The sequence below is a fragment of the Dreissena polymorpha genome, chromosome 11, assembly GCF_020536995.1.
Source record: "Dreissena polymorpha isolate Duluth1 chromosome 11, UMN_Dpol_1.0, whole genome shotgun sequence".
NCBI classification, from domain to species: Eukaryota; Metazoa; Mollusca; class Bivalvia; order Myida; family Dreissenidae; genus Dreissena; species Dreissena polymorpha.
Genome location: NC_068365.1, coordinates 82,248,221 through 82,392,399, shown reverse-complemented (window position 1 = coordinate 82,392,399; position 144,179 = coordinate 82,248,221). Strand labels below are relative to the sequence as shown.

At 34.3% G+C, this 144,179-nt stretch overlaps 2 protein-coding genes and 1 long non-coding RNA gene across 3 annotated transcripts; 1 reads left to right on the top strand and 2 right to left on the bottom strand.

Annotated features, from left to right (window-relative positions):
- Positions 1-31,566: 31,566 nt before the first annotated feature.
- Positions 31,567-58,515, bottom strand: LOC127851607 (neurotrypsin-like). Its single transcript, XM_052385438.1, has 8 exons — positions 58,394-58,515; positions 57,513-57,828; positions 55,654-55,842; positions 53,266-53,421; positions 39,449-39,847; positions 33,225-33,380; positions 32,301-32,474; positions 31,567-32,064 (listed from the first exon to the last, which is right to left on the bottom strand). Exons 2-8 carry the CDS (start codon positions 57,769-57,771, stop codon positions 31,991-31,993), a joined length of 1,407 nt encoding a protein of 468 aa, XP_052241398.1. The 5' UTR covers positions 57,772-57,828; positions 58,394-58,515; the 3' UTR covers positions 31,567-31,990.
- Positions 58,516-59,734: 1,219 nt separating this feature from the next.
- On the bottom strand, positions 59,735-98,176 carry LOC127849978 (scavenger receptor cysteine-rich domain superfamily protein-like). Its single transcript, XM_052382714.1, has 16 exons — positions 98,005-98,176; positions 92,232-92,392; positions 79,592-79,769; positions 75,031-75,191; positions 71,777-71,963; positions 69,456-69,583; positions 68,651-68,837; positions 67,844-68,029; positions 66,857-66,994; positions 66,110-66,257; positions 65,593-65,756; positions 65,079-65,243; positions 64,057-64,221; positions 62,872-63,039; positions 62,037-62,189; positions 59,735-60,023 (listed from the first exon to the last, which is right to left on the bottom strand). Exons 1-16 carry the CDS (start codon positions 98,096-98,098, stop codon positions 59,794-59,796), a joined length of 2,613 nt encoding a protein of 870 aa, XP_052238674.1. The 5' UTR covers positions 98,099-98,176; the 3' UTR covers positions 59,735-59,793.
- On the top strand, positions 81,128-86,172 carry LOC127851481 (uncharacterized). The gene is made up of 2 exons (XR_008035788.1): positions 81,128-81,163; positions 85,708-86,172. It is a non-coding gene; the product is annotated as an uncharacterized LOC127851481 (long non-coding RNA).
- Positions 98,177-144,179: the final 46,003 nt, after the last annotated feature.

Sequence of the window (144,179 nt, the reverse complement as noted above, 5' to 3'; positions counted from 1 at the left end):
ACCTTGTATTTTTAAAAACAGTTTAATTTTCTACACACACGTTCTGGGCGAATGTTGAATTATAGCTGCAACTTCAAGCTAATAATCGTTAGTTGTCACTTAGAGATGTCCATTTTGTGTGTGGTCTTTCCGTGAGGAGACGGGACGAACCCTAGACGCCCAGGTGAGAAGGGCGTGTACCAACCACTTCGCTTATCGATTTAAAACGTATGTTTATTATAGACGATCTAAATATAACTTGTACAAAATTGCGGTATTATAAAACATAATAAACAGGAACCTTGTATGGAACCATAAATACCAACTCGGGGGAGAGAATGTTGTATTTCAGTGTTTAATTAGTATTATAATTGTGTCCCTTTAACGTCAACATATTAAATGTAAATAACTACATGTAATGTGTTTTTGATGAACATATTTAGCAAATACAGCTAAAAATATATGTAGTTATTAATTTGCTTTCATATTGAACATATTTTGTACAGGACTAATTATGAATTAAAATACGATCATTAACATAATGCGACACATATGTGTAATTTAATAAGAAAAAAACTAATTGGAACTGTTAAAAAAACAGAATGGCTTAAGCAAGTATGTCTTAAAGGAGCTACACATACCAACTTATGGGAGGTAAATGATGTGTCTAAGTCTTTAATCAGTATTACAATTGTGTCCCTTTAACTGCATACGTAATGAAGGGTAATTTAATACTGCGTTCTTGATATACGTCTATAAATCATATTAGAAGTGTGCTCCTTATTCCAAGGGAAATAGCTATTGCGATCTTGTTGTACAAACCATGAAGTATGTGACTAAACAGAAGCATTCCGTCATATGAGAACGTTACATGTTATCATGCTATCTGAAACTCTCTTCTCAGTTTTAAAACATTTAAAGACATTAAATGCACCGAATGATGTCTAAAATGACAATGACAAATGTTCTGCAGGAAAGGATATACAGATATCCACAGTCCTAGTGAAAAACACAGCGGTCATTTCTTGTTTTATTTATTTGTATTTTTCGAGATGGCGAAGTGGTTTGGAAGTTTTCAACCGACAAGTAAAATACATTATTACGTTTCTATTTCTATTTCATATCAAAAGTGTCGGAAACGGAAGTCGAAAATCGCATTGAAGAACACTTGAAATCAAATAACCTTCATGAAGTTCACCAGTCTGCATATAGGAATTTCCATTCGACTGAAACTGCTTTAATCAAAGTTCAAAATGAAATTCAACTTTCTCTAGAACAGAAAAATGCCACCGTCCTGGTTCTCTTAGAACTATCAGCTGCGTTCGATACAATAGATCATTCAACATAAATGCACCGACTTGAAAATGACTTTGGCATCACAGCAAAGCCTCTTTAATGGATCACATCTTATTTAAAAAATCAATATCAGACCGTTTGCATTGATGGAAAACTCTCAAATCCTGTAAATGAACTTTAGTGTACCCCAGGAATCAGTCCTCGGGCCAAAATTCTATTCTATGTACACGAAGCCGGTAGGGGCAATCTGCAGATATCACGGACTTCAAAATCATTTTTACGCTGACGACACCCAACTATATATGTCTTTCAAACCTAAAGATAAACTGTCACAATCTGAAACAATACAACGCGTAGAACAATGCTTGAAAGACATAACTTCCTGGATGAATGCAAAAATGCTAAATTGAACGCTGAAAAACAGAAGTCATCGTGTTCTCCTCAAACACAATTCTCAACATGTGAGTGATGTTTCCATTACTGTTGGTGACACAAACATCAAACCATCCGACTGTGTCAGAAATGTAAGGGCCATGTTTGATTCCCGAATGAGCATGGATGCGCATATAAACTCTATCAGTAAATCGTGTTACACAAAGCTACGTCAAATTCGTCATATTAGACAATACATAATACAGGATTCCACAAAATCACTTGTCAACTCACTGAATACATCTATACTGGACTATTGCAATGGGCTGCTATACGGTGTCCCACAGAACAAACTGGATAAACTTCAGAAGGTTCAGAATTGTGCAGCTAGAATTATCTCAAGGACTTCTCGATATGAGCACATCACACCTGTTTTCAAGGATATACACTGGCTACCCATACAACACAGAGTAAAATATAAGATTATGACTCATACTTTCAAAGCACTCAACGACCAATCACCCATTTACACCAAATTTTGCTTAGCATCTTTATACCAAGAAAATCACTTAGATCACAAAACAAATCGACAATATTAGAAATATCATCGAATATAAAAGGCTCCTATGGCGACAGCAGCTTCGCAGTAGCAGCTCCGACTCTTTGAAATTCACTTCCTTGTGGAATCAGGGATGCGAAATCATATTGTTCTTTTAAACGGTCACTAAAAACACACTATTTCATTGAAGTGTACGGGAAGTAAGTCTCCGGGGGCAGTGTGCTCAGTTCTGTGAACTTGTGATTGAGGATTGCCTCGCACACTTGTCATGTCTCGATCACACCCCTTCCCAGCCAATTACACATTTTTATATTCTGTTATAGCTGTTTTCATGTTTAACCAGTCAGACCATATTGTTTTTCTCTTAATATTTTAACTTTACACTATTGAATTAATGTCACCTTAGGTCTGATATCGGCACGGCCTCCTTCGGCGGCGTGGCGCGCAATGTCCTCGTCCTAACAGGGAGGATTGTTCTATGTCTGAAGGCATGTTTTAGCTCTCTGTGTAGGACCCGCTTTGCTACCGTTGGGGTTACTTCTTTGTTTTAACAACTATCTGAGTGTATTATGTTCTGTTTAAGGGTCCGTTTTGTGGAATTTACATTTAATCAATTGATTTTAAATTCTAGTACTTTTAGATGCATTCATTTAATCGTGCTGTATGTTTTTACCTATTATGTTATACATCTTGGCATATGCTTGTGACTGAATTATGTCATGTAATTTCATGCGGAGCGCTTTTGAACGCACAACTATGTGTGAAAAGAGCGCTATACAAAACAGGTATAATAATAATAATAATAATAATAATAATAATAATAATAATAATAAATTCCATTTAATTGTCAATCTAACTAATTAGCATTTTATTGAAGCCATTTGTTATGACAAAACGTCTAATTATCTTTTGTTTACTGTTATACCATCTTATATCAACACATAAAGTAATGCGGGAAGAGTTGGTATCATTATCATTAATCAAATTGTTGAGATCTTCATTAAAACTAGAGTGACTGTCTTTAAATCGTTATTATTGCTCCAAATTATTAACAACGAGCTTTATGTATGTAATACGAAACTTTGAAACGTGACATGCGCTACAAGTAATAGAAACGCACATGTTTAACTGCTTCAACCTTTCATTTTAAAGCGACATTATAACATATGCAAGGCATTGATGGTTTTTTAGCTCGACTATAATATATGAAATATATAAAGTGGAGCTATCCTACTCACGTCGGCGTCTGCGTTAGCGTCTGTGTTAGCGTGCAAATGTTAAAGTTTTCGTACTACTCCAAATATTTTCTTTGTCCCTTGACATATTACTTTCATATTTTGCATACTTGTTAACCAACATGACCCCAACCTATAAACAAGAGCAGACAACTCTAGCAAGCATTTTGTCATAATTATGGTCCCTTTTCCACTTAGAATATGCAGCAAATGTTAAAGTTTTCGTACTACCCCATTTATTTTCATTGTCCCTTGACATATTGCTTATTTATTTTGCATACTTCTTTACCAACATCACCCCAACGTATAAACAAGAGCAGACAACTCTATCAAGCATTTTGTTATAATTATTGCCCCTTTAATAATTACAATATGCATATTATTGATAAATCTATGCTAAAGTTTGCGTACTACCCCAATTATTTCCTTTATCCTTTGACACATGCTTTTATATGTTGCATACTTCTTTACCAACATGACCCTTGCCTATAAACAAAAGCAGAACACTGTATCAAGCATTTTGACATAATTATGGCCGCTTTTACACTTAGATAATTGAACATTTTGCTTAAATTTCCAAAACTTCTTTATTAATGATCACATTTTATTATTACTTTGACAAAACAACACTTACCTGAATACAACAATGGATTCCACCCAAACAATACCCCACGCCCCTACCCAGAATCCCTTCCCCCCTCAACCTCCCCCCCCAACTTTTTTTAAACATCATCATATAAATTTCCACACCCCACATTATACCCCCCTCTCACCCCAACCCCCCAACCCCCCAACCCCCCAATTTTTTATTTTAAACATCATCTAATAAATTACCACACCCCACATTTTATCCCCCTCTCACCCCCCTACCCCCCTACCCCCCCTACCCCCCAAACAAATAGTTTTTTCCTTTTTTCATTTTTGAAAGATCGTCTAATAAATTATTGAATATGAACAATTTCCCCATGATGGCTTACGTTATACTGTCAAGCACTCGATAAGTCGAGCGCGCTGTCCTCTGACAGCTCTTGTTTATAATTGTTTTTATGTGTAAAGGCATGTACATGATGTCGTATTTTGCGTGTGTTTGACTGGTGTATAATACACCAATTTTAAAAAGTGTTTATTAAAACGTATTGTTTTTTTACTGTGCTAGAACTTAAAGTACTTTGCGCTCAGTGAAGTTTTACGTACGCTGGCGCACAGCAACAGTGAAGAGTATAAACCATGTTAGTGTTTCTCGATACCAAACAAGGAGTGTGCTTCTCCGTGGTAAAACGCATTGTAGAGTTCCGTTTATCATATAACATGTTTAGAACACAAAGATATTTAGTGTTGTCGTAGTGAAGAAACACATTGAAACATAGCTTTGAAATCAAAGAATATTCAACAAAGTTAAACATTTGTGTGTTTGTTTTACAGATATTGGTCTCTGACCGACTGCCTTAGTTATTAGAGCAATTGAATGCAAATCCGAAAACAGCGGTTTCGAAGTGTGTGGGGATTGGTCATAAAATCCTTCCCAAGACCATCTGATTTAAGTAGGATAGTTGTCAGTAACTGACATAAGTATGTCCACTTAGTACTGGTATATCAGCTAATCAAGGAGTTAGTTTACTGACTGCTGTCATACAACTGAAATGCTGTTTAACATGGCGAAATACCCAACACAACAAACAAACAACCAAACCTATACTGATATATAAGTTCCTGCAGAGTAATTACCGAAGGGAGTTCTGTTAGTTAAGTGAGTGGAAAGATTTTGTAACCTATAATGTTAATGAAATAAACGTAAAGTTTATATTTCTAGATACATTTGAATTATATTTGTTTTCAAAGGAAGTGTCATTTTATGTAATTATAGTCCACTCAAATCCATTACCAAGCAAGTGTTAAATGCTGTGGTTAAGGTGTTTATTTTTGGAATGCTGTTGGCATGTTGTGTGGTATCATGTTTTCTAAATGTTTTCAAATTGATACCGTTTCATTTTAGATCTGTGTCAAACAGCTCAGACTGTAAAGTAGATCTCTTTTATATTTATTTTGCTTTGATTATTTGGGAACTTAGCACAATATGGTCATCACATGGCGTTACAAATAATATGTTTGTGGCTTAAACAACATTAACTAAATTTTAATGTACGCATTTGTCTCTTTTACATATGCAGTTTTTTGCATCGGGTGGCATTGTTAAGAAAAGTTCTTGTAATGATTTAAAATCTATCACGAATACATCCTAAGTCGATACAATCAATAATGCTGAAAAGTAAAACCGGTATTGTAAGGTATGCAATAGGGTGCATTTTCTCCTTCATCAAGGTTCTGAACGATGGTAGTGAGAATGTATAACATTATGTTTACTTAGTTTAATTGAACACTCAAGTTTTCACACGCTTTTGCGTGTTTAGTACTGAATTTATAAACGGTAATGTTTTACCAACTATATTGTAATTATTCCTATTAGATGAACTTAATATCATTCTAAATTTTCTGAAGACATTTACAAAAGATGGAAACTATGTTTTGTATGGAATTCTCCCTCTGTCCTGTATGTATCCCTCCATGAAGTCTGAGTCAATACTTCTTATGATCAATCATAATTCATGATTGCCATGATGCAATGTTTTCATACGGTTCTTAGGAAAATAATATTTATTTATGTTAACATTTACTAATTATACTTACCTTTGTCAATACCGTGTAGTCGACGCAAGTTCAACATTGTTGTAACCATTTATTCTGATATAGTATTTGTATCATATTGTTCATCGTCGTAGGAACAAAACAGACAAATAATTAATTGATCTATTTATCCCTTCTCCGTCCCGCAATACTTCATGAACATTGAATTTCGTTGTGAAACATTACAGATAGCGGGTTATGTGATATTTATGCAAAATCTTAATTAAATATAGCTTTACAACGTTAGGGGACTCCTGAGTTGGTAGCAATACGGTCAAAACATTGCTCAGCATTCTAAAATTTAGCTAGACTAAGCCATGATTTACTTAAATGAAACATACTTTACGTTTACAACGTCTGTAAATGACCTACATTGGACTATTCTGAATGAAATCATCATGGTGTTTGTTCTAAGGATTTAAAACAGTGATCGAGATAGTCTCTCAATAATATTTAGGAAGATAAATTGCTTTACCACAATATATTCATCTATCTCACCCGGACCTTGATATATCTTTACAATAACATTATTAACGTGACAAACAAACCAGATTGATTGTTGCGCTACTTGCCACACACTATGCATCATATAGTATGTTTCACTATTTCTCTTCTGAATAGCTATTGCCGATAAGGTATTTTTTTCCGTCTTACACATGTTGAGCGTTAGTGTTAATTTGTTTATTCAAAGACAGAAATACACACATAATGTTTTATTGACGTAAACTTTACAGATTTTTTTGACATTTACAAATAGTTATATACGTGTCCTTATGTCAACGTAAATACAATTCTATTTTGTTTAATATAATCTTTCGCGTAAAGATTACCGCACCTACCATAATAATATGTTTGTGTGATTTTTCACAAGTAACAAAATATGCCACTATAATAAAGAGTTGTGTTCGACTAATATATACAGACAAATAATAAATTGAATTTAAATATTGAAATCGACAAAAATGTCTTTATATTTTACAAAATAGCCAATTTCAAAATCAGAGTTTTGCAAGACAGATAAACTAATATAAATGATAAATAAAATGAAATTACTTATGAAATTGAACAGAAATATTGGAGGCTGAAAAACATAAACATAGGGCAGTTATAAAAACCCTAAACAAGATTAAAAAAGTAGTTCAGACGAGTTTTGTTCAAAGAAGTCACTTTAACTTTAAAGAACATAATTATTTTCGCTCTGTCATTTTTCCACATCTTTGACAAAGTTGATTTCAGTGATATCATTTTTGCTAATTCGTTATATTTTAATGTGTTTCTTTAATCTATTAATATATTTTCATCGGTACAATTTGTATTGTTATGTTCCTGTTGCAAAACAAATTATTTGTGCAGAGTCAAAATAAACTTCATTAAAATCCATAAAAAAAACCTTAAAATTTATATTCGGATCCAGAAATCGGAAAAAAGTTAAATTAGGTTGGTTTGTTACGGCATCAGCGTTTTAAAAAAAAAAAATAATATCAACGGCTTAATTATTTATGATTTATAACGCATAAATTTAGAAAAATAAATGTGAGTGATTTACTCATACAAAAAACATTATATAAAACGACAGTTATTGCTCATGTGATTTTAATTTTAATCAATATCGTATTTATTTAACAAGCATATAATATCTAACTATCGTTTTATACTTTAAGCGTAATTTATCAAAATTAAGCTTAGCTATATTCTTTTAATACTTAAAGTCTTTGATAATGTTTATAACGCATGCATATTGTCAAATGCTTGTTAAGTGTGATTTGTGAGCCGTCCTGTAACTTTACCCTTCTTACATCTATGCACACAAACTTAAATGGTTTTTTGGATTTCTGAATGTTCGACATTAGAGACGACACTTTGTACGCATGGACTCACATGCATAGTTTCAATGCCTTTGTAGACATAACAACACCGGCAAATAAGCCATTAAATGTGAGTAGTCGTCATATGTTTTGGACATTACATTTACTGTTAAAAATGTAAGATGTTATTCAGGAAATACTAACTGCATTTGTATTAACAGTATTGCCCAGTGGGCATCAAACGTTTTACGAACGTTGCTGAAACGTAATATTTAGGTCGCAACGTCGGTAACCATTACCGAACGTTGCCATAACGTTGCATACACAACAATATCAGGACGTTTCATCTTAACGTTAAAAGGACGTTTCAAAAACGTTGCATTCTGATCGCGACATTAGTAACCACTTCCGAACGTTTCTGTCACGTTGCATGCGAAACGTCGGTCGAACGTTTGAGAAGTATGAAGCAACAACGTTGCTTCTAGGTAATTGTGCACTCTTCCCTGTTGGCACCCAAAGTTGTTGCAAGGTTATATTTAGGTTGCATTCAAACGTTGCAGTTTGGTTGTCACAATGGTGTATATGAAAGTTTTCCCGACGTTTTTTCTAAACATTGCTGCAACGTTGTATTCAGGTTGCATTCAAACGCAGTATTGCAACGTTGTATTTAGGTTGCATTCAAACGTTGCAGTTTGGTTGTCACAATGGTGTTAATGAAAGTGTTCACGATATTTTTTCCAAACGTTGCTGCAACGTTGTATTTAGGTTTCATTCAAACGCAGTATTTGGAAATTCTGTTTTTTTAATTAAAAAAATATATTTACTGCCACCGCTCTTTCGAGTATTATCGGCATATATGCACACTTTCGAGTCCGTTTCCTAGAAAGAACCAGTACTTGGTGTCCATAGAGGCGATAATGAAACGCTCCTCGAGTATGAATCGTACTTTATAATAATACAGTTCCTGCATAGCATCAATGAAAATATGATTTCTTGTAAATTTGAGAATTTCCATTGTTTAAATTTTACAGATCAGTTGTTTAAACTTAAAGATGCTTAAGATGAACTTTAACTCAAAATCGCCGGATAAAATATATTGTTTAAGTTGTGCTATGCATTACAATGGTAGAATATAGTTTCAAAGTTTCAACCAAAAATAAAAAGTCAACAAAATTGGCTGAAACTTTCAACTGTCGCTGAGGTGTAGTGGATGAGGTGTCCGCTTAGCGGTCGGGAGATGGTGAGTTCGAATCCCACGTCGGAGCGTTTCATTAACATCTCTATAGATATCAAGTAATGGCTCTTTTTAGAAAACTCGAAAATGTTCATAATTGCAGAAAATACTCGAAAGAGCGGTTGGCACAAACTAGTTTGTTTTTTAAATTTTTATATTATTTAAAAGAATATATAATTAAAAAATACTGCGTTTGAATGCAACCTTAATACAACGTTGCAGAAACGTTTGGAAAAAAAATGTCAGGAAAACTTTCATATACACCATCGGTACAACCAAACTAACTGCAACGTTTGGATGCAACCTAAATACAACGTTGCAGCAACGTTTGGGTGACCACTGGGTGTGCATGTCAAAAGGTATTTTTTAAAGGATAATCTTCTTTTTTCTATCTTATATATTGCTAAAGTATTTATAAAGTATTCATATTTGGTGCGCATTTTTTTGTTGAGTTTTCGGATAAGTAACCGTATAAATAATCCTTAAATTATATAAAAATAAGTCGAAAGTGTTGAATTAATGTCACAGAAAACACTTTTGATGAAAAATAACGAAAACAGTTTTAAAACGCGGAATAAAAAACAAAGGTCATATCTCTATTATCGGACAATACACTGGACATAAACGCCATCACACGGAAAAGTCGTTCAGTGGTATCTACAGTACTAATGGCGGTGCGAGCGGAGGGGCGAGTGAAGACTTCACAAAGAAGGCCAGATATGAACCATACGCAGATTTCAGTACCCATTTTCTTCCACTCAACATGGCGTACGCTCCGAGCCCTTATGGTATGCCGGGGTTCGGCCACAGTCCGCCGCCAGGGTCCCCGTTTTGTATGCAACCGCAGTGGGCGACAGAGTTATTACAAGAAATGAAGAGCATCAAGTCAAAAATGTCATGGTTCCAAATCCTTTTCTTTTAACAGCATTAAACTCTGGAACTCTTTACCTGAGTCACTCACAGAGGTCAACAGGTTAGAAGGCTTTAAGGTTGCCATTAAAAGTCATTAAATGAATAATATTTAATTTTTTATATATTTGTATCTTTTCACTTTTAATAAGCAGATATTAACTTCATCCAAAGACCTATAGATATAATAGGTCTTTGCTTCATCTTAGGTTTTTATTTTTAATAATTATTAGTTCATACTTCATAACATACATTTTAGCAATATATTTAATTTAGATAATTCATGATACCTCATATCATCAAATTACAACTGTCAAAATATCTATGTGTTGCAGTAATTGATAACATTATCAATTGATCTTAGTTTCCAGCTCCTGTCATATTTTCTGAGCACTACTGTGATAATTAGTTTGATCTCTTTTGAACGGTGATATATATTTTTTATTTCATTAAATAATTATTTTACTATGAACATAGTTATGTTTAAGGTCAACATAGTTATGTTTAAGGTCTGCCTCTTTTTGTCATGCCACCAATAATAAGGACCACAATGGAAATAAGGGCTCTCTCTTTTTTGTGTTATCCTTGGTTTGGTGAGCATGTCATAGTTTATTGTACATGATATAGTTTTTAATAATTGCTTATTATTTTATTCTATGTTATGTTGTGAACTGTGTATATGCTTCCTATGCCGAAATAAATATATCTATCTATCTAAAAATTAAATAACTTGAGATATACTACAACGTTTGTCTTCGCAGAGTTCACTTCTAATCCCCATGTTTCACAGTAATTGTGAAAATGATCTATTGCCAATTGTAAATCATCTGGGGTTTCACCAATAACAATCATATCATCTGCGAATGAAACAAGAATTAAACACTTAGCCTGCATACCTATACCTTTGCTATATTTATTTTGCAAATACATCTCTAGATCTTCTACGAAGAAAGAAAAACATGATTGGGGATATTATCACCCAATGCCTCAAGCAAACTTCTATATTAAAGTAATCAGAATAGTATTCACAATGTATTACATATGACTTGATACATACTGCGTATTACACTCAACACTTTACCATCAACGTTAGCTTTATACAATTTTAACTATAGGGCATTGAGTTATATCGAATCAAAACAACGCTTCATATCTACGGAGCAGCAATACAAATGTTTATTCGAATTAACATAATTTTTAATAATTGAGTGTAGTACAAAAACTGCGTCTACTGTCAATCCACCATTTCAAAATTCAAATTATGCGTTAGAAATGGTGTTAGTTTCTTCACACCATTTTGATATACGTTGGTTTAGTACACATGTAAATAACTTAGCAAAATTACTTAATAAATTTATACCTCTATAAGTTTTGACATCAGACTTGTCGCCCTTTTTACGTAATGGGACAATAATACTCTTGGTTCATGCAAATGAGAAATTGCACGTGTTCAAAATAACATTGAATATCACTGTAGTATGACCAGGCTTCTATGAAATATTCATTCAATAATTTATCTGTACCTTGCGATTTCCTTGTTTTAAGTAATTTGATAGCTTTACAAACTTCGTCATATGTGATTGGAATATGTAGCTCTCCAAATGTTTGAGAAATATCATTAAAATCGTAATTACTATTGAAGCTATCAACGACTACCGGTAATAGCCAGTGCTTGTAAAATACCACGCGGCATAGTATTACTAACATTTATTTACGTTTGCACTGCATTTGAAATAATTTAAAATGTTTATTAAACAGAAAGTTGCTACAAGGCTGTACTTTGACCAACGAGTTCAAAGATGAGCACGTGATGTACCGTTTCTCTCTAGTATAAAGCTGTTATTAATGCAATAAAAAATAAAAAACTTGCAAACTATGAATTTGTTTATTCAACAACTACAACAACAACATCCTTTATTAGCATAAAAGCATAATACAATGCTTCTTTGCCACAAAACAGAACGTTACGCGTGTATAATAATATCAACACATTGATTTAATAAGAGAAGTTTACAAAAAGACAGTATTACAGCATTGATCAATATAATTATATCTTCAACTGTAACGCGAGGAAATTGTAGAATAATTTATATTATACAAACATATTCAATGAAAAAATCAAATAACGCGGATATAGTCTTGTAAAAGTTAACAATTATAACTGATTGTCTATATTATTACGAATTTCATTAGCATTAACAAATATATTAAGCAAAGTTTATAACGTCTTATTTATTTGCCGACTGCATAAGAATGTCAAATTTATTAAACGTTGGCCACGTTTGAAAATATGGTTTTAAATGTTCCTTTCTAATTTCTATTTATAGAGGATAAACAAGTAAAAAGTGATACTCGTTTTCAATAGCATGTCAGTTGCACAACTCACATTTTCTATTTTCGCGTAGTATGTTATTATAACGACCTCTTTCGATTTCTTATGTATGTGACGATAATCGAAATCGTTTTAGTGATGTTCTGTTTTTTCTTATCTGTTATAAAATCAAGATATGGTTCTAACTCAAATGTGTTTTTATATCTACAATAGCCCATGAGTCTAGGGGTATTATTTATCTCACTATAACAGCTAAGTCATCTGATAAACGTTGTTTGATTGTATTCTAGATGAATATTTGATCTGTTCGATTTGTGATAGTTGTTTGATCCGCCCATATATTGCTTACCCCAAGCTCGTCAAGAGTGTTTGTTTGCGTGTGACACCCAATTTCGATGGTTTTATGTGATGTTTTGTTGTGCATAATTGAATACCACAGGTTTTTTTGTTTTTGTGTTACTGTTAACACTCGATATAAGTATTTTAACCAATATCGGAGTATAAGTAATTTGCGTGTTATTAATAGCAGGTATCGACATAATTCTCCATACATGCCGACTAGATTTGTGGATTTGTGTACTTTTAAGATTTTTCGAAATAGTTTGTATGTATTTTTTCGATTTCTTTCGCAACTCCACACACTTCTACTAAATAGTGTAGGGTCGGTGTGACTATTTTATCAAATGGGTTTCATTGTTCGCGTGTTGAGAATTTGTATTGATTTATAATAGAGAAAAGTCTATGTAGAGCTCTATTTCCGCGTTCTGCTAGTGTTTGGGCTGTTTGATACCCATTACCATTCTTAATTAGTGTTATACATAAGTATTAAAAGGCTGTCACTATTTCTAGTAATTATCCGTAAAAGTAAATGTTGTAATTTTTATGGCGATTACTTTTTTAAGTTGAGACACTATGCAGTAAGGTTCAATGTCTTTCAACATTGATTGTAATGGTGTTGGTGATGTCCATTATAAAACTTTATCATCTGCGTATGATAACAAGAAAAATTTAATGTCGTTGATCGTTATAATTCTTTCGAGGTATGAATTTATGTTATGTACAATATCATTGACGAAACATTAATACAGTATGCTAGAACACGGGTCTTCTTGTTTTACGCCTATGTGGGATGTTATATGATCGGATATTTGTGATTTCATTTTAACAGCTGCCTTAACAGAAGTGTACATAGCTTGAAACGCGGATACTAATTTGGTATTTGGTGCTTCATTAGTCGTTGTCTAACACCTTCAATTATTCGTAAAACTTGCAATAAGGTGCATCACGATTTGGAGCATTTAGTAGTTGTCACAGTTATCTTGCTGAGAAGAATTATAGTAGATGATTGAACTGGTAATTGGCATTACGCCCAGTAATTGGCATAACGCTAATTTTAAAAAGAAATTAGTTTATTTATGGCTTTTAACATTTACGACATAATCTTACATTCTTCCATTGCTTATTACCGGTGTACAAGGTATTTACTCAAAAATGCAAATGAAATGGCCCATTTCCCTCAGACATGCATCTGTCAGGTTTTATGACCTTTATCCCATTGTAAAACCCCATGATTGAAGTGTCGTCAGATAACGAAAACAGGCCCGAAATAGGGTAAAATAGCGCTGAAAAATATACTGTCAAAAAATTTAGAGTCGTCAATTATGGACAAAAACCTGTATGTCTGAAAATTCAGAGTCACGAAAAATAATTATTTGGGCTAAAAAAGGGGGTGTCCGAAAGTTTAGAGTATCCGAAAACATAGAGGCATACATTCTGCCATTAGTTGAATAAAAATAAAATAAGGAAAGCTGTAATGGTATTTTTTTTTAATGCTGGTATGATAATTTTTTATTTTTAAATATATAGATATTTATTATAAACGATAGAATACGACAGAAATGGGAAGGCCGTCTAATAGCGGCCCTAAAGGTATACTGATCCTCGGGCCTAAGGCTCTCGGTCCGTTATATCGGCAGTGGGCCGATTATAGACGTCCGATCCATTTCTGCCGTATTTTAGTGTCCAAATATAACATATTGTCATCATAAACAGTAACAAATTGACGTCACGAGGTCATTATTCGTATCCGGCGGGCTAATAAGATCATATTGGCCCGGTGCCAATTTTTCATATCTGAAAAGAATCGGATCTCAAGCCTTCAACTGAACACAATGGCGTCCACCTTCTGTCTTAGCCAACCTGATAAAAATTAAAGACAAAAATCAACGGAAAAAAATAAAAGAATAACAATTACGACTGAAAGATTGAAAACTCTATTTGAAAGTGTAAATGATTTATTAAACAAAATATAATAACTACACGCTTACCTCAATGATAAGTTAAGTTCCATGATTATAACGATAAATTAACGATATACACTTTATTGTTCTGCTCTTCCCTTAATTAATATTAACGTATTTAAAACCACATTTTTTGGAAACGTTTTTAACGAATGCTACTCATTCTGATCAACAAGCTATTTACAAAATAGAATTACTGATCAGAGCGATTGATGTTATTCCTATTGAAGATGACAATACAAGTATAGACACTTTGGAAAGCTGTTTTTGTAAAACATTTAGTGAATGAACAATATATGAGGATATGTACTGTAAACGATAACATACGACCAAATCAAATCGGCAGCGGGTTAATATAGACGACCGGCCCAGCTCTGTCGTATGTTATTGTCTAAATAATGAATCGTCTTTATACTGCATTTATTTTTAACAAGGGTCTTATTCTTAGAGTGTTAGAAATCAAAACGCTTCCTCAATTCGTTTACTTAAAGGACTGTCGGGGCAAACTGCGGTTCGCTAAGGCGCCTACGCCCAATTGATTTATCCGGAAATTCTAACCCGCAGTTATTCAAATCCGCGTCCCCTTGGCGGCATACGTAGACGTGGTTAACTCAACTGCATGCAGTCATAGTGGGTTAAACCGCTGAGTATTGTCTGCAGCGGCGCTCAAAATAAAGCCAAGCTACAAACGATTTGCTACAAAAATACGGTTTTTGTTTTCAATTCGTTTCAGAAATCGCAAGATAATGATGTTCTAAAAATGAAATCGGAAACTAGAATACTTTATTTATGCTTTACAAATTGTTGCGGATTGAAGTGTATTAAATTTGATAGCCTTGTATGTTGTCCTGATGATTTGTATATTTGTATTGTATGTGCGTAAAGTATCGTGCAAGATTAGCCATGGGGACGAATTGTCCGACAATACTAGAGGTTCGTTTAGGAGAGACCTCCTTTGAACGAAACATTCTATAAAAGCGGAGAGTGTCGTCGCTTATTAGCCTGTGCTGAATGCACATGCTCAATTTGGACGACAGTTAACGCGCATGCATGCATCCAGTTTACACAGAACGCGGCTTATTGTCAGCAAACACAATTTAACACATGTAACAACTTAAAACATATAACACAAAGTTCAGTGAAGCTTGTATGTGATCCATAAAGACTAGTTTTATGAACAGATCAGTGTATTGTTAGAATATTCTCAAGAAACACGTTTAGTGTCAAATATTAAACAATATATTAAGAAGAGTATATATAATATACACTCAGACTTTAACAGACATATTGAGACCGCAAATAGTTTCTGATAAAAGTCTCGTGTAGGCCTCGCACCATAACTTCATAAACCGGGAACACTACATTCGTTGATTGTAAAGAAGAACTTATAGAATATCAACATGTTTTGTACAAACACGAGTTTTTTTAAAATGTGTACAATGAGACTACCACTGTGTTAATCGAAATGGATAGACAATCAATTAATGTAATATGACATTTAAACAGACTGCAAATATGTAAATACATAATGATTTTTATCACATGGTGAATATGTCATTTTACAGTTTTAGTTCAATGTGCAAAATGGGTTTGTAGAAGTCAAGGTAATTAAGGAGCAAGTCCTTGTGAAAGATGCGTACATTTGGATTTGTATGAATTCATATTAGGTCTATATAGCAAAATATACAGATTTCGTATGCGTATCTGGCCAGGTGACTACTATCAACTGTGTCACTTCATAAAGCACTTCTAATGAATATTGATAAAACCCACCAAATTACAAAATCCGAGCATATTCTGCTGTGGTATTCGAGAAGCATCTTAATTTAAATTTTATATTTATCCTTATTTTGGGAATTTTTCTTAAGTGTTTCATTTCATACTGCAATAGTAAGGCATCGCAAATTACATCCAAATAACATCATTATGTCAATGTGTGTTGAGGAATACCAAAAAACAAACATGCATGCCTTTATTTTGTAAAGAAATACAAAACATTGTAGAACATTATATTAAACAAGCGAATTTGTAAATGCCATCCTGGCGTCATTACGATTTCACGACTGATATAATACCGTTAGATACGAAATTATGTTCTTGTCTTCTGTTGTTGATATCTTAAATACACCAGTTTATTAGTCGGATTATCTGTTAAAAAATATAAAAGAACTATGTAAATCAGAGAGCTTAATAACGCTAATGGCGTAGACTCTTTCTGAAAATACATGTTCTGTTATTATTAAACGTCATTAGAATTGATAAATTAAAGCTATACGAACGCAACACGATTGAATAAGTAACTGTTATGACAATACGTGGATTGCTTATATAAAGTATAAATTGCATGTAACTGTAAAAGACATGGAGGCCGAGTGGTTATGACAATATTTTTGTATACCGAAAGTTAGTGTTTTTTAGGCCATGTGGGTTGAACTGTTTTTCTTTTCTATTTTCTTTCTTAAACTATATTCTTGTATAAAACTGGAGCTCTTAACAATTAGTGTTTACATGTATCAATTTAAAGCATTTAATGACAAACTAAAACATACAAAATCTGTGAAAAAGTTGTTATCCAAGAATAACTGTTGAATGTATACATATACATGTATTATGTATAAGTTTAGCTTATGTGGACATTTTTTGTTTGTTTAATCGCAATTTAATAATATATAAAATAGTTTCAAAATTTGAAGACTATTTATAAAAGTAAAACATTGAAGTCTTTTGTTTTTACAACATCACGTGATGCACTGTCTGCAGCATCAGTGTTTTATCGAAACAAAATAATTGCTTTTTAAACGCTTTGTTCCAGACGTCAACATTTGGTTCGTTATCATGGTGTCAAGAGAAACGAAAAGAGAGAAGGGATTCTAAAAACCTATTCTTTTATAAGTTCTACAATGCTAATTGACAACCCGATTAAGCAAAGTACTCAACACTAATTAGTTGCACTTCTTTGTCACAATTTTTACGGAATATATTTGTATGTGTTCATAGAATTTCTGCAATATTCATAACAAATAATTGACTGACTGCTTCAGAATGCACGGACACCAAATGAAAACGAAGAGCCAGACAATTTTCTTAAAAGAGCTTTCCATTTATTTATTCTTTAACAATATTTTTTAACTTACAAGTCTTGACCGTAATACGTAAAGACACATGCTTTAACATTATCTCTAAACGAGTCCTCAAACCTACAACCTACGCTTTTAGTCTTTTACTATAAGCAATACAAGTAATGCTAAGTTACCTGTGCCAGTGCTTACATAAGTGAAATAGGGTACCTCGAATAAAAACTATATTTACACAATTTCACTTCAGTAATTTTATCTGATTGCTTAACTATTTATTGGATGTTATATTTGTGTTGAATATAGTATTTCCTATCTATCAATATTGTTTACGATATGCAGGTATTTAAGCAATGCTATCCAACGCATGGAGGCTGTTATTAGCATAGCGATTATTCTCCTAAAGGAATTTTGCATTATTAGTTGCCCTTCCCGTACATTCATTGGTCTTAAACAGCATCTCGCCCTTTTTGAACAAAGTAATTGATACGCTTCCTGGTAATGGTTTACTTGACAACAATAAATCGAATATGTCATAGTTATGCCCGATTCACTTTGAAATACGGTATTGGTGACTTATTATTATTATACCGGATTTATATAGCGCCCTTTTGATGCGAAAGTGCACGTTCAAAGGCTCTTTATTACTCGAGGGGCTGTTGTCAGGAAAATAGCATGCATGACACGGTAATGCGAAACTTGTCAATGATTTAACTATTTTACATCTTTCCAAGAAAATACTATGTTACCATGTTATTGATAACGTTATACTTTCCAAACGATCGTCCATGACATATTTACAGATGGGTGCATCGAGGTATAATGTCAGCTGTCAGATAATGCGGGGACACTTCACGCAATTCATAATTCGGTAAAACATGATTTGTTACGTCACGCAATTTAGATTGCGGTACAACATTTGACTCATCTTTATTTTAGCTGATCCTCTTTCTGGTAAATCTGGGAAAACTTAATGGCTGTTCGCAGACTGTCGTCCCAGATTAGCATGTGCTAGCCGCACAGGCTAATCATGGTGCAAACTTTCCGCCTAAGCTGGATTTTCGTATGTTATGGTAATGGCCTCCTCTTAACTTAATTCAATATAAGCGGGAAGTATCATCCCATATTTCACAGAACAAGGCTCAATTTACTAATTGCCACTATTAATATAGATCTGTTATATGTGATCTTTATATTCCTAGGCTTAGATTATAGTTTATGCGTATCATACAGAGTATCAAACAGACATGTCATTATTACCCTTTGCTCGCTATTTTATCACATAAAGTATATGCATTGAGAGTTTTTATTTATCGTTTCCACAACACTTCATTGATACACTATAATATACATACAAGATAAGTATTGATGCGAAGCATCAAAGGGCGTCGGGAATTTCAGTGTAAAAGACACTCAATGAAGTTAAACGGAACGATTTTTTTCAACTGTAAATATTAATTTATTTGCCGATTATTTAAAACAAAATAGAAAAAGATACTGGTATAACCATTATCTATGAGTGTGTGTTATATTCCCCAAATAACCATTATCTATGATGTTGTGTTATAACCCCCAAATAACCATCATCTATGATTTAGTGTTGTAACCCCCAAATATTTCATAGTTCATTTTATTTACATTGGTTTCCTTTTTTTACTGGCATCCGTGTGCAGTTTTCATTAATGGAACAGAACTGTGTAGGTTTTAAAAAATCTGCTTCATCTCGTAATTTTACTGTCATATTTTTCTCATCTTCAAGGGGAGATGATTCTGAACTTATTCTTACGTTGCTCATTTACGATAGGGGTTGAGTACTCATTGATATGAAAACACTGTAACAGTTTTAATGTGTTTACGAACCACCCACCCTCTCACACATATATTTCATGGGCATAATAAAAACAAAAAATGGTTACAATAAAAAAGCATATTTATTTAAACTAAAATGTCTACATCAAAACAAAAAGTTAACATCGAACACAAATAAAATAATTTGATTCTACTGGGGTTCGAACCTTCGGCATCTTACATGTGAAGCGAGCGTGTAACCACTACACTACTGAACTGCTTGAAAAATCACTTACTAAGATATTAATAAGCTATTAATAGTCGGTTTAAATGTAAACCCGGAAGTTTAAAAGCTGGATAGTGAGCGGGGTTAAAGGTCCATACCAAAGGGTCCATACCACTGGCAAGATACGGGTCAGGCCTGCGGCCTTCTAAATGTGGTTCTTAAAAAACAAAAACTGTAGGAGGACTTGATAGTAATGGGACTGGGGTGCTGTGATGGTGCTCCTCATTGATAAGCGGCTGCTTCCTTTATCAAGACTCATTATTACAGTTAATAATACGTGTCGCGCTTCGCGCTCTATAGCTCCTTTATTAGTAACTAGGTGGTTGCTAGGATAGTTGAACAAAGAAGGTTTAAATGTGTTTATGAACCCCCCCCCACCCTCTCACACATATATTTCATGGGCATACTAAAAACAAATAATGGTTACAATAAAACAGCATATTTATTAAACTAAAATGTCTACATCAAAACAAAAAGTTAACATAGAACACAAATACAATAATTTGATTCTACTGGGGCTCGAACATTGGACCTCTCACATGTGAAGCGAGCGTGTAACCACTACACTACGGAACCGCTTGAAAAATCACCTTCTAAGATATTAAGGTAGTGGGAACCTAATGGGTACTTTTTCAGAAACACTCTTTGCTATTATGTGCACATAGTAAATTGTATATAAGAAGTAATTGCAAAATTGCAAATGTTTTTACCAGCCGGTTAATTTTTTATACTTGGTTGAATACACCTACCCCTTGACTCGGTTGGGCGTTTTCTATGGATTTACCCTAAATCCAAAATATATAGTTTTTTGTAATGGGATATACATATATTTTGACAATTAACTTAACAAACGTACTCGACTGGATTTTATTAGTAGATACAGAATTAAAAAAGTGTCATTGAAAGAGAATTGTGTCTTTGATGCCCAATAATATAAGCACTTATCTGGTAAAATGGCAAAAATGACAACAAATGGTTCAGTGCCAAGAAACTTTAATTACGTTTAATGTCACTCGTAGTGTGATGAAATGCATATATTGTACATATTTATTTAACACAACATATTTTCTGCACACTGAATGAATTTCAGGAAGTTTAACCCTTCCTATCTCAAGAAATTTTACTTTGAGTATGCCTACCCCAATTCATTTTCACGCAATGAATTTAAATATAAATGTGTATATCACGTCTTTTTGGGTGTTTTCTCGTTTCTTATTAAAAGCTACAGTTATAAACCATGACATGTGAAGAAATTTAGCTAACTTTTAATTAATATTGATAAAATAATACATGTGCATTAACAAGAGCACCGCATAGCGGGTGCCACGCTCGGCTGCGAAAGCTTGTCAGAATATTTTTTTTTAGAGGTCACAGTGACCTTGACCTTTGACCTAGTGACCCAAAATGGGTGTGGCGTGTAGAACTTATCAAGATGCATCTACATATTAAGTTTCAAAATTGTAGGTGGAAGTACTGTGATGTTAGAGGCAAAGTTACTGTTTTATATAAGAGGTCACAGTGACCTTGACCTTTGACCTAGTGACCAAAACATGGATGTGGTGTTTAGAACTCATCAAGGTGCATGTACATTTGAAGTTTCAAAGTTGTAGGTGGAATCACTGTGATGTTAGAGGCACAGTTAAAGTTTTATATTAGAGGTCACAGTGACCTTGACCTTTGAGCTAGTGAACCAAAAATGGGTGTGGCATGTATAACTCATCAAGATGCATGTACATATGAAGTTTCAAAGTTTTAGTGGAAGCACTTTGATATAAGAGCCAACGTAAAGGTTTTAGCACGACGGCGGACGACGGACGGCGGACGACAATGAGGCTATGATAATACCTCGGAGTTTTCTCCGAAAACAGCCGAGCTAATAATACAATCTTAAGGTCACCTAAAAAGTCAAAAGGCAACATATGAATACAGGCGCAGTTCACCACAAAATGTCAAAGTTGTCGCAATATTACGTAGCATAAAGATGTATAAGTTATCATGTTTCTTTAAACATGTAGCACAATAATATACAACTTATATTTTAATAAAAACAGCCAGATTAATTACAACTAGATGTATTTAATTTAGTATCAGTATAAAGCCATTGCGTGATTTTGACTGGCTGCGTATCATTTGAAAGCCATATTATCTCGTTCTGTCATTTTTGTCAATGATTTTAGGGACCACTTCAGATAAAATATTTTTTTGCGTTTGTGACTTTTGGTAGTCCCTCATTGTTTTTAGCAATGAAAGTATCCCTAAAGTCATCCTCTCCGGAACTAAAAAGTATGGCTTTCAAATGACACAACCGGCAAAGAGTCAACAAAACTGCTTACACAATTACAAAACGTTTCAAAACAGTGTGTGTTCAGCAATGCACTAACCAAAACCGGAAAATCAAATCTGCGCCCATTATGAGCAACAAAAATGGCTCTGGGAAACTTTGCAAGCCACATCATACAATCGTGTAGAGAAGTTTTAATTGTTACACTATCAACACTTCCACCATTTACACGCATTATGCCATGGTCATCAATAGAGATGCCAATCACTTTCTGAGCTTCGGAAGAAATTAGCACTGTTGTCTTCACATATGTCGAGAACTTAAAACCCGTCTTCAAATGCACAGCAGTAATCTGAGTAATATCAGGCATTATTGCAACTCGAACTGAAATACAAAATTAAATTCACACAATGCTTATTTCACGAATTTTATAATTCCCCTTTAAGTTTCATTCTGACCCTTTTATATGATCGTTGGTTATGAGAAAAATCAATTTTCAGCACAACAAGCACATTACATATTGACAAGTCGTTGAACTCAAATTACTGTTTGTGGAACGAATTCACCATTTATATGAATAGCTCAGAATTTTAATAAACCTATGCTCCTTCATAAGATTTATTACTAAAGGTAATGAATTAAGTTTAAAACATTGTAATATTTGGAATAGCATTTAATATTTATAATAACAATCACAAATATTTTTAATAATGTGCCTGCCCTGGGGTTCTTACCAAAAATCTTTTAAAAAAATGTAATTTTACCAAACTATGAACACAGTGTCTTTAATAAAAACAATTATTATTAACATGTTTCATGTTCATCTGGAATAAAAAATAAGAAAACAGTTGATGAGAAAAATACTAAAATTTGGCACCAGAATAGTAAATAACATTGTATTAAAAGTTAGTTTATACACTTACTCCATTTCTTTCTCATAAGCATCAATGGCAGCCTTGTTAGACGACGTGTTGAGATTTTCTTGATGGCCTCCCCAGCGCGAGCCTCCATCTTCTTAAGATTTTTATTTGCAATAAGCGTTATGTTTAGAGTGGTTAGGAAGTTATTTACCTTCACCGGCATGCCCAAACTGACTTTAATTGCTGAAAAGAGAATTGAAAATGATAAGAACATGAGAAAGAAATAAGGTCGTATGTACTTAATAATGACGTCACTATGAATTTTTAAAGAATCCATTCGGATCATCATTACATAACATTACATTAAATTGCATTACATTAAATAACATACATGAGCAATCAATTGGATTTAACAACACAAATGCGAAACTAAATTTGAAAACTGAATATGATGGACACCGGGAATGTTTCCTTATATATTACACGATAAACAAATATTCACTGGGAATGACGCTTGCAATTTTAAGAGGTCTGAAAATGTATAAGAAGCCCAAAGATCAATGGCAATTGTACAATGATTAAACATTGACGGAAATGGCAGGTTGAAAAATGAAGTCATGCATACCTGTTCCAAGCTTGGTATTTACGTCAAAGCATGCATTGCGTTCCCCTGATCTTGAGATGGTACGTGCTGCTTTCCATAAGCAACACGGTTGACTTTTCTACAGTCAGGGTTTTCACAAACAACGTACAAATAACCACTGAGGCCATTTTGTAGTTCGCCAACACTGTTATATATTGTCAAAGGAATGGGACACAGATTACAAAACTGACCATACTGTAATTTGTTTAGCAAAACCTCCAGCTCAACGAGTCAATCAATCTTCTTCCATCCCCCCTACCACTTCTGCTTACTCTTTTCACGCCATTTAGCAAATGCGAATAGCTTTTACATGAGTCATTTTCACACAAATCGCCATCGCAGAGCTCGATAAATGAATAATTGCTATTGAACATAACGTTGTCGATCGATGTTTGCTTCTTTTCGATTTTGCAAACGCTCGCTTTTATTTCGCACTTTCATTTTGCTAAGAAAATGTCAACAACCGTGACGTCATGGACACAAATATTTTATGAAACGAATAAATATAACTTATATGTGTATTGTATAGTTATTACATCTTAAAAAGATAAGCAAATATAACTCTTAAATAAAAAAAGTTTATTTCGTGTATTTAGTATAATTTCTAGACTTTACCGTAGATATCGCTTATAGCCGAAACGCTTTCCGAATACGGCGATATCGACCGGCTAATCCCGATCTCACTAGGCACCTACTGCATTAATAAGTGACTGTAGTGTAACGGTTATCAATAAAGCAATAAGCCGTGTAAAAGTTGTCGTCATGTTAAATTGAAGAAAATACCCGTTAACAAAAACTCGAACAGCAAAAGTCTGCGCTATTGTTAGAAAAACCACAAAACAAATATATTTTGATTATGTTTTGTTTTTATACAAAACCAGAAAGTTTCGCGTATTTACCCAGTCCCTGTGATCTTTCCCCTGTGATCAGTTATTATTTAAAACAATTAGCTTTGCATTATTAACAATAAATGTTGTAATAAATGTAATAGGCACAAATGCAGTACTTATTTACACTAATTTACGCAATAAATCACCACTATGCAAGATATTCTTAAAACAAAAATACATACATTGATCCGTAAAATAACTTCTCCTCCCATAAGCGAAAAAAAATGCATTACATACTAGTCGCCGCATTCCAGTGCGACGCCAACAATGAATATTAAACTACAGATGAATCGTTATTATTTACCTATAACATAACTTCCATTACTCGCAACGATTGTTTTTAAATCGGGTGTTGTGCTTTTAGTGTTTGTTTGCCAGGACTGCAGACGTACATGGCAGTGGTTGACCAGTAGGCTGCTTAGCGGCAGTTTTGCAAGTTTCACATTCTATCAAATTCGATCAGATCAAAACGAATATTGTTTTGATTGTTTATATGTGCGTGCTTTTTAAAGTATCTCTCATGCACTGTTTCATCGACACGTGGCATTCAGTAACGCTCGTCGTACGGCTTCCATGGGGGATTTTTATCATACGAGGATGATACGTTTCTAGTATAGTTTTCGAGAAAAACATCAAATCCCTGACAAAGTAATCTTTATTGCAGATTATATTGACTAACATTTAATCACAGTCGCAGCATGAAAATACAAATATAACAAATCACAATAGAATCGAACAATCATCTATGTACCGTACAAGATTTCAATACAATCACTGTCAGCGGTGTGTTAATATATTGACGCGTATTTATCACAGATCACAGCTTGAATAGAAGAATAACACAACTGTGCTTGTTACCTTAATTTAACACCACATGTCCATACGCCCAACGTTTTATAATTTGCGAGTATAGACACTATAACAATATTATGAATATTAATTATAATGTGTTTCTTTTGTTATACTGACGATGCACATTGAGCAAGTCATAATAAAACATATTCTGTTCTGTTCTGTTATATTATAATACTGTAGTCCATATATCTATATCCGGAAAATAAAACAGTGTGAAAGGCGCCTAAGCCAGCCACTTACCACCTGTCTGAGTATCCGCGTGTGTAATAACACTATATTGTTAAGCAGTGCATTAATTGGCATAAAATATCTACGCACACTATTACTTAAAATTAGAACGATAATTAACGACATAAATGATCCACTCAAAACGGCCAGTTAATGAATGCACTTACATAGGAAGTCACTCAACACTTTCCCCTTTAATGGAATTTTTCGTTTTAGAGAAGTCTCTTGTTAAGACAGTTCGGTCTATGCGGAACGTGTCGTTTCTGATAAACCGTTGCGCACTGGACATGCTTATCTGGGACGACTCTTTACGCAAATGCATTAAGCCGTGTTTTCACAGAGCTAGGCTCATTTAAAGATGCGGCACGGAGCCAATTATTAATGCGGTAAGATGAAAATAGACATTACCTTAACTCCATAATGATTTGATCAACATATACAGTGAACCCGCGTTTATCCGGAATTCGATTGTCTGAAAAACTCGCGATCCGGACGAAAGTCAAGGGGAACAGATTTATTATGCAGTATTTTCCCTCGTTAAGTCCGGAATCTCGCGTTCCGAATCCGGACATATATTTCGGTATGGCAGTTTTCTGTTTTATTTTCATTTGCCTTTAACATCCTTGATTTGTAACTATGTGACTTTACCAGCTTACAGCACGCATGCCACCCATGGCAACGTCTTTTTACTGCGGCATTATGACACGAGATAAACCAGTCCTCATGGTGTGTACATGTACTACAATTCGGTTACGCATTTTTGCATTTATATTGTTAAACAGAATTTGATTTTTAAAACTAAAAAAACTTAATAAATGTCTAAGGCAACAAGAAAATATCATTATTGATGCGAAATAAGTATGTCAATGTACATAAAAATAAGGTGTATGTCATAAGGTAAGTATTAAACTCTTGTCAAAACGGCACTGGTTCGATAATCCAGACGATTCGTAAATCCGGAAATTTCTGCCGGAACGGACGTTTCCGGATAAACGCGCGTTCACAGTACATGAATACTTTTATCGTGGACTTAAATTCAGTAGCCACATGGCATCTTCAGTACGCGTTCTTGGCTGTATTTCCGAGATGCTTGTAATAACCCCGTGTGATTGAAATATCTTAATGAACGATGCATCTGTAATGAGACCTGTAATATCAAGCATCACGTATCTATTAATGGGAAACAGATATAGACAATAACTATATCATATGTGTTTAAGATCCAACGACTATCAGTCATCGTTTTTCAAATCCTTCTTTTGAATGTTATATAAATCTGCCATTGAGTTGTTTTCATGTTGATCATAATGAAACCATTAAGAGATAGATACCATACGTCTCGGATATTTTATGAAGTGGCGCGATTCGCGCGTGAAGTGCCTCGATATGACACTATTAATGTAAAAGGAAGCTAGTGTGATGTTATTGGGTAATACATTATCTACATGTATGTTGGTTAATATCCACAACCAATACTATATTGCTACTATTAACACGTGTGACAACAACGGACAATAATTAAGTATGATCTTAATTTTAATTTACACCATAATACATCGTCTTTATATTGCATTTACTTTCAACTGGTGTGTAATTCTTAAGGTATAAGAAATAGAAATGCACTCTCAAGTATTTTATGTAAAGGACTTCCTGGGCAACCTGTGGTTCACTCAGTGCGATGTCGACGCCCCCTTGGTTCATCCGGAATTTCCCACAACGCAGTATTTCATGATCCACATCCCCTTGCAGCCGACGTTGACGTCGTAAACTAAACTAACTGTAGTCATTGTGTGATAAACCGCCGACAGCTGTCTGCAGTGCCAATCAAAATAAAGCAAAGCTTCAAAAGAAATGCCATTTAAATGCGATATTTGTTTTTCATTGATTCCAGATCGACCAACGGCCAGTATGTTGCAATCCGAAAGCCATTTTAACCTGTATTAAGCGGTCACGAGGCAGCCATTTTATTGTTTCCTATTTGAGATGTATTATTTTTCCGATTTCGATTAGAGTTACCCCTAAACGAACCGATATTTTTAACATGTTTTCTTTATCAGGAGTATAATTTTGCTTGTTTTAATATTATACATTATTTTCTGAATCTATGACATTCTATTAATGGTCATTTTGCCCACCTGGGAACAAGTCCCTGTAATATGATACCAAAAACAGGTCCATATATTCATATAATAAAAGCCACTTTTTTAAGCCAAGTTTACAATGCAATTATCATATTATTGTATTCATGTTTGGTAATTCCCTTTAATCGGACTTCTTATGGACAACCTAGGTGACCATGCCAGTTTTTTACTTATTAACACAGACTTTAAATGCAAATAATTAACATAATTCTCTTTCGTAGTGGACCAATGACAATGTATGTGGACGAATAAAAGTAACATGGGCATAAACGAAATAAAAAATCGCTCAACATATTGCTAAACTTCATTATGTATATGGACAATTTAGAAAACCACTAAATTGATAACCAGGTGTGTTTGCAACTTACGTAATGCATATATTTCCTACTATAGATATTTTTGAAGTTTCGGAACATTTTTCAATGACCTCCTTCAGCATTTGTTTGATGCATGGATATACAGTGTTTAACAAAATCAGAATTCTCGATTTGTTTTACAGAAGAGAATACTATGTTAGTGCCGTTGTGTACTTGAGGAGAGTTGAAGGAAGGTTTACACGGCGAGGCTTGTCATAATAATATTAGCGAAGATAAATGCTGCATCATGCTTGACGTAGGTGTGCACATTTTGTAAGCTGAAAATGGTAGCCATCTTTGTTTTTGGTCTTTTGCTTTGGTGGAACAAGAATTTAAGTTTGAACAAAACCTTCTGTGTTCTACTTAAGTGGAATTCTCAACGAGTGCAACATGGTCCACGAACTGACACACGAGCTGAGGCGCTACCGCTGGGACATCGTCGGACTAGACGAGGTCAGGTGGCTAGGCTCAGGAGAAACATCAACATACGAAGGGTACAAAATGTGGTTCATCGGGGAGGATTCTATACATCGCCATGGGGGTTTCTTACATCGTTAGCACCCCCGTTTCCAGCAGGTTCATTTCAATCCTTATCTCAGCGAGACCTCACAACATCATCATCATCCAGGTCTACGCACCAACATCAGACTACGAAGACGAGGTGAATGAACGGTTCTATGAAGAATTAGAGCGCATCATAGTCAATATCCCGAATACAGAGCCCCTTATTGTACAACGCGACTGAAACGCCAAGGTTTTACCAGACGCCTACCAAGACTGGTAAGGGACAATAGGTAGATTTGGCATAGGAGAGACCAACGACAGATGGTTAAGACTTTTTGAGTTCGGGTGACTTCTTCAGGACATCAGTGGGCGTCCGTCAAGGATATATGCTCTTCCCAGTCTTGTTCAACCTTTTCCTTGAGAAGATAATGCAGATGAGCCTCCAAGACGAACTTCATCGGTGGAAGACCCATCTCCAACTTGAGAATCTCTGTTGGCATTAAGTTCATGGGTAGCACATGTAGTGAACTCCAATATCTAACCAACAGACTCAATAAATAAGCAGAAGCATACAGGATGGAGGTCGGCATGGAGAAATCGAAGATCTTGATGAACAGCATACACAAACCAGTGAAGACATAACCACGAACGGCGAGAAACTAGAAGAAGTAACCAGCTTTTTCGGAGCAACCCTGTCCAAGGATGGTACCAGTACCGCTGATATGCAAATAAGAATTGCCTTGGCGACCGATGCTATGGCCAGATTGAGCAGCTGTTGACAAGCATTTCTATCAGCTTCCTTACCAAGTAGAGGCTCTTTAAGTCTCTTATAGTCTCCATTCTACTGTACGGCTGTGAGACCCGGACGATTCACACGGACACAGAACGCAGGGTAAGGCCTTTGAACACAAGTGGCACCGAAGACTTCTCCTTAAATCCTTCATGGAAAACAAGACAAGAGCCCCTCCTGGCGACCGTCAAACGACGAAAACTGGCCGGGTTTGGACGCGTCATATGGCAAGAATCTCTGTGCAAGTCAGTGCTCCAGGACACTTTAGAGGGAGATCGCAGTTGAAGCCGTCAGCAGAAAAGCTGGATAGATTATGTGGAAGAGTTTACGTCCCTCCCCATGGATGAGTTACTCTTAGCAGCCCAAAACAGATCTGACTGGCGGAGGATCTCTGTGTCGTCGTCTCTCATTTCCCAAAAACGGCCAGACCGGTCAAGAGAATGATGATGATGATGATGACGATATGCTAAAAGTGAATGCGTAACCGGGAGGCAGGGTACTGCTCTATTTCCACGTCGCCGCATAAAAGTAACAACCGCTCTTTATTTTAATGCATATACGGATCGACATGTTTGTGCGGCGACGGGCAACGCATTAAGCATGCCGCTTTCATGTCCAATGAATGCGTCTCTTTAGCCACTCGTGCATTAATAGTACGAATTAATTTGTATTTTCGAATTGTATTCATACCGCTGCAATTTGACACATCGAATGTGAACGTTATAAGCGTTTAACTACTATTTACAGTAACCTGCAACAAACAACCTTTGTCCCTTTGATTACATGTATATAGTTTAATTGAACGAAGAATTACATCGCTGCAAATACATGCATTGGTAAACCTTATATTTGTTTTTAAATTAAAGTAACAACCTACTCTACATTTAAGATAGTCTTTTTTCTTAGCAAACACGTTTAAGGTTCCGATCGGTCAACAGAAACGCACTTACGCATTATGAAAATTCTACGTCACACTTACGTAACTTACATTTTGTGCATTATGGTACGAATTGTCCCTGAAAAGTAGCAAAATTACAAACTTTAATTTCAACTAGTTGCATATGAGCAACACATTGAGGCAATAGTCATGAATGCTTGCAACTATTTGATGAAGAGACAGTCCGGAAAATCTGCATTATGCCCAAATTTTAAGTATACCATCTAAATGCAGACGTACGCTTGCACGCATTAAAGACCGCACGCGAATACACTTGAGCATTGTGATATATGTATCGATTTTCCGCAAGCTAACTTGACAAAAACATTTTAAACAAGATGTGTTTGTGAAACACAATGTCCCCGTATATGACGTTTGACCTTGAAGGATGACCTTGACCTTGACCCTTCACCACTCAAAATATGCAGCTCCATAAGATACACATGCATGTCAAATATACAATTGCTAGCTTTAATATTGCAGAAGTGACATTACATGAGCAATTTGACCAATATATTTGACATTGAAGGATGACCTTGACCTTGACCTTTTACCACTCAAAATGTGCAACACCATGAGATACACATGCATGCCAAATATCAAGTTGCTATCTTCAATATTGCAAAAGTACTCATCAAATGAGCGATTTTGGCCACATATATTTGACCTCTGACCTTGAAGGATGACCTTCACCTTGACCTTTCACCACTCAAAATGTGCAGCTTTATGAGATTCACATGCATGCCAAATATCAAGTTGCTACCTTGAATATTGAAGTATTGCAAAAGTGTACATTACATGAGCGATTTTGACCCATATATTTGACCTTTGACCTTGAAAGATGACCTTGACCTTGACCTTTTACCACTCAAAATATACAGCTCTATGAGATACATATGCATGCCAAATATCAAGTTGCTATCTTTATTATTGCAAAAGTTATTGCAAATGTTAAAGTTGGCGCAATACAAAAGACCAACAGACAGGGCAAACACAATATGTCCCCCACTACTATAGTGGGGGACATAACATAAAAAGCCTTGTTCAAGCTGCGACATATACAACAATCACACTTCATCTGAAACAACCTCTCGCCACAATATATTATAAGCTTTTATTATCAGTGGTTATACATACGTACCAACTGTGCAACCACAGTCAAAATAGCATACACACGTATTGTCATTCCACATATAGAAATGCTAATATATGACATTTATATTGGTGCGCACATCGTGAATGCCATAAGTATTAGTCAAATTACATGATTAAAAGTACATGAATCATGGTTTACTTTATGTTCATTGTAGATATGTATAGTATATAGATATACTATAAATATCAAGTGTTTAATTGCAAATATACATACTAAGTACCACACAGTGCACATCACACATTCTCAACAACGTAAAGATAATTATTAACTTCGAAGACCCAGACTAAAATACTTCATTAAGCAAGAACTCAAGATCAAAACATAAGATATACGTATTCTAAGCGTAAACAAAGTTTTGGTTCGACGACGTTTACCGCTATGATCACTACCGCTGAAATCTTATCTGCACAATATTGAAGCTTTCGAGAGATTCAAAGTCAACAGACTAAATATCATATCCAGCATTATTGGGCTGCTCAATAGATGCTTCCTTCATAATTAGCCCCTGATTTCTTTCCTCCTCTGAACTCCATCCGGGCCGAGAGTGCTTGGAAGAACACGGGCATAGTTACCTGTGACAACAGATGTTCTATTAAAATATGTATCTTTATTATATAATTACCCAATTATATAACATTACACTAGAATTAATAAACACACTTTTGTAATTAAAACATCTTGCAGGTTGATATGTAAAGACAATATACTACTCATAGTACATGTATACACAATACGTAAAGTTGAACCTTAGAAATATGATTTGTATTTATCAATGAGACAGAAGTGTCACATTAAGAATTATACTAACTTGTGTCATTGTAGCATAACACCCCGGCACGCTTGGTATAGAAATCACAGCCGGTGGTCACCGCCCACTTGTCGTAGGGGCAATTCAGCAGCGAGTCCTCATCACCATGACAACGCACATTACCCATCAGAATCAAGTTTGAACTGTTCTTCGGAGGTCTGTAGGCGTGTCCACCTGTAGGTTTAACAATAGTGTGATATCATAACGCTTTATTTTATCACACTTTTTTAATGATACTTTTGTAATATATTCGCTACAATGGACATGTATTTTCAATCATAAAACAGTGTAAATACAATTATCACTTCAGAAATATTAAACAAAATGTATTACTGATCACTAGTTTGTTAACTGTATGACTCTGCTTGGCTGACAATACTTGTTGAAATAGCAAGTATCATTTATGTTTTAGGTAAACAAACAAAGCAAAGCGATGGAAAATGGGATTTTGAATATATTTGATAAATCTTCTATATTTGTTTTGCTGATTGTTTCATCTAAAAAATAGAACTTTCTGCATTTTCAAATGCCAATAACATATATAGAACATTTAAGTGGACACTAGAGTTTTACCTTAAATAGGGAGCCTGCCATCTGACAGAAAAACATGAGTTACAAATATGCTGCACTTCGTTGGACACGCGTAATGCAAAAATGGGTCTTATGTCATTTGCGACGCTACAGACAAGCCCGTGAACGTGAGCAGTATGGTCAGGAGCTACCCTTTCAGCTAATTAGACCACGAAACATTTCGATATTTATAGTCGACATGGTAGCTCCTGACCAGACTGCGCCAAGATCCATTTTCGCATGGCGCGGCTCATTGGTGCATGTGAGCATGACAATTTCCACAAAATAATATCGACAATTTGATTAAGATGAATAACATATCCCTCTGTTCTAATGTATGTATCACTTAAATACCTGCATAGCCCATCTGCTTGCAGGCCACAAAGGCGTCCTTGTTGGTCCAGCCTCGGTTGCACACGGAGCCCCACACTCCGCCTACGTTCACCTCCAGATAACCGTAGAAATTGTGCATGGACTTCTCGTAGTCCGGGTTGATACGCACATGAAAGTCTGCAGCGGGGCAAAGACAACAGTTAAATTAATGATTACAATGCACACTTATTTAGCTACATAAATGTATGAATTTTAATACACTTGTTTTTTTTTTTGTTTTTTTTACAATACGTTAACAATGTACAGACATTTTTCAAAGACATATATTTAAAAAACAACTTTTCAACCCAATATATTAATACACAACGACTTTTGGTACAGGTACACACATATTCCTTTTTTCTGTTTTTGTTCCGCATATTATGGTTAAATAATCTAACGATGACACACTCAGACTGACACTGACGAGAACAAACCTAATTCTAACATAATATATTAAAAAGTGCTCCCACACATGGGTAAGAAAATAATAAGACTTATGCTTAGAAACAAAACATTTGAATTGGAAGTCATGTTGTTCCAATTTATCTCGTTGCAAACATTTGATTTACATTAAATAGACTGGTATTGGCACCCTTTTTTCTGTGTTTAATGCACATTAAATACATATGAAAATGTATACAAAATAAATAACAGAACAAGTATATTTTCTCCATTTTGCCAGCAATAATTCACAATATCGCTGCCTTTAGAGGACCATAAATGTGCATTAAACACTCTTTTTGAAAGCTGCACTATCTATTATAAGAACCATCAAATAGCTTTTTTTGCTAACACTAATTAAATGTGTGTCATGTATGGCATATATGTATAAACAGTGGTACAACTCTTAAGCACCAAAACTTTATGATAATTGCAACATAATTTGCAGTGCAGACTACTGCGTTCAAAGATAAAATCATGCAGGCAGATTCAAGTGTCGACAATTAAAAGCTTGATATATGACCATGCAAAAAGCTGTACTATACATTTAAAAAGAGGCAGTATTTACAACCGGGATGTTGTTAATATATTGTGTATATTAATGTGTTTATGGAAACTACTAGCAAAGCCTATGGATACATATACGAATATCAAGAGTCTCTCCACGTATTCCCGAAAAGATGCAGTATATACAACCGGGATGTTGTTAATACATTGTGCATATGAATGTGGTTATGGCAACTACTAGCAAAGCCTTTTGAGACATAAACGAATGTCCTCCACGTATTCCCGAAAAGATACAGTATATACAACCGGGATATTGTTAATAAATTGTGTATATGAATGTATTAATGGCAACTACTAGAAAGGGCTATGGAGAAATATTCAAATATCACAGAGTCTCTCAACGTATTCCCAAAAAAGAAAACGTGTACACAAGCTATTGCAGGCTAGATGGCAAGCCACTCTATGTCTGATTGAAATTAAGGTTCATCAGAAACTACTCTTGATCTTTGTCAACACTAAATTTGTATGCGCTAATGGAAAAGTTTCTTTATCTGCAGCTTCACAAGTTGATTGTTAATAGTAATTTCATTTGTTTACTAAGCAAATCCCTTACTACAAGGAAGTCGGAAAATAAATCACTTCTGAAGACGGTTGCACCGGGCCTAAGTGCGCATAACGACAGTGCAACGTTTTGCAATCACATGATGGACAACATTTGCTTTTTGCGTGATGGTGCTCTACCTGTGGAGTCCACTCAGGCTGTTAGAGTCCCAGACCCTATGCGTCAAAACGACAACCAAAACTACCGGAGGTCACCCCGTCCCACCGCGAGGTGCAAGGCTAAGGAGGCGTAAGATACATGCAAATGGCCAAGAAAGAACATCAACCACTCAAGAGCAATTCGACCGTTGACCATTCTTTAATGAAATGCGGATGGAATATACAACAGAAAACTTCCTTCTCTTTGAACGACTGTATGCTGACAACATTTATGCAGTCTGCATCCAAGACACGAATCTGAATTCAAACCATCGGTTTGTTATTAGAGGATACCAAACCTTCAGTTCGACAGAGAAGGAGGATAAAAAGAAAGGTTTGTAGATGCTCATGAAGAACAATATCCCTGCACAAGATATAAGACCAGATACTAACCAACAAGCTAAAATCCAAGGTGTTAACATTACAGTGGACAGGTATGTACTTACAATATACAATTTGTACTGTCCCAAAGACAAAGATTCTGCCTTCAGCACTTCTAAGACCTACCCACCGAGAACTGCTTGCTTGTTGGAGACTTCAACAGCCACTCAACCTGTTGGGTCTAAGAAGAGACAGACAGAAGAGGAGAACAAGTGAAGGACTGGCAGATTGACTCACATATGGTTCTGCGGAACAATCTAGTCATCTTCTTCTTACGCATTTGGCTGTCAACCTCTCGTCCCATATATCGCCTTTGCGATCTCTCCATCCAAGAAGACCACCAGAGAGGTACTGAGCAAGTGAGGAGAAAGCCACCACCGACCAGTAAAGATGGCTATAAACCAGCAGTACAGGCCGCAGAACTCCACAATGATTTCAATATGGAGCTACTAGAAGGTTGAACATGTTTGTAAGCCTACACTAGGGGCCTGAAGAAAGACAACAATAACAACAACCGAGTCACAAGAAAATTCAATCGGGCCATTCTGAAAGCAGCTTCAGATACCATCCCACGGGGCACACGCAAGAACTTCAGATCATTTTGGACGGAAGAGCATCAGTAGCTAAAGGATGAGGTCAGCAGCAGCGCACATAAAGTTGAGGAGACCCCTACTGTTGACAACAATATTGCCCTGTAAGGAACCACTTCCAAATACAGACGAGCCTACGTTCAAGCATCTAGATCGAGTGAACAAACCAAGAAATTGATCTTTCTTGGGACGGAAAACAGCTATGGAAACCAACTTAAGCCATAAATATTGAAAACACAGGTGCAGTGCAATTACCATCCAACCAGGTCATAATTTGAAGACTGGAAAAGAAGCAGAAAAACTGTTTATAGATAGTAATAATGAGGGCAGCAACATCACTGTACCCGAAGAAAGAAAACCCCAGGTACAAGAGGTTAGGAGAACCTCCAATGCGGATCAGCCAAGACAACACATGATCAAGGCGGTCAACCGCAACGAGCTAGCAGATTCCATGAAAGCCCTGCATGAAAGAAATCCCGAGGGCCAGACTAAATTACCAACGAGATGCTTCTAGTTCTATGCATAAGGGCAAAACACAGCTACGAAACATCTTAAACAACATGGAAGACATGTCACGTGCCACAAATATGGCGATACGCTGATGTGGTTCCTATCCACAAAAAGGGCAAAATCAAAGGTGTACAGCTACAGACCCATCAGTCTCACAAGCAATGTGGGCAAACTCATGAAACGGATTATCAACACCAACCTCAACTTGCATCTTGAGAATAATTTTATCATTTATCCAGAGCAGGCAGGGTGCAGGCCATATCGTTTGACTGAGAACCATGTGACATATATCGACCAGATGATTGAAGATGGCTTCATGGACATCCTGAGGATCTGCATTGACATGGCGAAGGCCCTTGATATGGTCAGAAAGAAAGGGCTAAAGTTGAAGCTCTAGAAAAGTAGTATGATTAGTTGTTATAAATGAATATACCAGTACTTGAACAGCAGAAAAGTAAGAGTCCATGTAAGTGGATAGTGTTGCCGGAAAAAGACACTTAAAGACGGGGTCCCGCAATGTGGAGTCCGCAGTCCCACCTTGTTCCTAGTCTTCATCAACGACATCGTCAAGGACCTCCCTTAAAATGTCCATGGGCCATCTAGGTGGACTTTAGCTTAGCAAAACACATCACAACTGCAAACTATCGGATGCAAGAGGTGCTGAATGTCTTGAAGACTTGACAAAGAAGTGGCTCATCACCATAATCTCCAGGAAGACTATATACACAATATTTAGTATGTCCTGAAAATAAATGCTAGCCATCATAAAGCTCTGCGGACAGACGATTCAAGCCATCAACTCCCCCCATACTTTGGCGCGACTTTCGACAGGCGATTCACCTGGAAACAGTAGATTAAGAAAGTCGAAATAATAGCAAAACTGCGGTTAGCACACATGTACAAGCTAACCAGCACAACATTGGGCCAGATAAAGCAATCATCAAGAAGATGTATCTTGGCAGTGTCGGACCAATCCTTGAGTATGGAGTGACGGCATGGGGCACAACCATCAAGTCAAACTTTTACATGGTCAACAAGGTGCAGATCCAGGCGGTCAGAATCATGACTGGCGCCATGCGGTCAGCCCCCATTCAAGAGCCGGATACCATCACGTGCTCTGAGCCCTCAATCAGGAAACAAAGTCCAAACGACTGCTAAATCATCACATGTAAGACAGACTGATACCACCAACAAACGGAAGACTGAAGATAGGAACATTCACACACAAGACGAGAGTTTTGGAACGGAAATGTCAATATATCCTGGATTATGCCTGACAATGATATCCCCTGTACTTTAAAACCCTTGCGGCTAGAGCGATGCTGAACGAACCCAGATAAACTGCAGTATCCCTGGCATTGGCGAAAAAACTCTCAAAGAGATGCTGAAAAGAATTCTATTTTTTCATGGAACACATCCACAGCTGCTACCCAAAACACAACTAGACGAATGTCTTCACTGAAGAGTCTCAATGGTGGAGCCGGAATCTATATCAGGTACACGTGGAGACGGACACATCTCCCTATCGGCCTCTACTCCACCAACGTTAAGGCTTTAGCAGTAGCGCTTACAACAGCTGCAGTCCAATGTTATGTTTTTCAGAAACGCAATGGAAGTCGTGCAGACTCTCGACACTGCCAACGACAAAGAACTCAACGACCTGTGAACTGTCTTGTCCTCCCTATGAAGAGCGCACCCGGCCATGCTGCAATAGGTCACTGCAACATACTTGGCAATGAAGCCGTATACACTCTGGTAAACGAGGTCACTGCACAAGAGAATAATGAAAGGTCAACCATCTTCAACAACACCAATATCATTACCAAAGCAACACGCCAAGTGGTGGCAGCAGCGCATCAATGATACAACAGAATCCGACCTCTTCCACTTGCTTTCAAGATCCGAGCAGGTCCTCATAGTGAGGCTTGCATACAGGTCACAAACGCATGAACAACCACCTGTTCACAACGTACAGGATTGGCCAGTCAGACCAGTGCCCTAGTCAGACTGGCAGCATTACAACAAATCACTTGCTGCAATCTTGCCCCTTACACGACTTCTTCATACACTGGGCAGAGGAACCGATGCAAGGAAAGCTCTACGGCAGTCTGGATGACCTACAGCGCACTTCCACCTTTGCGCAGAGAGCTGGTGTGCTCATTAAAGTGATCGACAAGAAGTAAGAAGAGGAAATGCAGACTCGGTAATTTGCAATCATTTTCAGAGCATACAGCTTTTGGTACTCAACTGCCTCTGTAGACAGTGTAATCGGTAGATGATCAAGAGGGAAACTGCATCTCCCTGCAAACTAACATATCTAAATTATTACTTAATGAATATCCGCACTCCGCAGAACGAGGCTGTTTGGTTGTCAAATGCATTAATCTGTGGCCGTAAGCCAGATAAAACCTTAGACCTAAGCGACATTATAAGACTACATGAATTGAAAGCTTATTGAATTGATCTACTCTGTTAGTTATGGCAAATGGACCTTAGTTTGATAGTTGAGTAGATAAGAATGAAAATACAAAACTTGAGAAACAAGTCAGGTTATTTTGCTATTGAACTGGATCGGATCATATCACGCAGACATTCAGAATGCTCAACATTTCCTGTTCGACTGTGAAACGATGTTGGACAAAGTTCGACGAGAGTAGGTTTTATTATAAATCTCATGGAATTTTGGAAGTTACATAACTTATTTTGAGAAACATTCTATCCTTCTGCTAAGTTCTTTGTTCCATTGTTTTGTTAGATTTCAGTATATACACCTTTTACGAATTTACATATTTAACATCGTAAACACCTACCTTGATTATTTTGTTGATTGGATTGATTTCCAGTAATGAACTTGTAGTGTTGCAGGAATACCGTTACATTCGCCTTGCTTTGTTAATACCAAAAATACATAATTGCAAAAAAACTACTCAGCTCATAATGTTGGCGATAATGTCAATACTAAAAAAGCCAATAACAGTGCAACATATGTGATAATAGAGATAAAACTAACAGCACCTGTGGAGTAACACTGGACAATGAGGGATTTCTTTCCGTTGAAGCAGGCATCATTTTCCCATAGATGGCTATACACATTATATGAGCAAGCCCGATAATTATGTTGACAGATTGCTGAAACATTTAACTTTAAATTTTTGTCCCTCATTCGTACTGTACAGTCAGTTAATTTTCTTTCATTTCCTGTGCACGCAACTTCATTAACCCCAAAGTCCACACTCCTCAAAGAAGTTTCATTCGACAAAAGAGATATTCCTGACACGAAACCCATTTGTCTACAAACAACAGTTGCTACGCTATCGTTAAAGCTTCCACAGAAATATCCTGTTTGGTTGTCGATTGTAAACATCACTTGTCCATGCAGTGGGTTGTTGCCATGGGCCAGATTCAATGTTAAACCTGAAGAACAGAAAATATTGGAGATCAATTAACATGCAAATTAAACCTAAAAGTATAAGCTTTTGCAAATCTGAATTTACATCTGCCATGCTTCAAGCTTTCTGAAAGATATAGATTAATACATTAAGTCTGGTTCATTACACACACTGAAGTGGGTAATTACTTCCTTGTGTTGCTTTTCTCTTTTTTTTTTATTAATTCATCATCCATTTTAATCAAAATAAACATCTAACACTTCTAATCAACAATAGGCATTACTATTTACCATGTATATTATGTCTAACTAAGAAAGCTCACATATGAGCCCTGTTTGGTTGACCATTATAAACATCACTTGTCAATGCATTGGACTGTTGCCATAGGCCAGATAAAATGGTTTAACCTGAATAACAAAATATAAGAGAGCCAAATAAACAAGCACATCATATCTAAAATCATAAGCTGCTGCTAGTATGCTTATACGTATGGAATGCTTCAAGATTTCTGAAAGATATAAATTAAATAAGTCAGTCTAGTCCATAACACTTAATGAAGTGAGTATTTTCTTGTCTTCTGTTGCCTTTCTCATGTCTATGTTAAGGTGTCAGGTCCCTAAACAAAATGCATAACACAACTTTGCAGATATTGTTTCTAACGTATATCGAAATACCTAATATAAGAAATTCATTGAAATATGTAAACTAATACCAACTTTATAAATACTATTCACACATGTATATGCCTAGCCTATGTTTATGCCTCTGGTGAGTAAATTGATTAGACATACTCATTTCGTTCAAAGCGTCGATAGAATATATTCCGTTTACAATCAGCTATTTGAAATTTCAGCGGCTGCGACCCTTGTCTGAATCAGGTAAAGTGTATAATGATCTGGGAGCTCATGGTAATACTCCTGTAACACATGTCTGTCAAAACAGTCAGTTTTCAGAAAACGCCTATAGTCATAGCAAGAAAGGCTAATTTAGTTTTTTCCTCAAAGAAATGCAAATACCGTCAACCATTGCGTAGGTTCATGTGCACATTTACTATGCTTTTTAATCACGCAGCAGTCATCAGCGATGTCACGGCATCCACATATTACTCATCTTATGACTTCTACCACTCTACAACGACCTTGGTGTTTGTACGTCGATTGGACTACAACCTATACAACGTATGCAGTAAATGTTAAAATTACTGAATGTGTTTTCATAAATTCCATTAATGTCTACGCTTTAAGGTGTTAAGAAATCATTTGATTTAAGTTAAATGCAATAGCTCAAGTATTGCCAAAGTCTCGGGCATAATGGGCGCCGGAGAGCAGTCAGAACAAATAACCCATCTCTTGAGAGGTTCAGGGTCGGACACACAGGCTATTGGCTCTTGAAACAACCTCAAATATTTAATAAAAATCTAACCTAGTACAAGGTTAAAGAAAAATACCCTTAGGGCCGAGCAGTCATGAATTCATGGACTTGACAAGAAACTTGATTTACTGATGGAATTTATTGGTTGATTCGCAATAGCTATGAGGGGTTGGCACAAGTAAAATTGTAAGCTGGAGCTAGCGATCGCACCCAATTAATATGTGTAAACTTGACAGGCTCCACTATATATGGGCCCGAATCGTGAGGTCCAATCGAGAACCATTGTCTGTTTCTACTGATACCTTAATACACTTGGTCAATATCAACGTGACATTGTTTGCGTTGCTGTCTAGTTGCTTCTTGTCTTATACATACTTATGGTGATTTTATGGTATTCTAACTAGGATGCCTTAAGAAGGTTCAGTGTTTACTTTGAAAATTTCCAACGTTGACTCCATATGGCCTAAATAACTTAACAAATAACTTGACAGCTAATGGTTTCTCCATAAAATGGCATGGATGCGTGTTCATTTGAGTGTATCGAATAACATGTAACAAGACATCAAACAGATTGCGTCTGTCAGAGAGCAAGACCCACGGCCCCCGACTGTTGGCATCTTAAAGTCCTTGTCAATTATTTAAAATGAGCAGTCAGAAAAGCAAAGCTGCTTTCATTTCCATTGCAAGCGACATTGGAAAACTGGTAGTTCACACTCCCTGTTGAAGTATGTAGTGGCAAAAGAGATTTTCCTAAGCCAAACCGATTTTTTACAGTTTCTACGCTGTCATTAAATGTCTCGTAAAAAGAACCTGTTTTGTTGTCAATTGTTAACCTAACTTGTCCATGCATTGAGCTGATTGCAATAGGCCAGATAAACTGCTTAAACATAAAAAACAGAATATATATTACCAAAATGAACATGCAAACTTAACTTCAAAATGTACAATTGTTTCGAGTGTTCCGAATGAGTCAGCTTTGCTTCCTGATTTATGTAAAAGATAAATTAAACATTACGTTTATTTCATTTGACAAACTGGAGAAATTTACTGTATTTTTGTATGTAACATTTCTCATTTCGGTATTTAAATAAGAGGGCAACAAATATTAAAATCAGTGTTTGAATACTTGTATTTGCATTTCAATTCCAGAAAATATTTGGATATTCACACGATATATGTTTACTACTTTGAGCCTTAGAGACTTTCATTCTTTTGGTATTTAAATACCAGATTTCAACACCACCTTGTGAATCGTTTATATTTTTACAAACAGTGTTCTCTAATTAATTAAGAAAAAACAAATCTGCTAAGTAGTTAATGCAGTTACAGTACACAACAATTTGGAGTTCCTAATGCAGTAAGAATTAAACCATATGGGCGATAGCCCGAGCGGGTTTATAACAAACATTAGGACGACAAACAGTTGGTTATTACAACAGTAACGGACGATTACCAGGATATTAATTCGATTTAACCGTAAATGTATATAGACCTTTATTAATTTAAACTCGGCTTCATTCATACATATTGGGTAAATAATCAAAGGGAGGTCACAGGTAGTGTTATCTACAGTTAAGCTTTCGCGCATATACTCAAATTAAGTGTTAATGATGTTGCTCCAGACTCAAACGTGTGCTTATTTGAAAGTAAAAAATGGCTATAACGACATATAACGTGCATCATTCTCATATCCATATATACGCTTATACCTAGTTTCAATTAAATCGATCCAACCAGTTTCGACATATGGCTCCGGACACAAAAGTGTTCCGGACGGACGGGAAATTAATATCCCTCTGCCTACGGCGGGGGATAGCGAAACCTGAACATGTATTTGTTACCTTATATATAACAACTGTATTACTAATGTAGAGTTTGAACGCTGCATAATGTATACTGGTGGTCACAGTTGCTAGATAGTGCGTATACGCAAGCATATTTTACTGAACAATTTCTTGGAATGTACCCGAACTACTTTAACAACATTAGCCTACGCCCAGTGTTTGTTGTAGAATAACTTACACTCAATTACCTTCTTATTCTATAGGAAACGAATACAAGTTGCTGTTCATGGTAGAATGAATTTCAGAAAAAAACTAATATCTTACTACCATACCCGTTTCAATTGAATATGAAACCAACAATTAAACAAGAAACATATTAGTATTACGGAACTCTGATATAAACATTTGTATATTAATATATTGCAGAATGTTCAATTGTTCAACTTAATTGTTTTGGTACAGTTTTCACAAGTATAAAGGCGATAGTTGTAATTACCAAATAACTGTTATGGTTATACTGTTTGATGTTATTGTGTATTACTTGTGTAGCAGTGACTACATGGACCATTTATTGATTGTATTTAAAAGTTTTTAGTGAAAACATTCTCTTTGTGTAATAAAACTAATTTCTACAAATGGGAAAATAATAATTATAATACATATAAGTAATTTCTACAAATGTGAAATCGATTATAATAATACGCATTTGCAAATATATAAATGGCGTTTTAACTATTAAAATTGCAAACATTAAATATGAAATTCAATTGTTTAAATAGATATTCAATCCCTATTATTAAAGCCCTATTCCCAAACATTTGATCAACAATGAATTGAAACTTTATACCATACTTAATTTCAATAATAGAAAATATAATGTAAACAACGAAAGACAATCGCGAGCAAAATAACAACAATAACCGTCCAAACATGTTTTTTTAACAAACACAATTCTTACAGGCAAAATATGTTTTTTTCAACACATTCACTAACGATTTAAAACACACTATTTACTCTTTATAACATTGTTGTTGTATTCTTAAATTCTCAACATGCTTCCCACTATTCATTGAATAAAGAAGAAGATAGGTATACTAATATTAAGCAGAAAAGCAAACGAAGCGATACCAGATAAATGAATCGTCATAACCAAACCACACCAGAAAAAAAGCATTTTGTGCCTAGATTTATGGGTGAATGCTGACATTGGTTCACCAGAGCAACTATTGATACGTGTAGAAGATGGGGCACTGGCATGTCGAATAGGAACATTCATCATGTCACCAAGCGTATATCCTCAATCATACCTTACGACTTGTTTCAATGCCAATTCATTTAAAATGTGAAGAGTTCAGATAAAAAGTTATATTGAGGGAAAAGTATTAACCACTCCTATCTGTTGTCGCCGTTTCTGTCCATCATTCTTTATTCTGTATTGAAACTAATTTGTTCACATAAAGCAAATGGAGCATATACAATATATGTGTATGTCTGTTCACCCCAAAGACCGCATTCCTACCCATCCGATTTATTCCATCAACACGCCTTAACGTCAGGTCTGAGAAATTGAAACAAGGCTTTAGATTTGATTGTCTCTTGCATCAGCACGTGCAATCCTTTCATCTAATGAGGTGACGTGTGATTCTCTGACAAAATTAATGAGCTATCTATCTCTTGCTCTCTCTCTGAGGTGGAAGTACACCAAAATGAATGAGCTATCTATCTCTTGCTCTCTCTAAGTTGGAAGTACACCAAAATGAAAGAGCTATCTATTTCTTGCTCTCTCTGAGACGGAAGTACACCAAAATGAGTGAGCTATCTATCTCTTGCTCTCTCTGAGATAGAAGTACACCAAAATGAATGAGCTATCTATCTCTTGCTCTCTCTGAGATGAAAGTACACCAAAATGAATGAGCTTTCTATCTCTTGCTCTCTCTGAGACGGAAGTACACCAAAATGAGTGAGCTATCTATCTCTTGCTCTCTCTGAGATGGAAGTACACCAAAATGAATGAGCTATCTATCTCTTGCTCTCTCTGAGGTGGAAGTACACCAAAATGAATGAGCTATCTATCTCTTGCTCTCTCTGAGACGGAAGTACACCAAAATGAAAGAGCTATCTATTTCTTGCTCTCTCTGAGATGGAAGTACACCAAAATGAATGAGCTATCTATCTCTTGTTCTCTCTGAGATGGAAGAACACCAAAATGAATGAGCTATCTTTCTATTGCTCTCTCTGAGGTGGAAGTACACCAAAATGAATGAGATATCTATCTCTTGTTCTCTCTGAGGTGAAAGTATACCAAAATGAATGAGCAATTTATCTCTTGCTCTCTCTGAGGTGGAAGTATACCAAAATGAATGAGCTATCTATATCTTGCTCTCTCTCTCTCTGAAGTGGAAGTACACCAAAATGAATGAGCTATCTATCTCTTGCTCTCTCTGAGGTTGAAGTATACCAAAATGAATGAGCTATCTATATCTTGCTCTGTCTCTGAGACGGAAGTACACCAAAATGAATGAGCTATCTATTTCTTGCTCTCTCTGAGACGGAAGTACACCAAAATAAATGTGCTATCTATCTCTTGCTCTCCCTGAGGTGGAAGTACACCAAAATGAGTTAGCTATCTATCTCTTGCTCTCTCTGAGGTGGAAGTACACCATAATGAATGAGCTATCTATCGTTTGCTCTCCCTGAGGTGGAAGTACACCACAATGAATGAGCTATCTATCTCTTGCTCTCTCTGAGGTGGAAGTATACCAAAATGAGTGAGCTATCTATCTCTTGTTCTCTCTGAGGTGGAAGTAAACCAAAATGAATGAGTTATCTATCTTTTGCTCTCCCTGAGGTGGAAGTACACCAAAATGAATGAGCTATCTATCTATTGTTCTCTCTGAGGTTGAAGTACACCAAATTGAATGAGCTATATATATCTTGCTCTCTCTCTGAAGTGGAAATACACCAAAATGAATGAGCTATCTATCTCTTGCTCTCTCTGAGGTGGAAGTACACCAAAATGAATGAGCTATCTATCTCTTGCTCTCTCTGTCGTCGAAGTACACCTTAATGAATGAGCTATCTATATCTTGCTCTCTCTGTCGTCGAAGTACACCACAAATCCTTTGATCGGACTATTCCGATGATTAGTTGAAGATGTTGAACATTTGATTAATATATACAGGGCTTGTAATCAAGATGTATTGTTTTTAATTCACCTTTACGTGGTTGTTTCCATAACTTTAGAAACATTCGAATACAATGATATAATTAGAAAAAAGCTTTAATTCAAAATATATTTTATATTTATTTATAGCTGTCCGTAGACTTTCGCAGAATTTCCAACCTGTTTTACTGACTACAGTTCTTCATTATGAAAAGTGGTGGCAACTTTAATTGTTTAAAGGAAATTTACATTTTAATGTGCGAAGTGTTTATGAGAATCTGAATAACTCACATTGCAGTACAAACTTATCGAAACGTATTTTCAAAAAACCTTTTATACACTTTTTGCAAACTTGCATTTTTCATTATTTCTTTACTACAATAATAGTTATGCAAATAGTGACTGTAAGGTTTTTTATATAACACGATTTGGTTGTTTTCCTCATTTTAAAGGTTACCTTTGACCTTTACACTAACTTAACACACACAGCTATTTAAATAATCATTTTGTCACAAATTTCCACCAATGCCATGTTCTTTACACCCTTGGATATATTCTTTATAGAGAATTCTTGTCAATATTTGTTACTTAAATGAGAATATATTTATTTATAAATTCGCTGAGTCATGTATGAATTTAATCAGTTTCGACAATGCTATTTAATATTTGCTTAGAAACATTTCCAAACAAATCCTAATACACAAAGCAAAACTTCATCTGCACCAGCAGGTGAGAAACCTTATATCAAAAAATGTGATTCTTGTTTCATTTGGTGTGACGCAAAACAAATGTACCATATATAGACACGACACACACATAAACATCTTACACACAAAAATGAATAAAAATGGGGTCCATCCTTAAGCACAGTCAATGCAGTAAAAGTAATGATTGTTGCAACCGGTTTTAATGAGCCTAAAACCACCCAATGAGGTCTATAGTTATTCACAAAACATTTAAGTTTATAATCAAGCTTACCTCAAATCAAATTAAACCGCAATAACAAAGATTACAGTTCAATTTAATAACCATTTACATTTTCATAGAAGGATGTAAACTTGAAAATTGTGTAATTTGTTGAGGCACAGTGACATTAAACTAAAACATTAATAGAAACGATCACATAGATGTTGTTGTAAGGTTAGTGTATCACCAAAATTGTAGTAAGAGTGCAGTACTAGGCCTGAAGACCCGTTTTCAAAATTAAGTTGGGAGATTTTCTCACTTAATATGAGTTAATTAGTCCCTACACTTGATTAATCACTGAGGTGCTTGTCTGTCACAATGCCAGGAGCCTCAACATACCAAAATCCAATATGGCATAATTGCCTGGTGCAACGGAAGCATTCGACAATTCTTACCAGTACCATACTGCGGCCAGATTTTTTTCATACCGAGTGTCTGGAAATATGGAGTGAAGGGAAGCAAACATGAAAAGCTGTCGGTGTCGTTGGACATAACAACAACACTTTGACACTGGTTGATGCGAGGAGCCCACTCAACATGAGCCACTTACATGACATAGGCCTTTTCAATCCAGTTTAACAGTTCAGGAATCTCTTTATTAATATGTATTATTGCTGGAAGAGCTTCAGACACAACTGAACGTGCAGTGATATGATAGGCACAGACGTCGTTGCCCAATATATACATTACCAATAGTTTAGGATTAAAAACGCTTATTTTCCTCGGATGCCCATAATTTATTGAGTTGTTGTGGGATTGGCGTTACTCTGCTCATCTCAATAATTGCAATACCTGTTGCTTCGTCGCCTCGCCGCAACCGTTCACCTTACTTTAAAGACATCTCAACGTATGCGTCTAGTACAAGATGAATATACTCTGGCCCCTCACATATGCTTGACGCTGAGTTTATGACATCATTGATTGCACCACCTTGAGTGGAAACATGTGCAAGTGGCATATGTCGCATCTTAGACATGGAGTCCACGATGACATATTTGGGAAGAATAGATTCGAGTAACTTTTACTGAGGGCCAGTCAAGCTGAAATCTCCCATAAGTTTTGACTTATTAACATGGGCTGGGAGGTCACCATCGGGCAATGGAGATGAAGAAATCAAATCATGAGACAATATCTGCTTAAGGTCATGCCTCGTTCCTTTGCAATGTCCATGCTCCTCCTTGCATCTGTCATATCTTTGGATGAGGGAGCTTTCTGTTCCATAAGAACGGCTTTTGATGTCAATGATGACTAGTTTAAGATGGTCAGTGAAGCTTTCTCTTTGCAATGGTGGAACTGATTTTTTTGGTTTTCTCAACTATTCTCTCCTGCCTGCTGCCTGTATGCGCTATAAACACGTTCACCTTTTTTCAATACATTTGAGTTGGCGTACAGCAACCTCTTTGTCAACAGCCAGTTTTGTCAGTGAATTGTGTAGTAGGAACTTGAACATATTCTTTTGTAATTATTTCCTTATTTATGGTCTAAAATCAATTGTCCCTAAATACTTAAAATTACTAGAATATCTGGTGTCTCTATTGTCTGTATTATTTCAAAGGAGAGACTGCATTGACAGTTTCTCTGATAAACATAAAGAGAGATCCTTGAAATTTAAACATATAACCCTGGGATAAAAGTAACAAAGCCAATTAACTAAACCTGGTAAGAAACTAATAAAGACAATTAACTTAAGTTTCAAAATAACTGCATGCTATGGAAAACAGACATTTCGCTATGCCGTGACTTTCCCCGCTTTTGTAAATTAAATGTGTGTCTGCCTCAATGATGTTAAAAATCCCAAGGCACTAATAAGCATGAGATAAAATTATTTTCTATAAAGGAGAATGGATCTATTGCATATTATTTGAGATTTTCATAAAAGTATTATATGCAAATAGACATTTGAAAATTTTAAACTGCAAAAAATAGCGTTAAATTTTAGTCAAAGTGTAGCTGTCAATTCCTGCAAATCAACGACTCAAAATATTAAAGGACTGAGCGGTCTTAATGAAAAATGACCTTGTACATGCCATTTCAAGGTCATTATGACTTTGAGATACATCGATAACATAAATGTTTTATACAGACTATATTCCGTCAGTATAGATTTATTATAAATGTATATTGTTGTTACAGTAAATAAAAGTGATTTTTTTATGTCAATGGCAGCCATCTTTGAATCCATTAAAGCAAGAAACGTGTCATGATGCCAGACAAGCACCTCGGTTATTTTGCATGTCTAGAAACCCACAAACTCAATTCCACTGACAAACTCCCTCAACTACATTTTGCATACGGGTTCACATACCAAGTACAGGACTATAAGTATTAACAAGTAAACTGTCAACAAGGACCAAGTTACAAGGTATGTGAGTACATATTTACAACTTGTGTTGACCCTCAACAATATGTGATTGTGTTTGGTGTACCGTAATGAACACTAATGCTTGAGGTTCACATTCTAGTTTCAGTGTTTTCATCACAACTTCAAAACATGTAAATAAGAACTTGTTTTAGAGGTAACCGACACCGACTATTTGACATACGCAAATAGACTCCACAATATACGTTTGTTTACAAAGTTGTAGTGATGTGGGGTTAGGTGGGGGCACATGATTTACAAAGTTCAAGGACGTTTTAACTCATTCAATTTCAGACGTATAGCACTATAGTCAATGACGAACAAATCAATGTTGTAAATGACAGACAAGTACTAGTTTGAAATAAACACAGATGCACAAAATAAGGGACTTGCGACAGTTATTTGCTCAATGCAAGCATAAACAATTTTTTATACAGAAATGAATACCGTCTACCGAGCAACAAGTACACCTCTTTCATGGAAAAAATCATGATAATTATTGGTCATTACCACTATTGCAGCAGACTTTATTGCTGAAGGCACACTGGACAGAGGACAGAATCTATACGGAAAGTATATGGACAATACAAAGCAAAGAAGATTATAAAATTATCTGCACTACAACACTGAAATTAATTGCAAACATTAGCTTGTACATTTTAAACTTATATTGGTTATGGCTATCATATTTGTTTCAATAACTTCAATTACTGGTTTTTCTTTTGATAAGAATGTTAAACATGGAATGAACTTACCATTTAAGTATATTCAATCAAGCTTAAATTGTGTTAAAAGCCAGATACTGGTGGAGGCACTTTCGAGACGGTTTCCAGGTTAGAACAAGTATTAAATGTCTATGAAAAAAAGACATCACACTCTCAATAAGAAAGGATCCTAGTTAAAGCTGATGTTATATGTTTAAACCAGTGTCTAACTTATTTTTAAGTAAACAACACAAAGTGAATGTCCACAAACAGTTTAAAAGTACAAAGGATATTTGTGCTTAATACAGTTTGGTTGCCCAAAACATTTACGTTATGTGTTTTTTTAAATAAGCAATTCATCAAATAACGAGGGAGGCTTTTCCATGCTGAGTTTATACATTTATAGATAAATGAAAAAGTTAGAATTTGTGTGAAACAAGACATATATGTGCAATGTTCACGTATGTTTACATATTTGAGAATTAACATACACCCTTCAAAAATCTATAAACGTCATAGTCACAGGTAATATTCGGATTCCATTAGTAGACAAGTCACAGAGACAGCCAATGCCAGGTACTGTAATGCAAATTAAATGCAACCAAAATCTGATTAACAAAATGAAAGCAGTCTTCAGATACTGCCAAGTAACAGTGTATGTAGTGAATCAATAATACTCAATGCTTCCACTGACTATCAGGTACACATAGCCTGTACCTAATACTAAGAAAAGAGTGCAATGATTTGCCATGACAGCTGTTTTAACACTAAATAATGACTTACCCGCAGCTAGTATAACATTGATATTAAGAGCCTGTATACATGTGTAGACACAAAAATACACCAGAAATAAATATAAATGTGGTGCACTGTGCTATGTTTTGGAAGGCCTTGTACTCAGTTTGAGAACATGATTTGTAACACTGAACGGCTTCGTTGCTATGGTAACAATCCCTGGTCCTGTGGTAAGCGCGGTACCAACCACCTGCGCAAGGCAAGCTAATGACATCACTTACATCATGTTGCGAGGCTTGAACCCCGGAAATCATTAAGGGGCATTGTAGTATAGTACGCACGCTGCCTTTGCATTTCAAACTGGAACTATGCAGACCAACCACCTGAGAGCCGAACGTCCCCTCGCCGTGCGCACGACCAGACGTGTAGTTTAACTTACGACATGATACTTGAGCATAACTTTTGTCAAACCATCCACAGAAAGAACACACTTGATCGTCTATAGTGAACTGAATTATTCTATTCATTTGATTGATGCCATTTTGTAGACCTTATATTTAAACCTGATAACAATATATATTTAGGAAATATGTGTTTTATGACGTTGTGAAATGCATTAAACTACAAACTGTGGGTGGCACAATATGTTTCAAATCTTCGAAGATATTTCAAAACCATGTAAGAGAATTTGATTACACCTACAACCAATGAAACAATAGTAACTTATCTCATGTTGCACAAACCATACCTCGGTTGTAACTTTGGACTGCAGCATCTTGGGTGTGCGTCCTGCACGTGTAATAGATACTGTGCGACAAAATATTCAGTCGAACCGTGTCCTCGTAAATCGCCACTTCGGGTGAAATCTTGATTCCACATTTCAACAGAGATCTTTCGTTACTAACGGAACGAATATAGGGAATCATTATGTTTCCCTTGCCTTCTCCCGAGTATCCATATGCGACGGAACGACCGCTGTTCTGAACAGAGAACAAGAGCTGTTTGTCGTCAAACTACGACGTTCCTCAGATGGTTCCTCATTCGTTATCCAAAGAAATTTCAACGCGGCAAGATAATTGACAGGTGCCTTCCGCCGACCTTAACGTGTACCTTGATAAGCAGAACATTGTAACGCATGAAGCAAATGTACACATATCATAATGTGCTCTAAGATACTGTGCAAATAATTTTTTCAGTGGTTATCAATATTGAACAACAATTAATTATACATCATGTATACATCCGGTGTATAATTATGTCCAACTTCTGCAGTCTGGTAAAAAACTGCTGCCTTTTAACTTTTCCACAACTCGAAAAATAATATAAAACAGTATACGAGTACATACCACTGATATATAAAGCAAAAACATCAGAACTATTCATTTCATACATGTACATTTGAGTCATAGGCCATTAAATATGAATATAGCTCAAACAGAATGGCAAATACCTAGAGGAATAATAAATTCAAATATATACACATAATACTATGCAAATCCGTAAGCGAGAATCTCACACGTGTAGTGCTGGTTTAATACTGGATAAAGAACACTGACCAAAGAGATCAAATAAGAGATCTAAAAATGTAATAATAATTCAAATGGATAATAATAATTGTGAAACACACATCACACTCAATTTCTTTAACCATTCCTTGAAACAATATAGAAACGAAACGACAACTCCAGTGGTTCAGACCTTATAACTAGTTCTTATTTAACTTTGTTCAATGAAAAAATAATTTAACCTACACGCTTTTAATTACAAAAAGTAATGTCGATTATATTTTATTAATTTGTATATTGGTCAAAATATCAAAGCAGTTCTTAATTTTACTTTAGATTTTGCCATATGGCTTTGAAATATTTCAATCTAAAACTCAGCCAAAACAACAATAAATCTTGCTCCATGAAATTTAAATCTGACATGATGGGATTTAATTGATCGTCATTTTGAAGTTAAGGATCAGTAAGCATTTAACAATGATATAATTGTGGACAGACTATTGTAACAATGACTTAATTATCATAATCTATTTATATATACACTACTTTTCTCTTATTATAGCGAGTTGAGTATGAAACATACATGATCATGGTAAGAAGCGCCAATGGAAGTTAGGGTACAAAGGGAAATGTAAGTATATTTTGACTATAGCTTGAAAAGTAGCCAGGGAATGTTTGTTCAATATTTTAGACATGGGCTCGTTGATTTAACCACATCTCAGGTCTAAATGAAATCCCGTCATAATGGACCTGTGACCTCAATGAAACTAAGACCTCAATGGACCTGTGACCTCAATGGACCTGTGACCTAAATGGATCCTGTGACCTAACATGAGTTGTACAGCACGTCACCCACCTGAGTTCTGGTAGCAGAACACTGCGGGCTGCTTCAAATTGCTTATCGCCGGTTTACCATCGTTGCACTGATCTACGGAGCCCCATCGGATATTTCCACATAGACCCAGATACCCCTCCTGTCCCGTGCAATTCACGTTGGTCAGCCAGGGTATGCCTATAAGGCAGAAAAAGCACAACCTGTATTATCAATATTAGTATAATCGTAAGATATACCAAAATAACGTAATTTGCAAAATATTATAAAAAGGAATAATCCGCAAAAACTTTCATAGATTGTATTTTGATTTGATTGAATTGTTCCTCTATTCTCATAGAGACATTTTTAGTGTTTACGTAATGTTTATTTCAGCAACTTCAAGTTCGATACACGGTAATATGTTGTTAATCACACTTAAATTATACTAACATGCATATTTTTTCTCTGATGGTTGTTTCTTGATCGATTTATTTCTAAGCTTCGTTTTATTTATTTTGAATAATATACGCATGTATAGATCACGCAGCTTTTTATCATTGCTAGTATACTTTTTGTTTTGATAAATTATCGCCTCAGTCTATACGGTTATTCTTTTTAGGTATTACATTCACTTACATTTATGTTCATAGTATATTACAGTCACATAAACAATCAAGCTATGCAATATGGATCTTTTACACCCAATATTGCTGCTTATTCTTGTATGTGCACGATGATGATATGACATATTAACTATATGATACTTTATTCTTAAATCTTTTTGTAAAAAAAGGGATGTTGTTGATACGTGTTCGTAATTTCATTTCATCGTGCCTCAAAACGTTGGTAACACTGTTGCTCTGGTCTCCTTCCTACCACTGAGTAATTAAATAGTAATTAAATTGAATGCGTTTTAATTCCCTTTATTACTGTTTAATTTGAGTTGCAATGCTATGAGGTTAAATTTATTTACACTTGTATGTATCATGAATATTGCTGGACCAAGTGTGAGGTTGAGCGCTCTATAACCGGTTTAAAACCCCAGTGATAAGCATTGACCATTCCAAGGCGTAGACCCCAGCCTTATTCTACTATGTGTGTATGTTGTTTCGTTTTGTGCCGAATTGTACTGTTTTGACAATTGGTCGCTTGCCATAAATAAAGGACCAGGAAGGCGTGTGTAATAAAAATGTTATACTGCTGGGGCTTCTGGAGTTTCACTTCTTAATATGGTAACACATTTAAAGTTCATCGCAGTTGTAAATGTTAAAATCAACAATACTCTGCATATTTTGAGAGACAAAAAATCCTTACCATTTTCAAGATTATATGAACCGCGCTCTTGGAAAACAGGCTTAATGCATTTGAGTAAAGTGTCTTAAAAGATAAGCCTTAGAAGTCCTCACTGGCTAATAAGGGAGGACACTTTCTTGTTGTATGGATTTGTTCGTTTATAGGAAGTCTCTTCTTAACGAAACTCGTGCCTATGCGGAAAAAGTCGTCCCAGATTAGCCTATGTAATATGCACAGGCTATTCTGGAAGGACACTTTACGCATAAACCAGGTTTTCCCAGAGTGCGGCTCATATCAAGGTCTCAGACTAAGCTAACCTTTATATTTATTCTACAATGGTCAAAACACGTTAAATAGCTCACTTAAAGAAATAAGAGTTCCATAGCTCATTTAGGGCATTTTCAGGCTACCACATTTCATCTCAAGACAATATAAATGTTCCGTTACACAACGAATTGTTTTGGGGCTACCATATTTAATATTAAACTAAAAATAAAAGTTTCAATGCTCACCATGTGTTTTGGGGCTATTTTATTTTAACGGAGGAATACAAGTTAAAATGCACGCTGTCTGTTGTTAAGTAACCATACGTCACCTTGAAGTCAGAATCAAATTTATTTTGCTTTCAGGCTACCATATTAATCAAGAAATAAGAACTGAAGTTCCCATACTTACCAAGTATTGTTGGACTACCATATTTCAACTCTCAGAGATAAACAAAAGTTTCATTGCTGACCAGGCATTTTCAGGATAGGATAATTAATCATAAAGTAGAATAAAAAACCATTGCGAAGCCAGTGCTTTTAGGCAACCATATTTCATCTTGAAGTAAAGATGGAAAATCCAATGAACACCCAGTGTTTTAAGGCTAACAGTTTTAATACCAAAGTAAGAATTAAATTTGTTGCTGACGGGTAGTTTTAGGCTACCATATTTAATATCAAATAACGTATAAAAGTTTCATTGCTTATTAGGCGTTTTCAGGCTGAAATATTTCCTTGCCAGGTGAGAATTAGTTGTTTCAATGACTGTTTTGACTTACATATTTTATCTTGAAGTAAACATACAATTCCATTGGTAACCTTCTGTTTTGGGGCTACCATATTAATTTTCAAGCAAGAATACAAGTTCCATTACTCAGGTAATGTGGGCTTTCATAACCATAAAAGCGCTCGAGGTAAGCAAATCCTCCTTTGAAGCCCATCTCTCTGCAAATGACTGTGGCATCTGCATCATCAAAACCATCAGCGCAGATGTAGCCCCAGATATCGAGATGGCGGATGGAAATCGTCCCGCGGTTGTAACTCTTTAGTTTCAGTGAATATTCTTCAACATAACGAGGTTATAATTTAATACCATCCTAATTTATATTGAGTTCTAAGTCTACTTTGTCACATATGAGTTACATTTTCCCACATCATGTTGATATTGTTTTGCAACGTCATCTGAGGTATACCAAACATTGAAATACTGTTCATATGTGAGTATCGTATTGACATGATGTTTCGTTTTTATCTTTCTGATAAAGAAGAGCTGTATTAAAGGAATTATGATTATCATCAATAAATACTGATCGATCTAGAACTGTTACGGAAGTGCCCGAAATACCCCCACCCCCACCCCATCCTCCGCATTCAGTTTTGTCAGATGGCATAGGTAGTTCAGAACTGATTTTCCAACAATTCAAACGACCCACTAATTAAACTATATCGTGGTACCTGATATTATTGTCAAGATATTCCCTCGACAAAATTTCAGCATGAACATAACAAAATTAACAGATGAATCAAGAAAGCATGGTTCTTGCTCACTGCTTTTCCCTTTAATATGAGTTATCAATGAATGAAGTTTTAAGTTAAATTTAATAGTTGTTTGCAATATATGTTTCAGGAAAAATTATATAATAAAAGGAATACCAAAGGGCAATAATAATAATACGACAGCGTTAGTTTTGGCCCTTTTGCACTGCACATCTCGTCAATAAGATCAACCCACCTAATAAGATTCAAGTTGATACCTCATATAGTTTTCAAGATCTTCTCTTAACAACATTTGTAAACATTATTAAACAAAGGCATATTGTTCTTAAGACCAAACTTTACGTTAAAGCAACAGAAAGGGGCAAAAACTCTATAAGAGAGTTATGGTGCGGCGTATCCAACGACATAAATATACTAATGAAGTTTCAAGTTGATACCTCTTATATGAGGGCTGTCCCATAATATTGTAGACAAATTGCATAGTTGTGTTATTTGGCGCATGCTTTTAACCAATAGAGCTTTATAGAGATAGACACTTATTTAATCAGTTCGAGATACGGAGCGGAAATATTAAGCATGGAATACAGCTTTGCCATGTTGTCTAAAATCATTTTTAAAGGGTCTATGAAATTAAGAGGTGTTTTAACACTTTAATAAAAAAAACAAAATACAAACTTAAATCAGGGTAAGGGCTTCTTGAAGACACACACTTAACAATTTACAGACTAATCGACTGACAAGCAGAGAATAGGCTATTGAAGACCATAAATAATTAAAGCAGGACACGTAGCATCAATGACTATCCGCAACTGCACATTTGTTAAATAGCTACTCCTGCTAATCGGAAATATATTGTATTTTCAATTACTTATTCCTCAATGCATACACTACGAATAAATAGGTTCACGCAATTAGATATGTATTTATCAACATTCTTTTTTACTTCGAACAAAATATGATGTCTATGCTGTTTGTAGATTGAAATGACATTGGTGTGCACCAGGTTGAACAGTAGTCATAGCATTCAAATGTATTGTGTAAAATTAGTTTGGTTGTTGTTTATATTTCTTTTCCAGAACAGTTTAAGAGAAGTGTAACTCAATAAAAAAACATTTACACGTATTTTGCTTTAAAGGTCCATTTCATATTTCATTGAACTGTTTCCTACTATTTTATGAAGGCATATTTAACACAAGATCGAAGCCTATGCAACTGAAATCTATCTGCAAATCTCACCTCCATTCGCAGGTAGATCAGAACAAGCCACAGATGCATATTTCTGGCTAGAGCAGCCGGTATTATCTTCCACATAGCTGCAGTCGAGTATCGAATTCTCGCTACCGGTGCATCGGACGTCGCGATATGCAATGTAAGTAGAATCATACCCAATGGCCGAACAACAAATACTGATTCCATTTTGGAATCCTGCCGACCTGCACACGACCATTGGCGGCAATGTCGTCAAAACCGTCTGAACAAACGAGTCGGTAATCATCTTTGCTCCATATCATCACTTTTCCATATCTTGAGTTCTGTATTTCCACTAGGTAAACTGGCAAATAAATTACCGTTTAAGAATTAAACGCGCAAATACTGCTATCTTATATTTTGGACGCGCAAATACTGCTATTTTATAGTTATTTAATTTCCATTTAGTTTAAACATATGTATTGGTTCAGAATATAATACATAACATTCATGCAATGATATAAATGGAGAGTTTCATGGATTAGAAGACAAGCATCTAGGATGCATATGTTAGTTCTGTTCTAAGCTGGATTTTACTTGATATGAATATGCAGTATAAATCAGTTATGGATGCAAAAATTAACGGTACAATAAGAAACAATTACTTGCTACAATTGTTGCATGTAAACATTGTTTTCATACCTACTCAATAACACATGATTAAATGAAACATTAATTTTTCAAATTATTTCAATAGCATTTCATGAATTATTTCAAATTTGATTTTCAATTTTTAAACTGTTTTAACAGCTTGTAAAAGTATTTGGCTTTCACATATTTTTCACGCAGTTGAAATCGTACCACTTTTTGCTTAGTTTATCATAGTTGAGAATTATTTGCTAAACAACATTAGATAACACTTTACATACCTCTACCTGTACAAAACACGCGGGCGTCTTCTTTGTCACTGGGACATGAAGTGAGACTCACATTAAAACCGCCTGTACTTCTACACGACCATATTGACTTTTCATCACCTCTACACTTTACGTCGTACAGCCACGATGGACCTGGTCATTCAAGTAAAAAGATAATCATTTACCCGCGTCATGGGAAAATTGGTATTATGCCATATGCAAACAGCGTAGCTCCAGACCAGTCTGCACATCCTCGTCATCATATTATTAGTAGTTTCTGATAAAGATAGCACTAGTTTATCCATAATTGTTTGATATCATTGTAACTTGACTTTTGTTGTCTTTATTACAAGCATTAATTTCAATATTGTAACAGAAAAACGAAACTACTTTTTGCGACAAATATTTTTCAAAAGCTCAATTTATGAATCTATTATAATAAAACAACTAGCCAATAACAAACTCTTTCTCATGAGCCAAACGAAATTTTAAATTATCAAAAAGTATTAAAAACTGATATAATTCATTAAAATAGAGGGCTATGATGGCCCTAAAGCGCTTACCTGATTTCAATGTACACCAATTGACGAAAACATGACCTGGTGATCTCGTTGTTTGCTTAATGGACTCTTGACCTAATTGTTTAACGCACGTGACCAGAAAAGAACTTGTCCTAGATATTGTCAAGATCAACATTCTGACACAGTTTCATCAAGATTGAGTGATAAAAGTGGCCTCTAGAATGGTTACAAGGTATTTTTAAGATCTGAAATGGTGACCTAGTGTTTTGACGCTTGTGACCTAGATTCAATCTTTGTCTATAATATCAGAAGATATACATTCTGACCAAGTTCCATCTAGAGTCATACATTTTGCGCCTAGAGTTTCAACAAAGATTTTACAAGATTTGAGCTGGTGACCTTGTTTTTTGGACGCAGATTACCCAGATTCAAACTTGCTCTTGATATTGTTAATATAAACATTTTGACCAAGTTTAATAAGAATGGGTAATAAATGTGGCTTCTTAAAAGTAACCAGTTTTATTTAAGATTTCACCAATTGACCTAGTTTTCAACCGAACTTGATCAAGATTAAAATTCGGCTTTGATATTGTCAAAATAAACATTCTAACCAAGTTTCATCATGACTGGATGAATAATGTTGCTTCTAGAGTAGTAACAAGGTCTTCTACGATTCCTAGATATTTTAAATACAATGATTTAATGATAAAACATATCTTTCCAACTTTCATAAAGATTCGACGAAAAATGTGGCCTTTATGGAGTGGTAACAAGCATACAAATGAAGACATACAAACAATGTTCAACGCACGACGCACGAACATGATTTGCGACGACGGACAAAGGACAACGGCTAACCACAAAAGCTAACCATGAGCAAATCATGCTCAGTTAAGATAGAATCTCCAGGAATATATTTCTAAGAATCTCACCTGTCCCAGCCCCATAGAACGAGTTTGTTGGCTGTCCGTCTGTGAACCCAAGCTGCTGACATACCACCCTAGCTCCACTATTCCACCCTCGATATTTCGAAACACAGTATGTGCCCCACGTTCCACCGTACAAAATTTCTACTCTGCCGTTGGATGGCTCACTTCCGTTCACAAGTCTCACTTGGATTCCTGCAAAGACCAGAGAAAATACTGAATGCCTAAATATTGCAATAACTGTTTGAGTCTTTTTGACAGTGACCTTTTAGTTGTGTTTCATGTAACATAAATATACCAATGCTGGCAATCAAACAAGTGTGCCCATGACCAAGGCATGTGCTATAATGCTTCATTGAGGACCTCAAGCTTACTCGCTTGTATCCTAGAGCAGTCTTTAAATTGATAATATTAGTTATTAGATTATTATATAAAATAATTACAAGAATGAAGGCACTAAACCACGTACTAAATTTGATATTTTTTTATAACAGTCATGTAAACAAGAGGAACCAGCGGACCCTTAAACGCTCACCTGAGAAACTGTAGCTCAGTGTTAGAATACTCAGTGGTATAATACCACTGGTTTGAGGTTATGTTGGACATCAGGGGCATAACATGAACATATCTTCCAATGTATGTCTATATAAATCAGTTCACACCACCACCCGGGTGTGGCTTATTTTGACCGTAGAGGAATAATTTGAACAATCTTAGTAGATGACGACAATCTAATTTAACATACCAAATATTACACATATCGGCCACCTTCTTTGAAAGAAGACAACTTTTTAAAATTATTTTACTTCTAAAGTATATGTTAAAAATGTGATCCCTGGAGCACGGTCAGCTTTGCCACCAAGAACTGATTTGAACAAACCTTGTATAGGTCCTCTTCATGATGCTTTATACCATATATGAAAGCGATGCGCTCTTAAGTTTCATACACGATTTGGTTTAAGGTTTTTCTTTAATATATTTCAATATGAAACTAATGAACCTTGGGGCTCAGCAACTTTTGACCTCAGGGGCATAATTAGAACAAACATTATAGAGGACCTCAAGATGTTACATACCGTATATGAAGGCCATGGACTTTTCAGACGACAAGACTTTTTAATGTGTATACCAGCACTCCTACCTTATTTACTTACTAGACTCTTGAATTTTGAAAACAAGCTATATTTCCCAGCTATTTAGTTGTTATTTAAAGATTTTCAAGTTTCATGTGGTTATGGGTGGTGGGGCAAAGCCGTAGTACCCAGAGGAAACCCCGCTTGTCCGGTATGTGTACCATCAACCATACTCACATTCTTCTGGGCACGGGAATCGAAACTGGGTCGCCGAGGAGAGAATTGCCAGGTACAACTGGTCACTCCTGTGGCGGGTCCAGTTTTGACCCTCGGAGAATAATTTGAGCAAACTTGGTAGAGGATCAGTATATGATGTTATATAAAAAAAGTACCAAGTCTGTAGACCTTCGGGTTTTATAAAACAATCACTATATTCATGTAAATAAAACAAGTTATCCACAGTGCGGGACAAATTTTGACAACAGGGGGAATGATTTGTCCACACTTTATAGAGGATCTTAATGCGGTGTTACATAACAAATACCAAACCTCTGGGCATTGCAGTAACAGAGGAGACGATTTTTCTTTCATTTTTAAACCCATTTTAGGGCCCAGTGACCTAACTAATCAACACACAGAACCATATTGAAGAATTGTTAAGAAGACGACTCAAGGAACACTCCTGTAAATTCGTCAAATACTGCCTAGCGGTTCGGGAGAAAAAATCGTTTGAAGAAAAAGTTGACTGAAACCACACGTCATATCACGGACAGATGCACAAAGGACATCAAAGTATCGAAATAGCTCAACATGAACACGTTGTGTTTAGGTAAATTAAAACAAGTAAATTATGAGAAACCTCATTCAAGTCTTTAATTTTATGTTAGGTTAGGGAACAAATTAGCCACGATCAGATAAAAATTGTAGAATCTTTTGAATTTAATAGCTAACAATGTCAAATTTTAGTACCAATAACTCTTCATTTGTAGGTTTGTTTGATAATTAAACTTGTATAAATTACCATGATACCAATGTTTGTGCTTAAAAAGGGTTTGACACATAATCATTTGCAAACAAAAACTTAAATCATTAAGGATTATACAGACAATAAGTATTTCAATCAGTTTTCTTATACCTGAAATACCTGGGCCCTCAAAACAGTACACCCTAGCTGCCATCTGATTGGAAAGGCAGCCCCTGGTAGAAGTTTCCAGAAACCGGCAGTACTGGATACGTGTTTCGTTACCGTGGCAATCTACATTGGTCATCCAGATAGGGGTATTGGAGCCTAGCAACAGAAGAAAGACATTGAACGACATATGAAAGTTCTTACATATAATAACAACCATTTAAGTAAAAATGTACTATCAGTATATGTATACAGAAAGCTGAAATTTAGTTCTAGCTATTAAGATACAGTGTACGACTATGTTATTTGTAAATGAAATATAAAATTAATATTTTGTAATAAAATTCATTCAAGCACACAAAACCTAATGATGATATTTGCTTAAAAAAAGGCCAGAAATATGTATAAAAAAGCCCCAGAATTGCTAATACAATCGAGGTAAAATCATGAGGTTAAACCAAAAAGTACATAGAATTTCGAATACAATCATGGCAAAATATGTTAAGTATGCAAACATAAATTGCTCGAAATTACAAGCAATTAACAAAAATTGATGACTGACTTTATTCAATTATTAAGATTTTAAAAAATAAATCTCATTTATAATTTAACATCGTCAAACATAGTTTGAAAATGAGACAGTCTAACCCTGAGACTGCCAATTTAAATATTCATAAATATTTATTCAAACATTGAACAAAACATACAAAAGTAATCAACTAAAACAGCTTTTGAAATTGAAATCTCAAAATATGAATGTATCAGCACTACCTCGGATAATGCATTACCTTTCATAACTACTTTTTTAAAACTAGCATCTAAACATATCCAGAAAAATGACCTGAGTACTGTGGTTCAAACGACAGGCCTCCCCCAGAATATCCGAGCTGTCGACACAAGACACCGGCGTCTTTATGGTCCCAGCCTTCTGCGCAGATCGTGCCATTCATTCCATGTTTCTTGACAACCACAGTTGCAGGGAATGAATCGAAGGGCAAGATGTACATTTCTGTGGGAAACAAGTTAGGAATCCTTTGATTTACTGCTAAGCCACTTATCAGGTCAATCAACTTATAAAAAAGCTTACAAATAGCTGGATAATGAACATGCGATTGGAATGAGCCTAACCCAATTTGTAATATAATGTCATTCATTAGTTGAATTCATATTGGCTTCGTAATTAAGCTGAATATATTTGTATTGGCCTGTGGCCGCAGGCCAATATGAATTCAACTTATTAATGACAATTGTATTAATAAACTTTATAATATTATCTTATTTTCCGTTTAAATGATGCCTCTTATTAGCAAAAATCCAATTTAGGCGGTAAGTGTAGACCGTGATTAGCCTGTGCGGACTGCACAGGCTTATCTAGGACGACGCTGTACGCACATGCATTATGCCCAGTTTTCTCAGAACGCGACATGTATCTGCGGAGGAATCAAACTGCCACTATTGAAAGATTCTCATATGAGGCCGAGTTTTTCCTGGTTTCTGATTGGCTGAATCTCGTATTGTACGACCTTTTCCCGTATTGACCATTATGTTCCATATATAATCCGAGTTTCGAGTTTTATTGGCGAGGCTCAACTTGTATGGGGCGAACAAATTGAACACATTCTCGTCTAATATTATAAATTTAATTAATAATAGTTTATATTAACCCTGCCTTGTGTATCTGGACAGTTTTGGTACCACTTATAAGCTTGTATAATAAAGAGAAAAATAGTCTTAAACAATGTTGGCTATACGATAATGTGTATCATTCTGAGATATTAAGGTGTTTTTATAATAATTTAATCCATGAACCTAGATTCACTCACACAAGATGCCCGGTCTTTTACCAAGAGTGCGACAACATTTTATACCATTAATTTGTAAAAAGGCTTAATCTTAATTAGTGTTCTCCAGAAGAAAATAAAACAGAAATGACAAAGACACGATTTAAAAGTATAGTCAGTGTACATTGCTATATTTAATATATATTTATATATTAAGAAAACACATATCTAGAGCTAAGACTTACCATTGTTACCGATGGGGAACTTTGAGCAAATGACAGAGGCATAGTTTGATGATTTGTCAACACATTCACCCGACGCATTGAATGGACACAGGGCTATAGAAAGTTCACTCCCTGTACAGTTGAAGTCAGTTACAAAGTCCGAGTAGTATTCCCTTCCAAACGAACCTTAACAATAAAACACTATTTAGTTAATTTACAAAAAAGCCTTATGACCTTATCATTTAGTACATACATGTTTAAAATCAATAACTGGTTTTATCAACCAGTGATATACATATCAACACAAAATAGCCCGTCCCGTATTATGCTACTCGTAAGTTTTTTTAAATCCATTAAAAACCATAATGTCATCCTTACACATAATAACAGATTAAAGGAAACCCTGATTGTTCTATTATAATACATAATAAACATGACGGAATTTCCAGGATAACAAAACAAAAGTGTATGGGTGTTTATATAAATGGAATATTTCGCTTATCAATTGTTATATAAGAGTATTATCAGTTTCGGGCTTGCACTATTATGCATCCGACGCAAAGCTCCGCTTCTTGTGATGTCATAACGCAAACCACTCGCCTGATACATCATCTTGGGACAATCAATGAGCTAACCATTCTGTATGTATCAGTTGGATACTTTAAATGTCAAAATGGCAACCTAAACTTAAAGGGATACAACGTAGCTATTATAATACACTTGCATTTGCAAACCATATTTATACACTGATATTTATACTATCTTAACAACGTCCAAACAAATGGGTAACAGGAAAGGATTGATCCCTAACGTTGTTTAAAGATGTGACCAAACTGTTCTGCTTCAGATATTCATGTGTTTATGCATTGAATTGCTGTAATATGTACTGATGTGCAAGAGTTAAATGCAGTTGCAATTGAAAGCAATATAATATTATTAAACAGTATGATTGACGATCGGTTTCTAACTACAAAACGACTACACAATATAAGAGTATATGCTACTAGCCGAGATTATCAAACACTTCATGTATATTACTAAACCTGGTTCAAGAGCCTTGCTGTAGGGAAAACCCAGTTCCCTGCACACCAGACGGGCGTCACTGTCGTGAAACCCGTCGGCGCAGACTGTGACCCAGCCTCCATGGTGATACATCTTCACTTTTCCTTCCGTCGTGTTCTCGTCTTCTTGCCCATCGGATATTCGTACTGGAAGGCAATAAACTAATTTTTGGATTAGAAGCTTACCAGTAACTAACAAATTTAACATTTTTTTTGGGATGACGTATGTTGTTAGAGCACTCGCCCTGTCAGGGAAATAAAGCAATGGTGGTGAAATATTGTATTGCTTAATTACCCATTTTAGAAACTGGTATTTGCATGGTATGAGTATCATTATCCATAATCATTTGCGTAATTTTAATTTGGGACAACACATACAATGAAGACCATTAATTTCTCTCACATCACTCCCATACATCCCCGAGTAAGCTGTCAAAGATTGAGGCTAAACTGGGGGAATAATTGACACATTGACCTTATTAAAACTGAGTCTCACCATTAGTGTAGCAGACGACACCAGCAATTCTGTGTGCGTCGTTGCATGTTTCGTTGATGTTTTTCTGCCAGCCGGAGTTTCGACACATAAAAATTGAGAACTCAGATCCACCGCAATCCGTTGATGATATAACAGCCGTTGCACCGATCGATGATAGAAGAGAACTAAATAATATGACATGCATTACTAAAACCATTCTCATAGAAAACAAGAATGTAGCAGAAGAACAATTCCTTAAAATATTTCTTATTATTTCTTATGTATAACTTTAAAAACAAATGCCATCAGAAATGAGTTGTCAGTTGAAAAATCCATTCATACATACAGTCTGCAAAGGCTAATGTGGGACTACACTTTTTGCCCAGACTGGATTCTCATTTAGAAGATACTTCATTGAAAAAAATCATAAAAGCGGAACGTGTCGTCCATGATTTGTCTTCTAATCTGTGACGATAATTTACGAATATGCATTAAGCCTGCGTGGTTTTCCCAGAGACTTGCTTGTTTAATATTACACCTTCTTGGTTCCCCATCCAGGAAGCCCAGCTGTTTGCATGCCACCATGGCAACGCGCAAGTCAATGTCACAGATGGCTCCGGTAAAAGAGTCAAATATGATCTCCAGGTGACCCGTGTTGCCTGAGCCAACCATGCGCAACGCAGGCTCTAAAAGGTCAAGGGCGAACGATTTGAGAGTAACATTAGTTGAGAATAACATTAATAGTATCAGTATAAAACACAAACTTGACAAGTTGAACAATTTGCTTTATCATAAAGATACACACAACTCTATTATTAAACAACACATTATATACAATTAAGTTGTATTCTACATCTAATTTTGCACATGTTTATTTTTTCATTACTTTTAAAAGTTGTGTATTTCAGTGTGAAGTTATTATAGCAAATGATTAAAAAAATCCAGTGCTAAATTGGGTTACCAAAGTTAATATTTTATATTTTGAATATGCTCACATAATTGTCATGACTCATGATAAAGTTTTTTTTTAGAATTGATTAATAAACTTTTCTTAATATACAGGTTATTTATGAGTAGTCATTTAATATACCAACATTTATTCAATTGACTAGATAATAATGGCTATTAATCTAGGAATACTACATAGGCAGCATGTGATCCAGGAAAAAAATTGAAAAGCAGGTATTCTGTACAAGGTGATATACTATATTTGTCATTTAGCCTTTGAAAATACTGTTGCAAAAGGGACCATAGTAAAGTAAATACGATAGACAGCTAAACATACTCTTGACAGTGTAGCAAAGCACGCCTGCATCCCCGAAGGACACCTGACCGTCACACCGTACTGGACTCACAGGGCAGTCAAACAGCGTCGATTCATTACCATGGCAACCAACTATCCCCAGCGTGTAGAGACCATAACCTTGAAAGTAGTGATGTTGTTGACTGACAAAACAAAAAAATAAATGTGAAGTGTTTGGCAACGCATAATTAAAAAAATTCTCCGACTATGTTTAAAAGGTAAACTTTCGTTTCCTGAGATGTATTTAGCATGACTACTTTATTGTTTTTATTCCTGTTTGTTGTGAAATATTTAAATATGTGGGTTCATACTGAAGTGCTAGCAGCTAAAAATGGATATGATTGACATGCTTGGAAAATTCGTCATACTATAGTCGAATATAATGTAATATATGAGCCGCATCATGCCCAAGTGGGTCTTATGTCATATTTGACCAGCGTAGTTCAAAACCAGCATGCGCATTCACTCAGTCCGGTCAGAAGCTACCCTATCGGCTTATGAAACCACAAAACCTTTCGTGACTTTATAGCGGACAAGGTAGTTCCTGATCATAATCCACGAATGCTCTTGCTGGTCTAGAGCAACTCTAGCTGTATATGAGACAAGTCCTTCTTATACACGACGCGTGTCAAATTAGGTACGCCTTGTTTTGTTGTTGAGCTCATCGACACTTGTATGCGGATAAGCAAAATTAAAACACAGTGACTACGATAATAAAATATAATCAAATCTTTTGAATAACAGCATTTTTTATTAATTTTAATTAAACCAGTAATTGAACCATTTTCGCATCACTAAAACATAACAAGGATTCAACGTGAAATAAGAAATTGTGTATATTGTCTTTATTGTTCTATATTTAATACATGTAGTTTACTTTCACGGTAAGTGTGTGAAAATTGATCGCAAATATTCAAAAGACTTAAAAAATACTTTACTCCAAAATGACACTGAAACATGTACACCGACCTGAAAAAGTATACGTGTAGGCCACTCCGCCTGTGAAGCCGAGGTGGCGACACACAACGTCGGCGTCCTTGTCGTTCCAGAAGTCTGGGCAAACGCGGCCCCAGATACCGTATCGCTTGATGAGCACGCGGCCCATTTGGTTGGCCATGTCCGTTTCTTCACTGCCCTCTAACTTCAGCTTCGGCTCTGAACGGATAAAACACATATTTAGAGAGCTATGCTATTTTCTGTAACTAGCAGTTAGCAGTAATAAATTAAGCCGTATTAAGTACGTTTATTGAACGGTCTCCACGAGTCAAAATACCTGTGACATTAAATTCAAATTAAAGAATGATCAAGGTTTTACCTAAAACAGTTTAAACACTTGGCAAACATGATTTTAATACACAAGGTTATATATCCAGTGTTTGAATATTACAAATAATACCGCGCCATATTTTGCATATCGCTAAAATAACGGGTATATTGTGTCCATCGTTTTAACGATAAATTACAACAGAACACAACTCAGTTATATATATATATATATATATAAGGGGCACAAAAATGTGCATATAACAAATGCTGCGGTTAAAAAAATTCTAATATTGTTTAACTTATAGTTGATACACGTTGACACGCAGCAAATTGGCAATATGCATGAGGTAAATGAACAACCTTTTGTTTCTCGTTATTACTTGTAATGGTACTTTTTAAAATAAACTATTCATGCAATCACATTAAGCAATTCTCATGATTATGTCATAATATTATCAAAAACAAGAACAATATACATGCATTTAAATATTCAACATTCTTTCAACTCACCCTTGGACAAAGAACCGTTTAAACATGACACAACGGCATAGTTAAGAAACTTGTCTTCTTGGCAAGCGCGGAACTTGTCATATGTGCAATTGAGAATGCTGGACTCATTTCCGACACACGTTATATTTGATCGAACATACGTTGTTGGAATATCATTAAACGAACCCATTGCTAGCGCTATTCCATTCTGCAAAACAGTAGAGTACAGACATCAGTATAAACATCAAGGTGTATAAAAAAAAAATTTGGTTAATTGTTGTTTATTGGACAATGAACAACACTATACAGTTATGATGCGTGGCTAATAAACTTCAAGATCACTAGCACAGAATGTCAAAATCAACAATACTCTATAAATTTATTAAAATCACATATGATCAGTCACACAATTTGCATTTAACATGAACACTTTTATAATGATGTGGGACGTTTTATTGAATTATTTTTTAGAATTGACAATCAGGATAATTCTGTTAGTTGTCTTTCGGAAGATCAGCATGTTTTATTTAACGTTTAAATTAAATATAAGGCTAAATTTTGATTTTTGTTAAAACAGGGGTCATAAGATAATTTTAATTGATAATGTTTGTTAAGGGAAAGAGAGACAAAGGGATCCCTGCTAACAAAACAGCACAACTAAATTCCTTGCAGTCTTAATGAGATTTCAAATCTTCCATGTTAATATAAATTACAATGAAAACATAGAAGAGGACTCTATTGATCAGTGAAACCTTAACTTTGCTAACAAGTATTCAACACCACACTTAGCATAGTTTTGCCTTGACCCATGAAATAATGGTGTCACCTGAAATCCGAGTTCGAAGCAGACTATCTGCGCCAGCTTGTTGCCAAATCCTTCACCGCACAACACCGACCATTTGTCCTCCATGATCTCAACAACACCGTGAGAATTGTCACCCCTAGATAAACGCACTGAAAAAGGGGGAAATAATGAAACATTGTATTTTACAATGTTTATGTTATATATGAAAAAGCCTTATTTTGAGTATATGTACGATGGTTCATGTTGATAAGATGCACTGAAACAATCAGATAAGTGGTTTATTGCACTCAACTTTTAAATGTTACACAAACCAAGTATATGAACGAGGTTTTCAGTATTCTCATGAATTTACATTCCTGATATTTATTTATATCAGCCGACTAAGTGTGTATTAATGTGAAACAAAATTATAGATGGATCTCATCTATCTTGTACGACAAATATTTATCACGTGATAACAAAATCACATAAATATAAGCCAGCGTGCCAAATTGAAGTATTTTAATTGATGAAATATACAAAACTAATTGATGTTGTGTGTTGTTTTGCATGCCATATACTGTCCGAATTTCGGCTAAACTCAGCCAGTCTAAGCTTATTGTCAATACACCCTTTTCACATTCCCGAAATCATTTATGTACGAGTTGCCTCCGTTAACAAAATGAATCTAGAATGCGGCTGACTATGTGGAAGCTGGGGTTGCCTATAGAGGAATCATTATGTTCGGTCTGTAAAATGTTAAATAAAATAAAACAATGTAGTTGTGCGTCACTAGACGTTTTCAAGTTGACTAAAAAATTTTTTTAAATGTTTTTAATGTTTCCAATTTTTAGTTTATAATAAAAAAATATATTTAACGATCGAAACATTAAAGAAATCATCATTTTGTTAATTCCTGAACAAATTATAAATATTACAAATGTACGATTGTCAAAGTATATTGATAGTGGCTTATTACATTTAAATTTACAGAATTAACGAACGAAAATAATTAGAAGGGAACCTAGGTACCCATAGGTTAGGTAGGTTTTAGCAATAAGCACGCATAACCTATAAAGTATTGATGTTATTGTCTATCACACTCTATGTGATAAAAAACATTGTAGAAGTGTTTTATTTGAGAATCAAATTTCTATATATTAATTAACTCGCGTAAAAGTTCCACATAGTATGTGTGATACAAAGGGAAACTCACCGGAATACTGTTTATCTGTAAATGCATAGCAATACTATCTTCGACAACCATTTATATCCACGTTTTTATTGTTGTATATCTGAGCACAACATATGTTCCTTTGCTGTATTATGATAATTTTATGAACATTATTTGCGTGCCATAACTAAAGGATATTAAATAGATGTTTTATTTATGGTCTACCATTTTTGCTCAAATGTGATAACACTTAGTAAACTAGTGAAGTTCTTACACTGTCTATCAATTACATCAATAAGTCAACAATAAGCATCAATTATCTATAATACCTATGTATATTATAAGGCAGGAAACTCAGTTTTCATTGACAAACATAACACAGAGATAACAAAATATTAATATTTTAAATTAGGACTCAACTGTATGGTGTTTTAATTTATTAAACAATGTTGGCAGTAATACGTCGTCTGCCAGTCTCACTGAAAGAATGCTTTTTGTACTGATCCTCATAAGTGACACTTTATTATATATACTGACACGCATCATTATGATTTATACATTTATTGTTTGTTTATAAGAATAACATTTAGTGATTATTTATAGATAATATGCGTAAAATGGCCGCTTCATATATGCAGACAGTAGTAACTAATATAAAACTGCATACATAAATCACATTTTGTATATCACATGACATATAAGTTTTTATTTTGTTAGTTTTAATAAAAACTAATATGTCATGTGATATACAAAATGTGATTTATGTATTAGTATGCAATGGGTGCAAAAATATTATATAGGCCAAACTGGCGATAAACTTAGAAATAGACGATCTGTCCATGAACAACAAATGCGAGACCCCTCAACAAGACAGATGCCTTTAAGTAAACATTTAGATGAATGTTTACATTATGAACCAGAATTTAAAATATTTCCATTTTATAAGCTATTTTCGAACAATATTTCAGCTAGGTTAGCCAAAGAACAACATTTTATACATGTATTTAAACCCCAATTTAATTTCATTTGAATATTTATTGACGTTATGACGTCATAATTGATATAGCGTTATCTGCATGACATATATATATATATATATATATATATATATATATATATATATATATATATATATATATATATATATATATATAAATATAAATATATATATATATATATCGCCATCTACCTGGTTTGGAGAAGCAAGTGACACTGGCACCCACTTTTGTTGTTTGACAGTGGACTTTGCCCCAGCCGGGATGCTGACATTGGTCGATGTTTTCCTCTGTGCCGTTGCACTGCACGGCGTACAAGAACATCGCGCCGTCGCCGCCGAATGCATCCCAATTCTTGCCGAACGCATCCCACCTTAACAACTGAAGCGACAGCGAGCGCGTGCGTTTATGAGAGACAGTAAGACTGGAGAGTGTTTTCGAAAGCTAACATAAGTTACTTAATACAATTTAAGAATCGCACAAGTTATGATTTTGCGTTTCAAAATATTATTGGGTCTGGTATACGAGTAGTGTCTGCTTATTACTTACGAAGATTAATTAAAATCTGTTCTTGGCAACTTATCATTTTGGGTTTCAAAATATCATTGGTACTTGTTTTCGAGTAGTATTTACCAGCGACGTACAAGGGTTTAATAAAACGAGTTGCTGATGTAGATATGTTAGTGAATGGCATTGTTATTAAATTATTATTAATATCAGTGTTCCAATAGTATCTCATCTAGCAGATAAATAGGGCTTTCTGTCGTAGAAAACAAATCGTAAACTCTGTTTATAGTAGTCAAATAGAAATTTACTTAATCATGTGTACAAACACAACAGAGCGCGCACGCAACAACACAAAATCGGAATGGCGTAGGTACATATTAAATGTAAAACTAAAAAAAAAACATAAATGAAATAATGGATGGAATCCGAATTTTCAAATTTTAACCAGTTTTGATATGTATATATAACGAACATTAAAAAAATATGATTGGGTATCAAAGCAACAAACCAAGACTGTCAAAACATTTCAACAAGAGTAGCGTCATGATAAAGTTATAGTCACACTGAACAAAATATATAAATTGTATTATGTGTGCTTATGTTTGTGTCTTAAAAAAATGCATGTGGTTAACCAGCTAGGGTTAATTGTTTCAAAGGGTTTGTGTCCATTTTGTAGATAAATTAACTAAACTGGCTTTACTTTTAACCCGTCTTTTTACTTTATGCGTCACAAAACCATTAATTTCCAGTTGAATAACAAATGACAAAAGCTGGCTGTTACCACCATCATTAGAGCGTTACAGCTGTATAAATTAAAACCAGACGTTTCAACTGCAAAAACAACGAAGTATTGAAAGTTTTCGTTGTATTGAACATAAACGTATCGATAGGCAATACAGTTAATTAGCCATTGCTTAAAAAGCCATATACATGTAAATAATATTTTCGACACAAAAAAGTACGTTAATGTTCGACGTTGCTTAAACGAAATAATCGGAGACAGGACTTGTCGAATTTAAGTAAATTCATCAAATGGTTAACGCATAACTATTCATACGCGGACTTTTATTTATGTGTTTTCTTGTTATATGGTAGTGCTTTTGAAAAGGCATACTATATACTATTTTCGAGAAAAAAAGAAACACTTAAGCGTTTAACTTCGACGGTACTTGTATATACTCACCGGATTTACTTAAATTCACATAAAAGTTAACTTACCAATTAATTTAATGACCTTATATCGGCAAATATGTTTTGTATTTAGTTGTAATTTTAACAAGGTACATAAAATCATATTAAGAAAAAAAAAACGTAAACGTAAGTTGCCATAATGACGTAAGTTCAACAAAACTGTTAATAGACGATATATGCCTTAAAACGTCAACATGTTAATAAATACAGGGACATATATCGGGCATTTTCTTCTTATTTATACGTTGCATTGTTAAACAAGGTACATTTAACCATATTCGGGAAGACACGTAACTTATGACGCCACCGTAACTTAATATTTGGAAACGGTACTTGGCCGTACCAACCGGATTTTAATAAATCCCATTAACAGCTCACGTACACATATAAACGGAGATAATAGGTATTGCACGTTTACGCATTTATTGCAGCCAGTAACAACCCATTTGTTTCATACGCAAATATTACGGATCTAGTATGTATTAAGTAGTGTTAAATTAAGTATAACTTTTTTCTTTCGATTTAAAATGTTTACGACGCTCCATCGTCTAGCTTTGGGTGTTGTCGCCGTGAATATTTACAAATATGAATAATTGCCAAATTTTCATAGTGTTTACGCTGAAACAAACCGACTCAAAATAGAAGGACTACTATAATGTAATGTAGTACTATACATGCATATGTTATTGTGTGTATTTTAGTATATACATCTTATGATTACTGCGCACATACATAGTGAATGTGTCATGTAATCAGGAAGTGGATCTATAAACTTTAAAATGTATCTGCTGCTTTTGCATCTTTATTGTACCAGTCGTTTCAAGTAGTAGATAATTGTGGTACAAATAATGAATGATGCCCCGTCTGTGATTATAAAAGTGAACTACACAAAGCGAATCCTGGCTAGTGCATACTTAGATATAAAAAACGAAATTATGCATTTACATCTCGATCTGAATAACTTCTTCCAATTTTTAGTTTAAAAAGATAGCAGATATCGATTTAAATTTAAATAAGAGGTTAACCATCCAAACAGGCTAATCTGGGACGACACTTTATTAAAATAAATAAATCCCGTTTTCCCAGAGCGTGGCTCATTAAGAATTATCTTAAGTGTAAACCTGTTGTCTTAGACGTGTTGGCCAATACGTGCCAATTATATATTGTGAGGAATTCAGTACAAACTGCATAATCCGCCTAATTTAAATAAGGTACAAATATAAAATGTCATTAATGCATGGAGTGACCTCAAATCTGTTGTTAGTATGTAAATACTCGTGTGACACCGACGCACTTAACAGTGACTAGAAATATAGCCATAGGGTACGGCTGAACCTCCACATTACACTATTGTCTAATAAGTCAAACATGTCAAAAAATGTCGACAAAAGTAACAAACTACCCAAGTGCGCAAGTTCCAATGCTGGTAAAAAAGTATGTTAAATTTCATCGCGCTAGGATCAAAACGCTTTTCGTTTCGAGCTACCCAAGTAAAAATATGTATTTTACTAAAATAGAGACAATAACTACGGTAATGTCGAAAAAAGACGACCCAAGAAATGGGAGTGCGCACGTTTACATGATGGTTGAGATGTTTGTAAAGTTTAGTTCCGGTGTAAGTAATACGATTTTAATTACATGCGACGAACATATCAGATATACGAACGATGGCAAATATATTGCATGGCACCTCTCTAAAAGTAGGAGCATAAAAAGTTATCTGCAACGGGAATATGGTTTATTCCCTCACCTCTCCCCACTTGTAGCCTAGCTGCCTGCAGACGACATGCGCCTCCCTGTCTGTCCATCTGTCGTAGCAGACAGTGCCCCAGACACTTCCGTTACGCGACACTTCTACGCGGCCCGTCGTATTTGTTTGGCCACCAACGAGGCGAGCGCGAACGACTTCCACTGAAATGAGAGACAGCAAAAGAAAAGTTGTATTCCGCAACTCAACATTGTTAGAGCATCCCTTGAAATTGGAACACACCTTATACCGTAAGTACCAATTTGTTTGGTGATTTGTTTTGTTTGTGTTTTTTAGTGTTTTTTTACCGTTTTCAAAAATATTTCGGTCATATCACGGAGGTCAATTAACCAATTCACATTTTTTTCTGGGTTTGCTGGTTTACTAGAACTTACTGTACGTACTAATGCCACGAACTGACCACTGCCCTACTTAATCAGAGGATGGATGGAATAGTCGTAACAAGACACATCTTTAAAATATATTCGGCGTTAATGGCAAACATGAGAGTTCAAAAGACATAATTTTATATAATTGTATGTGGTTTAAATAAAAACTTAATAATGTTCAACGTGCACCACGTGTTTATATTTTATCTGTCGTAAATCAATTATTTAGTTAACTTATAACGTTTTTGTCATACGCTTTCTATAAAATGTATACGTTTATTATGGTACATCTCGCGATGTTTGAACGTATATATTGGATTATAAAAGTTATGTACCGTAATCATCCCTATGTCTATTTACTAAATAAAAAACATATGTTTCACGCACTCGTGCAATAGGAAATCAACGTCTCACATGTGTGGTTAGACAATTAAACGAATTTCCTAATATCAGGACACCATACTGTTTCGGTAGATTTTTCTCACAATGCAAATAAGTGGAATTTACCGATAGGTTTTCATTCATTTCTTTACCTAGAATTCGTGTTATTGTTATATATAGAAAGCAATACTGTTCTATAATCATGAGACGTGTATCGATAGTTCGTTATGTCTTCCCCTGATGATTTACTTACCGAGCATCGACCCTAAAATTATGCGAGATGGCATTTAATGCGTAGTTTTAACTGTGCAAAAATATGTCGTGTGATCATGCAGAGAATAGTCCGGATTCCCCGACAGTGAACAGTGTTACATCCTATACGCTGTACTAATTCATCTCCAATAGGACGCAGTGATTTAGCCAATGCTCCGGGGGATGTCTCTCAAGGAAGAAAATATAATATTCGGTTTTATTCACTCGTGTCTACTGGCGGGAAATTCTCAACAATTTATAAGCTGTTGATAAAGGTCACCTAAGGTGAAAATCTGGATTAGAGAGCTACGCCGAAAAATGATTTCATGACCAATCCCCACATTTGTAGCATCGCTCTACAAACTGTGATTGCCGGCCCTGTTCCGTAGATACAAACAACGATTACCCATTTTATGAGCGTGTGTGTGTCTGTGCGTGTGTGTGTGGGGGGTGTGTGTGCGTGTGTGTGTGTGTGAAAGTGTGTCTGCGTGAATATGTGTGTCTGTGTTTTTGTTGGTGTTGTTTGTTGTGTTGTTGTTGTTTGTTCGCAACATTATGTTCATTCTGGAACAATAGTGTTCTTATAACATTCGAGGTGTTACTTTCACTAACATTTCTATGTTTCCTTCTCTTAGATGAGATCAGGACATTATATTTGGCTGCGATAACAAACTGCATTGCTATCACGGGATGAACACTTAAATGCCCGTTGATATTCCGTTAGGTTCGGCTGTACAAAAACGGGTCTAATGCCATATGCACCCCGCGTAGCACCAGACCAACCTGCACATTTGCGTAGTCTGGTCAGTGGCTATCATGTTCGCTAATAAGACCACAAAACCTTGCCTGACGTTACAGCGGACACGGTAGCTCCTGACCATATTGCGCAATTGTGGTCGCTGGTCAGGAGCTACGCTGGACATATATTGTATACGATCCATTTTGAATGACGCGGATGAGTCTTCAAACATTTACGGAAGCTAAATACTGACAAGATACTGATATGTTCTGGTGTCATACATATGCATGCTCATATTTTATTCTTAACTATGTTTTGCTAAAACCGAGTCAAATTTTATCATACCGCTTTATTATTATCTGCCAAATATAACGCTGCCTGATATATTTTTTATATCATGTTCAACAGGAAGTTCTTATATCAGTCGACGTGTCATATTTCTTGATAAATACATAATTATGTATTGTAAAAATCAATCAGATACATCAAAACAAACTATTTGATACGAAGAGGTATTAAATGTATTCAACAGAAAACAGCACAAACAGCAAAACACGTATTTTCCAAATATTAAAAATGAATGTGTAAATTCTGATGACGTCATGTTCAACAGGTAGTTGTTAAATCAGTCGATATTTGGATGTAAAGCATTTTACTCAGAATGAGCTACAAAGTCATTATTTTTAGTAAAATAAAATCCGGTTGATCAAAATAAACAGTTTGATACCAAGATGTAATATATTTTAGACACAACAAGCAAAATAAACCAGCCAAAACATTTTTTACAAATATTAAGCGCACGTGCTCATGACGTCATAAGTAACAAGCCAAACGTCTTAGATACTATTCATTCCCGCTAAACATGCAGCGTTTTTTCTTTATTTCTTTTAAAGTGGGGAATTGGAGGTATGATAAACAGAAAAACAGGTTACTGTCTGATTTTTATGTAATATATCAGGCTCGGCACGAATAAAATAACGGCTCGGCATGCCTCGCCTTTATATTATTTTAAGCCTTGCCTGATATATTACAAAAAGATCAGGCAGCAACCTGTTATTCTCTATGTAGCTACACATTGGAGTACCTGCAAGACCAATATACACGGATTTAAAATGGATTTTTTTTGTACATTGTTCGCGGTTTCTCTACGATATCCATAGTGTATATTACATGTACAGGTCTTGATATTGGATGTTGTGTACGTCATTTGTGGTTACTGGCAAGAAAGTGTCTACAGCTGTCATTAATTGGTGTTTTCTCTCGTCTACTGTCATTTTGTATGAATACATGTCGCAGTAATTACATGTAACCATTAATGAGTAATTAATGAGTTTGTCGTGATTTCATTTAATTATGCATATGCATACCATATGATAGATTATTATTTAACGTTGGCAGCACACATAATCATCGTTGTTTAACATATCAATAAACAACGCTTAAAGAATTCCCGATCTGAAAGATGGCATAGTAAAACAATAGATTGCTTAATAAGAATCAAAACTTAATATCCCCAAAATCGTTGCTTATCTTTGAATAGACAACTCTGCGTCGTTTGGACACGTGGCTTTTTATATAGTTATTAACAGGTCATTCATACAAAACTAAAGCAGTATAGTTATGTGGGTGTATTGGTATAAAATAACATACACCCAAAAGCAAATATTCGTACTGTTTAAGTGTAACTCAAAAGATTACATCGCTTTTTGCATACAACGTTCTTTAGATAATTTTAATATTCAATGCGTTTTAAGATTGAATTATTGGATTATTTCCAGCTTTGTAATATGAACACTGCACTATCTGCCATTAAGCACGAACATTGTCAATATGCAACCCCAGTACAAGTATAAAAATGGCAGTGACCAGAGAGCCGTTTATTGAACACATTGTTAGTGTACAATGTACTGTACATTCAAAACAAGTACGAGTAGAAAGATCCTTTAGATTTTTTTCAAACAAATTGCCCATTTCTCTACACCCGTAACTTAAATATCGGCGTATTTCAGTTCACTTGTTACGATCTACCTGCAAATTCTATCTGTAAATCTCGAATAACAACGTATATATAAATAATGTTTATTCGCTCAAGAATAAACTGTAATTCAACGCAAAGGCCATTTTCCTAAGGGAACGCCAAAACCCAAAACCCCAATGGCATAACCCATCCTACCCAGTCTAATGTACCACTAAGACTCGTCCACTAAGTAAAACCCACTGCAGGTGCATACGTTCGATCTTTTTCGAGCTCGTCGCATATCTAATAGGTCACTCTATGGTTTAATTAAGTCAACAATATCCACCCAACCTCCCACTTATTACTTATTGTAACGCGATGCTTGCCAGATTTGTGCTATATTTCAGTGTAGTCGATTGATATGAGCTCCTTTATAAACCCACATCGTCATGTCTGGGACTTTACAGCGTACGGAACACCGTCAGTCTGTAAAATGATATGCATAGTTCGGCCCCCGACGACAGGATCCTGCGTTATTGACTGTACCATTTTTTGAGAGGAAAGTAGTTTGTTTATCGTCATAGTTTACATGAACACACTTCCCGCCTTTAACGGGAAATATACATTATGTACTAAAATTACCCTACGTTCTCGGGGGAATCTTTATAATACAAATGATCCCAGCCTTGGCAGGATAATTCCAAACCTTTAAAATAATAAATTGCGTAGTTAAACGTTTCGGCATTTGTCGTTGAATAATCTATGTATATATGTATATATCTCGACCGTCCATCTGATATGTCTGTCGCATTTAATTTATATATATATATATATATAGCCATTTACCTGGTTTGTTGTAGCAGGCGACACCGGCGGTTTCGTTAGGCCCACATCTGTGTTCTCCCCATACCCAGTGCAGACACTCATCGATGTTTTTCTCGGTTCCTGTGCATCTCACGTTGTTCAAGAACATCTCGCCATCGCCCTCGCCGTCGCCCTCGCCGAACGCAGCCCAATTGAACGCCTGAAGCAACAGTGAGCGTGTTTGTGAGAGCCAGTAAGAGTGCAGAGCGTTTTTATAAGCTAACGAAAGTACTTGATACAATCCAAGAGTCGCGAAAGTTATGATTTTATGTTTCAAAATATGATCGGGTCTGGTATACGAGTAGTGACTGCTAATTACTTACTAAGATTACGTGAAATGTTTTCTGGGAACTAATCATTTTGTGTTTCAAATTTCATGGGTACGTGTTTTCGAGTAGTGACTACTAGTAACGTACAATGGTTTAATGAAACGAGCTTTTGTCGAGATAATTAAGTGAATGACATCGTTATTAAATTATTATTAATATCAGTGTTTTAAGAGTAAATACAATCGAGCGGATCAATAGGGCTCTCTTTCGTAAAAAAAAATCGTAATCGCTGTTTATAGTAGAAAAATATCCGTTACTTAATCATGTTGTAACACAAAGAATCTGATTTCGTTAGGCCGTTGTATTTTATTTATAAAAAAAAACACACAGCGCGCATTCAAAAACACATAATCGGAATGGCGGAGGTTCATACAAAATGTAAAATAAAAGCATAAATGAAATGATGGATGGAAACAGAATTTCAAAATTTTAACCAGTTTTGATATGTATCAAGAAATAAGAAATAAACAACCAAGCTATGTAATATGGAATTTTTACACCCATTATTGCTGCTTCTTCCTGTATTTGCGCGATGATTATCTGAGGTATTAACTCTATGATTCTACATTCTCAAATCTTTTCTATAAAGAAGGAATGTAGTTGACAATTGTTAATAGTTTTATTTGATCGTTCGTCAAAAAGTTGTAATTCTGTTACTCTTGTATCTTCAATGCAATTGAGTAATTAAATAGTAATTAAATTGAATGCGTTTTAATTCCCTTTTATTATTGTTTAATTTGAGTTACAATGCTATGACGTTAAATTTTATTTACACTTGAATGTATTATGAATATTGCTGGGCCAAGTGTGAGGTTGAGCGCTCTATAACCAGGTTTAAACCCCCAATGCTTTGCATTGACCGTTCCAAGGCGGTGACCCCAGCTTTATTCATATTTTGTGTTTATGTTGGTTTGTATTGTTCCTTAAATAAAGGACCAACTAATTGTTTTTAATGAAAATTCAATACTGCTCCAGCAGCTGGAGTTTCACTTCTTTATATTGCATTGCACAACAGTTTGATGTGTGCTGCGTGGATGCAGTAGCGTGTATCCCCGTACATATCTTCGATGTTGTTATATTTTCAGCCTTCAGAGGCTGGTAGCGGTATTGTGTTTTTATTATTTTTTAAGAAACCTTGTTTAAGACCTTTCTTATACTTAGATTCTTATACATTCTCTTTACTTATAAAGTAAACGTGTATGTTCATCAATTGAGAGTTCTGCAGGTTATACTGAATTTTTACAGACCATTATCTGACAAGCTGCCTCTTACTCTTTTATGTATGTTGACTAGGCAATGTGTATTAATGTGATTATAAGATTGGTGGTTTCGCCAAATAAATAACCTATGGACAGATTGATTACAAAAAACCCGAAAGTTGTTCTCTCACCATTGAGAATTCCGATTACACGTAGTATTCATTTGCCGTTAAATTATAGACAATTACTTTTTTCTAAACCTACAGTCAAATTAAGTTTACTTCGAACATCTTTCATTGGAGGTACAATGCGGCTGGGTTCTAGTTCGCAGCGTAATTTAGCTCCGTGTAATCGGTATCCTACAATAAATAAGTGCAACTCCAGGAAGTGTTTATGTTGCAAGTTTTTAAATATGTCCTCTTTTATTCTTTCATCGGTTAATAACCGCAAATTTTCAGTTAATATTAAATCCGATGTCTCATGAAATTCTATGCATGTGGTTTATGTTATTACTTGAAATGTACCCTGTTGTGGTGCGCAATACGTTGGGCAGACGGGTAGATCACTTAAAACACGTTTTAGGGAACATTTTTTTAAAATTAAAAATAACAATAAATTTTATAACTTCATTTACCAGCACTTTAATAAAACAGGTCATAGCGTAACTAATATTTCAATTCAACCTGTGGAGCAACTTATTTTTAATAAAAGTACTTCAAGTCAGTGCCAATTAAAAGCAAGGTGCATGTCAGAATTTGAATGGATTAAACGTTTGCAATCAGCTTACCCACTTGGATTAAATGATAATATTCTAAATGTTGGAACAATTTCTAAAAATAAATCGATTAATTCATTTTCTCTGTTTAGTAAACGTCTAAGAAATAAACGTTCACATGGCATTAGGAAAAATGGTAACTTAAGGCGTAAATTTAAACGTCTGCTTTCTTTAAATGATTGCTACACAGTATTACAAAATGGGGGTAAACATAAATTACTAAGTGCACTTTGCTCTCTTTCTGTTTCTTCGTTGGCGCATATTGATAAGGAATGTAAACTTATTTTACTTCAATCTGACCCTCTATATGAATGTGCTTGTATTATTGAATCTTTCACTGACTACTATCTTAAACCTTTTATTGAAAATGTACTTAACAAAACTAGAAATCGTATCAAAATTGAGTTTTGTAACAAAGGTCTTGATTTAATTGACCTTCCTAAAATATTCAATGATAAAAATGTACGTCGGTTGATTCCCCCTTATTTCCGCAATACTGAATCACCACTTATTTGCTACAAATATAGTAAACCTGTAAGAAGTATCGTTTTTAATTATAATTCTATTTCCACAGATTTAAATGTAATAAGAAATTGTCCTACATTATGTGACTGTACTAGTTCTAAATATATATATGGTCCAGTTGGACATGTTATTACTGGGGACCTTAATTTGATTCAAAATAAAAACCTTAGAAATTTGCTACGCAGAGGCCCTAAGTACAGACTGCCTATTCCTGTTGATTTTGATGACTGCATTAAGAATATCGTAACTTCCTTACATGATTATTGCACTAAATGGTGCAGGAAGGAAAATGCTGAAATTACTGCACTCAATGATTGGAAAACAAAAATATTTAGTATGGCCATGAATAAAATATGTTTTTATGATACACATCCTTTGGCCCTACCACATTCACCTAAATTTAATAAACAAAATCTCTGTAAATTGCTTGAAGACTTAAAATCTAAATTCGTCTTAGTTCCTGCTGATAAGGCTGCTAATAATGTTATCATAATATGACGAGTGTTTTATGTTCAAACTATTTCACAAGAACTTTCACAAACTACATCATATTGTGAGTACAATAAGCTACCTAATGAAATTATTACCGACCATATTGCCCAATGCATAAAGTTAAATGTAATAGTCAATATTACTGACAAGAAATTGCCATCACTTTACTGGATACCTAAATTACATAAGACGCCATATAAAAGTCGTTTTATCGCTAATTCAGTGTCTTGTACCACCAAACAATTATCAGTGTATCTTACATCTGCATTGAGTGCTATTAGATATCATATAGCTAAATTTTGTAATTAAGTTTATGAAAATAGTAATATTAACCTATTTTGGTCAATAAAAAACACCTTAGAAGTTATTGATACAATTGAAAATAAAAAATATAAGGTGTCGCAGGTAAGTACTTATGATTTTTCGACACTATATACAACGCTTCCTCACGCTTTAATAAAATCCAAACTTGTTTCTTTGATTGAAAAAACTTTTGCTAGAGAGAAATGTTTGTATCTAGCTTTAAACACTAAAACAGCTTTTTTTACTAATCAGATATTAGATAATTACATCATTTGGACTGGTCTTGACTTTTGTGCAGCACTTACTTTTCTTTTGGATAACTTGTTGTTGAATTTAATGGTAAAATATTTAAACAAATTATTGGCGTTCCTATGGGTACTAATTGTGCGCCACTTATAGCTGACCTTTTTTTATATTGTTATGAAAGCGAATTTATGTTAGAATTATCTAAAACTAAGCAAGTAGATTTGATTAATTGTTTTAACCTTACTAGTAGGTACATTGATGACATACTTAATTTAGATAATCCATTATTTGAACAATATATTCACAAAATCTACCCAAAAGAACTAGTCTTAAATAGATCGTGTATATCCAATACAGACGCTGCGTATTTAGACTTACATTTAACTATTAATAATAATTTGATCAAAACTAGTTTATACGACAAACGGGACGATTTTAACTTTGAAATTGTGAATTTTCCGTTTCTAGATGGCAACATCCCTAAAGGACCTTCCTATGGTATTTACATTTCGCAGTTGGTACGTTATGCCAGAGCATGTTCGTGTATTGAAGATTTTAATGATCGTTATCTAATATTAACTAAAAAATTGCTAAAACAAGGCTTTTTGTATCATAACTTAAGAAATAAATTTGCTAGATTTTACTCTAAGTATGGTGATTTAATTTCAAAATATAATGTTTCTTTAAAATGGCATTTAAATAATGGAATCTCCCATCCATCATTTTACGGAGATGTTTTGAAGCGTGTCCGCAAATTAAAATATGTTAAACCAAATGTTCATATTAAACTTTTCAATTTAATTAACTTGTTTTTATCAAAAGGATACGATGCGTATGTACTTAAAAACACGTGTTTGATGGTTTTCGATTCACTATATCTTTCTTCCCTTAAAATTTGGAATCATTAGTGATATTATAGGCATTTTTCACTGTTGAATAAAATTGTGTCATTGTGTCGTATGAACAAATCTGCATGAATACTACATTATAGGCATTTGTCACTGTTGAATAAAATTGTGTCATTGTGTCGTATGAACAAATCTGCATGTAAACTACATTTGGACTCAAATCGTACATCAAATCATTTCTGTCTTCAGTTGTCAAAACACCTATATACTGTTTGATTCCAATAATGTCGCTTTAATGGAATTACCATTTGTATTCATTTGCTTCTTAATATTAAATCACGTAAACTTGTTTTATTAGTAATACAGCCCGATTAATATTTTTATTTAGTACTGCCCTTGGAATTTGTTCACGTCATTATGCCATTATGGATTTTTGTGACGTCATACGACCGACTTTCCCAGTTGTAATCTACATGCATAGGTCATTGGGTTTATAACGTTCCATTTTATTTATATTTTCTCTCTGATAGGCGTTTCTTGTTTGATTTAATTATTTTTAATTTGTTTAGCAGTCACATAAACAACCAAGCTATGTAATATGGAATTTTTACACCCATTATTGCTGCTTCTTCCTGTATTTGCGCGATGATTATCTGAGATATTAACTCTATGATTCTACATTCTCAAATCTTTTCTATAAAGAAGGAATGTAGTTGACAATTGTTAATAGTTTTATTTGATCGTTCGTCAAAAAGTTGTAATTCTGTTACTCTTGTATCTTCAATGCAATTGAGTAATTAAATAGTAATTAAATTGAATGCGTTTTAATTCCCTTTTATTATTGTTTAATTTGAGTTACAATGCTATGACGTTAAATTTTATTTACACTTGAATGTATTATGAATATTGCTGGGCCAAGTGTGAGGTTGAGCGCTCTATAACCAGGTTTAAACCCCCAATGCTTTGCATTGACCGTTCCAAGGCGATGACCCCAGCTTTATTCATATTTTGTGTTTATGTTGGTTTGTATTGTGCTGTATTGTGCTGTTTTGTACTGTTTGGGCAATCGGTCACTTGCCTTAAATAAAGGACCAACTAATTGTTTTTAATGAAAATTCAATACTGCTCCAGCAGCTGGAGTTTCACTTCTTTATATTGCATTGCACAACAGTTTGATGTGTGCTGCGTGGATGCAGTAGCGTGTATCCCCGTACATATCTTCGATGTTGTTATATTTTCAGCCTTCAGAGGCTGGTAGCGGTATTGTGTTTTTATTATTTTTTAAGAAACCTTGTTTAAGACCTTTCTTATACTTAGATTCTTATACATTCTCTGTACTTATAAAGTAAACGTGTATGTTCATCAATTGAGAGTTCTGTAGGTTATACTGAATTTTTACAGACCATTATCTGACAAGCTGCCTCTTACTCTTTTATGTATGTTGACTTGGCAATGTGTATTAATGTGATTATAAGATTGGTGGTTTCGCCAAATAAATAACCTATGGACAGATTGATTACAAAAAACCCGAAAGTTGTTCTCTCACCATTGAGAATTCCGATTACACGTAGTATTCATTTGCCGTTAAATTATAGACAATTACTTTTTTCTAAACCTACAGTCAAATTAAGTTTACTTCGAACATCTTTCATTGGAGGTACAATGCGGCTGGGTTCTAGTTCGCAGCGTAATTTAGCTCCGTGTAATCGGTATCCTACAATAAATAAGTGCAACTCCAGGAAGTGTTTATGTTGCAAGTTTTTAAATATGTCCTCTTTTATTCTTTCATCGGTTAATAACCGCAAATTTTCAGTTAATATTAAATCCGATGTCTCATGAAATTCTATGCATGTGGTTTATGTTATTACTTGAAATGTACCCTGTTGTGGTGCGCAATACGTTGGGCAGACGGGTAGATCACTTAAAACACGTTTTAGGGAACATTTTTTTAAAATTAAAAATAACAATAAATTTTATAACTTCATTTACCAGCACTTTAATAAAACAGGTCATAGCGTAACTAATATTTCAATTCAACCTGTGGAGCAACTTATTTTTAATAATAGTACTTCAAGTCAGTGCCAATTAAAAGCAAGGTGCATGTCAGAATTTGAATGGATTAAACGTTTGCAATCAGCTTACCCACTTGGATTAAATGATAATATTCTAAATGTTGGAACAATTTCTAAAAATAAATCGATTAATTCATTTTCTCTGTTTAGTAAACGTCTAAGAAATAAACGTTCACATGGCATTAGGAAAAATGGTAACTTAAGGCGTAAATTTAAACGTCTGCTTTCTTTAAATGATTGCTACACAGTATTACAAAATGGGGGTAAACATAAATTACTAAGTGCACTTTGCTCTCTTTCTGTTTCTTCGTTGGCGCATATTGATAAGGAATGTAAACTTATTTTACTTCAATCTGACCCTCTATATGAATGTGCTTGTATTATTGAATCTTTCACTGACTACTATCTTAAACCTTTTATTGAAAATGTACTTAACAAAACTAGAAATCGTATCAAAATTGAGTTTTGTAACAAAGGTCTTGATTTAATTGACCTTCCTAAAATATTCAATGATAAAAATGTACGTCGGTTGATTCCCCCTTATTTCCGCAATACTGAATCACCACTTATTTGCTACAAATATAGTAAACCTGTAAGAAGTATCGTTTTTAATTATAATTCTATTTCCACAGATTCCTACATTATGTGACTGTACTAGTTCTAAATATATATATGGTCCAGTTGGACATGTTATTACTGGGGACCTTAATTTGATTCAAAATAAAAACCTTAGAAATTTGCTACGCAGAGGCCCTAAGTACAGACTGCCTATTCCTGTTGATTTTGATGACTGCATTAAGAATATCGTAACTTCCTTACATGATTATTGCACTAAATGGTGCAGGAAGGAAAATGCTGAAATTACTGCACTCAATGATTGGAAAACAAAAATATTTAGTATGGCCATGAATAAAATATGTTTTTATGATACACATCCTTTGGCCCTACCACATTCACCTAAATTTAATAAACAAAATCTCTGTAAATTGCTTGAAGACTTAAAATCTAAATTCGTCTTAGTTCATGCTGATAAGGCTGCTAATAATGTTATCATAATATGACGAGTGTTTTATGTTCAAACTATTTCACAAGAACTTTCACAAACTACATCATATTGTGAGTACAATAAGCTACCTAATGAAATTATTACCGACCATATTGCCCAATGCATAAAGTTAAATGTAATAGTCAATATTACTGACAAGAAATTGCCATCACTTTACTGGATACCTAAATTACATAAGACGCCATATAAAAGTCGTTTTATCGCTAATTCAGTGTCTTGTACCACCAAACAATTATCAGTGTATCTTACATCTGCATTGAGTGCTATTAGATATCATATAGCTAAATTTTGTAATAAAGTTTATGAAAATAGTAATATTAACCTATTTTGGTCAATAAAAAACACCTTAGAAGTTATTGATAAAATTGAAAATAAAAAATATAAGGTGTCGCAGGTAAGTACTTATGATTTTTCGACACTATATACAACGCTTCCTCACGCTTTAATAAAATCCAAACTTGTTTCTTTGATTGAAAAAACTTTTGCTAGAGAGAAATGTTTGTATCTAGCTTTAAACACTAAAACAGCTTTTTTTACTAATCAGATATTAGATAATTACATCATTTGGACTGGTCTTGACTTTTGTGCAGCACTTACTTTTCTTTTGGATAACTTGTTTGTTGAATTTAATGGTAAAATATTTAAACAAATTATTGGCGTTCCTATGGGTACTAATTGTGCGCCACTTATAGCTGACCTTTTTTTATATTGTTATGAAAGCGAATTTATGTTAGAATTATCTAAAACTAAGCAAGTAGATTTGATTAATTGTTTTAACCTTACTAGTAGGTACATTGATGACATACTTAATTTAGATAATCCATTATTTGAACAATATATTCACAAAATCTACCCAAAAGAACTAGTCTTAAATAGATCGTGTATATCCAATACAGACGCTGCGTATTTAGACTTACATTTAACTATTAATAATAATTTGATCAAAACTAGTTTATACGACAAACGGGACGATTTTAACTTTGAAATTGTGAATTTTCCGTTTCTAGATGGCAACATCCCTAAAGGACCTTCCTATGGTATTTACATTTCGCAGTTGGTACCTTATGCCAGAGCATGTTCGTGTATTAAAGATTTTAATGATCGTAATCTAATATTAACTAAAAAATTGCTAAAACAAGGCTTTTTGTATCATAACTTAAGAAATAAATTTGCTAGATTTTACTCTAAGTATGGTGATTTAATTTCAAAATATAATGTTTCTTTAAAATGGCATTTAAATAATGGAATCTCCCATCCATCATTTTACGGAGATGTTTTGAAGCGTGTCCGCAAATTAAAATATGTTAAACCAAATGTTCATATTAAACTTTTCAATTTAAATAACTTGTTTTTATCAAAAGGAAACGATGCGTATGTACTTAAAAACACGTGTTTGATGGTTTTCGATTCACTATATCTTTCTTCCCTTAAAATTTGGAATCATTAGTGATATTATAGGCATTTTTCACTGTTGAATAAAATTGTGTCATTGTGTCGTATGAACAAATCTGCATGAATACTACATTATAGGCATTTGTCACTGTTGAATAAAATTGTGTCATTGTGTCGTATGAACAAATCTGCATGTAAACTACATTTGGACTCAAATCGTACATCAAATCATTTCTGTCTTCAGTTGTCAAAACACCTATATACTGTTGGATTCCAATAATGTCGCTTTAATGGAATTACCATTTGTATTCATTTGCTTCTTAATATTAAATCACGTAAACTTGTTTTATTAGTAATACAGCCCGATTTATATTTTTATTTAGTACTGCCCTTGGAATTTGTTCACGTCATTATGCCATTATGGATTTTTGTGACGTCATACGACCGACTTTCCCAGTTGTAATCTACATGCATAGGTCATTGGGTTTATAACGTTCCATTTTATTTATATTTTCTCTCTGATAGGCGTTTCTTGTTTGATTTAATTATTTTTAATTTGTTTAGCAGTCACATAAACAACCAAGCTATGTAATATGGAATTTTTACACCCATTATTGCTGCTTCTTCCTGTATTTGCGCGATGATTATCTGAGATATTAACTCTATGATTCTACATTCTCAAATCTTTTCTATAAAGAAGGAATGTAGTTGACAATTATTAATAGTTTTATTTGATCGTTCGTCAAAAAGTTGTAATTCTGTTACTCTTGTATCTTCAATGCAATTGAGTAATTAAATAGTAATTAAATTGAATGCGTTTTAATTCCCTTTTATTATTGTTTAATTTGAGTTACAATGCTATGACGTTAAATTTTATTTACACTTGAATGTATTATGAATATTGCTGGGCCAAGTGTGAGGTTGAGCGCTCTATAACCAGGTTTAAACCCCCAATGCTTTGCATTGACCGTTCCAAGGCGGTGACCCCAGCTTTATTCATATTTTGTGTTTATGTTGGTTTGTATTGTGCTGTATTGTGCTGTTTTGTACTGTTTGGGCAATCGGTCACTTGCCTTAAATAAAGGACCAACTAATTGTTTTTAATGAAAATTCAATACTGCTCCAGCAGCTGGAGTTTCACTTCTTTATATTGTACTAAAATGTGCCAACAACGGCCATTGGCCTTCTGGAATTGCTGTAAATAAAATCTGAATCTATCTATTCATACGCGGACTTTAAATACGCTTTGTGTTTTCTTGTTAATATGCTATTAATTTTGAAAAAACACAATATATAACATTCTCGAGGAAAAAACACACACTTAAACGTATGACTTCAGTTTAAAGAAATCATTCGAGACGGTACTTATCTATGCTAACAAGATTTACTTAAATTCACATACAAATTAACTTACCAATCAATTCACGGACCTTATATCGGCAAATATGTTTTGTATTTAGAAGTACTTTTAACAAGGTACAGCAAATCATATTAAGGACAAAAACCGAAAACGTTAGAGCGCATAATGACGACAGTTTAACAAAACTGTTTACAGACGATATATGACTCAAAACATTAAGGTGCCCATACACACAGGGATCTATATCGGGCATGTGCTTCTTAAATATACGTTGCGTTGTTAAACAAGGTACATTTAACTGTATTCGGAAAGACACGTAACGTATGACGGTACTGTAACGAAATATTTGGAAACGGTACTGGTCCGTACCAACCGGATTTTAAAAAAATTCCATTAAAGGGACTTGTTTACAGATTTGGCATGCTTTGAAATTAATCATCAAATGCTTTAAATTGATAAATGTAAACATCGGAATAAAATAGCTTAATAATAAAACAAGAATAAAAAATAAAGAAAGAAAGACAAGTAATCCACACCGGGACTCGAACCACTGACCCTTGGAGTAAAAGTCTAGCAATCTTCGTAATGTCACAAAATATAATGATAAAAACAGAACACTCCAAATTATTCAATCGTTTATAATTTTCAGGTTTTAAAATCGGCAAAAGATGCATATACTGGATAATTTATAGCATAGTAAATGTTCAGTATTACTTTTTCCTCGCAAATATCATAATTACAACGAAAATTTGCAGATCTGAAAAAAAGTTTCATTTTTATTCAATTTACCAAAACGTGAACAAGTCCCTTTAACAGTCCACATACAAATAGATAAACGGACAAAAAAGGTATTGCACGTTTACGCATTTATTGCATCCGTAAACAACCAATTTGTTTCATACGCAACAAAAGACGGATCTAGTATGTATAAAGTAGTGTTAAATTAGGTTTAACGTATTTCTTTCGATTTAAAATGTTTACGACGATGATTTCCAAATGTTCACATTGTTTTCACTGAAACAAACCGACTCAGAATCTAAATCATACTATAATATAATGTAGTACTGTGCAGGTATATGTTATTTCATATGATTTAGTATATACATCTTATGATTACTGCGCACATACTTAATGAATGTGTCATGTAATCAGCCTGTAGATTGATACAATTTTAAATGTATCTACTGATTTTGCATCTTAAGTGTTAAAAGTAGTTTTTTTCTTTCGATATATAGCAGACACCGAATTAAATTTAAAAAAAAGGGGTTAACAAAAAGCTAAATGAATTTGGATTTAATCTAGTGAAATATAAACATTAAGCTCACGCTCTGGGAAAACGGCCCTTAATGCTGTCCGCACAGGCTAAGTATGGACCACCCTTTCCGCCTTTATGGAATTTTTTGATGAAAGGAAGTCGCTTCATTACGAAAATCCAGTCTAGGCTGAAAGTGTCGTCCCTAATCTGGAACGATACTTAACTCACATGCATTAAGTCCCGTTTTCCCAGAGCGGCTCATATACATTCGTCTTAAGTGTTACCCAATAAATATTGGTTTGGCACCGATGCACTTAGCAGTGCCTAGACATATGGCCGTAGGACACGGCTGAACCCCCACATTCCACTATTGTCTAATAACTCAAACAATGTCGAGAAAAGAAACAAACTACCCAGGTTCGCAAGTTCCAATGCTGGTAATAAGTATTTTACGTTTCATCGCGCTAGAGGCAATACGCTTTGAGTTCCGAGCTACACCAGTAAAAACGAGTATTTTACTAAAATAAAGACAATAACTACGGTAATTTTGAAAAGAGACGACCTTAATATGGTGGTGTGTAAGTGTACATGCTGGCTGATATATTTGTAAAAGTTTTTTACCTGTATAAGTAATTCGTTTTAACTACATGCGACATACATATCAGCTGGACGGACGATGGCACATCTGTATGCCCGCCACCCATCTAAATGAAGGAGCATACAAATTTGTCTGCAAATGGAATATGGTATATTCCCTAACCTCTCCCCACTTGTAGCCGAGTTGCCTGCAGACGACAGTCGCCTCCTTGTCCGTCCAGTTCCAGTCGCATACCGTGCCCCAGACACTTCCGTTACGCGACACCTCTACGCGGCCCGTCGAATTGGTGTGACCACCCACGAGGCGAGCACGGACGACTTCCACTGAAATGAGAGAGAGCAAAAGAATAGTTGTAATCCACAGCTCAACATTTTAAGAACATTTCATGAGCTTGGTACAAAACTTATACCGTAAGTACCAATTTGTTTGTTGATTTGTATAGATTTTATTTTTTGAGGTCAGTTAACCAATTCACACTTTTCCTGGGTTGCCGGTTTACTAGCACTAACTGTAAGTACTAATGCCACTAACTGACCTCTGCCTTATTGAATCAGAGGTAGAGTGAAATAGTCCTGACGAGACATATCTTTAAAACATAGTTTCGGCGTAAAACAATTATGTAATTAACTTTAAAAGTTTATTACGCACACAGTTTATAGTGTATACGAACAGAATGGTACATTCCGCGATGTTTTCACGTATATATTGGATTATACAATGCATGTATATCGTCTCTACGTCTATTTACTAAATAAAGAAAATATTCGTCACGCACTCGTGGAATAGGAAATCAACGTCACACATGTGTGGTTAGACAATTGTACGAGTTTCCTTTTATAATGACACTATACTATTTCGGTAGATTTTTCTCACTATGCAAATAAGTGGCATTTATCGATCGGTTTTCATTCATTTTTTTACCTAGAATTCGTGTTATTTAATAAATATCTTGAACGCAATACTGTGTTATAATGATGAGGCGTTTTTCGATAGTTCATTCTGTCTTCCCCTGATGATTTACTTACCGAGCACTGACCATGAAATTATGCGAGATAGAATTTAATGCGTAATTTTAACTGGACCAAAATGTGCGTCTATGTGTCGTGTGAACATGCAGATAATAGTCTGGATTTCTCGACACTGAACAGTGTTAAATCATTTACGCTGTACTCATCTTTAAAAGGACGCATTGATTTAACCAATGTTCAAGGGGATTTTTCTCGAATCAGCCAATGAAATATTCAGTTTTGTTCACTCGGGTCTACTGGCGGGAAATTCTCAACATTGTATAACGTGTTGATAAAGGTCACTTACGGTGAAAATCTGGATAAGAGAGGTACGCCGAAAAAATGATTTCATGGCCAATACCCACATTTGTAGCATTTGTAGTCCAGCGCTTTATGCACTGTAATTGCCGGCCCGGTTCCGTAGATACAAACAACGATTACCCATTTTATGTTTTGTGTCTGAATTTGTGTGTGTTTGTCCTAACCATCAGGACATTATATTTGGTTGCGAAAACCAACTGCATTGCTATCACGGGATGAACACTTCAAGGCCCGTTGATATTCCGCTAGGTGCTTGATACGAGCGTGCAGTACAATTGAGCCGGTCGTGCAAAAACGCATCTTATGCCATATGCACCCCGCATAGCTTCAGACCGACCTGCACATTTGCGTAATCTTGTCAGGGGCTAACATGTTCGCTAATAAGACCACAAAACCTTGACTGACTTTACAGCGGACACAGTAGCGCCTGACCATACTGTGCAATTGCGTTCGCTGGTCAGTAGCTAAGCTGACCAGAGATTATATGAAATCCATTTTTGCATGACGCAAATGAATTTTCAGAAATTTACGGAAGCTAGATAATGACAAGATACTGATATGTTCCGGTGTCATACCTTTAAATACTCCTATGTTATTGATTGATATTTTCTCTCGTCTGCTGTCAGTTTGAATGAATAAATGTCGCTGTAATTAATGGTTGTCATTAGTGGGTAAACAATGAGTTTGTCGTGATTTTATTTAATTATGCATATTAATACGTTATAATATATTATTATTTAACGTTGGAAGCAAACATAATCATCGTTGTTCAACATATCAATAAACAACGCTCAAAGAATTCCCGATCTGGAACACGGCATAGTAAAACAATAGTTTGCTTAATTATAATCTAAACGTAATATCCCCAATATTGTTGCATATCTGTGAATAGACAACTCTGCGTCGTTTGGATACGCGGCTATTTATCTTATTAATTAACAGGCCATTCATACGAAACTAAAGAGGTATATTTTTGGGGTGTATTTGTATTAAATAACATATACTCAAAACACGAATTAAAGTTTTAACTTATATTAAATTTGAATACTACGATTAAAAACGTGTGAGCAAAGTCTAGCACATTGCAAAAAAGGTCTTGTTGTGGCAGACCTCGGACTTATTAGAGAAAATTATTTATATGTTGTTTTTTAATATCGCATTAATAATTAATTAATAGAACACTTCTACTCAGACACTCTGTAATAAAGAAACCGAGACATTCTATATTTAAACGGGACGCGGTACTAGTTGTTACAAAACAAATTCTACATCAATCATGCCCAATTAGATTTCAAATTACAAAGCGTTTGAGCGAGTGCATGACGTAAGTAAATGATTGAATATTACAAATCGTGCAGAAATTATAAATGTGACTTCAGTCTTATTTCACACAACTGTGTTGTTTTTGTTTTTCTTCTGAACTTTTTCCTTGATGTTGGTTAATTACGTCTGCGGTTTGTTGGTTGTAAAATAGTGTTAATTGGTTAAGTGACAACTGTAAAGTTAATAATGTGAATGTTATAAAATTACTGAATCAAAATTGTGGATTGGTTTATTTCGCAAAATAAATGTGTAACACAAATATCAAAATATACAATGTGTGCATGGCATTTCAGTCGCAACGTCTAGCCATTTTACACAATCTTAAAAGGCTTTAACAGATAAAAGATAATTTATGTGGATACTTTCATATGCAAAGATTGTGTTCACGTCTGCTGCTGAGTGTATGTCCTGTATGTTGAACAGTGCATTCGCCAGTTGAATTTAAAATATTCATATTTATAGCAACTGAAGGTCTGTCTTATTTCGAAAATTGGTGGTCTTAAATGACCTTAGTCACGGTTGCTGTTTTACGTCAATAAATATATAAAATGCTTTACTTATATGGCTATATTAAAAAAAAGTGAAATTGTACATAGAATATAGATTCTTGTTAATCAAGGATTTAGCTGACCACCGAGATATAAAATGTTTATTTCCGTGGTTAAAATAGAAACCAAACGTTTGATAAATTAAATAAAAAGTTTTGCTGCTATCAATCGATTCACTTCAGATCCTTGCACAAACAGAAGGAGTAAGAAATATTTCTCGTCAACTATATTATACAACGTAATTGTATCAAAATTAAAAGTCCACAAATAAGCGTTTTACTATAAACATAACAACATCTGCAAAGCATCAACAAAGCGAGGGTTGGGACAAACAATTTCAAACTGCCGTCAAACTACAATCGCAATGGCTAATTGTTGGCATTTCATCATTTATATTAAACCCCATTATACCGGTATTTGTGTTTCAATATTCCTCTTCATATTATTATATAAATTACACATGTATAACAATCATTTTACCGGCCATACAACTCCTGTCTAAATATAAGACTAGTGCGAACATTACGGCAGTTAGGGCCCTGTCTTACCTTACAATTTATTTTCAGAAATTATCCTTGTAATTGACATTTATTTCATCATTTGATATGATTTCAAACCCCACAGATCATGAAAAATAAATGCAAAATAGTGATTAAACACATGTATTACATTAATGGTAAAATTACTTATTGGCTGTTGGATCAACTCTGATCCATCTTTGTATTGTGTAACATAATGAGTTATATATATATTCCGCAAAATGACGTTACTTTACTGTATGACATTGGCGTCACTTCCTGTTTTTGTGTTTTTATTAATACTTCTGATTAAGGCTATGGCCGAGACATGTTTGGTATTTAAGAAGTTAATACAACAAAACGTACGGTATATTTTATTTAATTATTGTATTAATGGAATGTACAGGATAATGTGTTTTACGCTATATAATGTTGTTTTGGCCATCACTTAAACGACCGTTAGGTAGGTTTGCCTATACCAAAATTTTGTTTGAATGTTTGAACAAGTAATAGGCCGTTCGTGTACAAAAACTGTGTTCCAGACAACCTAAACAAAAACCGCCCAAGTGCTTATATGATTAGAACTAAGATATATTCGATCTACTCAGCGTATGTAGAATGTATGAAAAATAAGGCATTTATCACCGTTTACCACGTACAATATACATACATCTTATTATGTAACACATAGTGTAATTTTCTTTTTAGAAAAGACATAATAGAATGCATAACGCTACCAACTGTATATGTTTGAACGTATGCAGTCAGCAATAAAAGTCCAAGAATGCGATTTTGTACTCCAGTTGTCATAAACAATATCATTCATTAACACAGTCAATTTCGCACTTTTTAAAACTTTGTTTAATTGAAATAAATTGTAGTAAGCAAGCTATACTGATTTTCCTTCATTTGTCATTTAACATATTTGCAAAACTGCATTTGTAATCAGATATGAGTAAACTTATAATGTTTTGTTTTGTCCCAAATATGTAATACAGAATCACATTGAGCATGGATTATTGTTTATGCATTCATCTGTATCTCTTGTTGTTTTACAATGTTACTGAAAACAATAAACATTAATACTTGTTTGATAAATACCGTAAAATTATTTTAATATGAAAGACATTTCCTCGACACATGTCTAAAAATGTTCAAAGATCATTTCAGACATGTCTATTTTTTAATTAAAAAAAACAACAATACAGTATCTATTTTGTTGCTATCAAGCACAAGCAGCATAACCCCAACAACTATTATTAAGATCTCTATCGTTGACAGGGTGTTTATTATCGCTAACTGACTTGGTCAGGTACACGTTAACGCACTGCCCGGGTGACGTGTTTTACGGCTAAGTTATGAACTCAGGCCACCTCTGTACTTTGAGTGACATATGCTGTAGCCGCATAGCATGAACAGCGGCAAGTTGTTTGCGACATAATCTTTCACGATCAATGTCAGTTTAACGATTAGGCACATCAACGGATAGATAAGCTTATTATCAATGACCGTATTGCTCAACTCATACTCATTAATATTTAACTTTACCAGCGTTGTTACATTCGACTTGCTCTAATATCATGTTAAATAAGGTAACGTACACTATGCAAGTAATTATGAGGATAAATCTTTTTTTTAATAAAATAAAGTATAGCCTATGTTAAAATTACCCATAACATGACTTCAAATATTTGTTATTCGACGTAAAGCCTTTTTCAGGATTTCGAGAACAAAAGTACGTTATTGTTTCATCACAAGCGTGTGTGTGGTTGTTGTTGTTTTCAAAAAAACTTAAGTACTCCACACTTGTTTATTGAGCTAAGTATGCATTATCACGGCGTAAACTGCACTATGTGCATGCTTATTTGGTATTCGCAGACCTTAAGGTAAAGATAGAACAAACTTATCGTTGCTAAACTATCCAGTTACCAACACCAAATGACGTTCCGATCCTAAGCGCAGCATAATACAATAAATGCCTCAGTTCGGTTGCAAAAATAGTTGTCAGGTACTTTTGCAGCATAGTTGTTTGTAATCCGGTAACAAACTGATATCCTAACTACCGGTATTTTTAATAATTGATAGGTGTACTTTTATGTGTGTTATATAAACTATGAAACAGATATGAACCAATAAGAAAACAAAATGTAATAACACGTAAAGAAATACCGATATATGAATACTAATAAATACAAAGAAGAGAATCCATCATACTTACCATCGCTAGAGGTTATTGTTGATATACTGTCGAGAAAGGCAAACAGTCCAACGGCCAAGGATGCGAGCTGAAACATGGATTTCCTAGATTCCATATTTGCTATGTTGATACAATTACCAATGAAGTCCGAGTAGCGATTTTACACTTTATCCCAATGTTAATCCGCACATTCACTGCAAACACTAACCTTTTTTAGTGTTAAAACGTTTAAATGTTGATAGCGTCAAATCACGACGCGCCAAGGGTATCACCAGCAGCGACACAATACTTCAGAACGCACTCGTGTGAGTAAATTAAATACGCTAACAAAACAATGTAAGAACCTCGACGAAAACCGTACACAAGGCACTTGTTTAGTTTTATAAAGACGATGAAGCAAACGGAGTGAAACGAGTAACGATGACATGTGTGATTATGCTCGCGAAAGTCTGGTAAACTTTATGAATTGAAATGCACCGAACTAAAGACAGCCTTGTCACTATGTGTCACGTATTAAGTTTAATGAGAATGAAACTACTTTTTGCTTTAAAAGAATGATCAACTTATTGTTTATGATGTAAACTTTTCATGCGCCGTAGGTGTATGTTGGTGTAGGCCTGACTATTTAATATGTGATGTAATTGTCTTTCTAATGTGTGTATGTCATGTAGTATTTATAGTAATTATTTTCACTTGTGTTTCAAATCTTGCTCGATTTGATTGTGTTATCACATAATATCTACAACATTCACAACAAATCACCGAATGCCTCAGGTAGGGATGAACTCATCTGCGTAAAGTGTCGTCCCAGGCTAGCCTGTGCACAGTTCAATTAGGGACGACACTTTCCGAGTAAAATGGATTTTCGCTCATAAGAGACTTCCTTTAAACGAACAATACCATTAAAGCGGACCTTAGGCATATGCATTAAGCATTGTTTTCTCAGACCGCGGCTTAAATGTCCTTTACATTATCGGTTGCCCTACCCCTTTTTTTAATTGGTCTTCAACAGCATCTCGCTTTTACTTGAAAAACAAATGTAATTAATACGCTTCCTGATAATGCTTTACTTTACAGGGACGTATCGAATCTGTCATATTTACGCCTGTTTCGCTTTGGAATACAGTATTGATGACTACTTACTCGAGGGGTTGTTGTCAAGTAAAATAGAGTGCTTAATAACGTGTATGCGAGAGTTGTAAATGATTAAATGACTAGTTTATCTATTTTCAAGAAAGAGCGATAATAAAATGTTTACAAGTTGTTGATAACATTATGCTTTTCAGACGAGCCTCAATGACGTATTTACAGACGATGCATCGAATACAATCTCACCTGTATGAGAATGCGGCGAAAAAGACTACGCAATTCAGAATTCGATGCAACATAACCTTTGACTGATCTTTATTAAACCGAACCTCGTTCTGGGAAAGCTGGATTTTCGTTAAAAAGGCGGTTTCTTTTAACAAAAAACATATAATAAAAGTGGACAGAGTCGTCCCTGATTAGCCTGTGATGACTGCACATTCTAATGATTGACACTTTACACACTAGTATAAAGCTCAGTTTTCCCAGAAAGAGGTCCAATAAACTATTTTCCATGATGTACATAGATATTTTAAATGTGATCTAGATGTTCCGAGGCCTCGATTATAGCATATTTGTATCATACAACGTACCAATAGACATGATTTTATTTCCATTTGCTCGATATTGTATGACATAAATGATAACATATCTTATTTGAGGATTTGCATGTATCGTTTACACATAACAAAATGTATCATTAATATATTATATACATAGTTTGGAAAAAGGAGCTTAATGCATGTGCGTAAAGTTTCCTCCAAGATTAGCTTGTGGTGTATAGCTCAGGCTAATCAGGGACGACACTTTCCGTCTAGACTGGACTTTCGTTAAAGGAGACTACTTGAAACGAACAATTCCATACATCGGAAATTGTCGTCACTGATAAGCATGTGGGGACTACACAGGCTTATCTGGGACGACACTTTACGAACATGCATTAATCCCCGTTTTTCCAGAACACGGATCATCTTCTGGCAATGCCACCATTCTCAACGTTTTTTAAAAACATTATCAATACAGAAAGCCACATTATATATAATACATATTTAAATAGAGGTGTCAGGATATTATTTGCCTATAACATATATGTCATTGCTTGTAATGATCGTCTTTTTAAATCCAGTCTTCTGCATTATGTGGACATGACAGGACGGCAGTAGTACATGCCCGTTAAAAAATAGGCTGCTAAGCTGCAGTTATACAAGTTTCAAATTAAATCAATTTCAATCAGATGAAATACAAGTATTCATTTGCTTATTTATAAGTGCGTGCGTCTTCAAGTGTGTTTCATACCTTGTTTTCGTCGACACGTGTGTATTCACTAACGCTAGCCGTTTTATGCGGCTTCCAGGTAGATTTCTATCATACGTGAATGAGACCTTTCACGTATTAATTTTGGTGAGAAATAGCAAACAGCTGTCAAAACAAACTTTATTGCAACTTATATTGAACAACATTCAATCACAGTCGGAGCATGAAGCTACAATAATAAATAATCACACTGTAATTGAACAACCATCCATGTAACGAAGCTATTCGTTGCCAAAAATCCAGTCATGCTGATATGTGTTCAACATATTGTTTCTGGGTGAAATACATATGTGTTTCTTCTTTTGTAAACAAAAAAAGGGCATTTTGAAAACGAGGTTTGTTGATGTAACAATATACACTCGTATTTATATAAAATAAGACGCACTATTAAATAAATATTAGTTCTACCAGAGAGACAATTCCGAGTATTCATCTGTCAGCCAGAAAATACGCAAAATATTACGAACGAGCTTCACAAACTGAAGACAGAGGTATCAATACTGAAAGGCACGGTGAAAACGTTACAGGAGACATGTCCGTCATGTAAGTATTTTTTTTTATAAATGTAATGTTGTATTTTTAGAAACTATAAATTATATATGTTCTGTCCTTGAATGGAAATGTTCCAAAAACATCACGCGCGAATATGGATATAAAATATCACCTTGGTAGTTTTGAATATGAGCAGATGCATTTAAACAGGTGCAGCGCCGAAGAAGCAACCGAATCCAGCGTTTATGGCCACTCTGACCACGGAAAAGCATGCGTGTGCTCCCGATGCGCCAATCATATTTGACAGGGAACTTCTATATACGAGAATGTCATATGACACCCGTCATGGAATATTTCGTGCTCCTGTGTGAGTAACTTACGATATTTGCATTGTTATATGATCAGACACAGCTATTATCTAACAGTCAATTTAATGATATTTGGTAAATGTTTAGTATAATAACGAACATGTTTTCAATATTTTTAAATCGATTAACTTAACATTTTAAATCTTACTGAAACAACAACAACACTGTTACTTGTATTTAACAGTTAATCACCAATATAGGTCTATAGATTTAGATTTTGGGAATTGAGTACATGTAACCAATTACGCTTGAAGCCCTATACACAATTAGGTGAGAGCAGCCTAGAGATAGGTGTCTGTTAAGCGCTAGCTTCATTAGTTCTAAAATTGTTGTAATACAGGTATGTATTTTAAGCATTGGCACTAAAAAACGGAATCCATCGTTATATGTTGTTGTTTCTTAAATAAATAACTAAAACAAAAAAAATCTTAAGAAAACAATGCTTATGAATACCCGCTAGTCTTTCATTTAAGGCAAGTGACCAGGTGCCCATAAAAAACAGGTCAAATAATGCAAAACACAATTTAACATAACCATAGTTCAAGTTGGGGTTACCGTCTGGGAACGGTCAATGAAAAGCATAGGGGTTTTTAATCCGTTGAATCACCTGTCGAACCGAACACGCGGCGCAAATAATTACAAACAGACACACGTAAATAAAAAATAACCTCATAGCTTTGTTACTTAACTTTTAAATATTCTGACAAATCCTGAAGGTGACTGAAATGTATTGGCGGCGTGAACAATACAGGTCCTCTCAAAAGTTGAAATCTGCGAATCAACATATTTAATGCCTTCTCTACATAATGCAGAATCATGTTTTGGGATATATGTGTTTACCGCAACGCTGTCAGCCAAGCCAGGGAACTTCTTTCAGGTCAAAATGGAAAAGAACTTTGTAACGGAAGTAATTGGCTACATATTTAGTCCCAATTCACCATCAGATTGGACGCAAAGTACGACGACCATAGTTATCCAGCTGGCTGCTGGCGATGATGTCTGGGTTGATTTTATCAATTCACATGAGATAGTTGGTGGGCGCTACGGCACCTATGATGATTTCGTGTCACATTTCTCTGGTTTTTTTAATCGACGAACAGTAACGAAACAGACGAACAAAGTGATGTTAGTCTAGTGGTGAATTGTCTGTGTGCGTACGGGAATAGTGAAACTATAGGAGCATTAACATAAAAATTATGTGGATAAATGTTTGTTCATGCACTGCGTTTTATTATAAATTTAATTAGTATTAGAAACTGAGTGAAGGTAAAGTAGGCACCTCAAAGACAGCTTTGAATGCATTAATAAATATTTTAGCGAAATAAATATATCTTACGTTTTATTTTTCGTCGTAAGAATTCAGGCAAATAATTCCAAGTGTAGTTTGCTATACTGACATAGCAAACATGTTAAACATATTATTATAATTTGTGGTTTGAGGTTATTTATGATAGAAATGGGCAATGTTCTTCGTTTGTTCATATTAATTGTGCTGTAAAATAAATCTTGCAATTCTCGTTCTATATGTTCTATCGATACGTCTTGTGTTCACAATTTTTGTTTTAACGCTACTGTTTATTACACATTTGAAACACACGTGTGATCATTGGATACCATAAATGTAACGTGGTTTACCACCTATAAATGTTCATTGGATTTATTATTTCATACATTTTCTCAGCACACCATTCACAGTAATGTGCTAAGTGGTATGTTTACATGCATTGGCGGTTGACGAAATTATCTTACACTGAGTATATGCGGTTTGTTATAACATACAGTGTTTTTATTGTTTGTTTGTTTTTATTGACTTTAACTTGTATCGGTACATTGTTAAGCTGTAGATTAGTCTATAGTGAATCGAGTGACGTACTGAACAAAACATTCCTCTATGTACCAAGAGCTTAAATTCCGTTTTGACCAAGCAGTATTAGTGTTTATGTTTTACAACATCAGCAGTATTAAATGCATGTCTTAGTAAGGAAAAGGTTTGAGTATGAACATGTTGTCAACATTCAATAGAGGTAACATCCGTATGAAATGCCTTGCATACTTGTCTGTGAGAGCCTAAACACGCAAACAATAGGTCGTGAGCCAGGAGCACTTTTGTAGACCCTGTTTTTTTAATCCTCTATATCCCCTGACTCTCATGACGCATTGTTTGCAACTGGCTAGTGGGGCATTACTGAGAATTTTAACTTTTAAATATATGAGTGTAAAACGTTATGTAATCCAATTTTGTAAGATCACCGTACATACACAATGAACACTTTTAACAAAAACAACTTATCTTAACAACCCTTACTTAAAACAAACGTCTATTCTATTATATCCTACCTGTAATGATTATAAAATAATATTTTCTACTAAACATATGTGCAAAACACACATATTTTTATATGATTCGTATGTTAAAGGAATATGTATGTGAATCATATAAAATATGTGTAAAATATATGTTTTGCACATATGTTTAGTAGAACATATTATTTTATAAATAGTGTAAACAATTTGTCATGAGACTCGGGGGATATAGAGGATTAAAAAATAGGGTCTAAAAATTCCCCAGTGTGGGGGGGAATGCTCCTGGCTCACGGCCTATCACATACATATTCCTGTATCAAACTTATTGTGTGTCCAACATTTTCTTTTAGATCATCCTAAACATTATTATACCAAACAAATTACAAACAAACTTAATAAAATACTGATACTAATTAATACAACAGTAATTAATAACAATGCTTATTATAATTATAAGTTATAATAATAATTACATGTATAATAAAAACAAACAACGTCCGTAACAACACAACATATCTCTTGGACAATTAGTAAAGGGATTGTTACAAGCATTAACACAGAAGATATGTATAACCTGATTATTTTTTCATCTGTATTATCATTACTTTGTTTATGATTATTATTATGTTTATTATATAACTATTAATACTAGAATTGTTTATAGTGTAAATATTATTATTATTATTACTTCTCCTCATTATTTTGGATTGATATAATGATTAAATTAAATTAACACAATTCACTTAAAATATCGTTTTTTATCGATGCAAATTGTTTTGTATAACAAAAAAACATGACTACATAATGATAAATATAAACCTACTAGTAATTATAATATTGATAATAATAGATGACGTCCACAACACAACATCTTTGGGGCAAATAGCAGAACGAGTGTTACTATAATTGACTCTGTAGTTCTTTATTACCTAATTATTTTCTCATCTTGATTATCATTACCTTTATTATTATTATTACCATTTTTATTTCTCCTCATTATATTGGATTGATTACATGTAGAAATTTAATGAAAACAATTACATTGTTGTATCAACCGAAGCATATTTCCATCTCAGTACTTTGGCTTTTCGTATGTATAACATACCGAAATTTCTATTTCTACTTACAAGTCATCGCAACAATACTGTATATCACCCAAATTGGCAAAGTAACGCATAAAGTCTGTATGTTAACAATACCTACTTTCCCCCTTCTCACAAATGCGCTCATATTAATAAAACCAGTAAAGCAGAGAATTGCGGGTAACACTGAACAAAAGTACTTTTACTTTAACAATCTTTTAAATTTCAATGAGTTTGTTTCCAGTTAGGTCGTCAAAAAGCACTGAACGTCAAAATTGCCTCCGATATCTAATTAGAAGCACTAAGGCATCTGTATCTGGTGATCTTACAATTATGGTTTTGTTCAAAATCAATTTTGCGGTCTTTACATTTTTCTACATATTTGTTAAGTAAAAATCACTTTGCTGTACTGTAAAGAAAATTGCCAGCACAACGAATATGCTGTTAGCCACAGGATTTTTTTTGGCCAATCAGTTTTTGATAACCAACCTGAAATTGATGGGACATTCTGAGCTTTAAAGGAACTACCATTTATCCATGCAGTAAAACCAAATGAATGTGTTGAAATCCCCTTTTTTGAAGTCAAACTGGGGTCTGTTTGTCAGAATTATTAAAGTTGGCTCAAATTTCGGCCGGGAATAGCAAGGTCTGATATATTACTCTTTTGGTATGAACTTTCTATCTTTTGTCTTGGGTAACTGAGAAGGCCCATGCTTGACAGCGATAAATGAGTCTGAGGTATCATGCAACTCAATGCCATGTGTAGAATTTATCGTACCAGAACCAAATGGTGTTTCTTTATTAAATTCTAAGTTATTTCAGCAACAGTACAAAACATTGTTGTTTTCAGTTGATAAGTATTTGGTTAATATTGTTCATGAATGAATGACCGAGTTCCACGTGGCTGTTTCAATCTCACGTGCGGGTGTACATGTATATGATTGTGCATGACCATAACGTTTCACAAGTGTGACCAGTTCTGCATTTCCTGTAAGATGATGGACCGTTATTGACAGGAGGATATGTTTTGGCATCAACGACTCACAATTTTTAGCTTCATAACAAAACCCTTTAGCAAAGTCTTTCGTTGAACTTTATTGCCAACCAGATTTGCAATGAATCGTGCTATAGTTGGTGGATATTTCTGACAAAAATAAGTTGAAAACCTCTAGTCTATTGAAGTATACAGTTTCCCTAAAATTAATCATGTTTGAAACGGGTGGCCACAACATATAATATGAATTCTGGCGAGATTCTAGACTACAACTGCGTAGCATCGTTGCACTTAAAAAAGCTGTCCGATTAAGCGAGTTCAAAAGCCAATTGTATCTCCCTTCCCTCTACATCAGCCCAACACACTAGTTTGGCTGGTGTGTTTGAAGATCCTTGTTTCCAGATTTGTTTCTGATTATGTTTTGACAATTTATATTTGAGTTTACAATTGTTATAGTTGTCATTATATACAGAAGGGCGGTGTTCAAGGATACAGCTATGGTATCTTTCCTTAAGCATTGTGAGCCATGCCACATAATGTCCTCGTACAATATGCCATCCAAAATAATTACCTATGAACCTGAATCTTTCGGTCTGCACAGATTGATTAATGCTGAATTCTGAACAGTCTTTCCTTTCATGGCGTGTCCCAGATATTGTATAATTTCTACTGCATACATTCTGATAAGTTGTTTCACGGGCAATAAGGGTCTAATTGTGAACTTTACAACGCATCCGTTTATTAGACTTATCAATCACTGCTATTTTGATTCTTCTGCACATTTTGTAACACATTTACTTGATCTTTGCTTGCAACCCTTAACTTTGATAATACCTTTGTCACAGAAAATGCAACTTTCCATTCGAAATTGAAAGGAGCTTCTGGGGCATCTCGGGAGATGTCTGTACTTAGATGTAAAGGTATGATCGTCATCATCATTAGATAATAAATGCACCCGCTCTGGAACTTAAATTGGTGAACAACCGGTGACATTGTCTGTTTTTTCCATGTTTTTTTTAAATCAAATTATAGGGGCAATTTACTAGCCAAATGTTTTAGTATATGTTCTAAAGATATGTAGGTAAACCTTGTTTTGCTACATCTTTGAGGTCTTGGAAACCTGTATCTGTCATTGAATATATCACTTCCTTTTTTGTACTTCAGAAACGAACAATATATCTTTTTTATCATCATCATCTATCTTTTGACTAAGTTTCAAGTTCTTTGATTGTTTAAGGTTAATTGACTTATTCCATAATAAGTGTCTGAAAAGAGATAATTTATAGAATTTTTACAAATTTATATGGGCACTAAAACTAGCCGTATACTATTCCACTATAAAACGAAAATGAAACAGCATCCCTAGACACATATATTTCTTTTCATAATTTGTTTTCTGTTATGTACATTGACAATTTTCAGAATTGAAAGCCGTAATAAAGAATAAAGGAGTACAAGCCCTGCAGCATGACAACATCACTTGTTGATAGAATATCGTGTTTCCGCTTAATTAGCACTGAATATGTTTGAAAAATACATTAACATGTAAAAATTAATTACCAAAATCTGATAAAATAATTGAGAAGAACATTTCTGTAATCGTATCATGACATTTTTAAAGTAAAACAACATGTTTTGTCTGACAAAATCTCCCCCCAAAATAAAATAAAATAAATAAATAAAATAAATAATGGCGGGAACCAAACAAAGGGGATTAACTTTTCTATAAAAACAAGTTAATATTTACGATTTTGTGAATCTAAGATACACTATGTGAGTATATTTCTCATTCACAGTGTCTTACTTATATAGAATAGGCTTGGGTACTTGTTATTAATAAAAAAAATTGCCGTAAAAGAATAAATCTGTGCAAACTTCTGAATTGAAAAAGAGTAAAAAGGCAAAATAAGGGGTATGCGTCTCAAAGCCCCATTACTCTGTGAAGCCCCAACAGAATTTTGCAAACTTTTGTCAGGAAAAGCCCCCTACCTAGAAATTTAAGAAAAACATAACAGTGTTAAGCAAAGAAAAGACACACCCGTGGCACGTGTAATAAATAAGATTTTTAACATGACTGATTTATATTCACATAAAAACACCTGACAAATAGCTGATTTACACTTTATAAAGGAAACATATGCTAAAAACAACATGTTTATTAGGTATCTATATTAATAATGTATACACGCTAAACTACATAAACCTGTTGATGTATTGTTTGACCTGAATTATCAACGCACTCCTCAGTACAATTGCTCGACACATTTAAAATAGCAATAATCTATTGTATTTATGTCGATGCACATTTTGTATTTTGATACAGCGTATCAATACAAAAGGAGAAAAGGACTACCCTTCCTAACAAATGGACTAATTGGCGCGCACTATTTTATAAAAACATACACGTATATTCTATATCATACAAATTGTATAGAATTGACATGTTTATCGTATATCATGTTACTGGAATAGCACTGAAACGTGCATCTTTGTAATAACTATTTAGTGTCTCTTTGACTCAGAAATAATCAATGATCAATAAAATACTAAACAAAACATACAAACAACTACAATTAGTAATCTTGGTTACTTTAAAAAGGTAACACATATACACAGACACACGTTAAAAAGGGTGATTAAACCAACCCTTTAATAAAATACATACATGTACATTATTATATCATTTACAGCCTATTGAAAATAAATTATCGTGATTTAGTAAAAGTTCACTGTAGACATTCACGTATCTTAGGCCACGTTATCAAACGACAGGTTTGTGGAAAATTTCTTTCAAAAACTTTCTGTTTATGCCGTCTTCAATCTTTTAACAAAACAGCGAAGGAACACGAAAACCGTATTAGCGAACAGGGAATTCGTTTCAAAGAAATATCAATTTACAGCGGCTGAACGGGTGAGTTATTAAGTTGCCAATAGTTTGTTTTAAGCACCGTTAGCCTCCGTGTACTTGTGTCCCCTGTTAGAAGATTGATTTTCTTTAAATGCATGTTATACAACCACATTTACAACCGCACATCATCTTGCGCCTTAACAATGTTCAACTGCAACCGACTATTGTTTCATACTCAACGATGATAATATATTTAGTATTTAAATGCACGTAAATGAAATCAATCACTTTTTACACCATATTCAAGATTTAAACGATTAATATACTTACATATTATTATGAGGTAACACGTATTGATATAGAGAACAAATATATAAAGTGTGTTTTGGAGATGTTGATGATGATGATGAGATAGATATAAAGATAGATAGATAGATAGAAAGATATATAGATAGATAGCTAGATAAATCGAAAGATATATGCGTTTTCGATAACTATTTATAAACGGAAAAATAACCAATCTAGCCTATTTATACTTGACATGCACCAAATATGTTGAGCATTGTGCAGAGAGTTTAAACTGTTTATCGTAATCATTGATTGTAGTTTTACATCATACTTATTTTAAGTTTTCTCATTGTATAAATATATGGATAAGTTAATGTATTTGAACTGCGCCATCCTTATTTTTTGAAAAATAGTACATATAATATCAGATAACGACTGTTTCACGAGTCATTTACAGGTATCCCATGATCAGAACACTTTGTAAAATTGACTATGATCACAAGATAAGAATATAAATAGATATCGTTCAATTAAAAAAAAAACAACACTTTAAAGAGATAGTTCGACACGTCCTGTTTAAACAGAAGCAGAATTTCCATTATAAAATATCAATTTAATCATTACTGAATAAATGTAGCAACAATAAATTTCCGCCAACGAGACGCAGTTGTTATATATTTTCATACCGTTTTTTAACATTTACTTTATTAACATGTTTCCATGTGTGTTCCCTTTTTCAGTTTAAACATTCACCCATTTGTTTCTGTGAAGTCAACGCGCAAACCCAATTTTAAATGTTATCGGCTTTATTAACAAACATTGAATTATACCTATTGAATGTGGCATAATGTGTATACGTTTACTAAACTTCAGCATTTGCTTTTGAACTTAGATATAGCAATTGAATTACTCATATGGTTTGACTGCGCTTCATAATGCCGAAATCATTTTGTTTTGCTACCAATTTTCGAGATCGCGCGTTCAAATACTCGCGGGTCGTGGTGAAATATTATAAACGATATTTCAATATATCTGCTGCGCTTTAAATAACGTTTATATATCCCAGCATTGATAACAGTGAAGTTCATCGAGCATGTATATGAATGTTGGGTTTGGAAGATATCAATTTTTAGAAAACAAAACATGCATGCGTGGTACACATGAATCACTTGACTTTAACTGGTATTTGCATTATGTCGTCTTATTAAATCGTTGTATTTATATACAGATAATTTATGTTGCATTAGAATGGGAGATGTACAGAACGAAGCGTTAAACGATGTAAAACAAAACGTGGCTTTTCTGATTAACGCAATGAAGGATTGGGAACAGAAATGCTGAATAATGTGAACAACGAGATTAATAAATGCAATAAGAGACAGTTTGTAATGGCTACTCTTGTGTCTACCACTGAACTTTTCGACATGGATTTTTCCTTACTTTGTGATTTTCAACAGCACTTGAAAATTTCATGTACTGACCTGCAGAAGAGTCAGATAGCTTCCAAGCGTATTATTCGAAACAAAAGAACTATCTTCATATTAAATATATTTTCACAAAACCAGCACACTCACGGAGAGTCAAGACTATTGGATCCAAGAGGAGATATTCGAAGCAAGATGAAAATAAATGCAGCCCATGCAGACATTTCGGTTAAAGATGTCGACTCATATTTGGAGATGATGCGACAAAAATTTTATTTCATGTATCCGGAAAATTTCAAACCAAGCCTGGTTATATTCTCCTACTACGTACCTTGTACATGCGCCAAACACAACTGTGCATTGGTTGTTAGTGAATTCAGTAAGAAAGCTAAGGAGAATGTATATGTGGGGTATTCCGATGTAATTAGCGGAACGGACGAGGATCTGTCCGTAAGGTTGATGGAATCAGCTGGCGCACAAGTGATTCGACCGGGTGACTTGTATTTGAGTGCCATCATGAATGCACATAAAGAGGATTTGCTTGTGAAAGCCTTCCCCTTACCCAAAAGTCAACATCTCACAAGCATGAAACAACACGCATGTAGCACAATGGACGAAGTGCTCTCCGATAATCAATTACAATCTGCTGCTGTCAATATCATACAGCCGAACGATGAATATTGGGATGACATACACCTCAATACACGTGAAGGGAATTTTCATCGTGATGCTCTTCCCCCACTCAAATGTGAATTCCTTGCAAGAATGAAACATCACCAAGCAACAGCCAATATGAAACATCATCAATCCACAGCCATAATGAAACATCACCAAGCAACAACCATTATGAAGGACAACAATAACGAGGTGCCACTGAAAGTGATATCGTCAATAAGATTAAGAGAGCAGATAATCATCAAACGTTTAAAGAGAAAACAGAGCAAGAAAAGGTCAAAGCGCCTTATGCTACAAATGAAACTTGTTTAAACAATTTAACCATCGCGCAGAGGTATAAGTGATTCTGAGCATAGCTCTATTATATCCATGCAGCCACTACGCACCACGTGATAATAGTCGATTAAAATACTTATACATGTGTTATATTAGACGATTTTAAGTCTTCATGTTTATTTTATTTTCTTCAGTTTTGATTGTAAACCATATTAGTATTAACACTTCAGTTATGTAAAAAATAACACGTATTTGCATTAAATAACAAGTTATAAACAAAACGTCCTTTACATAATTGGTAGGAGTTTACTTTTGAACGCAGTGTACACTATTAATCCCAAAATGGGATGTAATTTTGAAAGGATTTGGATAAAACCACCGTTTTGTGTGTGTTACGTTGCCCTTGTATCGCACGTATTGTGTTCTTTTCTTTCATGTAATTTAGGACCGTAAGGTTTTAAATTTGAAATTCATCTGTTAAGATGAGTTTCGTTTTGTGTGCTTTTAAACGTATATAGAATATTGATTAATCATACATATTTTTGTAATTGTAATAAAATCATTATTTATACCAATATACAACATGTGTAAAATATCTAATTATGATATACTTATTTGTATGTTTTTACGTTGTAGTTCTTGTCATATTGCATGTTGTGGTAGACAACGATTTGTCGTTACAAATAACACCTGAACGCTGATAACATGACTAAGTTCAATTAAATAACGATATATACGTATTTAAAGTTTGGTTAATGATGAAAAAAAAATTGTGAGTTAACTCGAAGATCACTGCAAGAGCAATGGTGGCAAACACTTTCTATGTTGAGCATTTAATATGACTTTGACTTTTTGTTGTGTTATTAGTGCTTTTTATTTGAAATGTTAATTTTGGTTTGTTGAACTAGTATACAGTTAATTACTACTGTGTAATACTGGTATACACCAATCGTTTCAATTTTGTTTATCTTGTTAAAACACCATATACAAATGTTTTATTCAATAATGATTTTATTATTTCTTTATCAGAAATCAATTGTAAATTTTACGTACAAAACGTGTCATAACACACATTGAGGCAAGTCTGAATTCAAACTGTACCAGCGCCGCTATTAAAAATACATGGAGTCAATATATACGACATATTAATAACATGTTACATGTTTTATTTTGGATTCAGCGATACATAACAGTAATAAAATATACACAATACATTAAAACGCACACTTTGCGATAAATAAACATTTGGATTGTTCATGGAGAAAACACGATAGTTAATATATAAACACATGTTTAATAGTAGTTTCTTTTTTATAATTACATATACATTAACACACACGTTATAATAATATAATTGCAGCAACATCAATCTATTTTTTTAAACAAAGTATTTTGTATAAACGGTACAAACTATTTACATTATTTACACATTAATTGTACACATCTTTAACGTCTATATTGACATATACTGTTAACAATAATCGTTACTGTAATTACGCTAACAAATACAATATTAAAATTGTGTAAAATCTTACAATAAACATTATTGTTATCGTTGATTCCGCTACCACTGATTCGACGTGTTTGTACATAAGATTGTGAAAATGGCTTATGTTTATTTTGCTGCGAATAATTATGTTGTTTAGTTAACTGAAGCCTCCATTGGTCAATCTCCCATTCGACTCTTGTGTCGAACCAGCTGTTCTGTTTTGCCTTTTATTGCACAAGAAATCCCGCCCATTCATCGATCGTTGGAATATACTTATGTTCTTGAAGTGCGTTGAAAGCTGACGTAAATCTGCATCTTGCTGCCAGGGTATGTATCGAACCTCAATGCCAGTGTCGTTAAGCGTCTGTAGAGCACGGTCCCGATCGGAAGTACGGAATACCTCGGTGTATCCGATCGATACCTTACGACCCGTCTTTTTAACTAACTCGTTCGGTAGATCGGCGCAATTATGGGAGTTGAGTGTGCACGGTAAATAGTGACAAAATATAAATAAATGTGGCGTAGTTGAATTGCCAACATCTTGTTGGAAGTACAGTTCCTCGTCCGATAAAAATGTATTCTGATCCATGTTAATTTCGTTTGGCTCATTTACAATTTCTCGACGAATACTTAATTAAGCAGCCTTCCATCGTCATGAATACAGTTGTTGCGCAGATAAATTACTCTGCCTTTCACTACATAACACTTGACATGTTTATTTTCGTCCGATGTTTAAACTTTTATGATTCAATGTTATTACTAAATTCGTTCAATATACCTCCATAATTATTGTGTAGTTCTTCTACAGATACAAGAAATGCCAAAACAAATTTCCTCTTATACTTGTCTATGTCACCCTTAATAAATTGTAAATCAATTATGTGTCCTTCTTCCCAAATTCCGCATACCTTGTAGCGCCTCGCAAAGCCTGTCGTTTGTTTCCGTATTTGTAATTGTAATAAAATCAGATCTGTATATAACTGCTATATGTAAATAGATTCATTAAATGTAAAAAAATCCAACGATTTTAATTGGTTACAATCCATTGAACAAAAGTGGGATCCCAAATAGCAGCTTTCTATATTTATCTAAGGGATTTCAAGTTCTATTTTAAAACACACGTGGAAAACCATTTACGGACGTTGTCGATTCATATTCTGGTTTAAGAGAACTGTAAACTAGTTTTGTTTAATATTAATTTTCATCCATAGGCAATGTTTAAAATGATATGTTCTTGAATATAAAAACAACAATAACGACCTATTGATAGGAGCGGTCCTAAATATTCGTATTCCAATATGGGCTGGCTTGTGGGAAAAACACACATTAATCTTTTTGTTCGAACGATGCTGACTTCTTAAAAATCCTTGCAACATCATAAACGGTATCAATCTTTATTTTTTGACTATTCTATCATTGGTGGATAGAACGATCATGTTTTGTGCGTACCTTTTTTTTCTTTCTTTTACTTGAACAGTGTCCAACAAGATTTTAAAGCTTTTTCAAGTCAAGGAATATAGATTGACTTGGTTGTCTGCATCAAATGTAGATCCAACTTCGAATATACAAGTGTTGATTTTGACTTTTTTGTATTATGAATTTTACCAACCATTTGCAACATTGGTGCGCTATAAGCTGTCTTGATTTATAACCAGGTGACATAAAAACATTTGAAAACCAGATAAAAAAATACAATACACGATATGAAAACGTTTACTTTGCACGTCATTTAAGACCTCTCGTATTTGACTCTCAATTTCTATTACTTTTAATCTTATGGTATCCGTAGAGATAGATTGGAAATAACTCGACTAGGAGACCGAGCAAGAATTGATTGCCTGATAAGGTGTCTGGTGTTGAAGCTTTTATTTATGTACAAAGTGTGTATACAACGTTCGTACCAAGTATCAATAGTGTATATGTACATTTCGTTAGTTGTTTAGACATAATTAGAATCAAGTAAAAAATGCATTTCTTAACAAAATACAAAGTTTTAAGTCGGATAACCTTTTATTAAAACTAATTGCTGTTTCAAATCTTTAAATTTATTTTCTATCGACTATTTTTTTTTAATGACATGGGAAATTATATTTAAAATTATTAAAAAAAACAAACAATTATTTATATTTATCAAAACTGAATAAACGAAACCTTTCATTTATGTTAACATTTTATTAGTTAAAATGTATCATGCATACATTTTATTAATGTTCTCAGGTTTGTTTCTATGACAGAACACTTTGTTGTGGATCTTCTCTTACTACATGCATCTGAGTTTTAACACAATCTTAAACCTTACCGTACGCAAAGGAATAAAGTAGAGTCGGACGACAATACAATGGTTTAATTTAACATGAATGAATCATTATTATTTATGTACATCTTCAGAAAACCATTGCATCATATGGGTGCATGACGTTTGAGTCAGATCAACCTGTGGGTTTTTCCAACCTAACAAAATATTGACGCAGTTAATAAATTGAGGTAGACATACATTATACTGTTATTTCGGTATTACCAGTTTGTGAACATATAGCACAATGTCCACATATGAATACACATAACGGAAATGGTTATATTGTTTATAATAATGTTTACTTCGAGTAATTTGAATCTTGATTAAACAACAATTACAAAAAAAGAAAATTATTTCAACATGTATTTATTTAACATAAATGAATAATTATTTATTATGTACATCTTCAGAAAAATACACCGAAAAAAGGTGTATGAGACTTTTGAGAAAGATCCAACTGTTGTTTTTTCCAACTTGAAAAAATATCAACGCAGTTTATAAATGGAGGTACACATACAAACTATAACAACATCTCTACATATTAATGAACATCTCTGACATGGTATAAATACTATTTTATACATAACAGCATTTTACACATCATTTGTTATTTGCAACAATTTCATTATGTTAAAGCGGAATATTATTATGTTTGCTTTAAACATAATACGTTCGATATGAAACAGTACTGTATATATTACATTTGATGCCTAAATTCACATTTATTCAATAACAATGTCGCCGTACAACTATCGATTGCTGCCGATACATCTTCGCCAGAATTAATTGGATAACATCGGAGGAACTCGCACGCACTGAAAAGTCAGATTTGTATACGTTATAACGAATTAAAGTTAACAATGTATATATAATTTTTAAAACTGAAGTGTTAGTAACAAGATGAAAATAGATCAAACAAAAGGAACTATCAGCATAATTCGAATATGAAACTTCAATTAGTTGCACCTGTATGATATGCTGCGCATGAAATCAATTTAAACGCCGCATGCATTATATTGACCGTTGCGATGCGCTGATGCCCGTTATATAAAACATCTTTTTTATTCGTTTTGTTTTGTTTGTGCACTATTTTTGTCAACTGATAACTTGTAATAAAAATGAATAGCAATGTGCTGTACATTTAGACTTATACCCCGCTAAGACAGCTTGAGATGCATTAAGTATATTTGTTTCTAAAACAAGAAAATGGACCGTAACTGCCCTTTTTTCAGCAAGCTGTAATAGTTCCGACCATTCGTATCGCTTCTATGTCTATTATAATATCCATTTGCTGCTGTCGACTGAAAATTAACAAAGTCGGTGCGATGTGTGCCGCAAGCATATTCTTGGATTAATCCTTCCTGGTGCATACACAATACAAAGTATTTATCTATAATCATTTTATTATCAACATCTGTAATCATTTTATTATCAAGATAACATTCCACATTTTGTCATGAGTTGTTTTGCACTCAATAAATCACTAGATTGAACGAATAGACTGCCATTCTCCTTCTCCGTTTTTTGTTTATATTGGTGAAGCGTCATTGACATAGAAATCACGTATTTGAATAACACACATATTTGATTCGTCAACTGTTCCATAGGTATATGTCTTACACGAATTCCAGACTCGCGAAGAGTTTTTAATGCATTGTCACAATTGCTTTTGCAAAAAATATCCGTGTTTCTCACCAATACATTATAACCCGTTTTTCTGACAAACTGTTTAAGTAGCTCGGCACAAAAGTGTTCAGGTATAGTACATGGTACATAGTGGCTGTAAATCAGCAGGTATGGTGTCATAGAATCACCAAACTGTTTCCGAAATGATAACTCCATGTCCAGTAAAAATGTATTGCACTCATTAACAATTTTATGTGGTTTACTGGTTATTTCTCGGCGAAGTTCCCCGTCTGGATCTAAAAGTCTGGCTTCTCCATGGTTACCATTGTTCCGTAAATAAATTGATCTTCCTTTCATATAATAGCCATCTGAAAGTGGTATCTGATCGACTGGTTTAGTAGCTAACAACTGTATGTACTGTTTGAAATTCTCTAAAAACGAGAAATCGTTGGAGATAAGTTCTTGAGCTGAAACAAGACATGCCATAACAAATTGCTTTTTATTCTCCAGTGAGGTGATCGTTTGAACTAAGCTGTTAGCCATGCTTCCGACATGACAAACATTTTGTAGCGCGTTGTGAAGCATATCGTTTGAATCCATTTTTGTTATGCAAGAATATTCAATGGTGTCATAATAAATACTTTACTTTAACATTTATAAATATCATTTCGAAATGTTTTATGACTCAAATTTGTTTTTGTTTACAAACAAAAGAAAGTTATTGGATGCATTAGTTTAAATATTAATTGGGTTTCCAAATGAAGAGCTGTTTATTCTTTACTGTGGGATTTTGAGTCTATCTTTAGAACTAATTAAACAAAATGCAAATCCAGATAAAGTGATGCACTACACGTAATGATGAATAAACACCGTGCATGCTTCTCAACAACAACGCTTACAGTAATTTACCTGTATTTGTGTTATCATATCATTCCCCACACAAGCATGTGCCTTTTAGTAAAAGAACACACATTTGCAAAATTGAGTCAAATTTCTGCTGATACATTTATATTAAGCTATTAAGTAAAACAATTATAGTACTAGTGTTAAGTTTGTATGCTGGTTTCTAGGAAGGGACGGAATATGTCAATTGATTTTCAGGACAGGAAATTGTAACATTAGATTTAGATCCTCCTTTTTATATTGTTACTATATTTAAAAATGCATCATACATAATTAACCATTTATCTATATTTATCCAACTTTTACAGCGAATCCGGTTGATTTAAACCCAATTGATAAAATTTCTGTTATAAACCACGGCACCAAATGACGTCATTTTTAAGTCATAAATCCAGTCAAATTATCCAGTTAAACTAATTTTGTTTTAATAAAATGGTTTACTGAATAAAAAAAATGGGATGAATAGAATAATAGGTTAGTTTTGATTATAAATCAGGTTTATCATGCTCGGCACGAAAACGAAAGAGCAATCGCAAAGACTCTTGCTTTTTGTTTCCTAAGCCTCGCATGATAAACTTGATCTATAATCAACACTAACATATTATTTTCTATATACACGCAATCTATAGTGTAATCACTAAAGTTTGAGAGAGGTTTGACAACTCACCCCTAGATAATTCATTGCAACACCGTTATCAAGTGTAAAGGACTATTTTAATTTGTGTAGAGTTTTGAGTAACTATTGCATCTTAAAAATGCTTCCTAGTTATGGTCATAACAGGAATTTGAATCATTCCTAAACATCTGTGTCACACAATTCACCGCAAAAACTTAAGATGGTACAAGCCACGAGTCATCTAAAGTTTGTTTTTGTTTCGATTATTCTCGACAAGAAAGTCTATATGAAACAAGTACATTTCAGTAAAATACTGAACTTCATGGTTTTCTTAGCAACTATCTGTTTAGCCACAACTATTTTCTTACCTGGAATGTTGTTTCATGCTTTCATTTTCTTACACAATATTTCCATTCAACAACACAATCATCTGATCTGTCTCAAAGCTCATTATGGTGAAAGTAATGTTCAACTATTTCTTCCATATAAGTTAAGTATGGGCTGTCCTTGCATACACAATCATGAGGGTCAGTCCTACAACAATCACAGGATAATTGACTGTCTGTCATATCAACACAAAATGATTTAATTAGAAATTTGTTACAGTTTTTGTAAATGTAAACAAACAGATGTCATAACGATTACCACGTGTTTTGTTAACTCAATTTCGCTTTTATTTCTGAACAGCTTGGTTTTGGTAAAATAAAATTGTTTCTTAATTTTGCACGACAAAACACGTACTTTAATCTGAAACCGGAATGCACAAATTGATAAAAAAAAATTGATGACACTAGGTATTGTTAACTTGTCCTTGGTCCATGACCAAGCATGTGTCTTGAGAGGGAGGGGGTCATCAATGTGTGTTGCATAACTAGTAAATATGTCTTACATTCTGTATTATACAATGAGCATGACAAAAATAAGCCCTAGTAAATTGCCTTAAGATCAGTATCCTTTATTGTTAAATGATTTTCTCTAATATATACCAGTAAGCATGTGCAGGAATGATCGTGTATATAACATATCGTTAATGAAGTGCGGAAGTGATCTGTATTACATATCGGTAATCAAGTGCAGGACGGGTCATATGTTTAACATACAAATTAGCAGCTGCAAATTGTCCAGATAACATTGAACAAATACGCTTTTGAACATAATATTAGTGAACAATTTACTACTCCAGATACATGCAGGTGTATAAGTGTTATACACCATAGAGAGAACACTCTGGAATGAGTAACAGTATATACGTAACCTGTTTTAATGCGCATTCATGAATAGCTTTATCTCTCTATATATATACAACCAGAACATGGAATTTCAAGAGGAAAACCATGTTCAAATAAGTCTGAGTGTGATAACTTGTAAATATCTATATATAATATTTAGTGGCAACAAGAATTGAGACAGGCAAAGAAGCCGCTTTGATAATAGCTTGTCTAGGTTTACTAACCGCTAAGCCACATGATTAAGTGGGCGGAGCGATCATCGTCTAGGCGATAGTTCAATTAAACGAGTATTAATCTTTATGTATTATGAGCGTTTTTTAAAATTATGTTAAAACCATCAAATAATCAGTCTGGATAACCTGCCCCTATCACTACGGGAATGGGTAAGGCAAAGACGAAAGATCGTCGAATAAAGCAACCTATGAGTGGGATTTTAGCCGATACAAATGCACGGATGCACAAATTAACGTTGCAAAAACTCATAATTCAGTCGCCGATTTATCAAACACTTACGGTTTTCTCGATCTCTTTTATCTTTAACATTGCTTATATTAAATGTTCGCAAATGGCACATAGCTTTTCTATATAAATATATAATATAAATAAATACATGTAGTATATTTGCTATAAGAAGGCGTTGTGATTTGTTGCTGAACGGATTTATTTTTCGAAGTACCTTACCGCAGATAATCCATCGCATTTCAATGGTTGGTGCCTGGCGTATTATGTTAGAACAAATCGTTGATTGTTAAAATCCCGTGTAGTCGTTGCAAATCAAGAATGTAGATTGGTCGAATCTTGCATTGGCCGAGAACTTCCGTGCAGGCCGTGTTTTCCCCGTATTCGTCGAGTGTTGTGATCCATTGGTAAGGTTAACGCTGTATCAAACAAGATTCTCATTCAATAGAATAAATAAAAGTAAGTATGCACAATTTAGATAATGGATATGCTAACTTATGTTCATAAGTAAATATTATTCTCCGTTCTCCGTTGTTGATTTTTTTCTCGTTTTGTTTTGTCTATATCCTCTTATATAAATATAAGTAAACGTTATATATATATATATATATATATAAAGAACGTCAATGATTTTATTAATATTCTTGCAAATATTTGATTTGTTAAAATTATTTCAACAACAAAAAATGACGACAATTATGTTTGTATTGATTACCTAAAAGATTATATCTATTGATATGTATACAATTTTATTGCTGTTCATTTTAAGTGTGATGATACGTGGTTAAATGTTTATTTACAATTAATTTGTTAATTTGGAGATTTGGAGGTCCTAAAAACCGGTTGATATCCCCAATCTGTTTAAATGACCGTTCAATAACGGTGACGCCAGTGACGCCAGTTCGTATCATTTGTATGTGTTCTTCTAAGCGTTGAGGTATTATCTTATGAAAAAACTGACAATTTCTTGTGAACAACTTTGTTAAATAACAGCCCTAAAATGAAATTGGGAACCCAACGCACATTAAGTTGTTGAATATTCAAGGAATCATTAAGTAGTTATTGCATTTTATTGATGCCCTTGCATACTGTGACAGTACAGTTTGGAACATAATTTTTACAGGAATAATATACCTGTTGAAACGGGTATAAATAATTTGATATCAAGGACGCTGTTCTTGTATAAATGTGTTCCATTTTCCACCACGATTCTATAAGTCTATTGTGATAAACATAAAGAGGTTAGACATTTCGATTGCGGATTGAGATAATGTTTCTGCTTTGTCGTCAGTATGAAGAAACCCTAATGCATCTTATACTACTAAATTTTGTTAAACAAAACTTAAAATATACTTGTTGAATTGTGAAAAGGGCACCAATCAGTGTATACATTTTCACATGTATTTTTGATAATGTTTTGTACTGTCTACACTCTTAAGGATGACCTTATATATTTCAATAAACTGAAATTAACACACACGGGTTTAGTTATGGCTTGTTGAAAGTTTAAAAAAATGTTTTTCATAGACTAACACAATACAAATGCAGTTAGTTTTGGTCCACAAGAAAGCCAGAGAAATAACCTTTATCAGTTAAGGCAATGAAAACAACAGCTAGTTTATTGAAGCCTACATACACAATAAGCGTCATCGAAAAATAATGTTTTTAAACACAGTTGTATTTTTTTGAAAATTCCTAAGTTTTTTTATGTTTGCAGACTTTGGAACGTTATCTGTAAAAACAATTATCGTGTTAATCAGGAACTAAGCTGTCGGAAAGTATTTATAACTATATTATTAATGTTTAAATGTAGGATAACGTTTTTAAATAGTTTTTTAAGATCTGCAATAGGTGACGTTTGTTTCAACAGCATGTCAATTCTACTGATTAAAGTAAATTAAGAAATATTGGACGGTCAGGTGGGACGAATGGCAACAGCTGATTGGATGATCTTAAATGTATGCCATTTATGAATATATGTTCCATGGATATGTCCATTTAAATTCTCAAACAAGCTTTATATAAAGTTTTCACAAATACTAGCCGGAAAGTGACAATTTTCCCAATTACATGTGTGCTTGTTAATGCAAGTTAATGGTGCAGCTGCATTCTTTAGATCTGAAATCCTACACCAATGTCGCCGTTACGATTTCATACGTAATGACATATACAACCCTATTTTATTAGAAGACGTTGTCGTGGAACGGCTCACGTGAAATTAATTTGGAGCATCCAGGCCTTGTTAGTCGCACATATGCTTTTATAAGGGACATACTATATCTTTTAAAACCAAAATTTAACAAATGAGTAAAACCAAACATATCCCATTAATGTTCTTAAAATAAGTGTAATTTCGACAAGAGTCATTTTCATTTTAGTGTATACATTCTCTGTCTTAGTTTTCAGAGACAGAATATAAAAATCATAAGCATTACATGTACATGGAGAAGTCCTATTTTTTGTCAATAAAACGTTTTAATTTTGAGGGTCCTCTTAAAAGCTTCAATTAAAAAAAAGTCAAAACTTTGGTACAACAAATTGAGAAATGATAGATTATTATAACATATTTTTCTATACAAACAGACTTGTGTGTAGGCCGGAAGTTATCACGTGAATTTTACATTATTAAATATGAAATTCTTTATATATATTTTTTTTTTCTTAAATGCGTCAAAATAATGTTTTCATTGTATGACAGTAAGACGTACAACTTTAAAAAAAAATATAAAGCACAAAACAATAATATACAAAAGCCAGTCAAATGACCATTATGTCCTCCTTCAATATCGCTCGTTGCTATTCTGAGGCAAGTTACCCAGACATCCTCACCAGCAGCCAGTTTGGTGACGATTTATATCACTTCTTTGACTAAAGTCATTTCCATCCGCCGCGGTGTTCGCCAAAAGGTATCCGATTCATTGGCAACGGAATTTAACACGATCTTCGCATGGAATGAAGTCAGTGTACTCAGAATTAAACTGAACGTGTACGTCCCATTCCTAAAACATATTAAAGGCAAACGGTAAAACAAAAAATTACATCGTAAAACGCATTATATTTATCTTAAACAATAACTGATACGAGTCATATTTAAACGATATATATATTTTATGACTCATTATTTTCAGAAGAAATAACATTAGTGGGGGTTGTGCATTGTTTCAATTTATGATAAATAATTATATAAACAGTCAAAAGCGTGCTAAATAAGGGAAAATTAACAAACTATTAATGAAATAAAATATAAAAAATGCATTGTTATGTTGTCAAACGTACATAGGCGCCAGGAAATTCCCATGCCTGACATCGTATGACCGTCTGGTATCGAGTAGTGTTTGGTCAAAGATAATTGACCCGTCCAATGTGCACCCATTGATGTTATTGACTAAATTGACCATAAAGGCAGGCGTCGACAAAATGCATGAACTGGAACCTGTAAATGGCCAAACATTTAGATTATCACAAGACCTGCACTTGAGAAAACATCAACAATTGATAAATATAGGGATTATTACATGCCTGATAGTTCCGGTAGAATGTATATTTATTTGGGAATTTGTATTCCATGATCTAAGAAGGCGAATAGAAAAACAATATATGTCCTATTCAACTACAGTGTTACGACGCAACCCGCCGGATCATTGCAGCCATTAGCATCGCATTAAAAATATCCCGTTTTCTCATTGGTCCGTCCGTTCCCATCGGTCTTGCGGTGTAATGAGTCGACTTAAAAAGACCCTCTAGAAATTCAGAAGATTTATTGTATTAACTTTTTTAAGACTTAATGGATGTGTTGTTTATTTACGATAATCAAGACGATCATTCACATGTTTACTGGTCTACATCTGAAGGTAGGTCATGTTTACTATAGTATGGTGATAATCAAACAACACATACTTGTTTCTATTTTATTAAGTGTATAATATATGATATGGCATGAGTTGTCATATCATACCATATTTTATTTAACGAGTTAAGGATTTTGTTAGTAAGCGAGCCTTTGGCGAGCTTACTAACGAATTTCCTGGACGAGTTTAATATAATATGGTATGATATGACAACGAGTGTCAGATCGTTTTTATTACATGCTTTTAAACTAAATAAAATACGTCTTTATTGACCAAACAAGTGCTGATAGATCTAAAAGTTGTTTACTATCGTGACGTCATTTCATGATGACGACGTCTTTTTACCAAAATAAAGCCATGTACAATCACTCATATGAACGACCACTAAATTACGCCAGTAAGCAAATTGGCCATTAGTGCTTTTTATGATTATTGTCTGCAAACTTATATTTCAGTCACCAGTGAAAAGCGGTATAACGAACTCGGAGTAAATATGCCATAACATTCTCAATGTACGACCTTACATTCTCAGCTAATTGATTTGAATTTGGCTACCGCACCCGAAATGGTAATATATACATAATGTACCCTAGCTGAAATGGAATGACACTTAGCCAAGCTATAATGACTTGAAAGCGAACACAAAATGAATATACACAGAAAATACAACATGAACACAATCACCACCATAAATCGTATCATGCATGTATTAGCGAGAATAATTGTCGTTCTCGTTAGCCATACGTGGTCGTTATTAATGCATAATTCTAGTATGTGTCGTTTCAATTGTGAAGCGGTAATCTAAATATGAAGTGTCTGCTGATGTCACGACGCATATCAATGTGGAGGCAACCCGCTTTAAACAAACCAATTACAGCTGCATTGGAATGAATATAACATGAATATTTTATGTTGCATTTAAATAAAATAACGCACACATATAATTACACCCATTGTAACCACATGCTATGTTTTCAAATGAAACATGTTATTTTAAACTTTCATAAACAAATAACTACATGTTCTTGTTTTAATTACGCATTTGAATGCGAGCACACGCCGTTGTCAGCTTTATAATTCAATAATTGTATGGGTGAATATTCATTGTGCCGATATGTGATTTATGACAGCGCATTAATTATTTTCAGGAGCGTTCTCAGGGACTTTTTACAATTACATCAATGCATTTCGAAATTATTACCATTTTTTGTTTCGTACCCGAAATTGTTTCGTACCCAATTTTTTTTCTCGTACGCAGATTTATTTTCCTACCCCAATTTTGTTTAGCATAAAGTTTTCGTACCCAAAATTGTCGTTCCCAAATTGTTTTTCGTACCTTAAACTTTCATACCCACATACACAGTTGTGGTGATGTAGATAAACTTAAATTGATGCTTTTATATCCATCCTCTTCAAAAGCATCGTCACACCAATACTGTCAGTACTTTGATTTTATAAAAAGCCTACATTGACAACGCGAGGTTAACATTAACGTAAGATGAGTATAGAAGGCTTTTAAATGCATTAACCACTATCAACAAATATCGTGTGTCGAATTATGATATTGTGTTGTATAACGCATAACGTTAATTCATCATTGTTTGCTGTTTATTGAAAATGTTGGACATTTGTTATGATTCGCTAATCAACTTGTTCAGCAAACTGTTAACTGATCAACATGTTTAACTGTTGACATCCTCCAAATCGAGTGATTCCATTAATATTCAGATAATTTGATCTTTAAGTATATATCAATTAAACTCTGACTCAATACATATAAATACTGGTATATATTGGGAAATAGATACCAACGTAAATATATCGTTCCTATATGTCATTGAAAGAAGTTATAACCCCGAGTCAATTGATGGAGAAACCGGACAATTGAATAAAGTTATGTATGTACACATCATAATAAGGTCAAATTGGCATATATATATATGAACACGTTATTCTACTCTTATGTATTTATTTATTTTGGCAATTTAATACATTATTTTTTTCATTGGTATTGCTGTTTTTGATCGTAAAACGGTAGACGTCGTTAACGTAATCGGAAGATAAATATGAACAGCATTTTATTGAAATCTTTAATGTTGCGGTGAATAGATCGGTGTTTGTGTCTGTTAAGAAGGAGCGGTTTATGTTTTATTCAGAGCTCTAGATAAGAGGCGTATTTCCACAGCAAACTCTCTTAAACGTTACCAAAATCGATTCTAAAGAGCACTAAAATATAGGATTTAAGTAACACTGTTCTTTCTAAGACCCTTGTACATCCCTTATCTTGCCCCTTGTTTACGAGGTAGATGACAATGTGTAAGCGGGCCGATGTAATTTAATCCATGCCCAAACTGAAAAATCAAGAACTTACAAATACACTACTGAAAGAGACCATTTTGTTTTAGCGTAGGAATCATCTTCATCACCATACCTGTTATATAACTATCTAATCGTCTTCCAAAGAGAACACATAAACAACCCAAAATCGCCCCGAATACTCTTATGACTATGACTATTACCTGTATTTCGGTTTAGCGCATTTCAGTGTTTTTGTGTTCCTCTTGACAAACAAACGGGGAAACATAAACATAAAATAAAATTGAAAAAAAAACCAGGCCAGGACTCAAATACTGAACACATGCATATCTTTTAAATGACCTACCGAATGAGCTATCCGGCCCGCTTACACATTGCCCTCTACCTCGTAAACCGCCTTGTTTACTTGTACTTCCCGCTTTCATTGGTCAAATTGAACGAAATCATTTCCTGGTTAACGTTTATTTATGTCTCAGATCATCCGCCTAAGGTCTGACAGTTGCTCTTTGTAGACGTGCAATGGGTGTCTCGTATAGGACTATTTCGTTGGGTGTCAAAATATACATACTGCAGAATAAAATGCATCGTGGTGCATTGTATCTGCTGCTGGTTTTGCTCAGTTTTCTTGTGGTACAGAGTGACGCCCAGCGGTGGCAAGGGTAGGTGACATTGGTTTTTTATGTTTAATTCAATTGTAATACACAAATAAGAGCACATTAAGAATGATAATACTTTTATTTTATCTTTGAACATTGTTTTGTTTGCGTCGATAAATTGCTGATGTTGTTGATGTTGTTTTTGGTGTGTTGATCTTTTTATTTACTATTTCCATTTTTCATTTACAAATTATATGCGAACGTTAACGATGTGATAATGTGAAATTTAATATAATTGCACACACAGGTTGGTTATTTAGAATAATAACGACTAAACAAATCGAAATCTTACAATACAATCGTGTAGTACATAATACCAAAAAAGTTTAACATCCGTTTTGGTCGTTCACTCTTCTTTTTACCTAATCTCATTCAAATGCATCCTTACCAGTAATGTCATAAAATAATACATAAGGTTTAATTGGAACCTTCATAAGAACAAATGATGTAGTTGCGTATGACACTTCGCATTCGGCAAGAAAACATATTAAATAATGGTAAATAGTGGAAGACATATATGCGGAATTCAAACACAATGTCATCATTAGACAAGATATCAGGCACGTGGATTTACGCCGTAGAAGTTGTCGTCCTAACAAGTGTAATACTACTTTTTTGGCAATTCACACCACTTTTTTAGTATTGTGGGTGTAAGATGTTTGTATTTGTTCATTTAGCCACGAATTTAAACAAAAAGCAATGGTCAAGAGACTACTCTAGAAAAACCAAAGCGATTGATCCGGATGATATAAACACGTTTTTCTCATCAACTGTTAATACACCCATTAACTTCAAATCAGAGTTCACACATTCTGAGATAAAATCAGTTTATAAAACGGGGTATGTTTGTTCGACATCAGATAATGTTGATACATTTTGACATTATAACAGTCAGTAGTTCGAGCTGTTGATTATCGCCTTGTGTGCATTCCACCCTAATTCGCGAAATCGGCGACCTCTCTTTTGTTAACACATTTGTTTCGAATGTGTTATCAAATATCGTGTTGTGTATGCTAGTAACTCGATGCATATGCTTTTATAAAGAGGACTATTATATTATAAACTAGTTGTTATATCATAGTAGGAATCAAAATAAACCACAAACAGTCCCTTTAAAGACATTGTATACTAATAAGTTTAAAAACTAATATTTTAACATATTTTAAATAAGGTTCCAATGTGTAATGTTTGTTTTCTCAATTTGCTTTAACAGAATACATTTTACAATACTGTTACGCAATATCAAACAACACATGGCCTGTATCGCTTTTGTTAATATTCATTTCCGTTCCGCGTTCCGCCAAGATAACAGCGGTTTACTTGTAAGCAAAGACCGGGCCTTTTGTTTGCCTATGTATATATTAAATACTACACTTTTTTTTCTAAAATCGTTATTGTAACAGACAGTAATCAGACTGTGTGTGCTTTAATTCACTATTGACGTTTTTTCAGGAATTTTGAGGCAGTAATTGAACGTGGAGAACGGCCGGAGAGATATTGTATCTCTTGGTACTGTGGTTGGTAAGTATGATGACATAGCTAAACCATCATTGCGTCTCTGGCAATTCGACATTGTCAATAAGTTTAGATCCTAATTTGAAAAATCAAACTGCGATCAATGCTCTGGAAGGGCAAGTCAACATCAATAAAATACTACTCCAAGACAGATGCCTACAACACTAATTCATATACATGTGAATATCAACACTTGTAACAAATATATGGTCACTAAGTGCTTAAGATGTAGTTACACTGTATTATGCCTGAAAATGCCATAAATCCAATAAACAATATAAAGAGGAAACTAACAATAAAATCAGACACAAGGTTGTGGTCATTATTTCATACAATTTAAACGGAATACGTGCCTAATTATCCTAATAAGCCGACAAAAATAAAGTGAAATGGTACTGCAGCCAAATATTTTGACCTAAATATGTTAATCGAAATAGATGTTCTAGGTTATGTTTAAAGTAATAACGGACTTATCTACCTGTGTAAACGTGAACATTTTGGCTGGATGCTATCGGTCACTTCATTTATATTGAAGACCTATTAATTGCGATTTTTTTCAATGACAAAATTATGTTCAACCGAAGACGTCATAAAGTACGTAATTTAACAAACAAACACCAATTATATATACGGAAGAGGCTTAGAGCACCAAGGAAACTATTACTAAAACAGGCAACAAGCTTTTCGCTCAATGATTGGCAATGAATTAAGATATTTATGTTTACAGAACAGTTGTACTTACCGCTTTACTTTATGCCAGCGAGACCTGGACGGTGTACCAGAGACATACCAAGCAGCTGAACCACTGTCACATAGTATGCCTCCAAAAAACGGCATCAGTTCGAAAGAAAAGATCGCGGATACTAAGGTCCTGAGCCGTGCAAACATGTACGATATTGACACCATACTGCGGTCAGGCTAACTTCGCTGGGCTGGTAACGTTTGTAGGATGGACGACACCCGCATCCCAAAACAGCGGTGGAATGGTGAACTAGTAAATGACTCACGCTCCAGAGGTGGTCAAAAGAAGCGGTTCTGAGACTCGCTGAAAGTATCCACCAAACTGTTTGGCATTGAACCCGACTCATGGGAGCAGCTCGCTCAGAATCGTAGTGCCTGGAGATCGAGCCTTAAGGTCGGAGCCAAAAAACACGAGCAGCATCGTGTCTGCCTTGCCGAGCAAAAAAAGCAAAGCAGAAGAAGAGGGAAACGGCTGATGCACCCCCAACTGGACCATCCTGCCCGAAATGTGGAAGGGCGTTCCATGCCAGGATTGGATTAATCGGTCATTACCCACCCACAACGCCAACCACAGAAACACAAACAGTTGAATTTATGGTCATCTTCGACAACGAAGGACGAACTATCAAGATATTTGTATGAAACACAAAGACTGCATTTTGAGTCATTTGTGGGTTAAAGGTCATCATCACTAAGGAACATTTACTCGGCAACTTGCCTGTATCCGACAAGTTGTACTAGCCTGTGTCCGACAAGTTGTACTAGCCTGTGTCAGACCAGTTAGACTAGCCTGTGTCAGACAAGTTGGAATAGCCTGTGACAGACAAGTTGGACTAGCCTGTGTCAGACAAGTTGGAGATAGGATTTCCAAACTTTTTCCTGATATTTTATTCTTGATTTTTAAAATTATAAACCTTAACCTTTAAGCTTGTTATGGTCTATTAGTCACAATTGTCGAAAATGAACACAAATCAATGCATGATTTGGTCTTGATGTCAAGGACCAAAGATTAGCTTATATAACATCTATTCGGGGATACGCGTCGGCCGCTATCGCGCCATTTCTAGTTTTTTTTAGATTTGATCGAGAATTTAACCCGTCTCCCAGTTTCGCTGAATGGGTCAAGTTCCCCACGGGTACTACTCCCCCGTACCCCGAAATTTTGTTTAGTACCCAACAATTTTTGTACCCACATTTTTGTGTATCCAATTTTTTTTCGTACCCAATTGTTTTTTCGTTCCCATTTTTGTTTCGTACCCATTTTTTTTTGTACCCAATTTTTTTCGTACTCACATTTTTGTTCGTACCCAAATTTGTTATCGTATCCAAATTTGTATTTGTACCCAATTTTTTTGCATAATTTTTTCGAATCCTAAAAGTTCGTACCCCAATTTTGTTTCGTGCCCAACATGTTCGCACCCACAAAAACAGTTGTGGTGATGTAGATAAACTTAAATTGATGCTTTTATATCCATCCTCTTCAAAAGCATCGTCACACCAGTACTGTCAGTACTTTGATTTGGGATCGGGTCCGTTTGGTTTGGTACCGGGTCCGTAAATAGCAGGAAAAGCCCTTAAAGTCTTATCATTTTTATGACCTCAATTTAACCGTTTTGGGTCGAATATTGGTCACATTCCACTAAAAAAGTATATTTTTTGCCCATATTGGAGATACAAAGCCTACCCCCACTCCTCTCCGCAAATATTTTTTGCTGTTGCAGAATTGTGTTGGTACCTGTGATGAATCATTAAAATATATATAATGCACAATTTATTAAAATAAAGCAATTTTTATTTTTCAATGTGAATTGCATAGTTATCAAAAATACAGCAAAATCGCCCCACCAGTAATCGTTAACATTAATAACATGTATAATGTATTAAGTGCATGCTACCCATAACTTATTATCGGTTTAATCAAATCATACTCTGATATGTTTCTTATTTTATTGAACATACTGCTTTACAATGTATGAAGCGTTAGATAACAGCATGACAGACTTAATCAATGTTAAAACCGACATAAGTCCTATATTTTATGAAAGTGTATTATCATTGTGACTGTTATCAGCATGACGGGTATGGCAAATCGATCGAGGTATCTCAATAAAAAGCAATATTACAGAGAAAACTGGACTCAACATAATTGTTAAATTCAACCCTCCTTGTTGCCGGTGATGATGTTGGATGTCAACTAAGGGAGCATTGTAGTTTGTAGCTGCTATGCTAAAGCTTGAATAATGCATAAGTATATGCTAAATCATGTAATAACCGGAATAATAATTGTAATTATTGTATAATCAACAACGACAAATTAATGTTACCATTCCACGCTATTTATATCATGGATATATGATACAATAAGATATATTAAATATTAATTAGTTTGCCTGCATAAAATGTCGCTTGTATTTCCTGAACGAAAGCATACGTGTACCTTCGAGTGAAATCAAAGTTGATAGGTGAAGCATTGAATATGTAATTAATGTAATTAACGACAAGCGAAATGCGCAGAAAAAATACTTATTGTGTCGATATTGTTTAAACATTTCTACCATATTCAATCAAAGCTATATATATAGCTTATAATGAACTCTAAATACAGTCATCTGGTCATTGACTTAAAAACTACCAATGATTTGTTCCATTCTTATTATATAGTTAATATTGTCACTCATTCGTAAGGGTACATAATGTAATATTTGAAATAATTCAGGTTTGTTGTGGCCTAAGAAACATTTGTTTTCTTTCAAGATTTTTTTATTAATTTCTTGTAAAACTTGCCACATTACAGGCTTTAATATCAAAATCATTCGAAAGCAAATTGTTTAAAGCTAATGTAGAAATATATTATTGAGAAATACATGAGCCCTAAAGCTGCATGTAAATAGATTAGCTTTACATAATTGAAGAGTGTTTTTAATAGTTTCTATGCTTCGGAGCAAAAAGCTTCTCTTGGCAATTAAAATTGTCGTTTTGAAAAATGTCGAGCAACGAAAATTGGCAACAGCATTATCAAGTTTTATGAACATTAAATTATTAACGTTTTAACGATTATGTTCACATGAAGCCAGATCCCCCGTGAAGGATGTAATATTTCAAATTGGTGTGTTGAACAACATAACCATAAAATTTACATTAAATATAACTTCCAAAATCATTGGCTGTGGGATGAACAATTAATTATTTACATGGGAAAAAACACCAACTTCCCAGTACGATATGTTAAAAACGAATAATTTAGATGATGTTTTAAAATCATCTTTAATTGCACTCATAAAATACTGCTATTCAGTATATCAGTTATTACTTTAATCATTGAATCATAGATTTTTTATTAAAATATCTCAAGACCTGTCTTTGAACACCGATGGTTCCACAAAAAAAAATTCAATTTGATCCTTTGCTGGAGCGTTCAAGCGAAATTAACGTATTTTATCCTTATTTCGATATAATGACTTGTGAGCTGATAGCGGCACAGATATCCATTAATCTTTTTTAATTGAACTTGCAAACGCTTTAATTTTTGCCAATAATGTCCCCTTAATACAATTATATTATATAACAGTGTTTATTCTCGAACCGTATTAGCGATCGTAAGAAACTACTCATGATTAGTCTGATATTGACCACTCATTGGTGCCATATATGACTTGAAAGTAAGAACCTGTCTATATAGGTCATCTTAGTATGACACCTGACATAGAGAGACCAAGAAGTTTTCCTTTATATATCTCGAATGTATCAAACCTGTCTTTGAAATACCAATCATGATTGTTCATAATGATAAGACTCATAGTTATATTACTATGACTTAAGAGTATGAAACCTGTCTTATGGAGACCACTCATTATTGCTAAATATGACTTCACAGTATGGAACCTGTCTTATAAAACCTGAAATATTTTATATTTAAATTTTGAAATGCAACATGTATTGCATTGTTAACAATCAGTCTGGGTTTGCTTCGTGTAACCAATAGGGTACGTATAAGTTCTCATAGATTAAACAACAATAAAAGTCAAGTTGCATTAGCAGGTCCTCTATTTATGTAAAGAGTGATAAGTTCCGAATTTTATTTGCAAGGCTAATGACATGATGTACAAAAATATTAACGAACTGGCAAAAATGTTTTGTAAAGGCCAGAGCAGGTGATCAGAATATGCCAAATGTTGGCTTATCAGGTTATTTTTCCTATTATATTTACCTTACCTTCCTTTTTAAAGATGCTTTTTGCCTCACAAAAGCATTATTCGTTCGTTCGTTTCACGAATGATTCGTTTTCACACAATATCTCGGAAACTAAACATACGCATTGTATTAAACCTTATATTGAGCATTCCTAAGGGGAGACATGCGCAATGCGATCCGCGCCATTTATTTTCACGGTGGTATTGCTTTTTCATTAATAATAAAACGCTTTCCAATAACGTTTCACATATCCGAGCGAAATCAAAGGCATTTATGATTCGAATTATTGACAATTAATATGCTGGTTAGGGTTTACGCTTGCATTTTGTCAGGGCACTCCGAATCAGTAATTTTGCAGGGACATATTGCCATTTAATAAAACTTTGTTTCAGCTTGATTGTTATAATGATCTAAATTGGAACAACTATATGCAGCATATGTTATGCTTACACATATTGTCACATGATCCTGCTCAAGTGCCATGCCAATGTCATTTTCCGGTTTGTTAATCTTTCAAACAGTTATTGGCTCAGTTTCTGATTCCAACGCTATCAAAAAATTTATACACTTACAAAGCACAATATGAAGGAGTATACATCTGTTTCACAGATGTTTGTTTCTTGTAATAAGTACTGTATTTAAAAGGTAGAATACTAATAGTAACGTGTACGTAAGCGAAGCTCATAACGTCGTGTGTCAATAATCAATATGCCAATTTTTATTTGTTCATGGTATTTGTTTCGAAAGAACGCACACTGACATATGATGCTTAACGAGTTAATTAAGTCGTGACATATAAAATTACATGTAATCAAAATATTAGCTTTAAAAAATAACTTACGCGTATAATATCTTCAGTTCCGTTAAAATCCGTGCTGTTCCATTGAAGATATTCGTCAGTCCAAATCATTTCGAGATTCCCTGTTTATTTCAAAGCTTCGTTTTCATCGTCGAAGTCGATTAAAGCTGAAAAATATTAGTTTTATTGCAAAATAACCTACTTTATGAAAGTCCGTGACATGTTTAGAGTTTTTCCTCTTTTTTGAAAAAGTACATAAACCGTATTCACTAACAACTATGAAATACTTGGAATATTCTAAAATATTTTAGTATTATCTTACCATGGATTTGATTCAGTGGCATTTGGACACACAAGGCTCTACCACTTGACCATTCGGAATTTTAAATGTTACAGCGTATACAAAAATGTGTATTTAACGGCGTATCAAAAGCATTGTATATGCATATTTAATTAATGAATGACGTCACACACGCTTTATTACAAGTATTTGACCGATTTTGATTAATCATTATCCATAAGCGAACTATATGTTAAACCATTTTATACTAAGGTCACTTCGATTCATAGAACTAAATGTATGCATTCCCCTTTTTTAATATTACAATGTTTGCGATAATTGTCATGATGGGTATTTACTATGCAAATACGTATGTTTCATGATTGTCAACACTGTACAACGTATATCAGTATTAAATATGTTATACCACAGTGCAGTTCGATGTATACTATCAGATTTTTTTATGGTCAAAAGAGGCTACATATACCCCTTAATTGTTATTCAGATCATGTTGGACAACATATAATAAGGAAAATAGTGCATCCGTTGTGAACAAAACTGTACACAAACCAAATCGTTCATCGAAAATAATGTTGTATTTTTCGCAAAACGACGTAATTCAATCACTGAATATAATAGTAATCAACAGAACTACGATCACCTTTTTTAAATAGTGAAATTATAATTCCATCTGCCAACTTTTTCAGCAAATAACCCAAAACAATTACCGCATTAAATATTTGGAAAAATATACGGGGAGAGCGTATCGCTACAGTCAACGAGATACCCATTTATTAAGCGGCAATATGCCCTCTTACGTTTAATAATTAAATTGCTTTCTTAACTTCATCAACCGATATTTGAACATTTAACTCGTCATTACAATTGACATCTCAATCAAAATTGTGGTTCGTATAAAACGTTTCAACAGGGATAACTGAAACATATCCTGTTTTAAATTTGAAAAGCATCTCTACACATATATCGAATATATTCAGTCGTCGACGTGATTTGTGTTTCTTTAAGTTAAACTATTTTAAAAAAATCCGTAGGTTTACATTTTTCGATATCCTTTTGTTGTTTGTAATAATGTTTTTCTTTTTTTCTGAAATTAATTATTGATAAAGACTTTTGTAATCACAAACATATTCTCGAGAAACAGACGTCAAAGGCAGATTAAAAATGGCAAGAGTTTTCGTATTGTAATATGACTTGTAAACAATCAAACCATTTTGCATGCTTAACTTCTAAGGATGGAGCAAAACAACTTGTAATACGATTGTTTTAACAATTTTACAAATGGTGATTCAGCGACGTCTTTCAAGAGGCATGAAAACTGACTTACAACGTCATTTATAAAAGTTGAGTAAATGCTTATTGTTACATTGTCTAGTAATCGACAATGAGTCATTTAAAAAAAATCCTTTAAATCCTCAATCCATCTATATTTGGTTTCAACATATTCACGTGTTGATACTAGACTACTATTACATTTTACAGCAATATCCAGTGGTGCATGATCAGTAAACATTAATAAGACGAAATCAATTATTATAGGAAAGTGAGATTCACGTGCTTGTACATAATCGATATTGGAAGTACAGTTATTGGATTCAAATTGATAAGAATCTTTGTTAAAATCATCAAATAATCGGTCGAAAAACAAATCGCGTTTTCAATGATTTACATTTTTTCGCGCAATATGTCCCTGATATCCTATGAGATTTAACAATCGTCGTTATTTATTTACTTTATTGAAATTGCAATAAAGAAGTATTGATATTGACTTTTGAACGGTTGAACACACATTACATATGCATACAAGTCCAGTATTAACTATTATATTCTTCTAACTGAATTTCTGGCAAGTTACGTGTGAATTTAATTACAGTAATTTTTAGACGACATTTTCATAGATGTTCATTTTGTTGCATTTTTGTCTTTGATACCTTTAATACGAAACGCTGAACGATTAGTCTAACGTATACCAAACAAGTAAACATTAAACTAGTTGGCGCTGTTGTGATAAGAACGTAACACGGTTGAGATTAAAACATCCTCGAGATATACAATATTAAAATGCAATTTGAGTGTCAGCGTCAGAAAAAGGGTTCATGTAATTAAAACAAACACATATTGTAACATTAGTGCACGTAAACTTAAGTCATTTGACCTTTTCCCTAAAGACTCGGAGAACACGTCTTCTTAATATGAACTGAATGTATCTGTAATGTCATTTGGGTTCCGCAGGGTACCACTGTCGCTTTCTTACTCATTTATTGTCTCTTTTGATTTGTTTTGTTTCAGGCGAACCATTCTCCATAAAGTACGCATGTCCATGTTATCGGCAGCCGCTTTAAACTCACTGTAAAACGATTCATTCGTATCGGCGTTGGCTTTCTTTTGTGTATTAATAAATTTGCGTATTGATTCTTTATATTGTTTAAAGTACGGATTGTTTCTGCCCGGTATCTTTCCATTTTCAATCCAACATGATCTCGCTCGGCGTTTTTCATCGTGGGCTTTCTTTACATAGCTATTCCAATAAGGTTTAGCGTTTTTGTTGAATGTGTTTTTGGCAAAGCTTGAAATGCGCTTTTAATACATTTTACTATATGCTCGTACATATTTTCAATGTCTGTCGCATGTGGCATGTATTGATGCACGAAAGATATGCATTTAATAATTCTTCATGTTAGTTTCAACATTGCAACAGCCTCGTTTTAACCTTATAGCAACATCTCACAGAGCAGCATCTGCGTATATAATACCTTAGAATCAAATAAAAAAAGAAATATGACTGCTAATGTTCCAAACGTTCATTAGCCTAACTTAACATTCTGCACTTTTAAACAAACGATCCTTTATTTCTCTTTTTACGGAAATATATCCCTTTGTAACTGTTTTTATAATAAATGATAATTGTTTACAATAAGATTCTCAGCAAAAATCGTGATTCTCGCCATCAAAAACGATTATTATGTTCGGCTGTTATTGACATTAATATTTTGCCAACAAAAGCTAACGTAAAAGTACGTTTTTAGAAGTATAATTTAAACTTTGGTTTTACACAAAATGCACCGAAACATAAACACTGACGCTGAATGTTTGACACAAATAAACCAAATGGTTCTCTAAGATGTATTTTTGTTAAGATGGAGGAACAACTGAGAGCAGTTACTGAAATGTGCCCTTATAGTACTGATTGTTAACAGCTGTCTTGCTTAAATACACATGACTTATGATTTAGATTTTGTTTGTTAAATAAACGTACATTCGGTCATAAACTACGAACATATTTAACAATTTCCATTTTAACATAGTATAGTCAGTACTTAAAGAGATTTTCCCCATAACTATTTCAACTGGGCGTTATTTGTAATCCCCAATCATCAGATCCATAGCTTATGACTGGTTAAATAAATGCATATGTATATCAAAACGGTCAAATTTATGTTCAATCGACATAGGAGGATATTTAATCAAATATAATTTAAGTTAAGGTCAAGCCTTTAATGCTTGATCTCATAAGGTATAAACCGTAGATTAAAAGGATCAACCTGTTGCTAAAACAATGCCAAGGTATATCATTTTATCAACAATAGATTTATCTTTATTTTGTGCACAACTTTAAATTTAGTCTTAACCTTAGCCATATTCTAAAGACTTTAGTTTTGATAAGTAAACGTATAATTTCAATCTATTACACTATTCGTGAAGATAATTTAATCCATCCTGTCATATGTTCTCGGTTTCAGAAAAAATAACAATATAACCATTCGGACAGCATACAACAATAACAGATTCACATCATTCATAGCATAACCACTTTATTTATTCACATGCACATATTGATCCATGTCATTAAGATTCGTAGACAAAACAAATTGTGATGGCAGTTTACTTTCAAATTGTCTGAATCCCAAAAAAACAAGTAAAGTATTCGACGTTAATAACAGTATATTTAACATTTTGTTTTACACTTCGAGACGTAGATTTAATAAAAATTTGCATAATACCCCGATTTCCATATGTTATAAGCTAGTACCAAACATATTCGCTGACTACATATACTTTGGTAAAATCAATAAAAGAAGCGTATCCTTTTTTATTTTGACTTAACACGCATAATAGAACGCCATAAAATGTTATCAGCAAATCCCATATGTTGTCACAAACCCGCCTGCGATTCGATTAATTATATTCAGCCCATCTTGATTATCTATAATTCAACACATATATTGGAATTACTACAAACCTACTACAAAACGCTCAAAACGCCTCGTAAAACTATATTTATACTTATCTAAATAATTTACAAGAATGCATGATATTAAAAAGACAGCATTGACAGTCACTGAAATTTACTTTATTTATTTAATAGCAATAGTCAATAGTTTACAAAAATAGCATTTGATACAAGTGTGTCATTACAAATATATTCAAATGTGTAACATCAAATACTAATTATAAATACTTCAATTAAATTATGTCATTACTTTTAAGTATTTGAATAATACCACAAAAGAAAAACACAGGCGTATGTCAAAGCATTTATACGGCATTCATTGTGTTGGTTACATAGATAGATTTATTTCGGCATAGGAAGCATATATATAGTTCACAACATAACATAGAATACAATAATAAGCAATTATTAAAAACTTTATCATGTACAATAAACTATGAAATGCTCACCATCACCAAGGATAATACAAAAAAGAGCAAGCATTGAGGTCCTTAGTATTGGTGGCATGACAAAAAGAGGCAGACCTTAACATAACTGTGTTCATAGTTAAATAATTATTCAATGAAATAAAATATGTATAGCACCGTTCAAATGAGATCCAACTAATAACCACAGTAGTGTTCAGAAAATATCACAGGAGCTGGAAACTATGATCAATTGATAATAATATCAATTATTGCAAAACTATATACAGTTGTAATTTCATGAAATGTGGTATAATGAATGATATAAATTAAATCTATTTTGAATGCTGAAATTTATGTTTAAAGTAAAAAAAGACTAAAAATTATTCAAAATAAAAACCTAAGCCGAAGTGTGTGCTTATTAAAAAATGAAAAATACACATATATAAACATTACAATATTATTCATTAAATGACATGTAATGACATTCTTAAAGCCTTCTAACCTGTTGACCTCTGTGAGTGTTTCAGGTAAAGTGTTCCAGAGCTTAATGCTATTGACAGAAAAAAAAATTTGAACCATTGCATTTGACCTTGGGTAAACAATACCCACCCTTTTTACGAAGCCTACTGCTGTAATTATGCATAGAATCTTGGTAAACAAAGTGTTCACTAATGTAATCTGAAGAAAGACATGACATAACATTATTGATTAACTCTAATGTGAACTGGTCAACCAGTTGAGGGACTTAAAGTGAGATTGGTCAATATGTGCTCTAGACTCAAGGTCAAGAACAAACCTAATTAACTTATTTTGACAGGTTTATAACTTATTTCTTAAAGTCTGTGTTAAACTATTATACCATACAGAACAAGCATAATCATAATGACGTTGAATCAGTGACATTACAAGAAGTTTTTTCGTATGCAAAGTAAGGAACTCTTTCTTACGATAAAGGAATTTTAACCTAGAATTGGCCTTCTTCAAAACAGACTCAGCTATTGAGCAGAAAGAAAGATTTTGGTCAAGGGTAATTCCAAGATACTTAACGGATGATGTAGAAGTAATGGGTGTACCATTTCAAGATATAATGCTTGATTGTGACCCAAGTGTTTGCTTGGACCCAAACACAAATGACTCAGTTTTACCTAAGTGCAATTACAACTTATTGTCAATCAACCATTGGCTAACCAAGTTCATATCATATGTTAGTGCCTTTTCAACATCAAGTACACTTTTGCCAGATACAAGGATTCTAGAATCATCAGCATAATAACAATTTATTTTTAACCACAGCTGACATTTTATTCACGTAAATTAAAAACAGAAGTGGTCCAAGGATTGAACCTTGGGGTACACCGCAGGTAATACTGGCCTTAGAAGAAAAGGTACCTGAAACATCAACAAGCTGGTTTTTTATCATACAAGTATGATTTGAACCAGTTTAAAACACCATCAATTAGACCGGATGCTTGAAGTTACATAAGAAGAATTGAGTGGTCGACTGTATCAAACGCCTTCTGTAAATCTAACAGAACCATGCCAACAATATTACCTTATCATTTTCATACGTGATAAAATATTTTAGGTGAATTAAACAAGTATACTTGGAGCAGTCACTTCTAAAACCTGACTGAAATGTATACAATATTGTTTTATCGTTAAAATAAGATTCAATCTGGTCATAAACTTCCTTTTCAAGGATTTTTTAAAATAACATTTAACAGTCCAACCGTCCAGTTAACTACTACAATTTTTTAATATAATGATGATTAGCGCAAAACATGTTAAGTTCACAGAAACATTATTATTCAACACCCATATTAGTGGTGTTCTGCATTTAATATGTTTTGTGTTAACAAATAATATATATATATATATATATATATATATATATATATATATATATATATATATATATATATATATATATATAGAGGATTATTTGTCGTAAACGTTTTTGTTTAGGTGTAGGCTGTTCATCTATGTAAGCACAGCTGATGTCTTTGATTGTTCTAAATTACTTTTATTTGTTTTTTTATAGATCGCAAAGTATGAGATTATTTCGAATGTGGCTTCATAGAACAGACATCCGCAACCAAATCGTACAGGGGAACCTTCCATGTGACAAACCCATAAAGGCCCCAACCCCTTTTGGGATTGGACCAGGGACATCACTACCTGTTTCATGGCACACATTCTACTGAATGAAGTAAAAATAACAAAGCGCATAACGGGCAAAATGACAGAGGGAACACAGCCTGATTGTAACTGTTTTGCGACCTCTTATTGGTTGAATTTCCTTGTAGAACTAAACACGGAAACCAGTGACTAATGTATTATTCACTACACATTCTGCTAGCCTGATCTCCGTTCGCCAATCAATAAGCATAGAGTTGTTGAGTGTACGCTAGTTCTCACGATGATTGCATGCAGTATAAGTGCTACAAATACCTTCACTATCAACGTGTTCATAACAACATAGTCTTGCTCATTTGAGTGTTTTTCTAGTTATTTTATTTGGACAAACACAAAAAGTAAATACTTTCCATTTTGCGCGCATTAACATTATCAAATTGGACTTTAAAATTATGCTTCTCTTTCAAATACAAGTAACTCTGCAGCCTATGCATTCGTCATCGTGGTACTTGATGACAAAGCCTCGCTTGTGAATTAGTGTATGGTTAAACGAGCTAGTTTCGAGCTATACAACTTTCTAAATTTTGGATTCAGAAATCCGTACACCATTGGTTTTATGGAAGAATTAAGGAAATAGGAGCGCACACCGATCTCACATCCAACGAGAGAACTTCCCCGTAGAGAATCCCTTATGTATTTAAACGCGTCAACTATGACTAAAATAAGGGTAAGAAGCTGATTACAAAAATCGATGCAACAATTAGCATGATCATGGTGTACTTTATAGATTTGTTGTTTAGTTTGTCTTTGTTATGATTATCTCCATTAATATCCGCTGCCTTTCTTTCTGTGCCACTACATTTTGCGCGCAGCTGCGTAGCATTTGTCTTTCTTGCACACGATGCACGACAATGTTCATCGTTATCAACCCCGCTGCTTTCGTCATAAGTTTAAGTTCAATCTTAATCAGCACGCATGTGTTTGGAACGCTGGTATCACGAGTATCCCGAGTAAAAAGCGGTCCGTCAAAAATGCGTATATGACTCATATCCGCGGATATGACCGAAAAGTGCGGAGATTTACGAATATAAGCAATATCGACACTTTTTCTGCAATGTTCATTTCAATGATCAATGAATAATACACAATATTTATAAAATGTGCAAGGTAAAATATCTTATATGTGTTTGTTACTATATATTATAGTTAATTGGTACGTAAAAATATGCACGTTATTGTATTTATTCAAATGAACAAAGGATAATGTTTCAAGAATGATTGTTACCATTATATAAGAGCTGTTATTGAAAAGCAATGCATGTCCCGCAATTTTTTATAGATTTTTCCTTAATATTTCAACAGTTCATATCCAATATCCCGAAAAGTAAAAATACGAAGGCTATATGTGTAAGATTAATATTACAGCTGTTACATTCACTTATAAAACATAATATTAACGAAAAATATAATATTTTAGAGGGACATGCATTGCTTTTCAATAACAGTGCAACTATAATGGTTATATGAACATGATGTGGACAATTTGGATTATGACTACAAAACATGCTACCTGTCTGGTACTTACGAATGGAAATGTAGGACAGAGGTGACAGAGATATTTTCCGGAAGTGGCTGTCTTAATATACACGGCTTTCCTTCATGTTTTGTTACTGCTTTGCGCTGAGGAAAATTTTCAGTAGGAATTTTGTTTCGGTCAACAGAGTTTGGACCGATTCCGTCTCGAAAGTGGTCGGAACAGACGCCGTTGGAAACCAAGTTTTCCGGCTAATTGCTGTCATCAAAGCTTTTCTTGTCATGAGTCTTTAGGCAATTTATGTAATGTTACTTTTGTTGAAAATGTACCTATTATACCGCTACAATTAAGGCATTTGACGATTGACCAGTAGTATTTCCCCATTGTTTTCCTTAACACCGGAAGTAGTTATACCTACCCGCACGAACGACAACTCTGTCAAGACGGAATTACGAAAATTGGGACATATTGTTTAAGAGTTTAACTAAAGATTGTCGGTGGGATAATGACGTCATTTCGTCAAAAAATGTCGTCATTTCACAGTAAAAAGTTTAAATTATCGATATTTTTCACTGTTAATTTTCACTGTTTGAAACATTGAAATTATCAGTTTCCATTCACTTATATTTCCCAATAAACCACCGGAAAGCATAAAATAAATAGTAACAATCAAATATACGATAATTTTACCTTGCATAAAGTTATTATAGCACTACAAATATAGATCCTTTATTGGATAAACCACATTCGTCGATTTTATCATATTCGCGCATTTAAAATCATCATTTATTTTCAAATGAAAAATGCCACTTGAAACAGTGACATTTCAGACAATATTTACTGCATTCAAAACATTCAGTATATAAACATTTTTATATCAAATACAAATATAACCAGGGAGAAGTAACATCATTAATTACTTGTGGTCTGGCGATAATCGGCCCAAACATATTTTAATATTTTCTAAAGCATATTGTACATCTAAATAATAAAGTTTTGAGACGACATCAAGAATAATAATACATTCAGTATAGTATATAAACATTATGTAAACTTATACAACAAAACATATGTGGTGTCGGCATGGTTATATTGTTTGTGGTGTGTAGCCCTAAAACAATCTTCTGGCACTTCGTCATGATCGCGGATATGAATTAAGAGTTGGAAAAATGATTATGTCTATTAAATTGTTATATTTTGAGACAATACTAACATATTTAACCCATATAGTTTTTTTATTACACATTGCAGACAAAGTGTCGATATTGCCTGTATTCGTCCATATCCGTACTTTTCGGTCAATCCGCGGATATGAGTCATATTCGCATGTTAGACGGACCGCGTTTTACACGAGATACTCGTGATACCTTCCCGGATGGGAGACAACTTCTTAATTACGAAAAGACCTACATGTATATTGAAATATCTTTACTTAGTGATAAGGAGTGATACATTTAACTGTCAAGCATTCATGATAAATAACACTTTATATTTAATTTATTTATTTATACGCAAGTATTTTTGACTGCTTTTTTTTCGTGATGATGTCTCATGCACTGCTGTTATTAAAACGTACAATGTTTACACGTAATTGCCGATTTAATATTTTCCGGTAATCGGTAAATACATAAATTGTTAACATATTTTATTTAAGCAACTGTAACGTATTTCGGCTTTAAAATTTGGCTTAATTGACTGCTCAATATGCAAAGAGATAACATGGATGTATCATAAATTGTGTTTAATGACCATAAA

Bases quoted from the DNA above. Each gene is read 5' to 3' on its own strand.
- LOC127851607 (XM_052385438.1), bottom strand. From the start codon at position 57,771: ATGATTACCGACTCGTTTGTTCAGACGGTTTTGACGACATTGCCGCCA. The intron at 32,475-33,224 runs GTATTTAAGTGA...TTAAACCTACAG, and splicing joins CAAGCAGATGGGCTATGCAG to GTGGACACGCCTACAGACCT. The intron at 32,065-32,300 runs GTTAGTATAATT...CTGTTGTCACAG, and splicing joins GTTATGCTACAATGACACAA to GTAACTATGCCCGTGTTCTT.
- LOC127849978 (XM_052382714.1), bottom strand. From the start codon at position 98,098: ATGGAATCTAGGAAATCCATGTTTCAGCTCGCATCCTTGGCCGTTGGA. The intron at 64,222-65,078 runs GTTTAGTAATAT...TTTATTGTTAAG, and splicing joins CAGCAAGGCTCTTGAACCAG to GTTCGTTTGGAAGGGAATAC. The intron at 60,024-62,036 runs GTATAAGAAAAC...TGGTCTTTGCAG, and splicing joins TGAGGGCCCAGGTATTTCAG to GAATCCAAGTGAGACTTGTG.